The sequence below is a fragment of the Saccopteryx leptura genome, chromosome X, assembly GCF_036850995.1.
Source record: "Saccopteryx leptura isolate mSacLep1 chromosome X, mSacLep1_pri_phased_curated, whole genome shotgun sequence".
In the NCBI taxonomy this organism is placed as follows: domain Eukaryota; kingdom Metazoa; phylum Chordata; class Mammalia; order Chiroptera; family Emballonuridae; genus Saccopteryx; species Saccopteryx leptura.
This window is the reverse complement of record NC_089516.1, coordinates 125,069,963-125,214,141: the sequence shown is the minus strand read 5'-3', so window position 1 is coordinate 125,214,141 and position 144,179 is coordinate 125,069,963. Positions and strand designations below refer to the sequence as shown.

The window sequence follows — 144,179 nt, the reverse complement described above, 5'->3', positions numbered from 1 at the left end:
TAAGACTTTATTTATTCATTTTAGAGAGGAGAGAGAGAGAAGGAGGGAGGAGCAGGAAGCATCAACTCCCATGTGTGCTTTGACCAGGCAAGCCTAGGGTATCAAACCAGCTACCTAAGCATTCCAGGTTGATGCATATCCACTGTGATACCACAGGCCTGGCCAACCAGCATTTTTTATATTCATCTTTGGAGCCAGGGTTATGCTTGAATTAAGTTTCAAAAAAGAAAATAATCTCCTTCCTTTTTGCTATTCCATTTCATCCACCAACAAGCCCATTCTAAAGTTGGTGTAAGATTTTCATCATGGTTCACCCTATTTCTGTAAAGTTCTTCATTTGATCTAATTTTCTTATTGATAAAATACCAAAAAAAAATGATTATGAAATAGAATCACTGTTGACCACAGTAAATTGCCCACCTAAAAAAACCTAATTTTCTTATTGATAAAATACCAAAAAAAAATGATTATGAAATAGAATCACTGTTGACCACAGTAAATTGCATTCCTTAGGAAGGGAGGACAAAGAAATGTTACTTCTGACAAAGATTGGAGAAGAAGTAAGAGGAGAAGCAAGTGTTGAGAAACAACATCAAAAAAATTAATGAAGCAGCTCACCAGAAGATAAAGTGAGCTTTATCAATAAGGGCTATTTAAGGAAAGGCTTTTTTCCCCCAATTTTGATATTTTAATGTGTGACGTGTCAGAACAAATCTAAACTCATGGTAATAGCTATTGATATAGAGGCTCCATCTGGTCTGAACCTAGACTTCAAGGGCTTGTCTGAAATGGGACTAGTCTCAAGAATGTGGGCAATGAATTGGATCTAATTGTTAAAATGTATTCTTCTTGATGCTGGACAAAAGTATACTAACCCTTACTACCTTCTTAGCTTTGTATTCATTGTGACTTTAGAAATCTCAAGAGAGAAATCAGGACTTCCTTGAAATATGCCATCATATTTGAAATATCTGCTTTGCATTTCTTGTGTCAAATTTATATTACAACTTTAAACATATTAAATGTATTTTTTAATATTTTAAAAATATGTACTTCTAGTGAAAAACTAACATCATTTACAAAAACAATGCAACGGACTGACCCTAAGAGAGAACAACCAGAGGTAAGTATATTTGAAAGCAGAGGACAAGATGAACCAGAAGGTAAGAGAGAGAATAAAAGACTTAGTAGCTAAGTAGAAGATGCATATCTACATATTAAATATTGGTGGCTTTGCAAAACCCCTCTGTGAGCTTATACAGAGATGTTACAAGACCCTTACAAAGGAAAATCCTAAAAGCTTGCACTAAATGTGCTAGACATTGTCCAATTAACAGCTTAAGTTATAAAGAATGTACACACATTCACACACTCATACACAATATTATTATATACATTATAAAAAAACTAAACACTCCTTATAAAGCAATTTAGTAGATGAGACTGACTGTACTATAGATTTTAATAGAAGCCAATAAGAGGAGTCAGAACAACAACAACAACAAAAAGATAAGACAAAAAGACAGAAAAAGAAAAAGACATGTATATGGCTTCAAATATGCCATCTCTCTACACATGGAGGGAAGGAAGAAGTGGGGAGAAAGAGAAGAGAGAGAAAGAAAGAAAAGGAGCCAGTAAGAGAAAACATTATCAAAAAGATAGATTGATACATTGAAGAAAAATATATAAAAAAAGAAAAGAAAAAATTTACCTGAAGACCAGTAAGAAAAGATTATACAAAATGGAAAGAGTGAAAGTTAGTAAGAAAGAATAAAAGTATTTTTAGCCTGACCAGGTAGCGGTACAGTGGATAGATTGTCAGATTGGGATGCTGATGACCCAGCTTTGAAACCACAAGGTTGCCAGCTTGAGTGTGGGCTCATCCAGCTTGAGCAAGAACTCACTAGCTTGAGCATGGGGTGGCCAATTTGAGTGTGGAATTATAGACATGACCCCAAGGTCGCTGGCTTGAGCCCAAGGTTACTAGCTTGAGCAAGAGGTCACTGGTTCAGCTGGAGCTGCTGATCAAAGTACATATAAGAAAGAAATCAATAAACAACTAAGGTGCCACAACAAAGAATTGGTACGTGTCATCTCTCCTTTCCCGTCTGTCCCTTTCTGTTCCTCTCTCTTGCTAAAAATAAAAAATAATAAAAATAAATTAAAAAATTTAAAGAGAGTTGATACAGAGAGATGAAGGCTGTGGGCAGTGGTGTCATGAACAAGTGCAGAGAGCGCTCATAAGGGCGCTCAAAACAGAGTGGACAGCTGGACCAGAAGGATCATCCAGATAATCCAGGATGACTCCCCATTTAAAAATCCCTAAGACAAGGAGAAAAGATGGCAACAGAATAGGTGGGCATTCCAACTTTTACCTCCCAGAACCAAAATGGATTACAACTTAATTTTAAGAACAATCATCTTGAAAAACCAACTTTGGACTAAACTAAGAGGACTGTATAACCAAGGACCAAAGAAGAAGCCAAACCAAGACTAGTAGAAAGTGCAGAGATGTAGAAAGGGCTGCCCTGCTCCCAGGAGTGAGCAGCAGCCCAGAGGGACTCTCACAGTGGAATGGGTTGCCCAGAGAGGTTTGGGTCCTCAGCCTCAGGACCAGAGCCCCAGCCTAGAGCCCCAGAGACTAAAAGACAGTACCTAGTGTATGGATAGTATTTAGCTGAGAAAATAGCTGGGATACTGTTGTGAGAAAGGGACTAAACTCTCAGACCCAGGCTCTGACTTAAAGGAACTGCACAGAAAACCTTGTACACAGCCACTTACCTGGGGCTCTGGGAGAAGGGAAAGCTGAGAGGACTAGAGTTGCAACAGGAGAATGTACTCTCAGAGGCACAGGGCGAGACACTGTGAGGGACAAACACCCTAACCCCTGTGCTGAGTCACTCTGCAAAACTAAAGTGACCATTTTTCCTGGAAGCAGCAACACCAGCAAAGGAAAGCAGTTACCACACCCACCAGAGGCTCTCCTGCTAGAGTCAGAGCAAAGAGATGCTTAGAAGCAGGGGGCACATCAGGGACACAGATTTTGAGTGCTGAGGTCTGAGCTACACTGCCCCCCATTTCTACAATGGCAGAGGCAGCCCAAACGCCTATGGGGGCTGAGGCAGCCTGAGTGCCCACAGCGGCGGTGGAGGCTGGGGCGGCTTGAGCACATGAGTGCCTGTAGTGGCAGAGGCTGAGGCAGTGGGCCAGCAGATAGACCACATCTTGGAAACACAGAAGCCACACCCACTGAACTCCTGTGGCCACACCCTTCTGAGGACTAAAACAAAGGGAGAATAAAGTCTGGATAGAATGACACCTGGGGCTAAGGGGAAAGCCATACACAATACTGTTCCTAATCCCTGAATGCTGAGCCCAACAAGCAGCCACCAGTAAGAGGTGGTAGAAAGCAGGTCTCAGGGGAACTTGAACTTTTAAACAAACTTTTCCAAGGCCAAGAGTAAATAAAAGCTAGCATAGAAGTGCAGCTGATATTTACAACGGCATCTGGGCCCAAAAGACATAGTCACAAATTCTGGACTGCCAGTAGCTCCAAGAAGGTGTCTAAGGGTCATTCATAGGCAGTGACCCACACTGATCTGCCCTAGGTTCTGGCCAGGGAGGTCCAGGGCTGGCACATCCAGCAGCCAGACACTGAGAGCATCAGTTCAAGACATAACAACCCTTGTTAGAGTGGTATCTTAAGAAAGGGCTTCTCACACCTGACCCAGCTAAGACATAAAAAACACTGACGCAAATAGAAAAAAAAAAAGTGACAGCAGACAAGTAGCCCAAAGTGAATTACAAACAACAGCTGAGGCCAACCCAAGAATATCTAGAAACAACACAACTGGAAACTAGAAGCAGACGACAACTCTAGACTCAGCTAGTTACACAAACACAACACTCAAAGGAAGAGTCTGTACACAGACAAAATGGGAAGACAGAGAAATGCAACCCAAATGAATCAACAAGAGAAATCTCTGAAAAAGAACAGAAAGACATGGAAGTAACCATATTATTGGATGCAGAGTTTAAAATAATGAATGTTAGGATGCTCGAAGATCTGAGAGCAACAATGGATGGACATAATGAGCACATAAATAAAGAGATAGCAAGCATCAAAAAAGACACTGAGATCATAAAAAAGAACAAGTCAGAAATGACAAATACAATATCAGAAATGAAGACTACACTAGAAGGAATTAAAAGAAGGCTAGATGAAGTATAGGATAGAATTAGTGATTTAGAGGACAAGATAAAGGAAAACACAGAAGCAGACAGAGCAGCAAAAAAGAAAAGAGGCTCAAAAAGAATTTAGAATTTCCTTAGAATTTCTGAGGAAATTTTAAGAAAGCTCTGTTACAACATGAAGAGAAACAACATCTGCATCATAGGGGTTCCTGAAGGAGAAGAGAAAGAACAAGGGATAGAGAACCTGATTGAAGAAATCATAGCTGACAACTTCCCTAAATTGATGAAGGAAAAAGTCACACAAGTTCAAGAAGCACAGAGAATCCCATTAAAGAGAAACCCCAAAAGGCATACAACAAGACACATCATAATTAAAATACCAAAATTAAGAGATAAAAAACAATACTAAAATCTGCAAGAGAAAAGCAGTTAATTACCTACAGAGGAGCCCCCATAAGGATAACATCTGACTTTTTCAACAGAAACACTAGAGGCCAGAAGGGAATGGGAAGAAATATTTAAACTAATGCAAAACAAGAGCCGACAACCCAAACTCATTATGCAACAAGTTTAAAATTGAAGGAGAAATGAAAAGCTTCCCTGATTAAAAAAATTTTCAAGAAATTCACAACAACCAAACCAATGCTGAAAGAAATATTAAGGGAACTGCTGTAAATAGAACAAAGGGGGAAAAATCTAGAAAAAGAGGAATGTAAATATAAAGAATAAAATAGCAATAAATAACTATATATCAATAATAACCTTAAATTTAAATGTATTAAATGCTCCAATCAAAAGACGTAGAGTAGTGCTGTGAATAAGAAAACAGGGCCAGTATATATGCTGTCTACAAGAGACCCACCTCAAAACAAAAGATATACATAGACTGAAAGTGAAGGGATGGGAAAAAATATTTCATGCAAATGGAAATGAAGCAAAACGTGGGGTAGCAATACTTATGTCTGACAAAATAGACTTTAAAACAAACGCTAGAATAAGGGATAAATAAGGTCACTACATAATGATAAAGGGAGCAATCCAACAGGAAGATATAACCATTATAAATATCTATGTGCCTAATATACGAGCACCTAAATATATAAAGCACATTTTGAGGAACATAAAGGGCAAAATCAACAGCAATACTATAATAGTAGGGGATTTTAATACCACACTAACATCAATGGATAGATCCTCAAGAAAGAAAATTAACAAAGAATCAACAGCCTTAAAAGACACACTAGATCAACTGAACCTTTCACCCCCAAGCAGCAGAATATACATTCTTTGCAAGTGCTCATGGTACATTCTCTAGGATAGACCATATGTTAGGAGACATAATGAGTCTCAATAAATTTAAGAAGATTGAAATCATATCCAGCATCTTCTTGGATCACAATGGCATGAAACTAGAAATCAACTACAATAGAAAACCTGAAAAACATTCAAACAGTTGGAGACTAAATAGCATGTTATTAAATAACAAATGGGTTAACAATGAGATCAAAGAAGATACAAAAAAAATTTCTTGAAACACATGAAAGTGAACATAAAACAACTCAAAATTTATGGGACACAGCAAAAGCAGTCCTGAGAAGGAAGTTCATAGCATCACAGTTGTACTTTAAGAACCAAGAAAAGGCTCAAATTAACAACTTAACCTGCATCTAAAAGAACTAGAAAAAGAATAACAAATAAAGCCCAGAGGAAGTAGAAGGAAATAATAAAGAACAGAGTGGAAATAAATGGCATAGAGGCTAAAAACAAACAAACAAATAAATAAATAAATACAGAAGATCAATGAAACCAATAGCTGGTTCTTTGAAAAGATAAACAAGACTGATGAACATTTAACCAGACTCATCAAGAAAAAAAGAGAGAGGACACAAATAAATAAAATTAGAAATGAGAGAGGAGAAGTAACAATTGACATAGCAGAAATACAAAGGATTTTAAAAAATACTATGAAGAACTGTATGTGAAAATATTAGACAGACTAGGTGAAATGCACAAATTTCTTGAAACATAAAATCTTCCAAAAATCAATCTAGAAGAATCAGAAATTCTAAATAGACTGATTACAACAGAAGAGGTTGAAACAGTTATAAAAAAAACAAAAACAAAAAAAACCTCCCAACAAACAAAAGTTCTGGGCCAGATGGCTTCACAGGTGAATTTTATCAAATATTTAAATAAGAACTAACTCCTATCCTTCTCAAGCTATTTCAAAAATTCAAGAGAAGGGAAGACTTCTAAGCTCCTTTTATAAGGTGATTATAACCCTCATTCCAAAACTAGGCAAAGACACCACAAAGAAAGAAAACTATAGACCAATATCACTGATCAACTTAGATGCTAAAATTCTCCACAGAATATTAGCAAACCGGATCCAGTAATACATGAAAAAAAAAATCATACATCATGATCAAGTGGGATTTATTCTGGGGAGGCAAGACTGGTTCAGTATTTGCAAATCAATCAATGTGATTCATCACATGAACAAAAATAAGGAAAAAAATCACATGATAATATCAATAGATGCAGAAAAATCATTTGATAAAATATAACACCCATTTATGATAAAAATTCTCAGCAAAGTGGCACTACAGGGAACATACCTCAACATGATAAAGGCCATCTATGACAAACTCAGAGCCAACATTATACTCAATGGGCAAAAATTAAAAGCAATCCCCTTAAGATCAGGAACAAGGCAGGGGTGCCCACTTCCACTACTCTTATTCAACATAGTTCTGGAAGTCCTAGCCACAACAATCAGACAAAAATAAAAAATAAAAGGCGTCCTAATTAAAAAAGTAAAACTCTCATTATTTGCTGATGACATAATACTGTACATAGAAAACCCTAAAGCAGGGGTTGAAAAACATTTTGTCCGAGAGAGTCATAAACGCCATGTATTTTAAAATGTAATTCCGTGAGAGCCATACAATGACCTGTGTACGTTACGCACTATCCAATAAAAATTTGGTGTTATCCAAGAGGACAGCTGTGATTGGCTCCACCCACCCGCAACCATGAACATGAGCGGAAGGAAATGAATAGATTGTAATACATGAGAATGTTTTATATTTTAATGTTATTATTTTTTTTATTAAAGATTTGTCTGTGAGCTAGATGTAGCCATCAAAAGAGCCACATCTGGCTCGCGAGCCATAGGTTCCTGACCCCTGCCCTAAAGTCTCAAAACAAACAAACAAACAAAAAAAAAAAACTACTGGACCAGATAAATGAATTCAGCAAGTTGGCAGGATTTAAAATTAATATTCAGAAATGAGTGGCATTTTTATACACTAACAGTGAACTATCTGAAAGATAAATTAAGAAAACAATCCCCTTCACTACTGCAACAACAACAAAAAAAGTACCTATGAGTAAATTGAACCAAAGAGGTTAAAGACTTGTACTCAGAAAATTATAAGACATTTAAAAAAGAAATCAAGGAGGATCCAAACTAATGGAAGCATATTACGTGTTCCTGGATAGAAAGAATAAACATCATTAAAATGTATATATTACCCAAAGCAATTTATAAATTCAATGCAATTCCTATTAAAATACTAATCACATACTTCAAAGATATTGAACAAATATTCCAAAAATTTATATGGAATTAAAAAAGAACATGAATAGCCTCAGCAATCTTGAAAAAGAAGACTAATGTGGGTGATATCACACTTCCTGATATCAAGTTATACTACAAGGACATTGTACTCAAAACAGCTTGGTATTGGCATAAGAACAGGCATAAAGATCAATAGAATAGAACAGAGAATCCAGAAATAAACCCACACCTATATGGACAATTGATATTTGACAAAGGAGGTAAGAGCATACAATGGAGTAAAGACAGCCTCTTTAAGAAATGGTGTTGGGCCTGACCAGGTGGTGGTGCAGTGGATAGAGCATCGGAATGGGATGTGGAGGACCCAGGTTTGAGACCCCGAGGTCGCCAGCTTGAGCATGGGCTCATCTGGTTTGAGCAAGGCTCACCAGCTTGAGCCCAAGGTCACTGGCTGGAGTAAGGGGTCACTCAGTCTGCTGTAGCCCCCCAGTCAAGGCCCATATGAGAAATCAATCAATGAACAACTAAGGAGCTGCAACAAAGAATTGATGTTTCTTATCTCTCTCCCTTCCTGTCTGTCCCTATCTGTCCCTCTCTCTGACTCTCTCTGTCTCTGCCACACACACAAAAAAAATGGTGTTGAAAAAACTGGACAGGTACTTGCAAGAAAATAAAACCAGACCACCAACTTACACCATACACAAAAATGAACTCAAAATGGATAAAATATGTAAATGTAAGTCATGAAACCACAATCATTTTGGAAGAAAACATAGGCAGTAAGGTCTCTGGCATCACTCACAGCAATATATTTGCTGATTTATATCCATGGGCAAGTGAAATAAAGGAGAGGATGAACAAATGGAACTTTTTATCTTTTGCACTGCTAAATACAATATGAAAAAAATAAAAAGGCAAACCACACAATGGGAGAATATATTCAACAATATGTCTGATAAGGGGTTAATAACCAAAATTTATAAAGAACTTGAAAAATTTAACACCAGGAAGGTAAACAATCCAATCAAAAAATGGGCAAAAAAAAAAAAAAAGAATAGACATTTCTCCAAAGAGGACATACAGATGGCCAATAGGCATATAAAAAAAAGTTCACCATCGCTAATCCTTAGAGAAATGCAAATTAAAACCACAATGAGATACCACCTCACACCTGTCAGAATGGCACTCATTAACAAAACACACATAATAAGTGCTGGTGAGGTTGTGGAGAAAAGGGAACTCTCCTGCACTGCTGGTGGGAATGCAGACTGGTGCAGCCACTGTGGAAAACAGTATGGAAATTCCTCAAAATATTAAAAATGGAACTGCCTTTTGACCCAGCTATCTCACTTTTAGGAATATATCCTAAGAATACCAAATCACTGATTCAAAAGAAGAAATGCACCTCCATGTTTATTGCAGTATTGCTTACAATAGCCAAGATCTAGAAATAGCCCAAGTGTCCATCAGGTTAAAAATTAATGGTACAGCCCTGGCCGGTTGGCTCAGTGGTAGAGCATCGGCCTGATGTGCAGGAGTCCCAGGTTTGATTCCTAGCCAGGGCACACGGGAGAAGCACTCATCTGCTTCTCCACCCCTCCCCCTCTCCTTCCTCTCTGTCTCTTTCTTCCCCTCCTGCAGCCAAGGCTCCATTGGAGCAAAGTTGGCCTGGGCGCTGAGAATGGCTCTGTGACCTCTGCCTCAGGCACTAGAATGGCTCTGGTTGCAACAGAGCGACACCCCAGATGGGCAGAGCATCACCCACTGGTGGGCATGCCGAGTGGATCCCGGTAGGGCGCATGTGGGAGTCTGTCTGACTGCCTCCCTGTTTCCAACTTCAGAAAAATACAATATATAAAAATTAGTGGTACATATACCCAATGGAATACTAAGCGGCCATGAAAAAGAAGGAAATCTTACCTTTTGTGACAACATGGATGGACCTGTAGACTATTATGTTAAGTGAAATAAGCCAGGCAGAGTAAGAAAAATATCACATAACCTCACTCATTTGAGGAATCTAATGAACAATGTGAACTGAGGAATGGAATAGAAGCAGAGGCGGTATCAAAGGAACCAGACAGAAAGCGATGAGAGGGAATGAGGATGAGAGGATGAGATCATAGAAGGGAAAGAAATTTGTGAAATTATAAATACATAAACAGCATTATAGAGAGCAGGATAGCAAATCCTGAAGAGAAGGGGGGAAGGCGTTGAGGGGAGGGGGCTAAGGGGGTATCAAGGGGAACACAGGAGTGGAGGGGAGATATATTCGGCAGGATACTTGAATCTATGTAAACACAATAAATTAAATCAATAAAAATATAAAAATGGAGTTGATACATATAAAATATACTAAGAAATAAGAATATTAAAAATATATAAGAACAAAGAATTTTCAAAGGAAGAAGCAATAAGAAAAGACAGTAAAAAAGAATAAAATGAGAAAGAAAAAAGGAAAGAATAAATGAATGAGAGAAGGAGAAAAAGAAAGAAAATTGAGCAGAATGAGGTAGTGGGAGGAAGACAAAAGCAAAGAAACAAGATATAAAAGAGGGAAAAAAGAAAGAAAGTAAAACAGATAAGTAAATGAGAGCGAGGCTCTGGCTGGATGGCTCAATGGTGGAGTGTCACCCCAGAGTGTGGATGTCCTGGGTTTGACTCCTGGTCAGGGCACACAGGAGAGGCAACCATCTGCTTCACCATCCTTCTCTATCCTTCCTGTTTCCCCTTCCATAGCCATGACTTGATTAGCTCCAGGGAGTTGGTCCCAGGTACTTAGGATGACTCTGTGGCCTCTGTCTCAGGCACTAAAAATAGTTTGGTTGTTGAGCACTGGAGCAACATCCCAGATGGGCAGTTCATTATCCCATATGTGGCTAGCCAGTTGGATCTTGGTCGGGATACATGTGGGAGTCTGTCTCTCTGTCTCCCCTGCTCTCACTTAATAAATAAATAAATAAATAAATAAATAAATAAATAAATAAGAATGAAAGAAATGGAGCAATAAAAAGATGGAATACAGGAACAAAGACAGAGATAGAAGGAGAAAGAAAGGTAGAGAAGAAAGTTTAAAAAGGATAAACAGGATAAAAGAGAAGAGAGAATGTGAGTTTGAGTGAGAAGAGTTTAAAAGAGTAGCCAGTAACAAAATTAATTACAATTGGAAGGTAAAGTAACAGAAAAAATTAAAAAGAAGTCAGCATAAAAGAACACTTAACAATAAACAAAATAGAGAGTGGACTTTACAAAGGAAAAACTGCTAAGGAAAAGCAACACAAAGAAAATAGGCACATTATTTCTCTTATTTATGCAAACACCCCACTTTCCCATGAACCTGACCCACATGACAGATCTGCTAGCCCTACCTTTTGGGTTCTTAATGACCCCACCATCCTGAATCCTGGCTGCCCCACCTTTCTGAGATCAAACTCATGACAGAATCTGGGGCAGACTGAGTTGTGTGTTATAGAACAGGGGCCATTTTTCCTTTGCATGCCAGCCCTGTGCCAAGCCCTTCCTCAAACAGCCACATCTTGGTCTGTTTAAGCCTGGTAAAATCTGATGGCTTCATGCTGATGACTCCCTGAGACCCTGTCCCACCACAAAGATGTGTGATCACCCAGCAGGTAGCAGCTAAACTTGGTATACCTGGGGACATTTACAGTGGCCTCAATCCCAAAACACGTTTTGGACCTGTATAAATCTGGTGAACACCACTCACCTCTAGCTGGTGACTCACTGAGAACCTATCTTATGCAAATTGAGTGCCACCAGAGGCTCTTTCAGTGTCTGAGCCTAACAGGCAGTTAGCAGGTGGACACAGGCAGATATAGTCCTTGAGGTGCCTGGGAAATTTAGCTGATTTGCCTCCAGGACTGGTATAGTTAAGTGCCAGATTTGGTGCACAACTTGGTCCTTCTCATGCACAACCTGGCCCAGCAGAGTTAGCCGCAAACTATAGATCACTTTTTAGCTCCAAAAATGTTGCCCAGGGCAAGTCATAGGCAACATCTGACATTGGACTACACCAGAGTTCTTCCCAAGAGGTGAGAGAACAAACTCACCCAGTGGCCAGCTTTAGACAATATCAAAGCAGGATCCAATTTGCTTCAAAAGTATCATATCCAAAGGAAGCTTTTAGCAGGCACCAGACCATGCCGAGGTGAATTCTACTTCCTTTGGTCAGCACCTGCACAGCAGCTTGTACACTGTGATCAGAGTTGATCCTCACAGTCAGCCAGCCTGAGGGTCAAACCCATGTACAAATGAGCCAATAGCAATCAATTACAAGACTCAATTACAAAAGAGGGCCCATATAACACACACAAGAGAAAGTCCTGAAACACCCAGCTCAGGTGATCAAGGAAACTGTGCCACTAGGTTCCACAGGACACCTATTACATAAGGTCACCTAACAAAGACTGGGAGTATAGCACATCTACCTAATACACAGAAAGAAACACAAAGAGGAAGCTAAAATAGGAAAACCAAAAAAAAAATCCTCAAATGAAAGAACAGGAGAAATATTCACAAAAAAGAATTAAATTAAATGAAGGCAAGTGTTTTATCACATATAGATTTTTTTTAAAGTGATGATAAGAATGCTTGAAAGAAGGATGTCAAAGTAATGGCAGCATGAAAGCTACTCTTGACCTCTTCCCTTGAAATTTCAATAAATTTAACAACTATAACACAATGCAGGAACCCCAGCTAGGCTCGCAGGCACACTAGAAAGATCATGCACCAAATGGACCAAAGGTAGGAAGGGTTGAGAAAGGGGGAAAAAGATAAAACACATTTATGATGGGCTTTGGAGAGAAGAAGAGACAAACCTAGAGTGACTGGGTTGATATTTTTTCCTCTGCTGGACTACGAGAAGGAGGGAAACTCTGGCTCTCTGGATTTCATCTGAGGGGTACAGATGGGGTAACCCAGAATGACTAGGTCTCTTTCTGCTGGGAGGAGCAGTCAGACAGAGGGGCAGAAGGGGAGTTAAACCAAAGTGCCCAGATCACAGGTCACGTTTAGTGTTCCCACAATCAACCTGCAGCCCTTATTCAACAGAGTCAGGGAAAGCTAAAGTGCAACCCACAGCCACCCAGATCCCACCTCCCTCACCTTGAGGTATGGAGAGTGGCAGAGACAAATCCCACAGCTAGTCTTCCAGAGCCACATTCTCCCCTGAAGAACAGAGGTGCTCCACATCTGGTGCTCAGGTCTGTTGAGACACGGGAAAGAGTGCCAGAGTGCCTGGAAGCCTAAGATCACCTTTGTTAGAGCCATAAAGCAGGAAAGCTGAAGCCATAAGAAGCCACAAAGCCCTCACAACATGCCCCACCCACCAACATGACTGCAGCCTTGCCTACATCATTGTGACAGCAACATCTCAGCTGAAAGCCCAGGAACTTCATAGAGCTAAAAGTTGTAATACAGCAAGACCTACTGGAAGAAACCTCTCAAAACCAAAATTTCTTTCTTTCCTCCTCCTTTTTTTCATTTTTTTTCTTTTTCATTTTTTTAATGTTTGAATTTCATATAAATTTTAATATTTTATTCTTATTTTCAGTGGGTGTTTTGTTTATTATACTTTTTCTTTACTTTTGAAATTTTCTTGTGTTCTTTCTTGTATTTATTTATCACTTTAATTTGTGTTTAGATAGACTCAAGTGTCCCACCAAATGTATAACCCCTCACCCTCTTATTCCCCTCGGCCCTCCCATGACCTCTACCCCCAATGCCTTCCCCCCTTCCCTCCAGGATTTGCTGTCCTGTTCTCTATAATGCTGTGTTATGTATATATAATTTTATTAATCTCTTTCCCTTCTCTGGTCCCATCTTCTCTTGTACTTTCCCTCTGGTCCCATGGATCCCACCAGGTCCATCCATGTTGTCACAAAAAGTAAGATTTCCTTCTTCCTCACAGCTGCATAATATTCCATTGTCTATATATACCACTGCTTTTTTTTTTTTTTAATTTTTTTTTTCTTTTTTTTTTAAAATTTTTATTTTTTATTATTTTTTTTAAGGTTGGGCTTGGGAGGACTTCTTTTTTTAAGATTTTATTTATTCATTATAGAGAGGAGAGAGAGAGAGAGAGAGATAGAGAGAGAGAGAGAGAGAGAAGGGGGGGGAGGAGCAGGAAGCATCAACTCCCATATGTGCCTTGACCAGGTAAGCCCAGGGTTTTGAACCGGCAACCTCAGCGTTTCCAGGCTGATGCTTTATCCACTGCGAAACCACAGGTCAGGCTATACCACTGCTTTTAATCCACTCATCCACTGATGGACACTGGGGCTGTTTCCAGATCTTGGTTATCATAAACAATGCTGCAATAAACATGGGGGTGCATTTCTTCTTTTGAATCAGTGATTTGGTATTCATAGTATATATTCCTAAAAGTGGGATAGCTGGGTCAAAGGGCAGTTCCATTTTTAATTTTTTGAGGAATCTCCATACTGTTTTCCATAGTAGCTGTACCAGTCTGCATTCCCACCAGCAGTGCAGGAGGGTTCCCTTTTCTCCACATCCTCGCCAGCACTTACTATGTGTTGTTTTGTTAATAAGCACCATTCTGACAGATGTGAGGTGGTATCTCATTGTGGTTTTAATTTGCATTTCTCTAATGATTAGTGATGAGCATTTTTTCATATGCCTATTGTCCATCTGTATGTCCTCTTTTTTTTTTTTTTTTTTTTTGTATTTTTCTGAAGCTGGAAACAGGGAGAGACAGTCAGACAGACTCCCGCATGCACCTGACCGGGATCCACCCGGCACGCCCACCAGGGGCAACGCTCTTCCCACCAGGGGGCGATGCTCTGCCCCTCCAGGGCGTCGCTGTGCCGCGACCAGAGCCACTCTAGCGCCTGGGGAAGAGGCCAAGGAGCCATCCCCAGCGCCCGGGCCATCTTTGCTCCAATGGAGCCTTGGCTGTGGGAGGGGAAGAGAGAGACAGAGAGGAAGGAGGGGGGGTGGAGAAGCAAATGGGCGCTTCTCCTATGTGCCCTGGCTGGGAATCGAACCCAGGTCCCCCGCACGCCAGGCCGACGCTCTACCGCTGAGCCAACCGGCCAGGGCTGTATGTCCTCTTTGGAGAAATGTCTATTCATTTATTTTGCCCATTTTGATTGGATTATTATCTTCCCACAGTGGGACTGCTCTCCTGAGTCCAGGCTACAAGCCTTGGCTGGCCTTGGCCTTCACCCTGCCACTGTGGGCAGGACTGCAGGCAGGACCTCTCTCACTCAGCTGGCCCTGAGCTGCACGTCGGACTGCTCTCATGCACCCTTTCCACCACCCTGGCCACCCTCAGCCTCTGCCCCTGCCTGGTAGGACTGAGCTCATGCCAGGCCTCAGTTGCAGCCAACCCTGGCTTCTGCCCCCACCGACAGGACCGTGCTTCTATGTCCCGCCACCACCCATCCTCAGGTGAGAACTCAGCAGTTTGGGGGGGGGGGGGTGATGCAGCTCAGACCTGAGCACTCAATACTGTATCCCTGTGGCTCCCTGCTTCTAAGTGACTCTGCTCTGAGTGCAGAAGGATAGCTTCTGTTTGGCTGGTGATCTGCTTCCCTTTGCTGGTATTGCTAGTTTCAGGGAAAATATTCACTTCAGATTTGGGGAGTGACTCAGCCCAGGAGTTAAGGTGGCTGTCCATCAAAGTGTTTTTTTCTGTGCTTCCTAGATTACACTCTCTTCCTGCTACTCCAGTCCTCTCATCTTTCCCCATCTCCTGGAGCCCTGGGTGAGTGGTTGTGAAAGAAGTTTTCTGCACTGACCCTTTTAGAAGTATCCTGGGTCTGAGAAATCAGTCCTTTTCTCACAAACAGTATCCTGGCTTTTTTTTGCAGCTAAATACTTTCTGTATGCCTCTTCTAGGCTCTGGGGCTGCAGGCTGGGGCTTCATTCTTGGGGCCCAGGACCCTCCCCTCTCTGCTAAACTCACTTTCCACCATGTGAGTCCCTCTGGTCTGCAGTTTGCTCCTGTGAGATGGGCAGCTCTCTCCACGGTTCCGCTTTTCCTACCAGTCTCAGTGTGGTTTCTTCAGTGATCCTTGATTGAAGAGTCTTCTTAGTTTAGTCCAAAGTTGGTTTTTCCAGATGATTGCTCTTAAAATTAAGTTGTAATCTACTTTGGTTCTGGGAGGTGAAAGTTGATATGTCTGCCTACTCCATCGCCATCTTGTCACCTTCCATGGTTTTTCTTATTGTCACAATTTTTAAATTTTTATATATTTTAACAAATTTTTTTTAATTTTTAAATTTTTTTTGTTAGGGTTCTTTACAATACCACTCTCAAATGCCATCAAAGGAGAAGAAACCATGGCTACACAAGACAGAGATGTAGTTCAGAAAGAAAATGAAAAATATCAAGAAAAAAATTTCAATCACATGGAAGCCTTGGAGTTAATTGATGGAGAATTCAAAGTTGAAGTTTTGAAAATACTCACTGAGATGTGACAAGACACCAATAGGCAACTTAAACAAATGAATGAACAAAACAAATACCTCACCAAGGAGACTGAAACTTGAAAAACAGAGATGCAGAATTCAATATGTGAATTGAAGACTGAGCTAGCAAATTTAGCTAATACAAAAAGCCAGCTAGAGGAGAGAATCAGTGAAATCAAAGACAGGCAACTAGAGATGCTACAGAAAGAAGAGGAGAGAGACTCACAAATTAAACTGAGAGAACTCTACAAGAATTGTCTGACTACATAAGAAAGAACAACATAAGAATAATGGGTATATCAGAAAAAGAAGAGAGGGAATAGGGAATAGAGAGCCTATTCAAAAAAATAATTGGTGAGAATTTCCCAAACCTACTGAAAGAGTTAGAGCCTCGAATCCAAGAAACAAACAGAACACTGAGTTCCCACAACCCAAACAGTCCTACTCCAAGGCACATCATAATAAAATTGTCAAAAATCAATGACAAAGAAAGAATTCTAAGGCAGCTAGGGAAAAGAAGGACATAACTTATAAAGGAAAGTGCATTAGGTTATCATAAGACTTCTCAGCAGAAACTCTACAAGCCAGGAGAGAGTGGACCCAAACATTCAAAGCACTGAAACAGAGAAATTACCAACCAAGAACACTATATCCATCAAAGTTATCCTTCAAATATGAAGGAGAAATAAAAATGTTTACAAATATACAGAAGCAAAGGGAGTTTATCACCAGAAAATCCCCACTGCAGGAAATACTCAAGGGGGTTATTCGACCAGACACAAAGAACAAAACAAATCAAAACTGTAATTAAAAACTCCAACAAGGACACAATAAAAACAAGGATATTCTGTGACAACAACAAGATAAAAGAGGAGAGAATAAAGATCTGCAGTAGCAAAGGAGGATGGAATGCTGAAGCACTCAAAAGACAAAGGACTCTTCTACATATGAACATTTTCTTCTTAACCTAATGGTAACTACAGATGAAAAAGCCAGTATTGAAACACACAGCTTAAAAAAAGAAGAAACAGGGAAAGAAGTATGGAATATCACCAAACAAAAACAACTGACAGAAACAAAAAAATAGAAGAACCAAACAAAACACAAAGCTATCAGAAAATGAAATATAAAACTGCTAAAGGAAATCCTGAAGTATCAATAATTACCTTAAATGTAAATGGATTGAACTCACCAATAAAGAGGCACAGAGTAGCAGATTGGATCATAAAGCAAAACCCAACCATATGCTGCCTTCAAGAGACATATCTAAACTGCAAGGAAAAAAGTAGACACAACCTATTAGAAACTATATACCAATACAGTAAAGTTGCAGGATACAAAATCAATATACAAATTCAGACTGCTTTTCTATATGCCAATGATGAAACTTCGGGAAACAAACTAAAAAAAAAAATTATTTTACAATTGCAACAACATAAATAAATAAAATACCTAGGAATAAACTTAACAGAAGATGTAAAGGACCTATATACTGAAAACTACAAAACGTTATTGAAAGAGATGAAAAAATACACAATAAAATGGAAAAATATTTCATGTTCATGATTTGGAGAAATCAACATAATGAAAATAGTCATATTACCCAAAGCAATATACAAATTTAATGCAGTCCCGATCAAAATCCCAATGTCATTCTTTAAAGAAATAAAAAAAATTACCAAGTTTGTATGGAACCATAAAAAAAACCCAAATAGCCAAAGCAATCCTGAGGAAAAAGATTGAAACCAGAGGTATCACACTACCTGACTTCAAACTTCCAATTATACTATAGAGCCACAATAATCAAAACAGCATGGTATTAGCAGAAAAACAGACATACAGACTAATGGATCAGAATCAAGAGCCCAGAAATAACACCACATATATATGGACAAATCATCTTTGACAAAGGAGCCAAAAACACACAATGGAAAAAAGAAAACCTATTCAATAAGTGGTGCTAGGAAAATTGGAAAACCACGTGTAAAAGAATGAAACTTGATTATACTTTGCCCCCTGCACAAAAATTAATTCAAAGTGGGTCAAAGACCTAAATATAAGACCTGAAATTATAAATTACATGGAAGAAAACCTTCATACTAAACTCATGGACCTTGGCTGTAGAGAACAGTTTATAAATTTGACCCAAAGGCAAGGGAAATAAAGGCATCAATAAATGAATGGGACTATAGCAAACTGAAAAGTTTTTTCACTGCAAAAGAAAGTGACAACAGAACAAATAGGCAGCTTACGAAACAGGAGATATTTCCAAACAACAGGTCTGATAAGGGTTATTATCCAAAATATATAAAGAACTCACAAAGCTCAGCAACAAACAAGCAAACAATACAATTTAAAAATGGGAAGAAGACCTGAACAGACACTTCTCCCAAGAGGACATACAAATGGCCAAAAGATATATAAATAAATGCTCATCTTCACTGGCTATTCGAGAAATGCAAATAAAAACTACAATGAGATACCACTTCACACCTGTTAAATTGGCTATTATCAACAAGACAGATAATAACAAGTGTGAGGGAGGCTATGAAAAAAAGGAACCTTCATTCACTGATAGTGAGCATACAAATTAGTACAACCATTATGGAAGAAATTATGGTGGTTCTTCAAAAAACTAAGAATAGAATTACCATATGACCCAGTAATCTCTCTAACTGGGTATCTACCCCCAAAACTCGAAAACATTGGTATGTAAAGACACATGCACCCCCATGTTCATCTCAGCGTTATTCACAGGGGCCAAGACATGGAAATAACCAAAGTGTCCCTCAATAGAGGATTGGATAAAGAAGAGTGATATATATATACAATGGAATACTACTCAGCCATAAGAAAAAATGCCATAATGACATTTATGACAAAATGGATGGACCTTGAGATCATTATACTGAGTGAAATAAGTAAATTAGAAAAAGCTAGAACTGTATGATTTCACACATAGGTGGAATATAAAACTGAAACTTATGGACATAGATAAAAGTGAAGTGGTTACCAGGGGGAAGGGAATATGGGGAAGCAGGAAGGGGATTTGAGTGAATGGGGAGCGAGTTGGGGGAATGGTATAAAGAGAGACAAATATAAGGTGATGGAATGGGATTTGACTTTGGGTGATGGGTATACAACATAATCAACAGTTTAAATGCTATAGAAATGTTCATCTGTAACCTATGTACTCTTATTGATCACCTTGTTAAAGTTAATTGTCTACATCATATTTTTTTAAAAAGAATGCTGAAGAAACTTAGTGAGAACTACAACAGTATGAAAAAGGACATAGAGGCAATGATTTATGATCAAAACTCTCAGCAAAGTGGGAATAGAGGAAACATACCTCAATGTAATAAAGGTCAAGTATGAAAAACCCACAGCCAATATCACCCTGAATGGATAAAATCTACTAGTGTTTCCTTTAAGATTGGGCATAAGACAGGAATGGCTGCTTTCACCACTCTTAGTTAACATAGTACTGGAAGTCCTAGCCACAGCAATCAGATAAGAAGAAGAAATAAAAAGCATCCAAATTGGAAAAGAAGAAACAACACTGTTCTTATTTGCAGATAACATGATACTGTATACAGAGAACCCTAAAGATTCCACCAAAAGAAACACTAGCACTGATAAATGAATTCAGTAAAGTAGCTGGATACAATATAAATATCCAGAAGTCAATTACATTTATCTACACCAATAGTGAACAGAAAGGGAATCAAGAAAACAATCTCATTTACAATTGCATCGCTTGCCTGGTCAAGGCACATATGGGAGTTGATGCTTCCTGCTCCTCCCCTTCTCTCTCTCTCTCTCTCTCTCTCTCTCTCTCTCTCTCTCTCTCCTCTCTGAAAATTGAATAAATAAAGTCTTAAAAAAAAAACTTAAAAAATAATTATTCCAAAAATGTATATGGAACCACAAAAGACCCCAAATAGCCACAGTAATCTTGAGAAAAAAAAGAACAAAATTGTAGGAATCATAGGAATCATGATACTTGGTATTAAACTATATACAAGACCATAATAATTAAAACAGCATGGTACTGACAAAGAAACAGACATATAGATCAGTGAAACAGAATAGAACGCCAAGAAATAAACCCACACCTTTATGGTTAATTAATATTTGAGAAAATAGGCAAAGACACACAATAGGGTAAATATGATCTATTCAATAAATGGGTTGGGAAAATTGGACAGATACAGGCCAAAAAAAAAATGTAACTAGACCATCAACTTACACCATATACAACAGTAAACTCAAAATGAGTTAAAGACTTAAATATTAGACTCAAAACCTTAAAAGTCCTAGAAGAAAACATAGGCAGTAAAATCTTGGACATTTGTTGTAGCAATATTTTTTCCTGACATACCACCTTGGGCAAGGGAAACAAAAGAAAAAATAAACAAATGAGACTATATCAAAATAAAAAGTTTTTGCACAGCAAAGAAAACCATCAACAAAATGAAAAGGCAATCCACTGAACAGGAGAATAATTTCACCAATGATACATCTGATGAGGAATTAACATCCAAAATTTATAAAGAACTTATAAAACAACACATATACATTAAAAAATTCAATTAAAAAAGAGGGCAAAGCCCTGGCCTGTTGGCTCAGTGGTAGAGCGTCGGCCTGGCTTGCGGGAGTCCCGGGTTCGATCCCCGGCCAGGGCACACAGGAGAAGCGCCCATCTGCTTCTCCACCCTTCCCCCTCTCCTTCCTCTCTGTCTCTCTCTTCCCCTCCCGCAGCCAAGGCTCCATTGGAGCAAAGATGGCCCGGGCACTAAGGATGGCTCTGTGGCCTCTGCCTCAGGCGCTAGAATGGCTCTGGTCACAACAGAGCAATGCCCCAGATGGGCAGAGCATCGCCCCCTGGTGGACGTGCCAGGTGGATCCCGGTCGGGCGCATGCGGAGTCTGACTGCCTCACTGTTTCCAACTTCAGAAAAATACAAAAAAAAAAAAAAAAGTACAAAAAAGAGGGCAAAGGACCTGAACAGACTTTTCCGAAGAGGACATACAGATGGACAATAAACATATGAAAAGATTTTCAATGTCTCTAATCATCAGAGATATGCAACTTAAAACCACAATGAGATATCATCTATACCTGTTAGAAAGACTGTAATCAATAAATCAACAAAAAAGTGTTAGTGAATATGTAGAGAAAATGAACCCATGGGGGTTGGGAAGATGGCAGCGGAGTAGGCGGACGCACAGACGCCCAGCTTTCAACACCAAACTGGAATACAAATCAATTTAGGAAAAATCAGCATGAAAAACCAACACTGAACTGCAAGAACAGCTCTCAAAAACCAAGGAGCAAAGAGGAAGCCACAATAATCCTGGTAAGGAGTGCCTGAATCTCCTCTGCTTACAGGAACGGAAGGGGGGGTGAGGCTGAGAGCCCAGAGAGGATTTCACAGAGGAAAAAGAGCAGAAACTACTGCTCACAGCCACTTACCTGGCGACCAGGGAGCAAGGTGGGTTGAAAAGACCAGCTTATCTCCCAAGTGGAAAGGACAGGGAGAGGGACAGACTGTGAGGGGCTAAGGTATGCAAGAAACGAAATAAAAAAGCTGACTCATTCGTGCTGGAGGCGGCCATAGCTGAGGGAGGGACAGAACCTTTCACAAAACAGAGCTGAAGTGCTTCCGGATCAGAGATCTCCGGACATCTATCCAGTTCCAATCAGCGCAACAAGACACAGCTGAAAACAAGAAGTGGGGAGGAGGGGCAGTAACTCAGGTCTCCATGGAGATCTGAGATACACCTCCCCCTACTGAAGCTGAGAAAAAACCCTGCCCCCAGTGAGATTAGTTGGTGGAAGAGACCTTCAGCGTTTCAGGTTACACCCACAGCATTCCTGGTTACAGTTTCAAGGAAGCCCCCTGCTGAGATCAGTTAACAAGACTATCACCTGTTAAGAAAGCAAACAAATCAAGACTTCAAAACTGCCCAAATCCGAAAGTGGATTACAAATAATAGCCGATACCAACCCAAGAAGACCTAGAAATAACACAACTAAAAACTGGAGGCAGACAACACCAAGCCTAGACTCAATCAACTCTACAAATAAAACACCATGATGAGAAGACAAAGGATGCAACCCAAATGAAACCACAAGAGACACCTTTGAGAGATGAGCTGAGTGATATGGAAATAATCAAACTTCCAGATGCGGAGTTCAAAATAATGATTGTGAGGATGCTTAGGGATCTTAGAACAACAATGGAGGGGCAGTTTGAAAACCTAAATAAAGAAATAGCAAGTATAAAAAAGAACCAGTTGGAGATGACAAATACAATATCAGAAATAAAGACCACAATGGAAGGAATTAAAAACAGGATAGATAGAGCAGAGGATCGAATCAGCGAGTTAGAGGACAACTGGAATGAAGGCATGAAAGCAGAGAAGAAAAGAGAAAAGAGACTCAAAAAGTCAGAGGAAACTCTTAGAGAGCTCTGTGATAACATGAAGAGAAATAACATCCGCATCATAGGGGTTCCTGAAGAAGAAGAAAAGGAACAAGGAATAGAGATGTTGTTCATTCATATCATAGCTGAAAATTTCCCTAAATTAATGCAAGAGAAACTCTCACAAGTCCAAGAAGTACAGAGGACTCCATTAAAGAGAAACCCAAAGAAACCTACACCAAGACACATCATAATTAAAATACCAAAGCTAAGCGATAAAGAGAAAATATTAAAAGCTGCAAGAGAAAAAAAAGTTATCACCTACAAAGGAGCCCCCATAAGGATGACATCCGACTTCTCAACAGAAACACTTGAGGCCAGAAGGGAATGGCAAGAAATATTCAAAGTAATGCAGAACAAGAACCTACAACCAAGACTACTTTATCCAGCAAGGCTATCGTTTAAAATCGAAGGAGAAATAAAAAGCTTCCCAGACAAAAAACAACTCAAGGAATTCATTACAACCAAACCAATGCTGCAGGAAATGTTAAGGGGCCTGTTGTAAACAGATCAAAGTGGGAAAAGAATATAGCAAAAAAAGGAATACACCTTTAAAGAAGAAAATGGCAATAAACAACTACATATCAATAATAACCTTAAACATAAATGGATTAAATGATCCAATCAAAAGACATAGGGTAGCTGCGTGGATAAGAAAACAGGACCAATACATATGTTGTCTACAAGAGACACACCTTAGAACAAAAGACACACATAGATTGAAGGTAAAAGGATGGAAAAAAAACATTTCATGCAAATGGAAATGAAAAAAAAAGCTGGGGTAGCAATACTTATATCAGACAAATTGGACTTTAAAACAAAGGATATAGTAAGAGATAAAGAAGGTCACTACATAATGATAAAGGGAGTAATCCAACAGGAAGATATAACTATTATAAATATCTATGCACTTAATATAGGAGCACCCAAATATATAAAACAGACTTTGATGGATTTAAAGGGCGAGATCAACAGCAAAACTATAATAGTAGGGGATTTCAATACCCCACTAACATCACTTGATAGATCCTCAAGAAAGAAAATTAACAAAGAAACAGCAGACTTATTGGAAACACTAGATCAACTCGATTTAATAGATATCTTCAGAACCTTTCACCCTAAAGCAACAGAATATACATTCTTTTCAAGTGCTCATGGTACATTCTCTAGGATAGACCACATGTTAGGGCACAAAAGTGCTCTCAACAAATTTAAGAAGACTGAAATCATATCAAGCACTTTCTCCGATCACAACGGCATGAAACTAGAAATGAATCACAGCAGAAAAGCTCAAAAATTCTCAAACACATGGAAACTAAATAGCAGGGTGTTAAATAATGAATGGATTAAGAATGAGATCAAAGAAGAAATAAAAAATTCCTAGAAACTAATGACAATGAGCATACAACAACTCAAAATTTATGGGACACAGCGAAAGCAGTGCTGAGAGGGAAGTTCATAGCACTACAGGCACACTTTCAGAAGCTAGAAAAAGCTCAAATAAACAACTTAACCCTGCATCTAAAAGAATTAGAAAAAGAACAGCAAGTAAAGCCCAAATGTAGTAGAAGGAAGGAAATAATAAAGATCAGAACAGAAATAAATGACATAGAGGCTAAAGAAACAATACAGAGGATCAATGAAACTAGGAGCTGGTTCTTTGAAAAGGTAAACAAGATTGATGAACCTTTAAGTAGACTCACCAAGAAAAAGAGAGAGAGGACTCAAATAAATAAAATTAGAAATGAGAGAGGAGAAATAACAACTGACACAACAGAAATACAAAATCTTGTAAGAAAATACTATGAAGAACTGTATGCCAAAAAACTAGACAACCTAGATGAAATGGACAAATTCCTTGAAACATACAATCTTCCAAAAATCAATCTGGAACAATCAGAAAACCTAAACAGACCGATTACAATAAATGAGATCGAAACAGTTATCAAAAAACTCCCAACAAAGAAAAGTCCGGGGCCTGATGGCTTCACAACGGAATTCTACCAAATATTCAAAGAAGAACTAACTCCTATCCTTCTCAAACTATTTCAAAAAATTCAAGAGGAAGGAAGACTTCCAAGCTCCTTTTATGAGGCAAGAATAATTCTGATTCCAAAACCAGGCAAAGACAACACAAAGAAAGAAAATTATAGGCCAGTATCTCTGATGAATATAGATGCTAAAATCCTCAACAAAATATTAGCAAACCAGATCCAACAATATATGGAAAAAATCATACACCATGATCAAGTGGGATTTATTCTGGGGAGGCAAGGCTGGTACAATATTCGTAAATCAATCAATGTGATTCATCACATAAACAAAAAGAAGGAGAAAAACCATATGATAATTTCAATAGATGCAGAAAAAGCATTTGATAAAATCCAGCACCCATTTATGATCAAAACTCTCAGCAAAGTGGGAATACAGGGAACATACCTCAACATGATAAAAGCCATCTATGAGAAACCCACAGCCAACATCATACTCAATGGGAAAAAATTAAAAGCAATACCCTTAAGATCAGGAACAAGGCAGAGGTGCCCCCTTTCACCACTCTTATTTAACATAGTCCTGGAAGTCCTAGCCACAGCAATCAGACAAGAAGAAGAAATAAAAGGCATTCAAGTTGGAAAAGAAGAAGTAAAACTATCATTATTTGCAGATGATATGATATTGTATATAAAAAACCCTAAAGTCTCAGTCAAAAAACTACTGGACCTGATAAATAAATTCAGCAAAGTGGCAGGATATAAAATCAATACTCAGAAATCAGAAGCATTTTTATACACCAACAATGAACAGTCAGAAAGAGAAATCAAAGAATCAATCCCCTTTACCATTGCAACCAAAAAAATAAAGTACCTGGGAGTAAACTTAACCAAGGAGACTAAAGACTTGTACTCGGAAAATTACAAAACATTGATAAAAGAAATCAAGGAAGATACAAACAAGTGGAAGCATATACCGTGCTCATGGTTAGGAAGAATAAACATCATTAAAATGTCTATATTACCCAAAGCAATTTACAAATTCAATGCAATACCAATTAAAATACCAATGACATACTTCAAAGATATAGAACACATATTCCAAAAATTTATATGGAACCAAAAGAGGACACGAATAGCCTCAGCAATCTTAAAAAAGAAGAATAAAGTGGGAGGTATCACACTTCCTGATATCAAGTTATACTACAAGGCCGTGGTACTCAAAACAGCCTGGTACTGGCATAAGAACAGGCATATAGATCAATGGAACAGAACAGAGAACCCAGAAATAAACCCACAGTTCAATGGACAACTGATATTTGACAGAGGAGGTAAGGAAATACAATGGAGTAAAGACAGCCTCTTTAACAAATGGTGTTGGGAAAATTGGACAGCTACCTGCAAAAAAATGAAACTAGATCACCAGCTTACACCACTCACAAAAATAAACTCAAAATGGATAAAAGACTTAAATGTAGGCCATGAAACCGTAAGCATCTTAGAAGAAAACATAGGCAGTAAGCTCTCGGACATCTCTCGGAGCAATATATTTGCTGATTTATCTCCACGGGGAAGTGAAATAAAAGACAGGATAAACAAATGGGACTATATCAAACTAAAAAGCTTTTGCACAGGTAAAGACAACAAGAACAGAATAAAAAGACAAACTACACAATGGGTGAACATATTTGACAATACATCTGATAAGGGGTTAATAACCAAAATTTATAAAGAACTTGTAAAACTTAGTACCAGGAAGACAAACAACCCAATCCAAAAATGGGCAAAAGAGATGAATAGACACTTCTCCAAAGAGGACATACAGATGGCCAATAGGCATATGAAAAAATGCTCAACATCACTAATCATTAGAGAAATGCAAATTAAAACCACAATGAGATATCACCTTACACCAGTCAGAATGGCGCTTATCAACAAAACAACACAGAATAAGTGCTGGCGAGGATGTGGAGAAAAGGGAACCCTCCTGCACTGCTGGTGGGAATGCAGACTGGTGCAGCCACTGTGGAAAACAGTATGGAGATTCCTTAGAAAACTGAAAATCAAACTGCCTTTTGACCCAGCTATCCCACTTTTAGGAATATACCCCAAGGACACCAGAGAACGGCTCGAAAAGGAGAAATGCACCCACATGTTTGTGGCAGCATTGTTCACAATAGTGAAGATCTGGAAACAGCCCAAGTGTCCGTCAGAGGAAGAGTGGATTAAAAAGCTTTGGTACATATATACTATGGAATACTACTCAGCCATAAGAAATGATGACATCAGATCATTTACAATAACATGGATGGACCTTGACAACATTATACGGAGTGAAATAAGTAAATCAGAAAAAAAACTAAGATGAATCCATACATAGAAGGGACATAAAAATGAGACTCAGAGACATGAACAAAAATGCGATGGCAACAGGGGCGGGGGGTTGGGGGAGGGGGGATGGGGTGAAGAAGGAGAGAGGGGTTAGGGGAGGGGAGGGGCACAAAGAAAACCAGATAGAAGGTGACAGAAAATAATCTAACTTTGGGGGAGGGGTATACAGCACAATCAAATGTCAAAATAATCTAGAGATATTTTCTCTCAACATATGTACCCTGATTTATCAATGTCACTGCATTAAATTTGATAAAATAAATAAATAAAGAATGCTACAATAAAAAAAAAAGAAAAGAAAATGAACCCATGGTGCACTGTTGGTGGGAATACAAATTGGTACAGCCACTGTAGAGATCAGTGTGCAGTTACCTCAAACAATTAAAAATGGAATTGCCTTATGACCCAGTGATTTTACTTCTGGGAATTTTTCCAAAGAAACCAAAAATACTAATTGAAAAATATATACACCCCTAGCTTCATTGCAGCATTATTTACAACAGCCAAAATTTTGAAGCAGTCCCAGTGCCCATCCATAGATGAGAGGATGAAAAAGCTGTGGTACACTGACACAATGAATAGTACTCAGCTGTAAAAAAGGAAATCTTACACTTTACGGCATCATGAGTGGACCTGAAAAGCATTATCCTAAGTGGAAAGCCAGTCAGAGAAAGACAAGTACCATATGATTTCACTCATATGTGGAATCCAATGAACAAAATGAATAAGCATAATAGAGGCAGACTCATAGAGAACAGGCTGACAACTGTTGGGGGTGGTGGCTGAGTGAAGAGGGTGAAAGGAATTGAACAAAAAAGAGGAGAAAAAGAGAAAAATATCATGGACACAGAGAACTCTGTGGATTGCCAGAGGATGGAAGTGGAGGAGGTTTTGGGGTGGTGATAAACAGTGATGGACGGGGACTTGACTTGTGGAGGTAAACACACAATACAGTGTACAGATGATGTGGTGTGGAATTGTGTGACTGATACCTGTATAATTTTGTGACCCAGTATCACTCCAATAAATTTAATAAAAAGGAAAAACAGTAAAAAAAAAAAAAAAAAAGTAAAGAAAGCAATCCTCTCCACTTGGGAGTGTAAATAATATTCATTAAAAGACGAATCATAGAATATTGGTAAGTTTGCCAGAATTCCATGAACAAACAAGTCATAATCAGAAGATTATATATTATTACAGGTGTGTTTCCTGCAGTATAGACTCCTCATAGATTGATAGGGCCAGAAAGAAGCCATTTAGTATGATCTTATTTTGGAATTGAAGAGACTAAAATTCAGCGTAAGGAAGTTACTTGTCCAAGATTATACAGTGAGTCAGAGTATAGATCCCCAGACTTCAAACCTGAATCCAGTGTCATTGTTTTCTTTAGCTGTACCCTATATGCTGAATAATGCTTAGTTTCTATATTTTTTGGTAATATTGCACCTATCCAGTTCATTCATTCATTCATTCACATTTAACAAAGATTCATTGAGCACTTTCTTAATGCTGGACTCTGCTCTAAATTATGGAGATACAGCTGTGAATAAGAGAGACAAAGTCTTTGCCCTCATTCTAATTTAGAAGTGAGGGGAGACATAAACACAAGGGTTCGAGATAGGAATAAGTACTTCCCATCTCACTTAGGGTAAAAGCCAGAGTCTCTACAATGACATATAAGGCCCTAGAAGGTCTGGATACCACTCCTCCTCCCAATGACCTCTCTGACTGCTACTTTGTATGATCCTTCCTTATGATCACTGTACTTCAGACAGACAGACCCTCAAATATGACACATTCTTCTTTCTCTGGCTCTTTGCCCTTGCTGAGCTCCCTAAGACTTTTTCTACTAAATGTGTACATAACTCACTCCTCACCTTCTTCATATCTTTGTTCAGATACCATCTTTTTTTTTTTTTTTTTTTTTTTTTTTTTGTATTTTTCTGAAGCTGGAAACGGGGAGACAGTCAGACAGACTCCCGCATGCGCCCGACCGGAATCCACCAGGCACGCCCACCAGGGGGCGATGCTCTGCCCATCTGGGGCGTCGCTCTGTCGCGACCAGAGCCACTCCAGCACCTGGGGCAGAGGCCAAGGAGCCATCCCCAGCGCCCAGGCCATCTTTTTGCTCCAATGGAGCCTTGGCCTCCAATGGAGGGGGAGAGAGAGACAGAGAGGAAGGAAAGGGGGATGGGTGGAGAAGCAGATGGGCGCTTCTCCTGTGTGCCCTGGCTGGGAATCGAACCCGGGACTTCCGCACGCCAGGCGCTCTACCACTGAGCCAACCAAATACCACCTTCTAAGTCAAGTCTTCACTAATCATCCCCTTTAAAATTGTAACTTCACTGCCACCCCAACACTCCCTAACCTCTTTCCCTGCTTCAATTTTCTCCCTAGCACTTACACCATCTGATAAGTTGTACATTTTTGTTTATTGGCTATCTACCTCTCCCTAGCATGTTAGTTCCATAAGGGAAGATATTTTTGTTCAGTCACTGTATCCCCTCTTGTCTAGAAAAGAGGCACATAGTAGGTACTGAATAAATATTTGTGGAATTCATGAATAAATCTTAAAAAAATAAGCAGAGCCAGTGCAATAGAGAGTGGCTAGCTGGATTACCTTGGTCCAAGAAATGCAGAAACATCAGACCTTAATTATAAGAAGGAAGCAGCTGCAGGAAGATCTGGAAACAGTGTGTTCCATGCACAGGATACAGTAAGTGCTAAGACCTATGGATGGGGTGAGTGTGGAACATAAGAGGAAAAGAAAAAAGGCCAGTTATTGGTGCCCAATGAGAAGGAAAGTGATATGAATTGAAGTTAGAGAGATAGCTAGGGGCTGGATCATATTAGGGACTGAAGTAGGACATGGACAAGAGTATGGGTTATATTTCTGGTTGAAGTGGGAATCCTTTGGAAGATTTTTGAACAGAGAAGTTATTTTTGATTTTTTAACAACACCTCTGGCTATTGTTTGGAGAATGAGCTAAGAAGGGGAAGGTTAAAGCACGGAAATCAATTAAGAGGCTATTACAGTTATCCAGCCAAGCAATTGTGGCTTGGATGAGAAGGGTAGCATGGAGGTGGTAAGGAATAAACAGATTCAGAATTATTTGGAAGGTAAATTCAGTGGGACCTGCTAATGGACCAGATGTTAGGAAAAAGGAAAATAGAAAAAGCAAGGATGATTCCACAATATTGGCTTGAGAAACCAAGTGGCTTGTGGTACCAATTGGTGAGACAAGGAGAGGAACAAAAGTGGGGAGCGGAGAGGGAACAAGAACTCTGGGCTGTGTGAGACTGAGGGGCCATCAGACATTCAAGTGGAAAAATCACATAAGCAGTTGAATCGTTAAGTCTAGAATTCAGTGGGGAGATCAGGCCTGGTTATACAAATTCTTAGTACAGGATAGACAATAAAATCTCAACTCAATTCTGATTATCTGGAATTCTCAAATACCTGGAATTTTTCTGTGCCCTCTTCATTGAAATAACTTCCTAGATATATCCAGAAGTGTTGCTATGCATTTAGCCTAGACACTTAAAAACTGATATTTGGAATGATGGCCCTGATAAACCCCAATGACCCAATCATAAAAAAGAAAAATCAGTTCAAATATGGGCAGTATGCAAGACTTCTAAAGTAAGAAAGCACACTTAAGACACTTTAGAACAGCTAGCAACCAATAGTGAAATTTAGGGAATAATCTGGTTACCCAATCTCATCAGATCATTCAAGTAATGGAATCTCCCTCATATTCAAAGTAACTGAGGTTTTACTATATTTTTTTCTAGCACCCTTCTCCCAAACGGTAATCCAGAGGCCTATCATCTTGGGCCTTTATGATTACACATATATAAAATACATATGAAAGGCATACAAATAATTTTACTTGCTCCTTTTGTGAGAAAGTATTTATACTCTCATGGTATGTATGAGGAAATAGAATCAGAAAAGTTAGAATTAACTTTCCAGTGTTCATTAAGCTCTAAGTAGTGAAGCTAAGACTCAGATGTAGTTCTTCTGACTCCGCCAAGTCCAGGGCTCTTCCTACCACTTGCTGCCCCAGCATCTGAGGGTCTTTTGAAACTTCTCTTTCAGTATCATTTCTATCTCCTGGAACTCAGCATGTTCCACATTTTCACAGGAAATTACTTTTTTCTAAGATCAACACCTTATTTTTAACATTCCTTTAGTTTACAGTTTTATTCAGTTTGGTTTAGTTGTTGTTGCTCTTTTAGCTATCTACAGCCTAATTTTTCATTTTACTGATGAGCAGAGAGTGGTTGTGCGACGATGTGTAGGTAGTTGCTAAACCTGCCTCTCCCGATATTTTTTCTGGCTGGTGCTCCTTCCGCCACAGCACACCCCATCTTTCTCAGTTTCTGATTCAACAGTCAAGACCTGTACCCAGAGTTCTAGGGATCTTACTTCTTTCAGCTTTTTTTATGTGTCTAATTCCTCTGATTCTTTGATTAAATCATTGAGATTTTTTTCTGTGCCAAAACTTTTACATGTCTCAGAAATAACTGTTCTCTAATGTGTTTTGATCATAGATAGTTTTGAACGGGAGAGTAGAAGCAATGTTCAGATAGATATATTTACGGACCCTCATTGTGAGCCGGTGCAGTCCTGACAGAAATAAGGGACTGCCTTAAATAAGGGTCTACCTGTGTGGTGTGCTTTGAGCTCCAGGAAAACATGACACCCTATAGAGGGTGACAGGGTGGGGCAAAACTAGGCTTACAGTTGTGAGGATGTGAAACAGAGTTTATCCTTGTATTATTATTTATTCATTTATTATTGTATTAATTTGCATACAAACAACTGTAAACCTATAAGGTCTACCGGAAAGTTCTGTCCGTTTTTGGAATAAAACAAAATACAAATTTTTCTTACCATCAATAAACTTTATTAAGTAATATAATTGCCATTATTATTAATGATTTCTTGCCAGCGTGAGGGCAATTTGTATATCCCATTTTTGAAAAATGTTTTATCTTTTGATGCGAAAAATTGAACCAGTGCTTGTTTGATATCTTCTTCATTTTTGAATTTTTTGCCCTTCAAAAAATTTTGTAAGGACAAAAACAAGTGATAGTCGGAGGGTGCTAAGTCTGGGGAATATGGTGGATGCGACAGACATGCTTCTGTAGCATTTCTTCCTTGTTGAAATTCGTAAAAATTACAGTGGCATAAATGAACTTTATCAGTAGCCATGGGTACACTATCACTTCACACATAAGACTAACGTGAATCAACTTTGTTTTAGTTAATTTGCTACATCAGTATGTATACATTAAGTGATAAAAATAGGCCCTGGCTGGTTGGCTCAGTGGTAGAGCGTCGGCCTGGCGTGCAGGGGACCTGGGTTCGATTCCCGGCCAGGGCACATAGGAGAAGCACCCATTTGCTTCTCCACCCCCACCCCCTCCTTCCTGTCTGTCTCTCTCTTCCCCTCCCGCAGCGAAGGCTCCATGGGTAGATAAAACACCAGGAAGACTTTCACCTCGGGCCACACAGCTATATACATTGTATGCCATGCTTGAACAGTCTAATTCAATGCTGTATAATAGCTGTGAGGAAATAGTCTATATATACTCAGTCCAGTACAGTAGCTACTGGCCCTTGTGTGGCTATTGAGTCACTAGTATAATTGAGGCATTGAATTTTTATTTTTGTTTATTTCAATTTATAAAGCAACATGGGGCTAGTGGCTACTCTATTGGACAGTCAAGTTAGTACATGGCTTCACACTAGCCAATTCAGATTAGGCCGATGAGTTCCCTGAAAGTTCATTTCCAAAATGTGTCCTCAAACACCTAGAGCAGTGCAGTGATTTGACTCCTGAAACTTCCAGGCATTCTCTTGGCCCCTTCAAGACACACACATTTGGCCAGGCAGAGCTCATGCTTTCCAGTAATACCTGTGATCCTACACTTGCCAAAACTCAATTGATGGAGGCAAGATCTTGAACTCTGCATCCAGAACACCAAAATCAAAGAATCACAAAGAGCAAATCAAAACTTGTACCTTCCAGTTAGCTTCAAACACAGTGATTAGCTAGAAACTGCTTCCATGGGACAGAAACACCACTCTGGTACTGAAACCACCACTCTGGTCTCCCTCTAGCCACTCATTAAGCAGATGATCACTAAACTAGTTATTCCATACCCCAGCTTTATCCAAGTTAGGTCAGAGGAAGTTCCCAGCCTTATCCAAAACATCCCAGGGAAATATTTCTAGACAAATAAATGTCCTTTATGATGTACCTATATAGACCATGAATGTTATATTAACTGAACTTCAGCAAATAGAAAGGTAAGCAATTCTGCCCAAATATTCCCTATTCCCAAACTTGGCTGCCTTCATCTGCTCACTCATTCTTGTACTTATATACTGAAGTTCATCACATGCAGCAGCATGACTTTTAAAGTTATTTTCTAAAGGTTCACAATAATGACAAACACCAATCTTGTATATATGACTTTAATTTGTTAATAAATAATAAAAATCCAGTTCTGATTTCAAAAGTAAAAGCAGTACAGTAAAAAGTAAGCATCTTCCCTCTCTTTTCTCTCAGCTACTACTTGATTCTCTCCAGAAGCAATCTCTTTTTACAATGGGTCAACTATCCTTTCTGAGATATTCTATGGATAACAAGTATATTAATATATGACTTTAGAAAGAAGTCTAAGCTGAATATTCTACCTCAAAAAGGTAAAAACAGAGAAAGGGGCAGAGAGGGAGGGAAGTGAGAATGGAAGAGATGGGGAATGCAAGCATGCTATTTGACAGCTACTATTTCCTGGCACCATGGCTTTGTTCTGTTTCCATGGTTACATTTGGAGCTTCAATTAAAGTCCTTATTTTTTTTTTCATTTTTCTGAAGCTGGAAACAGGGAGAGACAGTCAGACAGACTCCCGCATGCGCCCGACCGGGATTCACCCGGCACGCCCACCATGGGGCGAAGCTCTGCCCACCAGGGGGCGATGCTCTGCCCATCCTGGGCATCGCCATGTTGCGACCAGAGCCACTCTAGTGCCTGGGGCAGAGGCCACAGAGCCATCCCCAGTGCCTGGGCCATCTTTGCTCCAATGGAGCCTTGGCTGCGGGAGGGGAAGAGAGAGACAGAGAGGAAAGTACGGCGGAGGGGTGGAGAAGCAAATGGGCGCTTCTCCTGTGTGCCCTGGCCGGGAATCGAACCCGGGTCCTCCGCACGCTAGGCCGACGCTCTACCGCTGAGCCAACCGGCCAGGGCCTAAAGTCCTTATTTTTAAAAACACTTTTTGTCTAATGAACTAAATGTCCAAAGGTGAACATCAAAATGGGAAGAAAGGTGTCCAGCATAGCTGTTCAAGGCTTGCTGGCACAAATATAATATATTAAGAATGTATGACCTAGTATCTACAATCCTTAGAGATGGAACCATTTAAATATAAAGAATCCTTAGAGATGGAACCATTTAAATATAAAGAAACAGAAGAAAGCACTAAAAATAAAAATGCATGGCCTCATTTGCAATAAAAGAAAATACAAAATAGAATAATCTGGAGGTATCACAATATACCTTCCAGAGAAGAAAAAAGAGTTAAATGATTAAAAAGCCAGTGCTGTCCAGAATGTAGGAGAAAATTACATTTAAACTCTACAGTGCTGATGCTTTCACAAATTTGCTCTTTTTGAAAAGCAATCTAACAATAATTAACACAATCTATGATTCTATTTGTATCTTTGGATCTGGTAACTCCACATTGGAGAATGTGGTCTAAAGGAATAATACAAAAGAAAAAATGTAAAAAGGACTCTATAAAAATGTTCATAGAAGTACTATTAATTATGATGAAAAATTAAAACAATCCAAGTGGGGGGGCTGGTGCAGTGTATTAATATGTCAGAATGCTATACAGTCACTAAAAATGAAAAGGATTGTGAAAATATAAACATATAGAAGTGCACACATGAAATAAATAAAACCAGTTCACATGAAAAGATATATACTCAAATTTCATGAAGAGGAGAATGACTTCAGAAGAGGCCTGAGAGAAATGAGAGATGAATGATGGCTCTACCATGTGAATACCAACTGGATAAGTGACTACACAAAAGAGTGGAGATAAATGACTGGAGGGATATTACAGAAACTGTACTTCAGGGATCTATCTTTGTCATCCCCTAATCAATATTTTTATCAGTGACTTGGTTGGAAATTTATTACATATAAAGACCATCTGACATATCTGGTATAAAATGGCATCTAACAATCTATAATTCAGCATTTCTCAGCTTCTCACTGAAATATCTGTAAAAACCAGGCAAATCATCAAAATACCAAAAACTAAAAGTGATAATACATGCATTGTGGGAATCCAAAAGGCATTTGTACTATCAACATATTTAAGAAGCTTCTACAGGAGACTCCAAGATGGCAGGGGAGTAGGCAGACACACAGACTGCCACCTCCCATGACCAAACTGGATTACAAATTAATTTAAGAACAATAATCATAAAAAACCAACTTTGGACTAAAAGAACAGGACTCAAAAAACACGTAGCACAGAAGAATACACACAGAGCCTGGTAGGGAATATGGGGACATGGTAGGGGCTTTCTTGCTCCCAGGAGTGAGAGGAGGCTGAGGCTTAGGGTCCAGAAGGACAGAAACCCTGAGAAGCTGGGGTCCTCAGTCTCAGAACTAAAGCCCCAGCCTAGAAACCCAGGGACTGGAGGAGTCAGCCTGAAAGCATTCAGTGGGGAGAAAAGCGAGAGTTCTGTCTGTGGGAAGTGGCTGGTGAAACAAAGTGCAGCCTTAAAGGGCCAGCACAGAAAATATCGCTCATAGCCACTTGCCTGGGGCTCCAGGCATGAGGAGGACTGAGAGGACTGGTCTTGCATGACAAGAGTGGGAGATCGAGACACGAGGATACAAATGGTGATGAGAAGAAGAAAACCTGAGCTGAGTCATTCTCCAGTGCTGAGGCGGCCATAGCTGGGGGAGGGGTCAGTCCTTTCATCCTGCAGAAGCCTAGTTTGGAACCAGTTGACCCACCTCCAAAAAGCTCTCCAACTCCAATCAGCATGAAATGTTGTTAAGAAAGAAGGAAGTAAAGGAGAGGGGCAGTGACTAGGTTTCTGGGGAGACCTGAGCTACACCTACCTCTTCATATGGAGAATGTGCCCCGCCCCCAGAAAGTTACTGGGCACACCACACATTGGTGTCAGAGGTGACACCAACTGAATTCCTGGATAGAGTTTCAACTGGCGCCAAAAAAAAAAAAAACAAGATACACCCACTTCCCCCATCCTAAACACAGAAGCTCCCTGCTGGGATCAGCAAACAAACAACAGGGAAATTAAGACTTTTAAGCAGCTCTACTACTTAAGGAGAATGAAAATCCAAGAAACCAGTAGAGGCTGAGAGATAAGTCCTGGAGGATAAGCTGCATTCCATAAAACAACCTCAGACTCACAACTCTAAAAGGCTTACAAATCACACACAGAAAGAATAGGAAGACAGAGGAATGTAAACCATATGAATCAACAAGAAAAATCCCCAGAAAAAGAACTGAATGAGATAGAAGTAACCAAATTACCAGATGCAGAGTTTAAAATAATGATTGTTAGGATGCTTAAGGATCTCAGATCTACAATGGATGGACTTAATGAGCACCTAAATAAAGAAATTGAAAGCATCAAAAAGGACACTGAAATTATTAAAAAGTACCAATCAGAAATGGCAATTACAATATCAGAAATGAAGACTACACTAGATGGAATCTACAGCAGGCTGGATGAAGCAGAGGATCGAATCAGTGAATTAGAGGACAAGATAAATAAAAACATAGGAACAGAGCAACAAAAAGAAAAGAGGTTCAAAAAGTCTGAGAAAACTATATGAGAACTCTATGACAATATGAAGAGAAATAACATCCGCATCATAGGGGTTCCTGAAGGAAAAGAGAATGAACAGGGGTTAGAGAACATATTTGAAGAAATCATAACTGAAAACTTTCCTAAATTGATGAAGGAAAAAGTCACACAAGTTCAAGAACCACAGAGAGTCCAGATAAAGAAAAACCCAATGAGGCCTACATCAAGACACATCATAGTTAAAATACAAAAGTTAAGAGATAAAGAAAAAATACTAAAAGCAGCAAGAGAAAGAAAGTCAATTACCTAACAAATAAACAAAATGGATAAAAGACTTGATTGTAAGTCATGAAACCATGATCGTCTTGGAAAAAAACATACACCATAAGCTCTCTGACATCTCTTGCAGAAATATATTTGCTGATTTAACTCCATAGGCAAGTGAAGTAAAGGACAGGATGAACAAATGGGACTACATCAAACTAAAAAGCTTTTGCACAGCAAAAGACAATATGAACAAAATAAAAAGACAACCCACACAATGGGAGAACATATTCACCAACACATCCAATAAAGGATTAATAACCAAAATCTACAAAGAACTTGTAAAACTCAATACTAGGAAAGTAAACAATCCAATCAAAAATTGAGCAAAAGAAATGAATAAACACTTCTCCAAAGGGGACATACAGATGACCAATGGGCAGATGAAAAAATGTTGAACATCACTAATCATTACAGAAGTGCAAATTAAAACCACAATGAGATACCACCTCACACTAATCAGAATGACTTTCATTAAAAAACAGCATATAATAAGTACTGGAGAGGGTGTGGAGAAAAGGGAACCCTCCTGCACTTCTAGTGGGAATGCAGACTGGTGCAGCCACTGTGAAAAACAGTATGGAGATTCCTCAAAAAATTAAAAATAGAACTGCCTTTTGACCCAGTTATACCACTTCTAGGAATATATCCTAAGAATAACAAATCACGGATTCAAAAGAAGAAATGCACCCCCATGTTTATGGCAGCATTGTTTACAATAGCCAAGATTTGGAAAGAGTCCAAGTGTCCATCAGTGGACGAGTGGATCAAAAAGCAGTGGTACATATATACTATGGAATACTAAGCGGCCATGAAAAAGAAGGAAATCTTACCTTTTGTGACATCATGGGTAGACCTGGAAACTATTATGCTAAGTGAAATAAGCCAGACAGAGAAAGAAAAATATGACCTCACTCATATAAACCAGGGGCAGTCAACCTTTTTATACACAGTGTATGTCAACAGAATATGTGAGTCCTCAATCAAACCATCAGTACAATAATACAAAGAGCAGAAACACATTTGCTTATCATGAAGCTTGTTCCTAACATCTAGCTCAGGGGTAGTCAACCTTTTTATACCTACCGCCCACTTTTGTATCTCTGTTAGTAGTAAAATTTTCTAACCACCCAACGGTTTCACAGTAATGGTGATTTATAAAATAGGGAAGTAACTTTACTTTATAAAATTTATAAAGCAGAGTTACAGCAAGTTAAAGCATATAATAATAATCACTTACCAAGTACTTTTTGTAGGATTTTCGCTAAGTTTGGCAGAATAAATCTTTATAAAAAAACTTACTGTAGTTAAATCTATCTTTTTATTTATACTTTGGTTGCTCTGCTACTGCCCACCATGAAAGCTGGAATGCCCACGAGTGGGCAGTAGGGACCAGGTTGACTACCACTGCAATAAACAATGTGAACTGAGGAACAGAAGAGAGGCGGACAAGGGGTCAGAGAGTCCAGAGGGAAAGTGATCAGAGAGGAAGGGGAAGAGAGGAGGGGATCAAAGAAAGGAAAGACATTAGTGAAAGTATATAAATATAACACAGAGAGATAAGAGTGCAGGATAGTAAATCATGGAGGGAAGGGGGGAAGGCGATGGGGGAGGGGGCAAAGGGGGTATCAAGGAGAACATGGGGGTAGGGAGGGAGATATATTCAGGGGTACACTTGTAACTATGTAAACACAACAAATTAAAATCAATAAAAAAGATATACACTCTGATATCAATCAGACAGTATATGTATGATTTAGCAATCATATTGTATACTAATAAAGATGCAGAGGACTCCGAGATTTAAATTAATAATCATGATGGTTTTTCAGTGTTGTTAGCTGCTTGCTAACAAATGCCTTTCTCTGAAGAAACATCATCATAGTCATCACTGACATCACTTGGAGAGCCAATTTTAACCCTAACCCAAAATGAATCAAATGATATAAAACATCTCAGCTTCTGATGAGGCAGGCATGAGGGGAAAAAAAGCATTAGTTCAGACTTTTTTCCAGTGGCTTTGGAAGCCATTGAAGAAGCGAGGCAATCTTCAATCCACCCCCAAAGTACTCTTATAAATTCTATGCTGGCAAAAGTTAATCAAATTTTTGACTGACATTTATTATAGAGAGTATGTCAGCCTTAAAATTATATACAATTACAGCACTTATATATCTGTGTAACAAGCATACACCTCAGAGTAACTTAACATGTGTCGTATGATTTTTCCCATTTATAGAAACTGGTAGATAATTTCAGTATTTTTATTGAGTTATCTCAGGACCAAAAAAAATTGTTTTAATTAAGTGAGAGGCAGGGAGGCAGAGAAACAGACTCCCATATACACCTCGACCGGGATCCACCCAGCAACCCCTGTCTGGGGCTGATGCTCTGCCCATCTAAGGCTGCTGCTCCATTGCTCAGCAACCAAGCCATTTTAGCACCTGAGGTGAGGCCATAGAGCCATGCTTAGCACCCGGAGCCAACTCACTCAAGACAATCAAGCCATGGCTGCAGTACGGCGGGGGAAAGAAAGTGAGAAAGAGAGACGAGGGGGAGGTGTGGTGAAGCACATGGTTACTTCTCCTGTGTGCCCTGACCAGAAAACAAACCTGGGACTAATACACATTGGGCCGAAGCTTTACCACTGAGCCAACCGTCCAGGGCCTTGGGAACAAAATATTTCTGATGAGATAATATTGGTCAAACTCAATTTATATTATACCAAATGCTTATCTTATATGTAATTCTTGATTATTTCCTATCAAAAATATGGCGTGCTATTACCACTTGCAGAACTCAGGGTCCATGTATTTAGTAAAGGAAGAATGCTAGGTTAAATCCTTCTAGTGCAAATAATCACACCTAAAACTCTGTATTCTAAGTTTATATTTTCATATAAAATAAAAGGCATCAGGAAGTATTTAACTTTTTTCTTGGTCCTAACATTACATTGCAGAACACTTTATACTTCACTAGAAGTATAGACAGTGCCTAGGTTATTCCTTTCAAAGAGCTTCAAAACCTGTTTACAGAAGGAATATAGTGTACCAGATATAGATATATTTCCAATTTAAGATTCAATGAGTCCAGAAACTGCCAAGACAGACATTTATTAGATACATATTCAGAAGCAAAAAGAGACAGACAGTCTAAGGTGTTAATTAGGCCACATGAAATAAGTACTGATATTCCAAGAACTAAAATGCATTCTTAAGAAGCACTTCATTCAATGTGTCTGTTTGGCTTTGAGGTCACCAGGAATTTGTCCACTAATGAATTTCAATGTATTCTGTGAAGTAAACCCAGGAAAGGAACAAGTAAGCATTCACTGTTCACAAAGATCAACTAAAACCATTGGCTAGCTGGTTCTTTTGGGTGGGGCCTAGTGCAGGGATCTCTAATTGCAGGAAGACTAAGTGACTGATGGGCACACCTGCAGCTGAAACCCACTGTCACTGTATTTTCACCGAGACCAAACTTTCCATGGGCTACTCTCAGCCAATACCTGAATGTGGCATAGATATTAAAATAGGCCGTGCCTACAAGGCGCAGAACTCCTCTAACAGGTGACTTTGGGTCGGAGATGCTGACGGGGGAGAACCCCAAGCTCACAAAGGATAGCATGGAGTAGACCTGACACTACTTCACAGGTATAAGCAGTAAGACTTAATGCGTTACAAAAGACAATTTTTTACAACACAGCAAACAGCATAAGTATCAGTGTCATTCTGCCAGTTCTCCTGCCCCCGAGTCCCACAGGACCATGCCACAGGTTCAAACGGATGCTACTTGTGCAGTGGCATGTATCACACAGATAGGAAATCTGGGATGAAGGGCCTAGAGAACTTTTTGGGCAATGAGCAAATAAACCAGTGCCCCTCCCCTCAGAAGTGAGCAAAGGAAAGCACCTGTAGCCTTACTATACGACTATACACGCGTGGTACTGCCATGTGCTCACGCACTAATCATGCAAAGTGCAAGCGAGCAAGCCTAACACAGCTGTTTTCCTCACATTCCACCCCTTTAGGGTTGCTCGCCTCACAATCTACGTGACAAGTATGTTACCCAATGGTCCCTGTGCTTGGAGTGAGGTACATTACAGAAACAGAAACAGTACAGACCACAGCAACAGAATTACAAAAGCATAAGCTGTTCCAAAAATGACAATAATTACAAAGGCGCCCTTAACAATGTCTTCCTGAGCACTCTGCCCAGGGGTTAACTGGAGGCTCATCTCTAGCCCTCTCCTCTGCAGTGCCAACAAGCCACCCATCATAGGTGGGGGACCTGTACAGTCCAAGGTCATGCGCACTGAAGAAAGTGTCCTTGGTGCATGTCTACACCTGGATGGGAGCAGCTGCACAGTGCACAAGGGCCTCCACAGGGGCCACACACCCCTCAGCAGGGTCTCTCCTTACTGTCCACAAGCAGCATTTCCATCCAGCAAGGGAGCCGGTGCCCACCTCTTGTCAGAGTCCCAGTTTCAAAAGTCCATTGTACCACTCAATGATCAGTCCATGGTAGTGCAGCTGTCTGTACAAATCACCCAAAGTGAAGGTCCATTACAGGCAACTAGCCACACAGCTTTTTGATAATGGACCTCAGCATCTTTCCATAAGTGTTTGTCCGTTGTCAAAAGCCCCTTCCAAATCCCCCAGAGGTCCAAGCTCACAGGGCCTGGCACAATCAAACATATTCAAGGCCTGTGCCGCTTTGACAGTTCTTTTGGCTGCTGCTACTGCCGCTGCTGCTGCAAAAGCACCTTTTATCTTTTTTTTTTTTTTTTTTTTTTTTTTTTTTTTTTTTTTTTTGTAGTGAGAAGCGAGGTGGCAGAGAGACAGACTCCCGCATGCCCCTAACCAGGATCCACCCAGCATGCCCACTAGAGGGCGATGCTCTGCCCATCTGGGGCTGTTGCCCCAATGCTCAGCAACTGACAATTTTTACCTGAAGCCAGGCCATGGAGCCATCCTCAGTGCTTGAGGCCAGTTTGTTTAACCATTTGAGCCATGGCTGCAGGAAGGGAGGAGAGTAAGAGAAGGGGGAGGAGTAGGGAAGCAGATAGTTGCTTCTCCTGTGTACCCTGACCGGGAATCAAACCCGGGACTCCCACACGCCAGGCCAATGCTCAACCACTGAGCCAACCAGCCAGGGTCAAAACTGGAGCTCTTGAACCGAACCCACAGTTATTTCTCTAGCAACTGCTGGTGCTAGCACTCAGCTTCTAGGTCACACTGGAGTTCTCGAACTTGCAGTTCCTTCTCATCAACTGTTTCAGCTCCTGCCACTGTCAGCACTCAGTCTCAAGCTCACACTGGAGTTCTCGAACTTGGGTGGCCTCTTGCACAGAGCTTTTAGTTTCTGCTCACCGGGCTGTAAAAAATACAAGCCCATGGCCCCAACAGGTAGCCACAGGGAACCACATACTCAAGAGCAACCACCCCTCTATTCCACCCTTCAAGGCTGTTGGCGGCTCCATACTGATCTATCTGAATCGTGCTCAGAACGTCGGATGTAATGACAGAGGCTGAGGCCAGGCAGGTTCACATTGGATTCAGGCAGATGGTAGAGGAACGTCAGAGCCAGAAAATGTTGGACCATTCCCGTTTATTAGATTCTCACAACAGATGAGCAAACAGGCAGGGCCTTCTCACAGCAGGAAGTAAACAAACAATAGAATGGCCGCTCACAATGGCAGGCGAGCGATTGCCAAACAGCCCCTCGCAGTGGCAGACAAGCAATCTGCACCAAAGGAAAGCACCCATAGCCTTACAGAGGCTATACACTCCTGCCTCTGCCACGTGCTCATGCACTAATCATGCAGAGTGCAAACGAGCAAGCCTAACACAGTGACTTTCCCAACAGAATTCTGGCACCACTTCAGTCATTGCCTGGTGCGCAAAATGGACACTGTCCTGAGGGTGGTGTGGGTCATGGATAGTTTCAGGCACAGAGTGGCAGTCCAGCTGCTAAAATTTCTCTGGAGATGACATGGGAAAACTGAGAAAGGCCTTGCATTAGTGGTGATTCAGACTTTTGAAAAATACGGGAGGAATGAGGCCTCTAGAGACAGTGGGGATGGCTGGACACTGCCCTGTAGCGAAGTAATGATTAATGCATGACAGTTAATAAGTAGCTAAGGACCGAGTGCACGAGCCCAAGGCCTCCGTGGAATTTAGAGGCCCTTCCTTCCTGCAGCGGAGGAGCAGACACAGCTGAGCAGCAGTGAGAGGACGTAACAGAGCTGCAAGCTTCAGATGTCCTCAGTATTAAAGTTTGCACAGCTGTGCTATGCTGGAGTCAAGACCACATAACTTCACGTGATTAGAAAATCCTGGGACCCTGAAACTTGAGGTGGGACCATCTGGCCAGACTCCCATGATGGTTTTGGGGTCTGCAGACTCATCCACCCAGATCTGTTAGCAAAGGAAGCCATTCTTCTCAAGCAAGAATTAGCAATTGCCCTGTGCTAATGTTAGGCGCCACAGAAGCTGCCCCTCTCCTTGGTACTAAGCTGATAACTGAGGTTAAATCCCCACCTAAGATGGCTGGGGAAGTGCCTGGGCTCTGACAAAGGAGAAGAGTATACACCAAAGAGCTGCAACAATTCGCTGGCCAGTATTTCCCGGAGTCAAAGTAGCACTGGGTTTGGATTGTGAGGGTGCTGTGTCAAGGCCAAGAAAGCAGGAATTCATTCATTTAGGAGCACTTTCTCCAGAGGATTTAATGTCCTAGCAAGAACCAGAGAGGGTGAGAAGTCTCTACTGATGTGGCTTTTACAGGCCCAGAAGAAATGATGGCCACTACTGAACAAACTAAGAACGCCTGAGTTGTCCTTTAAAATGGCAAAAGGGGGGGGGGGGTAAAGGGAAGTGGGCGTCTTAGGGTGGATAGATGATGAGGTGAAAACTCCCCCAGAGGACACTGTTCCAGAGCAGGGCCCAGAGCACACTATTCACCAAGTCCGTCAGGAAGGCACTAGTGAAGGGGACACCAGCATCACTGCCTTCAGAAGTGGCTCCCTCTGTAAGCCCGGGTGGCAGTAAGAGACCAGCAGAGCTGGGACCCCACAGTCAAAGTTTGAAGACCTCTGTATCACATGATAACACCTATCAGAGGGCCTCCAGCACAGAAGAGGCATTAAAGTATCAAGCAGACAGAATGATTAGGCCAAGGTGAAAGGGCTTTTATTAATGGCTACCACACAGCCAGCACAATGGACAAAGCAGTGGTCGCACGGCTAGTGAAGGCCCAGCAGCTACAATGCCCACTTCCCAAGGCTGATCTAGTGGGATTCCTCTGATAGGCAACTTTGGCTCAAGGACTCACCATTGGTCTTGCTGAAACATTCTTCAACTCCACAGCAGTCGCATTTTTCCCACCCAACCTTTTTGCCTTCCCTTTCTTCTCCCGAGTTCAGACCTACATCAGTCTCCTTTCCCAGACTCCTCCAGCTCCCTCCCCATTTTCCCTCTTGGGCATTTTCCCCTCAAAAAATCGCTGGCTCTGGCACATCTAATCTGGTAGCCAAATGAACACACCAGGAAACCTAACTTAGTGCACTATTAAAGCTCTATCCTCTGTTTTCCAGGGTCTGAAATTCTATTTCAATAATTTAGCAGGGGTGTTAAGGTTCTGTGAGCTACTTCCTACCAAACTCATAAATGACTGATTACTCAAATAGAAAGACAACACTCTCAGATGGAAAAAGAACCGCCAAGCACACCAAACAGATATGCAAGGGGTGGACAGTGTTCCCACCTCAGCAAGAACAGCCTCTCGAAAAGCAGACGAAACCCCAAAGGAGCCTGGCACGTCTGGAACGTGAAAAGAGAGCAGGCTAGCCAACCCAAAGGTCCTTCCACCACAGAATGGATAAACAAAATCTGGTCTACCCCCTCACTGGGGTATTCAGCAATCAAAAGGAATGAAACACCGATCCATGCTACAACACGGATAAACTTTGAAAACATATGAAGTGAAAGATACCACACAAAAAGCCACATATTGTACAATTTCATTCATATGAAATGCCTGGAAAAGGAAAACCCATAGACATGGCAAGCACATTGGTGGCTGTCAGGGATAAGGAGGACAGGATGGAGATTAGTGGCTTAATGGGTGCAGGGTTTCATTATGGGGTGATGAAAATGGTTTGGAACTAGATAGGGGTGGTGGCTTTATAACACTGCAAATGCACGGCATGCCACTGAACTGTCCCCTTTAAAATGGTTCCTTTTATGTTGTGTGAATATCATCTCAATAAATAAATAAATAAATTGCAAGGAAAAAATGCAGACATGTGAATTAACCAAAAAAGCAAAAAAGATGTTTAAATTTTCTAAGCCTGGCTGGTACGCTCAGTGGATAGAGCATCAGCTTGGCATGCCTAAGTCCCGGATCCAATCCCTGGTCAGGACGCACACGAAAAGCAACCATCTACTTCTCTTCACCGCCCCCCTTCCCCTTCTCTCTTTCGCTCTCACAGCCAGTGGCTTGGTTGGTTCGAGCGCTGGCACGAGTGCTGAGGATAACTTGGTTGGTTTGAGCATTAGCCCTATCAGGCATCCCCAAACTACGGCCCGCGGGCCGAATCTGGCCCCCTGAGGCCATTTATCTGGCCCCGCCGCACTTCCGGAAGGGGCACCTCTTTCATTGGTGGTCAGTGAGAGGAGCACTGTATGTGGCGGCCCTCCAACGGTCTGAGGGACAATGAACTGGCCACCTGTGTAAAAAGTTTGGGGACTCCTGCTTGAATGGTTGCTGGGTTGATCCCAATCAGGGCACATGCAGGAGTCTATCTGCCCTCCTCTCACTTAAAAATTTTTTTTTTCAAAAATAAGAATGACTTGTGGTGGCGCAGTGGATAAAGCGTTGACCTGGAATGCTGAGGTCACAAGTTTGAAACCTTAGGCTTCCCTGGTCAAGGCACATATGGGAAGCCACTGCTGCGAGCTGATGTTTCCCTCTCCTACCCTGTCTTCTCTCTTAAATTAATAAATAAAATCTTAAAAAATAAACAAACCAGGAAGGGGTGGGGAGAGAGCAAGGTGATGTTATCAATCATCACATTCGCATCAAGCTGTCTAAACCTAGTTAAGTCACACTTCTCCATTCTATGGGTCTACCCATCTACTAGAAAGGTCACACAAGGGTTTTAATCATCTAACACAATGACCAGAATTCCAGAATTACTTGGTATTTCCCCTTTCCTTAACATTTCATCATTAAATGGGGTCATAAAGTCAAGGGCCATGTTTACAAACCTAATTTTAGAAAATATACTCTGATAAATACCCAGCATATTCCCAGGGACAATGGATTTTGCTCAAAACTCCAGGACATCTGGCTGCTGAAACAACTCTCTCAATGACTTTAATACTCAAGCAATTAAAGAATGGGGCCTCCGAGATTTTACATACAGAAACAGTAAAAGTATTACTGAATTTGACTGCATTTAAAAAACACAGTTCATTTCCAAATCTTTGCAGCAGCTGCTCAAGTTGCAGCTTCAGCGATGCCTGTGGTCGCTGGGATTTGAGGGGTCCCGGTCTTGGGAGTGCCGGGCCCTTTTCGATCTGTGGGATTTCTCACGACTCCGACTTCTGTTTCTATGGTTAGGTCCCTCAGAAAGGCCCTCATGCCAGCCAGAATGAGTGTCTGTGCTTTGGCCTCTGTCTCTTTCCCTGTTTTTTTCTTCTCTTTCTTCCCTCCTGCTCGAGGCCTTGTGGTTCTGCTTGGGCTTCTCCTTAGGCTCCCTCTCCCGGCCCTCTGCTTCGCCGAGCCAGGTTGCCCTGACATCAGGGGGGCTGGGCTGCAGCCTCCGCACCTCCCTGGACTCCGGCTTTGGAGCCCTCTCCGGGTTCTTGCTGCCCTGCTCTGTAGAGCCAGTGTCCTCCTTTTCCATTACGGTCTTGCTTCTGGGAGCTGAAAACGAGTCTGACTGTTCTGCCAGTTCTTGCCGATCAGTCTTCTCTTTGCTTTTCTTTCTTTTCTTTTTTTCCTTTTTCTCTGGAGGAGAAAAGGGGTGCAATGAAAAAGTTAAGGAAAGTGGAGAGACAGAGGATATGCGAAAGGAAAGCATCATTGGCAGCACTGTCACGCTGTCACAGTCTATCCCTCCAGAAACGTACCTCTGAGAAGCTGAGTTGGACCCGACACCCTTGACATTTCCAGTAAGGCAGCCCACTCTTAATTACATCTTTATTTTTATTTTTTTGTGGCAGAGACAGAGTCAGAGAGAGGGACAGATAGAGACAGACAGACAGGAAGGGAGAGAGATGAGAAACATCAATTCCTCGTTGCAATACCTTAGTTGTTCATTGATTGCTTTCTCATATGTGCCTTGACCATGGGCCTTCAGCAGACTGAGTAATCCCTTGCTCGAACCAGCGACCTTGGATCCAAGCTGGTGAGCTTTGCTCAAACCAGATGAGCCCTCACTCAAGCTGGAGACCTCGGGGTCTCGAACCTGGGTCCTCCACGTCCCAGTCCAACGCTCTATCCACTGCGCTACAGCCTGGTGAGGCTTAATTACGTCTCTAAAGACCATACTTCCAAATATAGTCATTGTCTGAGACACTAGCAGCTAGGGCTTCAACATATGGCATTTTAAGGGACACAATGCAACCCATAATATTAGCCTTCTGCTGATCGCACCTCTCCTTCCACAATTAAAGTAAGGCTCTTCCCGTCTTCCCTCCACACACACACACTTAAGAATGAATCACAAAGTCTCAGGGAATGCCAGGAAGATCAAACAGTAACACTACCCAGAATACTAACACTTTACCTTTTCTGTATTTTTTGTTGGGTTTATCATCTTCAGAGTCCTCAGAAGAATTCAGTGAGGGAGTCTGAGCCCCACAGCCCTTTTCCTGGAGCTCCTGGGTCAAAATATCCATTTCTTCTGAGTCCTTAGGAGTCCGATAGTTAGACACGTGGTCCACTCGGATAGTTCTTCCTTTGATCTGTGACAGACAGGCAGTGCTTCAGCAAAGACAGCCCTCCTATCAAATGACTTGGACCCAGGTCCAGAGAACCACGGTTTGAACTACACCTGTTACCTTCCTGCTAATTCTATTTCTGGGGAAATATCTAAAACAGACCTGCCTCACTGGTGTGTGACAGCACGTATATCTGGAGATTAGTCCGCTCAGTGGGGCCTGGAGCCACTGGAGCCCACGGGGCAGTTGTACTAGGAGCCTCCTCATTTACCCCGGGTGGGGGGTCAAATGACCAAAACACAGGGGTCGCCTAAAGCCATCGGAAAATACATATTTTATAAAACATGTATTTTCTGATGGCATAAAATATGTATTTTCCGATGGCTTTAGGCGACCCCTGTGTTTTGGTTGTTCGACCCCCGCCGGGGTCGCGACCCACAGGTTGAGAACCGCTGATTTAGATGCACAAACAGTGAACTACCGTCAATCGGTAACATTAATTTATAGCGAAATATATCATGGTGGCTAGAAGAAATTCCTGAAATCAAGCTCAGTGCTACAGCTGCTTCCTCAACGCAGCACTCAGGGTGAGGCCAAGGCAGACCAACAGCTGGGAGAGGAAGAGAAATCTCGAAAGGACACTGTCCTGTTTATTTGGTTCTTTACTTTTTTCCCTAGCCATATTCAATCACTCGGCCATTTCATCCAGTCCTGAAAATACTACTGTCTTTTTCTTAAGCCCTCACACCTTGCTCCAGCCCACCCTACCAGAATAGCTGGCTCACAGATACTTTCACTGCGGAACACACTTTCCAGGGGAGCAACAACAAACTGTCTCCTCATTTAAAACAGAACTATTCAGGCAGATGAAGACTTATTCCATAGACAAAGCCATCTGAAATTTGAGTTTCATTCCTACCTCTGACGTAAGTAGCTTCTGTCACCTATCCCAGTGGTTACCTCAGGGTGGTTAACTCTTTTGTGGACTGGCCTGAAATGTTTAGCGGGCTGGCACCGGTCCAGACTGGCAGTTGAAAACCACTGATACATCCCATTCCCCACTTCAAAACATCTTAGAAACTGTTCTTTCATGGTGACTCCCTCTGATTGCTGGCTTTCTGAAAAATGATGCCTAGAATCTTGTTCCACACTGTCCTACAGTCTCCAACTGTGCCACAGCGGTGCAATCCGTGACAGACTCCCCAAGTCAAGAGTCAACTCTCAACCCGTGGCAATGCTGGCTTAACCGCAGTGCTTCTCCTCAATGGGCACAGCAACCATGCGGAGCAAGATGCCTGCCTCGCTCCAGCCCCTTTATTCAGGCTAATGTCTCATCTACAAGGCCTGGTGTTAAGAGGAAACAGAGGAGAGAAACTCTCAGAATGACAATGAGCCCGTTTTGTACAATTTGTCATCAGATTTTTACTAGAGAATTTCCAGGGTCCAGTACAGATTGCTAAGTCAGTGGAGACATATGAGAGACATACACAATTGTGTCCCAGGTCACGAAGCCGTGACAGAGCCCCAAATCCCTTGACACAGGACAGCATGGAAGAGAGTGTTCGCTAGTCTCTGTGTTCTCTCATCCACCGGAGATAAGAACGGAGTGTGAGGAGAAAAAGGTGAGAAACAGAGGCCTGGGGGTGGGCATGGTGCCTATGAGAGATAGTTGTTAAGAGATGGGAAAAAGGGATAGAAGGGTCATAATCTAATGGAATTACTTTCTGGGATCATTTGCTGGTCAGTACGACCCTACACTTCTACAGTCTTCACTACATACTCAGCTGACCAGTACTGTCCTTGAGCCTGTATGAATCAGGTAGGATATGAAACGAAACCCCTACATGGTAAAAATCTAGCCAAACCCTGCTTAGTAAGTACACTCACCTTGATCCCATTAAAATTGTCAACAGCCAGAATTGTGCTCCTCTGGTCTTCATAGCAGAGGAAACAGAATCCTTTGGATTTCCCAGTCTTCTTGTCCCGCACCAGATTAATGTTAACGATCTCCCCATATCTATTTAATTTATAAGAGTAAAGATACTATTGATTTAAAATGCAAACTTTCAGATTGGATGACAAAATAAAATTTAAATAACATAGTCTGTACAGGAGACACATCTAGAACAAGATGGCACAGAATGACTAAAAATAAAAAGTTGGACACAGATATAGTAAAAACACCCAATTAAAAAGTGGGTGGGGCCCTGGGTGGTTGGCTCAATGGTAGAGTGTCAACCTGGCATGTGGTTGTCCTGGGTTCAATTCCCAGTCAGGGCACACAGGAGAAGTGCCCATCTGCTTCTCTACCTCCCTCCCTTGCTTCTCTCCCTATCTCTCTCTCTTCTCCTCTCCTCCTGCAGCCATGGCTTGATTGGAGCAAGTTGGCCCCAAGCACTGAAGATGGCTCCACAGCCTCTTCCTCAGGTGCTAAAAAAAAAAAATAGCTCCTGTTGCAACAGAGCAAGGGCCCCAGATGGGCAGAACATTGCCCCGTAGTGGACTTGCTGCATGGATCCTGGTAGGGGTGCATGCAGGAGTCTGTCTCTGCCTCCTCTCTTCTCACTAAATTAAAAAAAAAAGTGGGTAGTAATATTAAGACTGAAGATGAATTTAAGGCCCCCCCCAAAAGGTCCTAATACATAACAAAAGTATGTCATGAAATTTTATACATAAATTAACAAATAAAAAAATTCAATTAAAAAACTATTAGATATACAAAGAGAAATTAATAGTGAAAGTTATGAGAGTTTAACACACCACTTTATTTATTTTTTTAGAGAGAGACAGAGACACAGAGATATGAGAAGCATCAACTCAGAGTTGTGTCACTTTAGTTATTCATTGATTGCTTTGCATATGTGCCTTGACCAGGAGGCTCCAATGGAGCCAGTGACCCATTGCTCATGACAGTGACCATGGGCTTCAAGTCAGTGACTTCTGGGCTCAAGGCAGTGACCATGGGATCATGTTGATGATCCCACACTCAAGCTGGCAACCTTGGGGTTTCGAACCTGGGACCTCAGCATCCCAGGTTATGCTTTATCTACTACACCAACACTAGTCAGGTTAACACACCACTTTAAATTTGTAACATGACATTGACAAAAATAAAGTCAGAAGAATTAATGCAATTATTATATAATTATGTAATACAAATACAAGGAAACATATAACAATTAAATTAACAAATACTAATGTCCAACTAGTAGATACAGAAATATATTTGAGTCTTATAAAAAGATGACACTTTCTTCTCAAGAATCCATGCAACACGTATTAAAATTGACTACAGTATAGGTCTCAAAGTAAACAAATGAATGAAAGAGAAAATGAAACAAAATAAAGAAAAAGTCAATGGAAGACTATTTAGAAAATTACAAAAATGAGAATAATATATACCAAAACTTATGGGCTAAAACTATACTCAGGAAAATCTGTAACCTTAAAGGAGTTCACTGTTAAAAAAGGAAGAATGAATATAAGAGAAAACAAATCTAAGGAAAGCAGATGAGAGTTAATAAAATTCTACCTTATTCCTTATCTAAAGATAAATTCCAGATACGTTAAAGCATCACAAATTAAAAACTAAAGTCATAAGAATAAAATAGGAATTGATGGATACATTCTATAACATGATTACATCCATATACCTGGGCCTGAAATCTAACGTCCTACTTAATAGAAATTATTAGAGACGACTCAACTAAGATCAGGAACTATTTAATGCTATTTAAAATTCTAGGTATTGGTCAATAAAATTAGCAGAAAAGAGATATAGGAAATGAGAAAAGAAATAAAACTATCTCTGTTTTAAGATCATATATAGAATATATAGAAAATCCAAGAGAATCAATGATAGAAAATCCATGGAGAGGCTGTGGAGAAAAAGGAACCCTCATTCACTGTTGGTGGGAATGTAAAGTAGTACAACCACTATGGAAGCAAGTATGGTGGTTCCTCAAAAAACTGAAAATAGAACTACCTTATGACCCAGCAATCCCTCTACTGGGTATATACCCCCAAAACTCAGAAACATTGATACGTAAAGATACATGTAGCCCCATGTTTATTGCAGCATTGTTCACAGTGGCCAAGACATGGAAACAACCAAAAAGCCCTTCAATAGAAGACTGGATAAAGAAGATGTGGCACATATACACTATGGAATACTACTCAACCATAAGAAATGATGACATCGAATCATTTACAGCAAAATGGTGGGATCTTGATAACATTATACGGAGTGAAATAAGTAAATCAGAAAAAACCAAGAACTGCATTATTCCATACGTAGGTGGGACATAAAAAGGAGACTAAGAGACATGGACAAGAGTGTGGTGGTTATGGGGGACGGGGCGCGGGAGGGAAGGAGGGAGACGGGAAGGGGGAGGGGAAGGGGCACAAAGAAAACTAGATAGAGGGTGACAGAGGACAATCTGACTTTGGGTGATGGGTATGCAACATAATTGAATGACAAGAAAACCTGGACATGTTTTCTTTGAATATATGTACCCTGATTTATTGATGTCACCCCATTAACATTAATAAAATTTATATTAAAAAAATAATTAAAAAAAAAGAAAATCCAAGAGAATCAATGATAGAAAATCCAAAAGAATCATTGATAAACAATGATAAAAACAAAAGTATAACATTCAGTAAGGTGACAGGACATAAAGTTAACACAAATAAATCACTCTCTTACATACAAGCAATAATCAGGAGATAGAATTAATGTATAAAGCCTAAATAAAGAAAACTTTTTACTACTCCTGAAACACACAAACATAGATTTAAACAAATATAAAGACATCTCTTGTTCTTGGATAGAATGAGTCAACATCATAAAGATATCAAAATCTTCCCCCAAATTAATACTGAATTTAATGTAATTCCAATTTAAAATATAAGGTGTGTGTGTGTGTGTGTGTGTTTTTCCCATGGAGCTTGATAAGTTGATTCTAAAGGTCTTATAGAAACATGAACAAAATAGCTGGGGAAACTTTTAAAAAGAACAATAGGGAGGAGTAACTCTCTCAGATATTAAACACACTGGAAAGCTTCTCTGATTAGTTTGTGTGGTACTGGTGCATGAAGTGACACACGGCAGGAAGAACAGAATAGGAAACTAAGAAAGAGATTCAGGTATATATGGAAAAATCATGTATGATAAGGGTGACATCCCAGTTTGCTGGGGGAAATATCAGCATTTTTATACATGTTGAGACACATGGATAGCCATTTGGAGAAAACATGCAATTGGACCCATATCTCACACTGTACATCAGAATAACTCTAAATGGATCAGAGATTTCAATGCATAACATTGAAACCATACAAGTACTGATGAGAACACAGATGGGTGGGAAGAAACACTTTCTAGTTATGATTCAAAATCCAGAAGCAATAAAAAAGACTGATAAATCTGACCACATAAAATACTAGAGGGGAAGACTATAAAGCAACAGCATGAGGGAGTTTTTGGAACTGTTCATCATCCTAATTGTGGGGGTGATTACACAAATCAATACATGTATTAGAACTCATAGGATGGTACACCCCCTAAAAAGTGAATTTTACAATAAGATAATTTAAGCATAAAAATAATAATTTTGCATGGCATAAAAATTTCAAGCAAAGTCAAAACACAAATGAAAAACCAGGAGAAAAATATTATTTGCAATTTACATCACAAATTGAGAACCAGAAAGCTATTTTTTCCTTTTACTACTGGTGAAGTTGAATAAAGGCTATAGATAATAATATTATATCAGTTGATATTTCCTGAATTTGATCACTATACTGAGACCAAACAAGAGAATGTCTTGTGTTTTTTTGGGGGGGGAATACACATTGAAGAATTTAGGGACACATGGGCATCAGGTCTGCAACTGACTTTCAAATGCTTCAGAAAAAAATCGTATGTGTATGTGGAGAAAAATAACAATACAGCAAATATGGTAAAATGTTAACATCTGGGGCTCTGAGGAAAAGGGATAAAGGTGTTCTTTATACCATTTCATAACTTCTCAGCTTTAATCCTGAAATTACTTCAAAAGAAAAAGTTAAAGAAGAAAAGACTATAGGAGCTGGCTTGAAAGAACTCCTAACAGACCAAACTGGAACAATTTGAACATCAAGAAATAATAATGATGGAAATGTACGGTAACACATCTAACTCTTAAAAAATAAGTCCATAGTAATATAATACTAAGTGTTATAACAAAGAGTTAATATCCTTAATATATGAAGGTCTCACAAGATCAGTAAGAAAATGAGGAACACAACAATAGGAAAAATTAGACAAAGGATATGACTAGACAATTGACAAAAAAAGAACAGTGGCCTGTAAATCATTGAAAAAATATTCTACCTCACTGACAATGAAATAAAGGCAAATAAAAAAATAATGAGAAGTCACATGACAAATATTTAAGATAACTATTGCTGACTAGAAGTCAGAAAAATGGGTCTTCTAGTGAGAGTGAAAATTGATATAAGCTTTTCAGAGAGCAATATGACAATGTTACAAAACATCTTAAAAATGCTAACATATATGCCTGACCAGGCAGTGGCGCAGTGGATAGAGCATCGGACTGGGATGCGGAGGACCCAGGTTCAAAACCCTGAGGTGGCCGGCTTGAGGCGAGCTCATCCGGCTTGAGCGTGGGATTGATGGCTTCAGCGTGGGATCATAGATATGCCCCATGGTTGCTGTCTTCAAGCCCAGGGTCGCTGGCTTGAGCAAGTGGTCACTCACTCTGGTCAAGGTACATATGAGAAAGCAATCAATGAACAAGTAAGGAACCAAAACAAAGAACTGATGCTTCTCATCTCTCTCCCTTCCTGGCTATCTGTTCCTATCTATCCTTCTCTCTGTCACAAAAAAAAAAAAAAAAAAAAAAATGCTAACATACAAATCCAGTAATTTCACCAAGGAAACCATCAGGAATGCATATAAAGATGTAGATACCACAATAAACATGGCAATGTAATTTATAACAGCAAAATATTGAAAATTATACTCAACACATTTTAAATGATAAAAAAGTACATCAAATTGTTTAGTTTTTCTTTAGAGTACATTCTATTTTCTTCTTTATACGTTTTCTTTTCATCAAGCATTCTATGACTATATATTACCTTGATAATCAGAAAACAAAATATTGTTCGAAAGCCACTGGTATAAGTGACAAAGGCAATCTTCATGCAGAGCAATATGTGCAGCCATAGCTAAGAATTAGAATATGTACTCACACTAACTGATAATCACTCAATGCAGATAAGACTAAAACAGCTCCTAGATGGAACACTGGAGCAGACAGGTACCATGAAAAGGTGGAAATTAAAGGCTGCCCCAGCTGTGAACTTCCTGATGCCCGGAAGTTGGAAGCAACTTCTATCGCCGCCACAGCTCACTGCCTACATGCGCCACCCAGGCCCTCCACTGTGGCCCTCGGAGAACTCTGTCTCGTGTGTATTGCCCAGTTTCTTTCCTATGACCTTCTGCCCTGTGTGCTGCCCAAGCAGCCAGCCAGCAGGCTACAGCATGGCCCAACAATCCCCTGGCATGGCAACGTTGCTGCCAGGGTGTGCTGGTTACGTTTATTTGCTTCACCCTGTTTGCCATGGTTCTCTGCCTGTGACCGCTACCCAACTGCTCTGCAACAGTTCTCTGCCCTTGAAGGCTACACAACTCAGGAACAATGGCTCTCTGATCCTGCGAGCTGCCAAGTTCCTCTGGGCCTATGGACGATCTGATCTCTCTGCGTAGCTCTGGCCTTGTGCCCAGCCCCTCTACCGGTTGCCACTACCCATGTGAGCTGTCAACACCCTCTGCCGCCCAGTGTGCTTTCATCTCATCAAATGAAGAACAGAAGGTTCTCCTATTCATTCATGCTCCTCTTCAGCCTATGAGTCCCAGCTTCTGGGTAAAGAGACTGGCTCTGCTCACCAACCTTACACTCACCTAAAAATAAAGAAAGTAAAACTACTGCCTAAACCTTTGGCTTTTCTTCACCAGTTCCTCTGTGCCTTGCCCTAATTCCACCAGGTCACTCCGGTGTGGGCTCAGAAAGGCTCTGTGATCATGAGTTGCCCCTAGCTTGTAGGAGGCTGAGGAGCTGGGCCACCACAGTGGCTTCCTGGGAGATGCACTGTTCCACTGCAGGCCTACGATAAACAAGGCCCAGTGAAAAAGGAGTAGAAGTAGAGCAAAATCCCCAGGACAGCTTCCTGAAACATCCAACTTCTTGGATTTTCCACAGAGGGAGATCTAGAAACATGCCCTGTGACTGACCTAGACTAGAGCAGAAACTCCAGCCTCCCTGCTGCAGGCAGGCAAGGGAAGCAAACTACTGAGAACCCAGGAGGCAGGAAATGAAAGGGGACGTACTGTGAGAAGACACAGATGATGTCCCCTTCGGTCAGTTCATAAGGCAGTCCTCCTAGAAGAGAAAATCATATTTCAGTTCAACAAACATTTATCAAGAGTCTATTATATACCACGCACTAGGCCAGGCGCTGTGGGCGCAAAACAGAGTAAGCCACAGGTCCTGCCCTCAGAGAACTCACTGTCTGCTGCAATGACAGATGCACATGCACACTGCGACAGCAGTACAGAAAAAGGAGAGACTGAGTGCAAAGGTCGAAGTCACCACTCACCAGACTAATCCTCCTTACACCTAAACTCTTATGGACAAATCAGACTGTTTCCAGAACACTACTCCACTTCCACAGACATGTTGTGAACTCATCTGCTCTCTATTCACAAACTCACCACTAAGATCCAAAATCAGTTTCAATATGCAGATATTAACTCCTCACATAGACTAAGGATTATAAAGATAATTGTTAAGCACTTCATAGGAAATAAAGTCCCCTGCAAATATAGAAAGAACCCCATCTGTAGAGTGGAGATATTAAGACTTACCCCACAGAATTGTTTTAAGAATGAAATAAAACAATGAATATGAAGTGCTTAGCACCATGACTGGTGTGATCACCTCTTTGAACAAACTGTCAAATTACTGCATGTGACACAAAGAGAATACAGAGATGCTAACACAACCATGGGCAGAAGGCAGGAGCTAATCAAGATGAGGAAAATGAATTCTAAAGGAAAAGGACAAGGGTTGGGGCAATTAGCAGTTGGGACAGTAGCTAAGACCATGAGTTGTAGAATCCCATTGTTCTGGCTGTTCCACATACTAGCTATGTGACCTTAAAAAGTCCATTAACTTCTTAGGGCCTCAGTTTCCTCAGCTGTATAGTGGGGGTTTGGGGTAAGGGGATGATATAATAGTCTGAAACAAAGAAAAACAAGCATCATGACTTCAATTATATGTGGAATCTAAAAAAATAAATAAAGGGACAAGCAAAACAGAAACTTTTAAACACAGAGAATATTATTTTTTTTTTGTATTTCTCTTAAGCTAGAAACGGGGAGAGACAGACAGACTTCCGCATGCGCCCGACCGGGATCCACCCGGCACGCCCACCAGGGGGCGACGCTCTGCCCACCAGGAGGCGATGCTCTGCAGCGACCAGAGCCACTCTAGCGCCTGGGCAGAGGCCAAGGAGCCATCCCCAGCGCCCGGAGCCTTGGCTGCGGGAGGGGAAGAGAGAGAAAGAGAGGAAGGAGAGGGGGAGGGGTGGAGAAGCAGATGGGCGCTTCTCCTGTGTGCCCTGGCCAGGAATCGAAGCCGGGACTTCTGCACGCCAGGCCAATGCTCTACCACTGAGCCAACCGGCCAGGGCCATCACAGAGAATATTTTTATGGCTGCCACAGAAGAGGAAGACTGGTGGAATGTGTGGAAAGGTGAAGGGAATAAGAAGTACAAATTGGCTGTTACAGAATAGCCATGGAGGAGGATGTGCATACAGCAAAAAGAATAGTAACATTGTAATAACTATGCATGGTGTCTGATGGGTACCAGACTTAACAAACTTAGCACTCTGTAATTTATGGAAGTGTTTAATCACTATTGTACACCTAAAACTAATATAATGCTGTATGGCAATTGTAACTGAAAAGTAAAAAAACAAAACAAAAAAACCATAAAAAACTATAAAAATAACAGTTGCTGAGAAACAGAGTGCAAGTCTTAGTACAATGAATAGCAGATGGTAACTATCCAAGCACCGGTTTGGATCGGGCAGCAAACTAGACAGGGAGAGAAGATACAGAAATCAGACTTATAGGAAGACAGGAGAAACAGAGAAATGGGGATGATGAATGTCGGGAGGAATGCAGGGCGGAAAAGCTGAAGTGTCAGGAATCAGGCAGGAGAGGATGAGGAGCACTACAGGAGAAACATGGGAACCTCACCCAGGAAGATCCAGGCGCTGTCTTTGTATTCCGAGTGCCAGGACACCCCTTCCGCCACCCCAAGCTGGACCTCACGCTCATTCAGCTCATTGATCAGCTTCACTTTTGTTAGGGGGCTGGAGGGGGCGAAAAGCGGACAAGTTAAAGACGGCCTGGCCTGGGATAAGGGAGAAATCAACTTGGGACTGGTTTCCCAGTCTTTGAGCCGCTCCCGCCCCCCGCCCAGGTAGACGCTCCACCACCCCAAGCGGGTGGGTCGCCCCCCACCGCCCCCTACCGCCCCCTCCTCAGAAAGAAGCGAGGCCTTACTTCATCTCCGCGGGTTCGCGCTCAGCACGGAAGCAGCCACTTCCGGGCGGAGGCTACAGAGCGCATGCGCGGACCGGGTGCCTCGCGCCCATTGGATGCCGCGGAGATCACGCCGCGCCAGAACTCCGCGGCCACTCAAACACTGCCACGCGAGCTTGGTCTACTACAAAACCTCCAGTTCTTGGACGACATCTGGCAGTAAATATTTGCTGAATGAAGACTTGAGAAAAGTGTCTGATAGGATGACGTCACAGCCTTCGCTCCCAGTGCAGATACCCACTTCGGCCACTCGCTCATACACACAGACACACACTGCCGCCTGATATTCAAAGCATCCCTGTTCAGCATTTACAGCAGAATAATAAAGGAGATATGTGAGAGGGTGAGTAGTTTTTGTCCCTCAATTTCAATGCATAGCTAATTGACCAGCCATCCTCCGGCAGGGGTCCCCAAACTTTTTACACAGGGGGCCAGTTCATTGTCCCTCAGATAGTTGGAGGGCCGCCACATACAGTGCTCCTCTCCCTGACCACCAATGAAAGAGGTGCCCCTTCCGGAAGTGTGGCGGACCGCAGTTTGGGGACGCCTGCTCCATACGCTTACTTGAATACCCAGTTTTGTGTGAGAGAGCTGCTACACTCACTTTTTCCACAGTCTCTCTCCTGTTTAAGCAGAAGCCAGAAATTAATACTGTTAAATTAATACCTAACACTTGGAGCAGATAAAGCTAGGTTATGGGCTAAGCAATTTGCATGTATTGGCCCCTTTATCCTCACAATAACCCCACAAAGTCTATAGTTAACCATCCCCATTTTATAGAGGAAGAAACAGGTTCAAAGGACTTGAATGGTACTCTGCCTCTATCCCTGGGGTCTGGTCAGTGGTGGGATTAAAATAATTTAACAACCAGTTCTCTGCCCTAATGACCCTTTTAAATATAAAAAAATGATATACCAAAAGGTAGTTTATTATTTCATTCATTTAATACTTAAATAAGAACAGTAAGAGGTACACAATACTAGATTGTATTATAAGAAAGAGTTTTAAAATATTAATGAAAAAATATTAAATCATACCGGACAGAAAACAATAAAACTGTTATTTAAGATATTTCCATATTGCTTCTTGATTGGCGTCCTCACTTGCAATTTTTTTTCACCTATGGATGGAATGAACATTACTACAGGTGTTTACAATATGCTGTTGTACAGATGAACGTTAAAAAGGAGTAAGGAATGTAAATTTGTGATTTCCACATTGGGCAGCTGCCCAGGCGCCCACCTTAGAGAGAACCGTGATTACCAGTGCCATTTTAACAATCGGTTTGCCGAACTCAACAAAAAATTAAGTATCAGTTCTGCCGAACCAGTGCAAACCAGCTGAATCCCAGCACAAGGTCTAGTTGATTTAATCAGCCCTTACTGAGTATCTGTATTTGTCCTGTACAGCAAGTCTGTAGACAAAAGTGTAAGGTTGGGTTCTCTTCCCTCAAGGAGCTAATAATATTCTAGAGGAGACAAGATATATTTTCTTAATAAATTTCATACTAGAAATAGGGATATGTACAAGAGATGGTGGCATATAATGTGAGATTTAAGTCATTTTGAAGATTTGAATCCATCTTGCATGTGTCCACATTAATATCTGGTCTCAAACCATTCATGGTCTACAAGAGAAGGTCCAAAACTGTGTAGTTCTGTGTAGGCCTAGCTTTAAGCCCTTCATGAAAACACTTTGAGGCCCCAGCCAGCTAGCTCAGTAGTAGAGCATGGACCTGGCATGTGGAAGTCCCGGGTTCAATTCCTGGCGGTACAGGGCACAAAGGAAAAGCAACCATCTGCCTCTCCTTCCTTCCCCTCCCCTTCTTGATCACTCTCTCTCTCTTTCCCTCCTGCAGCCATGGCTTAATTCAAGCGTGTTAGCCCCGGATGCTGAGTATGGCTCTATGGAGACACCACCTCGGGTGCTTGTTTGCAAGCATAGTCCTCAGATAGGCAGAGCATCTGCCCCTGACGGGGGTCCCTGGGTGGATCCCAGTAGGGGTGCATGTGGAAGTCTGTCTCTATATCTCCCCTCCTCTCACTTAAAATTTTTTTTAAAAAAACACACTTGAATGATGGTGGTGATGATGACAACTACAACTATACCCTCAATGGCTCACCATGTACCTAGTGTCTTGCCAAGAAGCAGAACAGAGGCTTCATTCATCCTTTGCCCCTCCCCCACTCTAAACCAGCTATTCATTAATTTTGTAGAATTATCTTGGCAATGAAAACTAAACAATGACAGATTGCATATGGGTTTTATCTGCTCCTAGGAATCTTAGGTTGCTTAGTTGTAGGGTTGAAGTAGACCCTGCGACGAGGTAAATCAGCATGCAGCATTATCTGGTTCAATTTTTTAGGCCACTGTAAAATGAGAGAATGAGGCTACACCTGGGCTTTTGTCATCACAGTTCAAAAGGAAGCTGAAGCAAAAGAGGAAGACTAGTTAAAAGGAAGGACGCAGTAGAGAGTTTCTGAAGCCAGGAGAGCTGAAAACTGTCTCTGTTTGCCTGGGCCATCTCAATGGACGCGTTTGCAGTTGCTGGGAATTGACAGGTAAAATGAGGCCTGAAGATTTTCGTACGTGAGTGGGAAAGAGATGGGGGTCCAGAGGACCCTATAAACTTTTTCCTTTTTATTGAAGTTATTGAGGTGACATTGGTTAACAAAACTATACAGGTTCCAGGCGCACAATTTCATAACACATCATCTATACCAGCGGTTCTCAACCTGTGGGTCGCGACCCCGGCGGGGGTCGAACGACCAAAACACAGGGGTCACCTATGTATTTCCGATGGCTTTAGGCGACCCCTGTGTTTTGGTCGTTTGACCCCCACTGGGGTCATGACCCACAGGTTGAGAACCGCTGATCTATACACTGTATTGTGTGTTCAACGCCCCAAGTCAAAATGGAACTGCTTTAGGACCCAGTGATTCCACCTCTGGGAGTTTATCCGAAGAAACTGAAAATACTGATTGAAAGAATATATGCCCCCCTATTTTATTGCAGCCTTATTTATAATAGCCAAGATTTGGAAGCAGCCCAGGTGTCTGGCAGTAGATGACTGGAGGACCCTCTAAACTTAATGTCTGAGAGGAGGACCAGGGTTTGCCATCCCAGGTGGCTATTAGTGATCTCCACCAATAACACTCATTTAGCACCCACTGTATGCAGAGCTCATTCTAGATTCTGCAGGTAACACTAAGGAAGCCAAAGGCAGTACTCACATTCAAGGAAAGGCTGAACAACATGTCTAGCCAAATTAATCTCTCTAAGTCACTGTTCTTCTGTTCCAAGTCATTATCTCATGCCTCCTAAGTCTTTAAGTATCAATACTTTTATAACTGTCCCATCATTTATTCTCAGAGGGGGATTTAATGGCGGGCACACTGCATGCACGCCCTGGGCCCCGACTTCTGAAGGGCTCCGCAAAACCCCAACTTTAGGCCCTGGCTGGATGGCTCAGTGGTAGAGCATCGGCCTGGTGTGCAGGAGTCCCAGGTTCGATTCCCAACCAGGGCACGCAGGAGAAGTGCCCATCTGCTTCTCCACCCCTCCCCCTCTCCTTCCTCTCTGTCTCTCTCTTCCCCTCCCGCAGCCAAGGCTACATTGGAGCAAAGTTGGCCCGGGCGCTGAGGATGGCTCTGTGGCCTCTGCCTCAGGCACTAGAATGGCTCTGGTTGCAACAGAGCAGCGCCCCAGATGGGCAGAGCATCACCCCCTGGTGGGCATGCCGGGTGGATCCCGGTCAGGCGCATGCGGGAGTCTGTCTGGCTGCCTCCCCGTTTCCAACTTCAGGAAAAAAAACACATACACACACACAAAAAAAAACACAAAACCCCAACTTTACCCTTTTTTCTAATGACACCAAATTTGGTTTCATATGTGCAATTTTAACATGAATAGTACATAATATTTTTTATTTATTTAAAAATATGATTAACATGTATTTTTATTTTCCATGTCTCTCTCTCTTTTTTAAAAGGGCCCAATATTTTCTTTTTTTTAATAAATTTTTATTAATGTTAATGGGGTAACATCAATAAATCAGGGTACATATATTCAAGGAAAACATGTCCAGGTTATCTTGTCTTTCAATTATGTTGCATACCCATCGCCCAAAGTCAGAATGTCCTCTGTCACCTTCTATCTAGTTTTCTTTGTGCCCCTCCCCCTCCCCTTCCCCTCTCCCTCCTTCCCTCCCCGCCCTCCCTCCCCCCGCCCCCGGTAACCACCACACTCTTGTCCGTGTCTCTTAGTCTCGTTTTTATGTCCCACCAATGTATGGAATCATGTAGTTCTTGTTTTTTTCTGATTTACTTATTTCACTCTGTATAATGTTATCATATTTTCTGTACCCGGGGTCTCAACCGACCTTAATCTGCCTCAGTCTATTCTCCAGCCTCCCACTGGTCCCCAACATGAAGCCTCAATTTCATCCAGACTCCACTTCTTTTCATTCGCTCAAGGGCCCCTTTTGTTACTCAACCCAGACACTTCTGCTGAGAGCACCTCATACCCCAGGGCCACTCTCCTCTTACCGAATAAAACCTGCCCAAGTTCCAAACTCTCAACAAGGCATCTCTCAGGCAGGAAACCTTTCCTGGCCTTGCCAGCCTGCAATAATGGTTCTCACTTCTGACCTATGCAGCGCGTCACAATTCTTTTATGTTGTCCCAACCGAAAGACTGTATGATTCTAGAGGGTAAGAGCTCTGCATTTTTAAGCCCTTAGCATCTCAGACCTCAAACATTTTTCTGCCCACATAGCAAACAACCAATATACTTATTGGCTAATGAAATTGATGATACACACAACTATGGTTACTTTTAGGGAAACAAATGAGTATGGGGGAGAAAGGCTTTTATTTTCCTGTTTCCTTTCTATAGTGTTAGAATTTTCCTATCTTTATACAAATATTGCTTACATTTTTACTGTCATGTTATATCGGCAGAGAGATCATGACCTTTATATTCTTACTTTTGTCTTTCATTCATTCAAATATCTTTGAACAACTAATATACACTATACACTGTTTGAGGTGCTGAGGTTATAACAGTAAACAAAGCAAGCCAAGTTCTTCTCTTATCAGAGTGTATACTCTTGTTAGGAAAAAGGAAAATAAACATATAAATATATAGTCAATGTTGATAAGTGCTATGAAGGAAAAATAAAGCAGGGTAAGGGGACAGAGTGTGGCTGTTTTTATAAGGGTGATTTATCAAAGACGGCCTCCCTGATAAAGTGACATGGAGGCAGAGACCTGCAAGAAGATGAGAAGCAAGCCATGGAGTACCTGGGAGGTAAGTGTTCCAGGCAGAGGGAACAGTAAGTGCAAAGGTCCTGAGCCAGCAGTGCGTTTGAGAAACAACAAAGAAGCTAGAGTGCCTGGAGAGGAGCAGCCAAGGGGAAGAATGGCAGGAGATTTTTGTTTATTTAAGAAAATCTGATTTAGTAGCAACTATGTACCAGACACTGATCTAGGTACTTTACACACATTAATGCATTTACTTCTCACGACAACTCTATGAGGAAGATACCATTGTCCCAAGTTTGCAGATGAAACTGAGGCACAGAGAAGTTAATTTCCCTGCCTTAGACCACATAGCTGGTAAATGTTAGAGCCAGGGTTTGAACCCAGGTAGTGTGGCTGCTAAGTCTGCATCTTTAGCCACTATGCACAGGATAAAGCAGGCCCGTGTTGAGGTAGAAACTTTGGCTTTTGCTCAATATGAGGTGAAAAAACACCAAATGATTTTGTTCTGACTTACATTTTAGCAGGATGGCATTGGCCACAGACTGGAGAGGTGAGAACAGATGGGGGGCACCTAGGGTAGGAACAGGAGGACTAGTTAAGAAGCTCTGCAGTAATTCATGCAAAAGATGATGTCTGATGCCTGACCAGGTTGTGGTGCAGTGGATAGAGCCTCGGACTGGGATGCAGAGGACCCAGGTTCGAGACCCCGAGGTCACCAGCTTGAGCATGGGCTCATCTGGTTTGAGCAAAGCTCACTAGCTTGGACCCAAGGTTTCTGGCTTGAGCAAGGGGTTACTCGGTCTGCTGTAGTCCCCCGGTCAGGGCACATATGAGAAAGCAATCAATGAGCAACTAAGGTGTCACAACAAAAAACTGATGATTGATGCTTCTCATCTCTCTTCATTCCTGTCTGTCTGTTCCTATCTATCCCTCTCTCTGACTCTCTCTCTGTAAAAAAAAAAAAAAAAAGGCCCTGGCCGGTTGGCTCAGCGGTAGAATGTCGGCCTGGCGTGCGGGGGACCCGGGTTCGATTCCCGGCCAGGGCACATAGGAGAAGTGCCCACTTGCTTCTCCACCCCCCCTCCTTCCTCTCTGTCTCTCTCTTCCCCTCCCGCAGCCAAGGCTCCATTGGACCAAAGATGGCCCGGGCGCTGGGGATGGCTCCTTGGCCGCTGCCCCAGGCACTAGAGTGGCTCTGGTCGCAGCAGAGCGACGCCCTGGAGGGGCAGAGCATCGCCCCCTGGTGGGCAGAGCGTCGCCCCTGGTGCGTGTACCGGGTGGATCCCGGTCGGGCGCATGCGGGAGTCTGTCTGACTGTCTCTCCCCGTTTCCAGCTTCAGAAAAATACAAAAAACAAAACAAAAAACAAACAAACAAACAAAAAAACCCAAAAGATGATGTCTGCCTCAGTATGATGGCAAAAGATGTGGTGTTCCATGCTGGTATTTTTTTAAGCTAAACATGTTTTTAAATAAATAAGAACACATCTGACACAAACATAAAGGTATATACTCTATTTGTAAGTGCTCAGGTGCTGAGCTAGAGACTGGGAATACTATAATGAACAAGATCAGAAGACCCTGTCCCTGCCCTTGACCAGCTCACAATGTTGCCGACAGTTACATATATGAATAAATATAATACAAAGAAATGAGTGTCATAATGAAGGAATGAGTGAAATACTATTGGAACCAGATAAGAAATTGTTTAATTCTGAGTATTGAGGGTCACAGGAAGCTGGGGGTAGAAAGCATACTGTCAAGGGAAAGCTATAGAAGCAGGTGACAGTTGTATTTGGTCTTGAAAGCAGTCACCATGAGATGGGACAGGGGATGGGTACCATGAAGAGAGAGCATTTCAAGCAGAAGAACCAACAGAAGAACCTCCAGAAGCAAGAGCATCAAAGTGTGAAAATGTATGGTGTGGCCAGGGGATAGAATGGGGTAGAGCATCCCAGAAAGATCAAAGAGTTGAGGTCATTTTGTGAAGGGCCTAATGGATGAAGCCAAGAAGTTCAGATTCCAGCCTGTAGGCAGTGAGAAGTGATCATATGTCTCAATCATTCAGCCAACCAACAAGGTAGCCAGCCACTTTTGCTGAGGAACTGCTATATGCAGACCCTGCATTAGGTGCAGAGAATACAACGGTGAGCATGCTCAGTCTCAAGGGGAAACATATATGTGAAAAAGGCAATCAAAGTAGGCTCTCTTGACCCTGGGAACACAGTGGTCGTCTTCTTTTAGATCACCTCAGAACCAATGGAAAGGATGGATTGAAAGCACACAAATCTTGATGTTGGAAGACCAGTTGATTGTGATGAGTAGGAACAAAGTCACTAGATTTCAAAGGCACAACATATTGACTGAAGCAGAGGTGGGTAGTGAGGCAACATCTGAGTATGATGCTTAGCTTTCTGGTTTGAGAGACTAGTTTGGTAGTGACACTCTTTGTCAAAGTAAGATGGCAGGGAGGAACAGCATTGTGGGAGAAAACTGATGAATTCAGTTGGCAAATTATTGAGTCAAAAGGACCTGAGGAGCCAACAAAGGATGCCGAGGAGAAGGATGCAAGATGAGGAGGAAGCAGCAGGAGAAAATAGAATGCAAGAAAAGAGCAAGAGGTAACCGAATTGTCAAACAGTGTAGAAGTGTTCTTGATGGAAGCACCTTTCATTTTTCAGCAGCTTTCTCCAGTTATTTCAATCGATCCACAAACAATGTCACCATCAGAATAGTGGACTTGAGAGGACGCATAAATCTAACCAGTGTGCCATACTGAAGACTTCGGGGTGACGCTAGCTGATGGAAGCAAAATAGAAGCCTAAAAGTGTGGGTGTGGGCCACACTGCTCTTCAGTTGAAGAAAACTGTTTAAATATATTTGCTTATGACACTAGCGATGATGAGTTCCTGGGGTTCCCGGACAAGTAGAAGAGTATTTGAACACTAAAATCTCTTCTCATTTGTTAATAACAGTGCTAATAATTGTTAATACTGCTGTTGAGTTTACATTGTTGAAATATTATTGTGGTACATTTTATTATATATTTTAACTATATATATGTTTAAAGATCTGTTCCTTAATTGTAGGTTGGCTGGAGAAGTAAAGGGAATAGGAAGTGATGTATTATGTTCACAGATGATCACTTTCAGGGATATTACCCTAAATTCATGTATATGCACATGAACATGTGCATTTTTTAGAAGGTCCATGGCTGACATCAGATTCAGAAAAGATTTCACGGTTCATAAACAACAGCTAAGGACAACTGCCTTAGAGCACCTAAAGATTATCTGCGAATTCCAATCGTCCACAAATAATTCAAAGCAGTTTGCAAAATGGAGCAGGCAGCTGTTGCAGGAAAACCTGCCTGAGTTACATGGGTCAGACACTGCTGAACTGGAAACACAACCACAGCCCGGGGTCCCCCCAGGGCCTGGCACAGCTGCTTGCTCCCAGCAATCCGACATTTTGGTAGAATCTTGAGGAACTGGATAAAGAATCCCAAGCTCTTGAGGAGAAGGAGGCCAAGTTGCTTCCAGGGGGTAATACGCCTTCTAGAAGATACAGAACAGATGTCCTCATACTACCCTGCTGTCATTCTCCACACTTCCTCCACTGCCCAGGCCGAAGCAGCAGTTGGCCATAGTGCAAATAGTACAAGTTTCAGAAGCTGCCAAAATTATTGATGAGTTGACTTAAAAAGCAGAATCTAGCCTGACCTGTGGTGGTGCAGTGGGTGAGGCGCTGACCTGGAGTACTGAGGTCCCTGCTTCAAAATCCTGAGCTTGCCCGGTCAAGGCACATGTGAGAAGCAACCATGAGTTGGTACTTCCTGCTCCACCCCCACACACACCTTTCTCTCTCTCTCTCCTCTCTCCTAAATCAATAAATAACATCATAAAAAAAATCAAGCAGACTCTAGTTCCGAGAAAGAAAGGGACAGAGTAGAGAAGAAATTGTTCAGGGAGTATATAGCTCTGGTCCAAGTGAAGCCTACCTGTAATCACAAGCCACATTTACCTTAAATTCATCATGTGAAGTCCCCATGGGCATGCAGGCCTGAGGAGCACGTATGCTGAACTGAACTGAATGGAACAAACAGATCAGGTGTGATGAAGAGTAGACGCAGGGCTGATCTAACTGGAGCTAAATGGAACAGGGTTTTTGAGGGATGACAGGAGTCTGCCTAGAACAAACTGTAGTTCTAAAATGGTCATCACAATTGCATCTAACAGGTAAATACAGAGTAAGCACTGTATAGACCAATGACTAGTGCCCTTCCCCCCATTCTCAAAAAGACTCCTTACATAATCAGCTTTTACATCCTCTCACTTGTTTTCACTGTTCTGAATCAGACTGTTTTCTAGGGTGTTCCTTTGCTGAGACAGCTCATAGGATGCCGTATTGAGACCAAGATAAAGAAGCCAGTTATCAGGAGAGCAGGAAAAACACGGATCCAGGGAATGGGAGACAGTATGCAGATTAAGGAAAGGAGTGGATGGGCCGTGGGGCAGAGAAGCCAGATAACTGAGACATATTACTGTGAAGACAAGGGCAGATGGGTGGTCAGGGAGAGAGGCTGAGGGACAGGCATAGCTCTGAGAGATGAAGAACAGAGCTGCCTTGTCTTGGCTCAAGTCACAGTGATATCACATACAGGCTGACAGCAGTTTTCTTGTGCATGGTGAGGGCTGCCATCCCACAAGGGGCTGAACACAGGTATTCAAAGCTGTAGGATGATGCCACACATTTTCATTCTATCTCTGTTCAACAATTTAACCTTCTGGAGAAACCAGATAGCAGTTCAGAAGAATATAGACACTGAGGCTTGACGGACTTGGGTTCAAATCCAGTACTACAATTTGCTAGCTCTAAAACCTTGGACAATTTAGTTGGCTTCAATTAATTTCTTTGTGCATTGCTGATAGTATAACCTCACGTGAATATTATGAGAATTAAACGATATCATGCAGGTCAAGTTTCTCCAATAAGAGGTAGGTATTACTAATGTTGGTAATATTCTTCTCAGGTTCCAAATATCCCCAGCCATTATTACAAGTACAAAATTGTTGCAACCCCCAAATCTTACCCCAAGGTCTCCTCATGGAAATGTTGGAAATGGCTTTCTAAGAGACAGAAGGCTTCAATATGCAATTTAGGCTGGAATGACTCCTTCAGTGCAGTCTTTCTTGAAGAACAGTCTTCAAGAAACATTTTCAATAAAAAAGCAAGTATTAATTCAATATATATTTTCTTCTCTTACCCCCTCCATTCCATAAGCCATAGGAATGAACCAAAAATGTGTATGCGTCATTACCCAACTCCTACTCTGCATGGGAGGACAGGATTTTAATGTACTAGCCCAACAATATACATAAATAAAAGGAGCAAAAAGTGGCTGAGCCCTGAGTGGCAAATGACAAGGATTTCATACTCAACCATGCGCCTCTGGCCTGCATGAAGGCATGGCTCAGATGCGATACAATCACAGCAACCCAGAAGCACCTAGAAAGATTTTCCTTTCAGAAGCCCTTCCTGTTTATATAGCTAGATGGGAGCAAAGTTTTTCCAAGGACTGCTTTCTCCTGCAGTGCCTGCCCTCTGCTGGACTTCCTGGTCATTAGCATTTGGGTATCTCGGGCTTTCAAGCTTTTTCCTGGCCAAGTAGGAACCACTATTGTATTGCAACCAATGTCTCTTAGGCAGTAGGCACTGCTGAGCAGCAATATAACCAGGACCCAGTGTTTGAACTGTCTCCTCATATTAAGCCTTTAGCTCAGTCTATTAGTTTCCTATTACTGCTGTAAAAAATTACCACAAACTTAGCGCTTAAAACACACAAATTTATTAGTTTACAGTTCTCAAGATCAGTAATCTGAACTCGGTTTCACTTGGCTAACATTAAAGTATCTGCAAACCTGATTTCTTCTGGAGGCTCGAGGGGAGAATCAGTTCCTTGCCTTTTCCAGTTTTTAGAGGCCGCCTTCAATCTTTGGCTTGTGACCCCATCTCTCCCCCTTCCTTTTTTTTTTTTTTTTTTTTTTTTTTTTTTTACCGTAAACATGTATTTATTGACACGGAAAGATACTTTTAAAATATTGTTAGGCAAGAGCTACATGATTCCATACATTGGTGGGACATAAAAACGAGACTAAGAGACATGGACAGAGTGTGGTGGTTACCGGGGGTGGGGGGGAGGGGGGGCGCGGGAGGGAAGGAGGAGAGGGGGAGGGGGAGGGGGAGGGGCACAGAGAAAACAAGATAGAATGTGACAGAGGACAATCTGACTTTGGGTGATGGGTATGCAACATAAGTGAATGACAAGATAATCTGGACATTTTCTTTGAATATATGTACCCTGATTTATTGATGTCACTCCATTAACATTAATAAAAATTTATTAAATAAATAAATAAAATATTGTTAGGTAAAAAACATAGTTTATAAGATAATAATATAATGTCTCCATGATTTTGCTTATATACATGTACACATATCTTTACACACATATCTCAAAGGATATACACCAAAATATTATCTCTGAGATTATGGATGACTTTCATTTCTGTTTTTAGCTAATTTATATTTTCTCATTTGGCCATGTAGAATACATATTTAATTACATGATATAAAATTATATTGGAGGAATTTTCAAATGACAGAATCAATTAATTCAAATACTTAAACTGTACATGATATTTACTGTCCATCATAATTAGAAACTAAGGCTAACCTTAAAAGATCTTCAGAGTAAGGTTAATTTACTATTTCAGTGATGTTATAAAAGACCTTGATCTCTCTGAACTCTTGCTTCTGTTGTCATACCCACTAATACTGCTCACTCCCATCTCCCTCCTTCCTCTTATAAGGACCCTTGTGATCACTGGGCTCACCCAGACAATGCAGGATAATCTCCCTATTTCAAGATCCTTAATCGCAACTGCAAAGGCCCTATAAGGTATCATATTCAAAGGCTCCAGGGATTAGAACATGGGCATATTTGGGGGTCAATATTCACCCTACCATGCCCAGGCTTCTGCAAAATGAGTAAGCCAAAAGACCATCGGGCCAGGAGTAAGAATAACTGGATTCCAAGCCCAGCTGTGCCACTCCTTCCTCACTAAGTAATCTCAGGCAGGTCCCTTTGCTTCTCCAAGCCTCATCTTCTTCATTTGCAAACTGTGAGTAACAACATTCAACTCACAAGGTGTTACTGGGGTGTATGGAAATCTCTTTCCAAGCACAGTAACTAGCATGAAGTAAACACTCAATAACACACTGGAAGAGGGATGTCAGCATGGGGGAAAATGGGAGGAGCAGTTAGAAGACCATAACAATAGTGCAGATGGAAGATCATGAAGTAGTAAGAGAGGCAATAGCAAGAATGGAGAGCAGGAGCAGAAAGATAAATGGCGAGGCACATTTATGAGTCCAGATTTGTGTATTTCCTTGGACTTAGGGTAAAAATGATCCTCATTTTCCACAATCACTGGGATTTAACAACAACAAAAATAAAAATAAATTAAAACGGAGGGGCTTTACTTAGTCTCAGCTCAAGTACTTAAAAAAACAACCCCAAAGCATTAAAATGTCAACTTGAAGATCACAAATAACAGGATGTGCAAAGGCACAGAAGCTCATAACTGGCAAGAAAAAGGGACAACGTGTGGTCTCTATGGTTGATGTGAGATAGGACAACCTCTTCCTGGTTGTCCTACGCACGCTGCTGGCCTGTGTGCCAATTTTCAACACCAACAGCTTACAAGCTGTGTGTCCTTGGGCAAATAAGTCACTGAGTGCCGTGGTTTCCTCAACTGTAAAGCTGAGGTATTAATAGTGCCTACCTTATAGAAATGTTAGGATAAAATGAGAATGCATATTATAAGGTCTACCGGAAAGTCTGTCCATTTTTGGAATAAAACAAAATACAAATTTTTCTTACTGTCAATAAACTTTATTAAACAATATTTATATATATGCATATTTATACACATATGCATATGTGTCTATGTAAATATTGGTGTGTAGTTATCTATATTTATACATGTATATGTATACGTATATATGTATACATATAGTTATATATTTGCTTTTGCTTATATTGTTTTTTCCTGTACGTGTGGACTGGTAGAAAGGGTAGGGCAGTATACAGTGGGAGAATCATTATTGGAGGCGTTAGTCTCTCATTGAAGTGGGGAGGCACTTCTAGGAAACAGACCTAGCCTTCTAGGGCATCTGAGTCTTCTTGTAGCAATAATAAAAAACCAACATTTATGCGGCTCTTAAGGTCAGAGTACTGTGCTAAATATACTGCTCACAAACATTAGGGGATATTTCAAAATGAATATGAAGCTATAAAATATCCCCTAATGTTTGTGAGCAATACACACACACACACACACACACACACACACACACACACATATATATATAAACATAAATATACACTACATTTTTGTGTGGCCTGAAAAAGACCTTTCCAAAATGGTATCTAAGCTGGAATAAGGAGGGGGAGTTTGGCTGAGGTTTTTTAAAATTATTATTATTACTATTAAGTTACATGAATACATTCTCACTGTGAAAATATATAACAAGTAAGAGGTAGTCAAAGTAAATTGGGACAGTGACTCTTCACCCCTGGGCCATACCAATCCCACTCTCCTCCTCAAAGTTAGTCACTATCTCAACAATCTCCTTTCTATGCATATATATATATATATATATATATATATATATATATATATATATATATATATATATGGTTTGGGGATTTATTTTCATAAGTGAGCCCAGACTCTACATATTGATGTATGACCTGATTTATTAACAAACAATATAGTTTGGGGGTCTCTCTGCTCTGTGTCAGGACGTATAAACTTTATCTCAGTTTTTTCTCACACAGATTCATTATATTTCATAGTAACGGATTTAACAGTCTAGTCGTTTAGGAAAATATATTAAATGTCACAGCTGCCTTTGCCTTTGGGCTAGAAGCAGCTTAACCATCATAGACAGCTTGCTGGTCTAGACATCACAAGAAATCAGTGTGACTTTCCTTGGATACATTCCTAGAGCTCCTTTTCCAGAGGCCTGGCTCTGCAGGTGGGCTGTGTTGAACCCTGGTGTCTCCTCTATTCCCATTCCAGATGAAACTTTGGTCTCAGCCCCATGCTCTCGGAGTGGATGAAGCACCCTTTTGCATCCTGGTGACAGCCCAGTATGACCAGCCTTTAATGCATTCATTATGGGAGAGTTGGACCAGAGAATAAATCCTCTCATCCTTTTCCTTCCCTTTCTCAACCCTAACTTGATTGCCTTGCAGACTACTCCATTTCAGAGACTCTGAGAATATTCAACCCACTCCAGTGGGGAAAACTGTAAGTACCAGCCACCAACCTCCCAGGAAAGAACCACATTCTCTGTGGCCTTGACCTCACCCCAGGATGCAGAGCTGAGACCATGTGCTGGTGTCAAAAGGGGGTAGAAAAAATCAAGGTGGACACAGAAGCGGAGGTTGCTAAGAAAGGAGGAGGTAGCTGAGGGAGGGAAAAGACTCCAGGGCCCATCAAAAACAGAGCGTGAAGGGACTGAAAGACACCTTGATGGGAATAATGGCATTTTGTACCACTGCAGGAATGCCATCTAAGGCCCTCCAGACAGGTGTGTGCATTCAGCCTCGGCTTGCATATTTCAGGAAGCTCACAATTTTTCAAGGCTACCTAGGTTAGTTTGAATCAGCTTGTGGAGTCCTGAGGGAACAAGACAGAAACAGAAAAAAAGTCTAGAGCATGAGCAAAAGAAGAGCGGATTGAAAAAGGCCTCTGTTGGTGAGTGGAGGGGGAAGAGATCTGGGCAGCAGAAAATACCATGTGGTAGGCAGAAGAATGCCCCCCACCAAAGATGTGCATGTCCTAAAACCCAAAACCTGTGACTATTTCACTTTATATGGCAAAAGGTACTTTGCAGATGTAATTAAGTTAAGTGTATTGAGATGGGGAAGGTAGGGATTATCGAGGAAGACTAGGTGTAATCACAAAGGTCCTTAAAGAAGGAAGCAGGAGGGTCAGAGTCAGAAAAGAAGATGTAACTAAATAAGCAAAGAAGATGTAACTAAATAATCAGTGATGTGCCATGAGCCAAGGAATGGAGGAAGCCTCTAAAAGCTGAAAAAGAAAAGTAAGTTAGCCTCCCCTATATCATTTCAAAGGAATGCAGACCTGCCAACACTTTGATCTGAGAACTTTAAGACCTGTTTTGGTCTTCTGACCTCAAGAACTTAAGTAAGTAAATTTGTGTTGGTTAAGCTACTAAGTTTGTGATAGTTTGTCACAGCAGGAAAGAAACCTAATACAGTCAGGGATCTGAGAGTGAAAATGAGGAAAGGGAAACTAATGTGCACACAGAGCACGTGGAAATCATGTTTAAATGGAAGCTCTGCTTCAATGGGTCTTGGGCATGGCCTGAGATTCTGTATTTCTACCAAACTCTCATGTCATACTAATACGTGATCTGATATACACTTTGATTAACAAGTGACTAGAAGAGAGGCAATAAAAATCTGTGTAACACTTTACAGTTTATAAAGCCATTTCACATTCATCATACCTCATTTTATCATCCTCACAAATCTGTGATGTAGGTATTATTGCCCCATGATCCATATGAGGAAGTAAAAGCTAAGTCAGAGAGGTGACATCATTTGTCCAAACAAAATCACAGGGATCATGTCAGGCCAGTCGCCACGTGTCCTGACTCCAGAGCCTGTACTTTTGCACTGGACAGTGGTTCTGACCACTGCTCAAATAGTTGAGTCACCTGAGGAAATTTTAAAATTTCAGATGCATAGGTCACAGCCGAGACGAATGACAGTAGAATCTCTTGGTGTGTGACCCCAAGTCAGGTTTTTGTTTTGTTTTGTTTTTTTTAATCACCAAGTGATTCCACTGCACAGCTAAGGTTAATAATCATTTCACGCCTTGAGCAGATAGCTCGGTTGGTTAGAGCATTGTCCTGAAGCGTAGAGTTTGCTAGTTTGATCCCCGGTCAGGACACATACAGGAGTGGATAGATGTTCCTCTCTCTCTCTCTCTCTCTCTCTCTCTTCTCTCTTCTCTCTTCTCTCTTCTCTCTTCTCTCTTCTCTCTCAAATCAATAAAATAAACATTAAAAAAGAGAACCATTTCACTAGAGCAGTGGTTCTCAAAGTGCCCCAAACCAGCAGCATCAGCATCACTTTGGAACGTGTTAGAAATGCAGACTCTCAACCCTGGCCAGGTGGCTCAGTGGATAAAGCATCATCCCAGCTCACTGAGGTTGTGTGCTTGATCTCAAGTCAGGGCATATATGAGATGCAATCAATGAGTCCACAAATAAATGGAACAGCTAAGTGGAGCGAGTTGATGCCTCTTTCTCTCTCTCCCTCTCCCTCTCTTCCTTCCTCTCTCTCTCTCTCTCTCTCTCTCTCTCTCTCTCTCTCTCAGATGAATATAAAATTAAAATAAAAAAAGAAATGCAGATTCTCAAGCCCACTGCAGACCTAATGAACCCAAAACTCTGAGGATGAGGCCCAAGGCTATAGGGGACTCTAACGCACTATTAGGTGTGAGCATGGTCTTGAAAAGGACCATCTTGAGTCCATGCATGCATTCTAGGGCTGGGGGAAGGAAGCACATCTTATGTCCATGAATAAAATTAGGCCAGGTGACACGCAACTGAAATCAGCCTTCTAATGGATCTAACAAAGAATAAGAACAGTTCTCAGGCTAGCAACTAGAATACCAAGTCCCCACACCACAGCCTTTCTGATCTTTTGTAGTAGAGACATCTGCCAAAGACCCCCACAATCTGTCAAAACAATTGAATATATTTGCCTCCAACTCTTCACCTTGCTCCACTGCCTCACTTAAAATAACCTTTCCCATTTGTGCTCTCACCCGAACTGAGTAAACAAGCTTCTAACTGCTCTTCTCCCCACTCCTCTCTTCTTGGTATCCAAGAAAAGAGTAGCAGGCGAAAGGTTAGTTCTAATGTACCCAAGCAAATGGATATACAACCTAAAATAGGAATGACCTACATAGCCGCCCTTCCTGATCCCATCTCACCTACCTCAACAACACCACTACACTTTGGCCTAACTCTGTCCCTAGGAAATAAAAAATCTCACAGCCAAACATTAGAGTAGACACTTTATAGAATGCAGTCCACCTCCTCTTCTGTCCCAGAGATACCTCAGGTTTACAGGATCAAGAAAGACAAAGATCAAGAAAGGCAAGCCTGGCCTGACCTGTGGTGGCACAGTGGATATAGTGTCAACCTGGAACGCTGAGGTTGCCGGTTCAAAACCCTGGGCTTGCCTGGTCAAGGCACATATGGGAGTTGATGCTTCATGCTCCTCCCCCTGTTCTCTCTTGTTCTCTCTATCTCTTCCCCCCCCTCTCTCCAATAAAAATGGATAAATAAAATCTTTTTTTAAAAAAGAAAGGCAAGCCTATAGGATAAAGAAAGGCAAAGCTGGCAGCCACTACTCATGACCGGAAACATGGCCTGACATGGTACAGAAAAATTATCAGTGAGTATATCCAACAGACGGCCTTTGACAGAGATGGGCTCTATTCTAAATGGAATGAAGGCACCTGACCAGGCAGTGGCAAAGCAGATAGAGCATCGGCCTGGGACACAGAGGACCCAGGTTCGAAACCCTGAGGTCATCAGCTTGAGCGTGGGCTCATCTGGTTTGAGCAAGGCTCACCAACTTGAGCCCAAGGTCGTTGGCTTGAGCAAGGAGTCACTGGATGTGCTGTAGCCCCCCAGTCAAGGCACATATGAGAAAGCAATCAATGAACAACTAAGGAGCCGCAACAAAGAATTGATGCTTCTCATCTCTCCCTTCCTGTCTGTCCCTATCTGTCCCTCTCTCTGTCTCTGTCACACACAAAAATATACTAATAGTAAAGAAATAAATAAAAATGAATGGAATGAAGGCTATTAACAATTCTCAACTTTCCCCCTCCCCCAACCTTCTAAATCCTCAGCGAGTTGGGTTCTCAAGGATGAGAAAGAGTGAACAACACACCCTATTTGAAAGAATTAGAATCTGAGGTGTTAAGAAGCAAAAGATAAGAAACAACTTAAATATGTGGTAAATACCCAAAAAGTATGTTGGGCCCTGAAATAGCTTGTCTGTCCTCACTTCCCACTTTAACTGATTATGATCATCTTGTTTGATTAAAAACAATCATAAGAGTAACTGAGAATTAGTTATTAAGCAAATGCTTAATTAAGCTGAGATTAGTTGTTAAGCTCATATTTGAGAGTAAGGAAGAAAAGTGGAAGCTTATATTAAGCTATGGAGGAAGAAAAAGTGATTAGAGTCAATTATATCTTCTGCCATAGAGGAGACCTGCTGAATGCTGCAGTACCTCCAAAGTCTGTGAAGCATCAGTGAAAGGGGAGAGCCTGGTGAGACAGTGTGTACCAGGTACTTGCGAGTTGTCTAGTAACTTTGTTGTTGGAGGGGGAGGGACTAGCTCAGGTCCCAGGGGAGGTCTGCACAGGGATTGCTGCCTTCAGAGAGCTGGAGAGGCAAGAGGCTGAGGACTGAAAAAGAGAGGATAAGTGATTCTTAGCAACCCGCAGGATTTCACAGATGGCAAGCTTCCCAGCTGGACTACCAGTGATGGCCAGAATTGTGCGGCTGCTCTAAATCCATGTCCTTTTCCTGCAGACCATGGAAATTTGAGCTGGACAGCCGGCATGCCCTGGTAAGTGGAAATCCTGCCGCTTCCAGACATGGAGTCATCTTTCCCATTTGGAGTGATCCTTGCTATCCTGGCCTCCCTCATTATTGCTGCTAATGCACTAGTGGCCATGGCTGTGCTGTTCTTGATCCACAAAAATGACGGTGTCAGTCTCTGCTTCACCTTGAATTTGGCTGTTGCTGACACCTTGCTTGGCGTGGCCATTTCTGGCCTAGTCACAGACCAGCTCTCCAGCCCACCTCGGCCCACACAGAAGACCCTGTGCAGTCTTCGGATGGCATTTGTCACTTCTTCTGCAGCTGCCTCTGTCCTCACAGTCATGCTGATTGCCTTTGACAGGTACCTTGCGATCAAGCAGCCCCTCCGCTACTTCCAGATCATGAACGGGCTTGTGGCTGGAGTCTGCATTGCTGGGCTGTGGTTGGTGTCTTACATCATTGGATTCCTCCCACTTGGAGTCCCCATATTCCAGCAGACCACCTACCAGGGGCCCTGCAGCTTCTTTGCTGTGTTTCACCCACGCTTTGTGCTGACACTCTCCTGTGTTGGCTTCTTCCCAGCCATGCTCCTTTTTCTCTTCTTCTACTGCGATATGCTCAAGATTGCCTCTACACACAGTCAACAAATCCGAAAAATGGAACATGCAGGAGCCACGGCTGGATCTTACCGGCCCCCACGGACTCCCAGCGACTTCAAGGCTGTCCTCACTGTGGCTGTTCTCTCTGGAAGCTTCGCTCTCTCCTGGACCCCATTCCTTATCACTGGCATTGTGCAGGTGGCCTGCCAGGAGTGCCACCTCTACCTAGTGTTGGAACGGTACTTGTGGCTACTTGGTGTGGGCAACTCCCTACTCAACCCACTCATCTATGCCTATAGGCAGAAGGAGGTGCGGCAGCAGCTCTACCAGACAGCCCTGGGAGTAAAAAAGGGGCTCACCTCACTCTTCCTCCTTCTCTTGGCCAGGAATGGTGACGGAGAGGAGCTAAGGGAAAGGTCCTGTCACATTGCCACTATCTCCTACCCACAGCTTGATGGCTAAGATGGTAAGGACAAAGAAGTTTCAAAATACCTTTTGCCTCCTCTCTCTGGGTCCCAACCAGGAGGTCAGATGAAGCTAGGGGAATGAGAACACTTACTGCAGGCAATTGACCCCCCATCCCCTCCCTAGACTGAGAGCTAACTGAGGCAGGATGCTGACTTTCTTCTATAATCAGTTTCCCCATTTTCAAACCTCCACTCCTCTGTTCTTCTCTTGCAATGAGTCTTCTTCTCCTATACAGGTATACTTACTAAAAGCAAGAAATGTACTAGTGTCAGGATGCTTAAAACTCAGACCCTATTTCTGAATACACTAAAGCAGCACTGTCCAATAAAAATATAATGCAAGCCACATACAGTTTTGAATGTTCTAGTAGCCACATTAAAAAGGTTAAAAAAATAACATGTGAAATTAATGTTAATATTTCATTTAACCCAACATATCCAAAACATTATTTCAATATTATCAATATAAAAAACCACATTATTTTTATGCTAAACATTTGAAGTTTGTTGCATATTTTACACTTACAGAATATCAATTCAAACCAGCCATATTTAAAATGCTCAATAGCCATTTGTAGCTAGTAGCTACCTATTGGACAGCACAGCACTAGAGAAATGAGGTTCTGTTCTTATAAACTGTTATCTATCATGATTGCTTTAATAAAGTGGAGTCCCGCCCCTCTGATGTAAATCAGACATTTTAAGTAGTGATTGTCAAAAATGTAGGGACCTGTATTAGATTCTGAAGTGTATCTTTTCCCATGCTTCATGGTGTTCAAGACAGTTTCTTTGGGAAATAGCTTATCTTGCGATTATTTCCATTAACCCTCCCAATCCACTGTGTTTCTAACTCTATGGTGCCCTTCCCCTCAGTCAACCTCTTTCTTCACTTGTAGCTACTTGCCGATGACAATGCTAAACCACGAATTCGGAGGCACTGGAAGGGAAGGAAGAGGGGAAAGGGGGAGGTACCAAGAAAGGAACTACCAACCTCTCCACACTGGACCCACTTTGCTCCTCGGAGCTTGACCTTTACCCATTTACTCCCAAACTTGCATTTCCCTGGGAACCTCAGTCACATAAGAGGATGTCTCCAAAATGGTTCGGGAGACCCGCTGAGGAGCAGGGGCCTCTGTGTGCTTTCTGTGGGCACAGAAAATGACTGCTTGCCTCTGGGAATTGTGCGCAGGCTCCCTCTGGGCAACCCTAGCAGCAAAAAATCAAGAACAGAGTGGAAAAAAACCCCAGAGGCTACGTTCAGCCTTCCTGAGCTTCCAGGTAAACCCTTTCCCCAACCTCCTGGTCTCCACAGTGGATTCCTAGAAAGTTTGTCTCTTAAGGCCCCAAACTAGGTTATCTCCCCAGAAAGCTGAGTAGACAAAAGGGGGCAAGAAGAAACCTCAACAGTAGGGATTAATTTTTCTGGGATTTGGTGCCAAAACAACCTTGGAAGGTTAACCTCTCTGTTTCTATAAAATGATGGCCTGAGAATGCATTTGAGGTCAATGTGTAATTGAGGCCCATGAAAATTTGCATTCAAATCTCAAACTATGATGTTCAGAACTTGGATGGAATCTGGCCATCCTCCTCTCAAAAGGATGGCACAACACCTGATACTTTGCACTTGGGTTTTAATTCTCCTTCAGTCTTAGATGAACTCCTACCTTGTTTTCCCTAAGTTGTTCAGAGATTAATGAGCATCCCTTTCAACTCCATATTCTTGAAAATTCCCTTCTTCCTAGCTCCAAATTCTTATCTTCAGCATAAATGCTGTTTCTCACTAGTTTATTCTAATAACATAAATCCTCCTTCGGTAGATGTTTTTGCAGTTGCTTTGCTTACCACTGTGGCCCAGAAGAGGACTATGCTTGCCTTCACCATAGCAGGCTTCATGTTTCTACAATTGAAAATTTTTTGGCCCTCAAGGGAATGATGGAAGCCAATATGCTTTGAAATGTTGAGCACCCAGCAAGGACAAGTTATGCCAGCAACTAAGTGCATTCTTGGATTCGGTTTTGAATTACTGGGAACAAGGCAAAACACAAACAGTACCTGGTTTTTGGACAAAATTGAAAGCCGGCTCAGATGAATACCCTCTTTATTGGTGGTTAAAAGCTTAATTTCCTGGCCTCAATACAAATGACTGTTCTTGCCAAGGTAACAAGCACAGTATAATGGAAATTAGTTACAGGAGAAAGGCAGGAGCTGAGGAGAAGCTAGGTGATTGTTGTTTTCTTAGGTTCAGTCTAAGAAACCCTGCTATCCTTAGAGTCAGTATGTGCAGTGGAAAAATCACAGGCTTTGAAGTCCAACAGACTAGCATTCAAATTATGAGTCATTAAATTCGCAAAGCTGCAATTTCCTCATTTGTAAAATCGGGATAATAATGCCTACCTTATATGGTTATAGTGAGGACTAACGCCAATAACGGATGTAAAAAATGCACATTGTTATTGCTCAGAAAATGTTCTCTCCCTCTTCCTTAAAAATCCTGAAGGGTCAATATCCAGCGGGTCAATTTAAGAGAGCCCATCATATCTGTAGATATTATAACCTCTAGGACAAGAATAATTAGGTTCTGGATTGTGAATTCCTCAACCCCTGAATAGGAGTATTAAAAATGAGTTGTGAAAGGTGACTCAGTTTGAAAAACATAAACAGTAAATCTATTATCTTAGCAGGATCAAGACAGAGCAGATACAAGCAAGGCACTATTATCATACAGTTGGGCTTAAAAATAACTGCAACTAAAAACACAGCATTTCAAATGCCATAGAGATGTTTACCTGAAACCTATGTATTCTTACTTACCAATGTCAACCCATTAAATTTAATTTCTAAATAAACAAATAAAAACACTGTGTTTAAAAAGCCACCAAGAGCAGAGATACAGAATGCTATACAAAAGTCTAATGGCTTTCTCTGACACAGCCTCCTTCACAGATAAGGGAATACACTGGAGAAGAAGACATTTAGATTTTATTCATGTATCCAAAGTCTTCTCTGAATGGACTTGCAAAAACAAAACAGGTCCTGTTCAGCAATTTGATCAAAATAGGCAAAAGATATTAAGACCTTGTAGGACAGAATGTAAGTCAATCGGTCTCATGTATAATTACCATGAACAGCTTATTGTAAATTTGTTAGAAAAGGTTGTGACATGAATAAGTTTTATACTGATACCTCGGGAAGCTAACATACATGGCACACCTCAATTGAGGACTACTGTCCAGAACATAAGAACACACAGCTCTCTGTACAGGGGCATTTTCAGTGGTTTCACACATGTTAGAAGCAGGTTTCCCTAATCCACCAACACTCATCTGCTTGATCAGTAAGCCCAACTCTGAGAGTTGGCCAGCCAGAGTTAGCCTTGGGATATCTTCCCTATATGGAGAAATATTCATGATTCAAAGGGAAATTAATTTGTGACTTTAATTTCATTCTCAGTCACTGGCCAAACTAAATAAAGACCAGTAAAATCAACAAGCATGAGAGATACATCAAGGACATAAATATGAGGAAAAACGGTGGTGATAGGTGGGCAACAGGAGCTGCAACAGCCCTAAGGCCAGACCACAACTCCTTGCGGCTGTCAGCCACTCAGCTACTCCGTGACTCTTTCAGCATCTTCCATGTCATCCATTCAATCTGATGACTGATTTGGAATCTTCTCCTTTTAATTAAAAAAAATTTAATTTGTTATTTTCAGTCATATAAACTCAATGATGGTACTTACAAGTGTCAACTGTCATCCATTCATTAATCTGTCCATCTGTACACCTACTGCACAAACATTCATTCAGAACCAGGTACTAAAATTGGCCCAGCTTCGCTGGGATTTCTGTTAGAGATATATATTAATGTATATATGATTTTCATGATTCTTTTCTATTATAAAAGCAATTTTCATTCATTTTAGAATTTTTTTTTATAATAATTTTATTTTTTTAATGGGATGACATCAATAAATCAGGATACATATATTCAAAGATAACAAGTCCAGGTTATCTTGTTGTTCAATTATGTTGCATACCCACCACCCAAAGTCAGATTGTCCTCCGTCACCTTCTATCTTGTTTTCTTTGTGCCCCTCCCCACCCCCTTTCCCTCTCCCATTCCCCCCTCCCCCCCGTAACCACCACACTCTTATCAATGTCTCTTAGTTTCACTATTATGTCCCACCTATGTATGGAATAATACAGTTCCTGGTTTTTTCTGATTTACTTATTTCGCTTCGTATCATGTTATCAAGGTCCCACCATTTTGCTGTAAATGTTCCGATGTCATCATTTCTTATGGCTGAGTAGTATTCCATAGTGTATATGTGCCACATCTTCTTTATCCAGTCATCTATTGATGGGCTTTTTGGGTGTTTCCATGTCCTGGCCACTGTGAACAATGCTGCAATAAACATGGGGCTGCATGTGTCTTTATGTATCAATGTTTCTGAGTTTTTGGGATATATACCCAGTAGAGGGATTGCTGGGTCATAAGGTAGTTCTATTTTCAGTTTTTTGAGGAACCACCATACTTTCTTCCATAATGGTTATACTACTTTACATCATTTTAGAAATTTTTAAAACTACATAAAGCTATTCATAATTGTATCATCCAGAGATGATCACTGTTACTCTCCATCTATTTTCTTCACTTAACATTATATTGTTCATTTTTCTGTCATTGGGTTTTCTTCAAAAATATGGCTTGTAAAGGTTACATGTTTATTTAACATGAGTATAAATTAACCATTTACCTATAGTTGTACATTTGTTTTTCCAATTTCTCCCCATTATAATGCCACTATAAATACCCTTGTGTATCAATATTTGATGTGTCTGTTTAATTCCTTAGGATAAATTCTCTAAAGCAGTTCTGATTCATATTTTTTAATGTTTTTATTTTTTGTATTTTTCTGAAGTTAGAAACAGGGAGGCAGTCAGACAGACTCCCACATGCGCCCGACCGGGATCCACCTGGAACGCCCACCAGGGGGAGATGCTCTGCCCATCTAGGGCGTCGCTCTGTTGCAACCAGAGCCATTCTAGTGCCTGAGGCAGAGGCTATAGAGCCATCCTCAGCGCCCAGGCCAACTTTGCTCCAGTGGAACCTTGGTTGTGGGAGGGGAAGAGAGAGACAGAGAAGAAGGAGAGGGGGAGGGGTGGAGAAGCAGATGGGTGCCTCTCCTGTGTGCCCTGGCCAGGAATCAAACCCGGGACTCCTGCACGCCAGGCCGATGCTCTACCACTGAGCCAACTGGCCAGGGCCTGATTAATATTTTTGCTGGCATTTATTTACTATTTTGCTAGCATTTCTTGAAGTGTAATGTTTCCCTAGGATACCCGCTAAGAAAAGTCAAAAGTTGGCCATAAATGAACAGACCATATTGATATAAATATTTCAAAGAAATAAAAGTGCATGGCTTCCTGAAAGTATAAACCATACTAAGGGGGGTTCCCCAGTTGTTTTCAACAAAAAGAAACCTATAGCTGTGTCCTACTGCTAGAAGTAATCTGCAAATTTAGAAATCTGAAATAGGAAAATAGCATTTTAAGAACAGCCCTTACAGGTTAGCTAGATCATCAACATGATATCCAGGTATTGATTTCAATGTTTTTCACTCTTAAATTTTTCTGAGGTAGTTGCTTTCTGCAATACCTTAAAATCCTAAGACATGGGAATATGAAAACATGATCACATGAGCATGGAAGTAGGTGTTTCTTTTTAATTGATCTTTAGATAGAGCAAGAGAGAAAGAAGGAGAGAGAGAGAGGAGAGAGACAGAAACATCAATTTGTTGTTCCAATAATTGATGCATTCATTGGTTGATTCTTGTATTTGGCCTGATACTGGGGATTTAACTCACAGCCTTGGTGTATCAGGACCATGCTCTAACCCATTGAGCCACCCAGTCAGGGCTCTCAGGGAGAGGTCTTGATTCAGTTGAGCCATGAAGCTGTAGTCTCACAGCCCTCCTGAAAAGGAAAGGTGTGCTCCACCCAATGGGTCAACTGTGGCAGGGTAAAGTGCATAAAAGCTTAATATGCTACTACCCGGCCATATGTTCACTGGGTTTACAAGCTGTTGGGACTATAATCAACCACTGGGCTCAAAGAGCCCTCTCATGAGGAGTCCTAGAAACAACCAGTGAAGCTGCTACAGGTCTCAGAGTCTGTTTCAATGCACAAGGCAGTTCCATTTTTTGTTTATGTTTTTCCAAAACACCTTCTATACAATGACACAGGCAGGATCCATTAGCTCCAGAGCACTAGGAGATCCAAAATCATGTAAGACCCACAGCCTGAGGGAGGTGTCTCTTTTATTTGTTTAGGTTTGTTTTTATTTAGTGTATGTCACTCAACAACCCTGTGATTGAATCATATTTCCCATTTACCATAATAAATCCCCATCAGTTCCAGTTCTGTCTCAATTGTGTTGACATTAGACACTAAAAAGATGATAAACACACTGAGATAATAGTCACCGGCCCAGTAAAATGCCATGCTGTCTTACAAAATTAACTATTCATTGTGCTTTTATCACTCAGAACTTCTACAGAAAAGCAAACTGGTGTCATGTCATCTCAGAGGTGATTTAAAAAGTGAGAAAACTAAATCAAGAAATTATAGCTGGCCTGACCAGGCGGTGGCGCAGTGGATAGAGCATCGGATTGGGATGTGGAAGGACCCAGGTTCGAGACTCCAAGGTCGCCAGCTTGAGCACGGGCTCATCTTGAGCTTGAGCAAAAAGCTCACCAGCTTGGACCCAAGGTCACTGGCTCAAGCAAGGGGTTACTCAGTCTGCTGAAGGCCCACGATCAAGGCACATATGAGAAAGCAATCAATGAACAACTAAGGTGTAGCAACAAAAAACTGATGATTGATGCTTCTCATCTCTCTGCGTTCCTGTCTGTCTGTCCCTGTCTATCCCTCTCTCTCCGACTCTCTCTCTGTCCCTGAAAAAAAAAAAGAAATTATAGCTGAATGGCTAATTATTTTAAATGTGAAAAACAGATTCATAATCCAAAATTCCAACTACTACTTTAAGATTACCAGGCCCCTTAGTATTCTTACACAATGATGTGTTAAATTGTTTTGCTTTTCTTTTTTTAAATGTTTATTGTATTGATGTTAGAGAGAGGAAGGGAGAGAGGGAGAGACAGGAACATAGAGCTCCTCCTGTATGTACCCTAACCAGGGACCAAACTGGTCATCTCTGCACTTCAGGACGATGCTCTCAACTGAGCTATTCATCCAGGGCAAATTGTTTTTCTTATTTATTAACTAAATGGGACAAGGATGCATGAAGAGTGTTTATAGTGAGTTAGGCACAGCCCAAAATATATCTGAATTTTGATGCTGTGGCACTGAATAAAGAGGAGCAATATCCTTTAGTGAAACCTTGGGAATTAAGATTAATGTGAAGTGGCCATTCTGAGAAGATATGAAGATATTTGTTCCTAAAAACATGTATTATTACTTTAACTTTCATGTAAAATCCTGACTTGGCCAGGCTAACAAAAATATTATCCCTTATGGGATATATTGTATTTAGTAAATAGGAAAAAAAGTATTTATAATCCGGTTCATAGTAGCTCAATCATTCCTCCCATAAACTTGTTTATAAGCTTCACAACATACTTCATGGCACTGGATGACAGAGGGCAGGAAGGCTCAGCCCCATGTCAAGATTACTAACTTTTAAACTACTGGCATCTGTACCAATAATTCCAAGTTCTTCAATAAATAGAATAACACACAAGAATAAGCTCCTCTATGTGTCATGAAGGAGGTCGTGAAGAAGAAAGACCAACAAAGAGTGGAAAAGCAGTAAAAAGTGGAGAATAAGAGAAAATTTATATATTTGCTGTCACGTCTCCAGGAAAATGATTTAACTCCAGTATTACAGTTAAGTGTCTAAGAGTGACCAACCACAACTATTGACCTTCTTTCTCCCAGGGTGCTATAAAGATAGGGAAATTAATGAAATCAATATTCTTTACTGCTCACCTGCCATAAACTTTAAGTGACCCTAAACAAGGCAGAGTCTGTACACCTCCAGCATAGTGATCATAGGCATGGGCTCATGAGCCTGACTTCCTGGGTTAGAATCCTAGTTCTGCCATTTCCTAGGAAAAAAAAATATATATTTTACTTTCCTGTACTTCAGTTTCTCATCTGAAAAATATGAATAGTATCTACCTTATAAGGTGATTGGAAGAATATAAACAGAGTTTTACAGACACCATATACTTATAATAGTATCTCACACATAATAAAGCCCTATGTATTTGCTATTAGTAGTAATATTAGTAGCAGCAGTAGTAGTATTATTACTGTTAGTTCTTTCATGTTCTAGCCTCTCAAATTAAAAAATTGAAAACTTTTTCATCAGACAGACTACAGACTTTGATCATTATTTTATCCCTTTAAACCTGGGGTTTACTGATCAGAAATGTGAGGCCCTGGCCAGTTTGCTAAGTAGATAGAGCATTGGCCCAGTGTGCAGACATCCCAGGTTCGATCCCCAGTCAGGGCACATAGGAGAAGCAAACATCTTCTTCTCTCTTCTCATCCCTCTCCCACTACTCTTCTTCTTCTCCTCCTGCAGCCAGTGACTCAATTGGTTTGAGTGTTGGCCTCAGGCACTGAGGATAGCTTGGTTGTTTCAAGCATCGGCCCCAGGTGGGGGTTGCTGGGTAGATCCTGGTCTGGGTGCATGCAGGAATCTAAGTCTGTTTCTCTATCTACCCTCCTCTAACATAAAAAAAAAGTCAGTTATTTGATTTTGAGGTTGCTGGCACATGAGGTATTTGCTTATCCCAAAGGAAAATACCCATGTTATCATCTGGAGTTAATATGAATCAATCTGCATTTTGTTACCAAGCAGCTCCATTGAAAATCCTTCATACCAATCAAGCTAAACTACATGCTGAAGTCTTAAAAAAGAATTGATTGAGATATAATTTACATACCATAAAGATCACCTATTTAAAGCACATAATTTAATGTTTCCTGGTATATTTAGAGTTGTATAATCATCACTATAATCTAATTTAGAACATTTCTACCCCAAATAAAGCTTGATACCCATTAGCAGTCCCGCTCCACCCTCCCCCCACCCTCATCAGCCACAGGCAACCACTAATTTACTTTCTATCTTTACGGATTTTCCTATTCTGGATATCTAATTTAACTGGAATCATATCATATATGGCCTTTTGTAACTGACTTCTTGCATTTATTATGTTTTCAAAGTCAATCCTTGTTGTAGCCTTTATCAGCACTTCATACCTCTTTATGGCTGAATAATACTCCATTGTATTGATATACCACCATTTTTTTAAACTTCATCAGTTCATGGACATCTGGGTTGTTTCTGCCTTTTATTTATTGAGAATAATACTGCAAGGGTGATATTGTGATTCTATATTTTGCTTTTGAGGAACTGCCCAAATGTCTTCCAAAGGAGCTGCTCCATTTTACAATCCCTTTAGCAATGTACAAGAGTTCCATTTCTTCACATCTTCACCAACTCTTGCTACTGTCTTTTATATTCTGGGCTTTTTACCTGGGAAAATAATTATCTTCTAAATCAGTAGTACCTGCTCATCTTCGTGTTACCCTATCATTCTGACCACTTACAAAAATTAATAAACTTTATTTTTTAGAAGTTTTCGGTTTACAGATAAAATGAACAATAGAGTTGTCTTGTTTTGTTTTTTGACAAACATGATTTCAATCAAGGTCCTTAGTCCCTTTAAACATTATTTCCCTGTACTCATTGACTCTAAGATTTCCCTTTTCAGTCTACCTTCAAAAGACACTGATGGATCTATTTCATATCTGATATTCCCCGAAAAAGTTATTTTTCAATCAAACATTACAACAACAATGGAGAGCTGTTACTTAAGGGAACTCTATGGCAAATACTCTGTAAAACACTGAATTCTTCATACATGAAAATAGCCCCCTTCAAATGTTAGGGGGGAAGAGCAGGTCCTTATTTACTCCCTGAGTCATCCTTACTGTAGTTTATTCCACTAGAGAAATGAATTAACCCTTTGTGCTCAAACTATTCTATCCATCAATCAGTTACTGAGGAGGATACTGTATTAATCCATGACTAAGAATAGGATAGGATACTACAACAAAATAGCAAGTCAAAATCTCTAATTTGAAATATATGCCCATGTTTTTGGCTGCTATAAAGACAGAAGTCCTTAAAGCTTTAGTAATTTGGCTGAAGATGTCACCAGCTTCAAATAATTTTTTCTTCAAATTTTATATTGAAAATAATTGAACCTCCCAGTCTCCTTCACTTTTTTTTCATTCATCAGCATATTATTCTTTTAAAGACAACTTCAGGCTGGGTATTTAGTCATCACTAGTGTCCTCTGTGTTTTTCTCCCTCACCTCTTTGATGTTGGACTGCCCCACTCAGTACTTGGACTTCTTCTCTTGTCTGATGTTTATTCCCTCGGTGATCTCATTTGTATTATGACTTCAAGCATCATGTATATGCTGATGATTTCCAAATGTAACATCCCCAGCTACCTCTCCCCTGAGTTCCACATTTATATGTCTCACTGCCTACTACACATCTTTATTGAAGTCTAATAGGCATTGCTTATACCATCACATTAGACTCCAGGTTCTTGCTCACCTCAGGGCCTTTATATTTGCTTTAAACCTGGATTGGCTTTTTATATCACTTTCTATAGACTTCAATAAAATTTGGCTTTCTCTGTATAGGGCCTTGACACAATATTCCCCATCTCCCTTCCCTGCTTTATTTTTCTAAAAAGCATCTATCACCCTCCAATAGTATGTATTTACTCATTGATTTTTTATTATGTATCCCTTTTAAATACGGTAAGCTCAATGAGACAGAGATAATTGATGAATAAATAGTTTAAGAGATTAGGTGCATCTCTCCAAGCACCTTCAGTGACTAGGACATGGAAACAACCAAAAAGCCCGTCAGTAGATGACTGGATAAAGAAGATGTGGCACATATACACTATGGAATACTACTCAGCCACAAGAAATGATGACATTGGATCATTTACAGCAAAATGGTGGGATCTTGATAACATTATACGAAGTGAAATAAGTAAATCAGAAAAAACCAGGAACTGCATTATTCCATACATAGGTGGGACATAAAAGTGAAACTAAGAGATATTGATAAGAGTGTGGTGGTTATGGGGGGAGGGGGGAGAGGGAGAGGGAAAGGGAAAGGGGGAGGGGCACAAAGAGAACTATTAATAGATAGAAGGTGACAGAGGACAATCTGACTTTGGGTGATGGGTATGCAACATAAGTGAACGACAAGATAACCTGGAGTTGTTATCTTTGAATATATGTATCCTGATTTATTGATGTCGCTCTATTAAAAATAAAATTATTTTAAAAAAATCTATTCTTTATCTACTATTTCATCATTATCAGTAATTTAAAATATAATTTAATTCCATTTAAAACCCACAGTATTTGCTGAACTTTTGCTATATTTTAGGCATTTTATCAGATCCTTGGATATAAATCAATTAATGTATTCATTTCACAAATATTTACTAAGTAAGGTAACTGTGGTAGGTACTGAGAACACAGAAGTAAACAAAATCGACACAGTCCATTATGGAGCTTACAGACTGATGGTAGAAAGATATTAATCAATAATCAAATATGTAGTTATAAATACATAGTATAAAAAATCATGAGAAAAAATATCTAGATAGGTAAAGAGAAAATTAATGGAAAATTTCTCTGAAAAAATAGCATTTAACCTTAGGTGAATGAAAGCCAATTTTCAATACACAGAAGCCTTTTAAGGAGCTATCTCTCAGCCTATACCATTGCAAAAACAGGCTTTCTAACCCTGGCCAGATAGTTGGATTGACTAGACCATCATTCTGATGTTCAAAGGTTCTGGGTTCTATCCTTGGTCAGGGAACATACAGGAACAGATCAATGTTTCTCTCTCTCTCTCCCTTCCTCTCTCTAAAACTCAATAATTTTTTTTAAAAAAAATTAAAAACATGACTTTCTTTTTGCTCATCTATTTGGGAATGAGTCAGGTATCTGACTGGTGTAGTGATGGTTTGTTTGTTCTTTTTATTATAGCTTACATTCAATATTATTTTACTGACATAGTAATCTTCAAATACATATAAATAATAAGATAACACTACATATCTATGATAATGGACAAAATCCAAAACACTGACAATACAAAAAACTACCATTGATGTGCAGAAACAGAAACTCCCACTGCTGGTGGGAATGCAAAATGGTACAGCCACTTTGGAAGATATTTTGGAAGTTTCTTATAAAAACTAAATGACCTACTCTTACCATACTATCCAGCAACTGCACTCCTTGGTATTTACTCAAATGAGCTAAAAACGTTTTCATACACACACACACACACACACACACACACACACACACACACACCCCTGCACATAAATGTTTACAGCATCTTTATTCATAACTGCCAAAACTTGGAAGCAACCAAGACATGCTTCAGCAGGTGAATTACTATCCTGTGATATATCCAAAGGAAAAAAAGAAGAAAATCAGCTATAAAGCCATGAGAACCAATGAAGAAATCTTAAATGCATATTACTAAGTGAAAGAAAGCAATATGAAAAGACTTCATACTGTGTGATTCCAGCTATATGACACTCTGGAAAAGGCAAAACCATAAAGACAGTAAAAGGATCAATAGATTCCAGTGATTAGAGGACAGGGAAGAATAGACAAAGCACAGTGGACTTTTCTGGACAATGAAACTACTTACTCTGTATGATACTTTAATGGCAGATACATGTCATTATACACTTATCAAAACCCATAGAATGTATAACACCAAGAGGGAACCCTAAGGTAAATGATGAATTTGGGGTAAAAATGATCTGAAAATGTACTGTATTTCCCCATGTATAAGAAACTTCCATGTATAAGACGCACCTTAATTTTGGGGCTCAAATTTGAAAAAAGAAATGTGTTACATAAAGTTATTAAACTCATTTTATTCATCATAAAATTGATACAACTCCTTGGAGACCAGAAGATGGTGATGGAGTAGGCAGACGTTCCAACTGCAATGTACCAGGACCAAATTGGATTACAACCTAATTTAAGAACAATCATCTTGAAAAACCAATTTAGGTCTAAACGAAGAGAAGTTTATAACCAAGAATCACAGAAGAAGCCACAACAAAACTGGTAAGAAGGGCGAGGATGTGAAAAGGGCTGCCATGATCCCAGAAGCAAGCAGTGGTGGAGAGTCCACAAGGACCTTCATTGTGGGGATAATGGCACTGAGAGGTGTGCATCCTCAACCCCAGGCCCGAAGCCCCAGCTTAGAGCCCCAGAGCCTAAAAGAGGTGCCCAGACAGCATTTAGCTGTGAAAAGAGCTGGGTTACTGTTTGTGAGAAAGAGACAGAACTCAAACCCAGGCTCCATCTTAAAGGGCCCATGCAGAACACCTCCTTCACAACCACTTACCTGGGGCTCCAGTGGTGGGGAGAGCTAGAGGACTGGAGATTCGAGAGGAGAATGCAAACTCAGAGGCCCAGGGAGAGACACAGTGGAGGAAGGCAACTCCCATGTTAAGTCATTCCTCAATACTAAAGTGGCCATTTTTCCTGGGAGAAGCAACACCTTTTGGTGACATCAGCAAAGGGGGGCAATTATCCCGCCCACCAGAGTCTCCCCTACTGCAGTCAGGGCAAAGGGCTGCTCAGAACCAGGGGGTGCATCAGGAACACAGGTTTTGGGTGCTGAGGTCTGAGCTACACTGCCTCCCCACACTGCTGAGTACTTGCCCGATGGCGGGTGGGCTGGAGGCGGTGGTGGCCCGTGGAGGCAGGTCAGGGGTGGCAGAGTGCCTGGCAGTGGTGGGGTGGTGGCATGCCCAGCGGCAGTAGGCAGTAGGCAGGCAGATGACCCCTCTGGATCTCAGAAGCCACACCCACTGGACTCTTGTGGCTACACTCTACTGAGGTCTGAAAAAAAACTGTCTATAAAGTGACACCTGAGGCTAAGGGGAAAGCCACACTCACTACCCTTCCTAATCCCTGAATTACCATGCTGAGTCCAACAAGCAGCTAACAGTAAGAGGCAGCAAAAAGCAAAACTCAGAGGAACTAGAACTTTTAAGCAAACTTTCCAGGGGCCAATAGTAGATAAAAGCCAGTCTAGGAGTGCAGCTGATATTTACAATGGCACCTAGGCCCAGAAGTGGAAGCGACAAACTCTGGATCACTTGTGGCTCCAAGAAGGTTGCTAAGGGCCCGTCATACGTAGTGACCCCAACAGGTCTGCACCAGGTTCCTGCCAGGGAGGTCCAGGACTGGGAAATCCAGAGGCTAGATGAGGAGAGCATCACTTCAGTATTTAACAACCCTTGTTAGAGTGGTATCTTAAGAAAGGGCTCCACATACCTGACCCACTTAAGGCACAGAAGACATGGACACAAACAAAAAAAAGAACAGTACCTACAGACAACTAGCCCACAGTGAATTACAAACAATAGCTGATGCCAACCCAAGAAGATCTAGAAACAACACAAGTGGAAGCTGGAGGCAGACAACACCAACCCTACACTCAGCTAGCTACACAAACAAAATGCCCAAAGGAAGAGTCTATACACAGACAAAATGTGTAGACAAAAAATGTGACCAAGATGAATGAACAAGAGAAATCCCAAGAAAAAGAACTGAATGACATGGAAGTAAAAAACTACCAGATGTAGAGTTTAAAACAATGATTTTTTAGGGTGCTCAAGGATCTTAAACCAACAAGGGATAGACATAACGAAGACCTAAATAAAGAGATAGCAAGCATCAAAAAGAACATTGAAATAAAAAAACAACCAATAAGAAATGACAAACACAGTATCAGAAATGAAGACTGAACTAGAAGGAATTAACAGCAGAATGGATTAAGCAGAGGACAGAATCAGTGATTTCGAGGATAAGATAAACAAAAGCACAGAAGCAGAGCAGCAAAAACAAAAGATGCTCAAAAAGTGTGAGGAAACTCTAATAGAGCTCTGTGACAACATGAGAAACAACATCCACATCATAGGGGTTCATGAAAGAGAAGAAAAAAACAAAAGATAGAGAACCTGTTTGAAGAAATCTAGCTGAAAACTTCCCTAAACTAAAGAAGTAAAAAGTCACACAAATTCAAGAAGCACAGAGACTACCATTAAAAAGGAACCCAAAGAGGCCTACACAAAGACACATCATAATTAAAATACCAAACTTGCCTGACCAGGTGGTGGCGCAGTGGATGCAGCGTCAGACTGGGATGAGGAGGACCCAGGTTCGAGACCCCGAGGTCGCCAGCTTGAGCACGGGCTCATCTGGCTTGAGCAAAAAGCTCACCAGCTTGAGCCCAAGGTCGCTCGCTCAAGCAGGGGGTTACTCGGTCTGCTGAAGGCCCATGGTTGGGGCACATATGAGAAAGCAATCAATGAGCAACTAAGGTGTCACAACAAAAAACTGACTCTCTCTGACTCTCTGTCTCTGTAAAATAAATAAATAAATAAATAAAATAAAAATTTGAAAAAAAATTTAAAATACCAAACTTAAGATAAAAAGAAAGAATACTAAAAACTGCAAGAGAAAAGCAGTTAATTACCTACAGAGAAGCCCCTATAAGAATGGCACCCAACTTCTCAACAGAAACACTTGAGGCCAGAAGAGATTGGCAAGAAATATTCAGAGAAATGCGAAACAAAAACCTACAACCAAGACTTCTTTATCCAGCAAGACTATTGTTTAAAATTGAAGGAGAAATAAAAAGCTACCCAGACAAAAACAAAAACAAAAAACTCAAGGAATTCATTACAATCAAACCAATACAGCAAGAAATATTAAGGGGCCTGTTGTAAATAGAGCAAAAAATAATAATAATCTAGAAAACAGTAATATAGATTTAAAGAATAAAATAGCAATAAACAACTACATATCAATAATAACTTTAAATGTAAATGGATTAAATGCTCCAATCAAAAGACATGTGGTAGCTGCATGGATAAGAAAACAAGACCCGTACAAATGCTGTATATGAGAGACCCACCTCAAAACAAAAGATACACATAGACTGAAAGTGAAGGGATGGAAAAAAATATTTCACGCAAATGGAAATGAAAAAACAAGCCGGGGTAGCAATACTTATATCTGAAAAAATAGATTTTAAAACAAAGGCAATAGTAAGGGATAAAGAAGGTCACTACATAATGATAAAGGGAGCAATCCAACAGGAAGATATAACCATTGTAAATATCTATCCACTATTATAAGAGCACCTAAATATATAAAGTAGATTGTGATGGACATAAAGGGCGAGATCAACAGCAATACTATAATATTAGGGGATTTCAATAACCACTAACATCACTAGAAAGATCCTCAAGAAAGAAAATTAACAAAGAAACAGCAGACTTAAAGAATAGACTAGATCAACTGGATTTAATAGACATCTTAAGAACATTTCACGCCTGACCAGGCAGTGGCGCAGTGGATAGAGCGTCGGACTGGGATGCGGAGGACCCGGGTTCGTGACCCGAGGTTACCAACTTGAGTGCAGGCTCATCTGGTTAGAGCAAAAACTCACCACCTTGGACCCAAGGTCGCTGGCTCGAGCAAGGGTTACTCAGTCTGCTGTAGCCCCACGGTCAAGGCACATATGAGAAAGCATTCAACGAACAACTAAAGTGTCGCAATGCGCAACAAAAAACTAATGATTGATGCTTCTCATCTCTCCGTTCCTGTCTGTCTGTCCCTGTCTATCCCTCTCACTGACTCTCTCTGTCTCTGTAAATAAATAAATAAATAATAATCTTTAAAAAAAATAAAAACTAAAAAAAAAAAAGAACATTTCACCCCAAAGCAGCAGAATATACATTCTTTGCAAGTGCTCATGGTACTTTCTCTAGGATAGACCACATGTTAGGGCACAAAATAAGTATGAATAAATTTAAGAAGATTGAAGTCATATCAAGCATCTTCTCTGATCACAATGGCATGAAACTAGAAATCAACTACAATAAACTGAAAAACATTCAAAAACTTGGAAACTAAATGGTATGTTATTAAATAACAAATGGGTTAACAATGAGATTAAGGAAGAAATCAAAAATTTTCTTGAAACAAATAAAAATAAACATAAAACTCAAAATTTATGGGACACAGCAAAAGCAGTTCTGAGAGGGAAATTAAGAGCATTACAGGCATACCACAAAAAGCAAGAAAAAGCTCAAATAAACAACTTAACACTGCATTTAAATGAACTAGAAAAAGAACAACAAATAACGCCCAGAGGAAGTAGAAGGAAAAAAATAATAAAGATCAGAGGGAAAATAGATGACATAGAGGCTAAAGAAACAATACAGAAGATCAATGAAACCAAGAGCTGGTTCTTTGAATAGGTAAACAAGATTGATGAACCTTTAACCAGATGCACCAAGAAAAAGAGAGAGAGGACTCAAATAAATATAATTAAAAATAAAAGTGGAGAAGTAACAACTGACACAGCATAAAAACACAGGATAGTAAGAAAATACTAGGAAGACCTGTATGCCAAAAAACTGGACAACCTACCAAGTGAAATGGATCAATTCCTTGAAACATATAATCTTTCAAAAATCAATCTGGAAGAATCAGAAAACTTAAACAGGCTGATAACAAATGTAATTGAAACAGTTATCAAAAAACTCCAAACAGGCTGACCTGTGGTGGCACAATGGATAAAGCGTCGACCTGGAATGCTGAGGTCGCTGGTTCAAAACCCTGAGCCTGCCTGGTCAAGGCACATATGGGAGTTGATGCTTCCTGCTCCTCCCCCCTTTCTCTCTCTCTCTCTCTCTCTCTCTCTCTCTCTCTCTCTCTTCTAAAATGAATAAATAAAAATTAAAAAAATTAAAAAAAAAACTCCAAACAAACAAAAGCCCTAGGCCAAATGGCTTCACAGGCGAATTCTATCAAATATTAAAAGAACTAACTCCTATATTTCTCAAGCTATTACAAAAAATTCAAGAAGAGGGAAGACCTCCAAGCTCCTTTTATGGAGGCAATGAGGCAATCATAACCCTTATTCCAAAACCAGGTAAAGACACTACAAAGAAAGAAAACTATAAGCCAATATCCCGGATGAATTTAGATGCTAAAATCCTCAACAAAATATTAAAAAAACAGATCGAGCAATACATGAAAAAAATGATACATCATAATCAAGTGGGCTTTATTCTGGGGAAGCAAGACTGGTACAATATTCACAAATCAATCAATGTAACTCATCACATAACCAAAAGGAAGAGAAAAACCACATAAAAATACCAATAGATGCAGAAAAAGCATTTGATAAAATCCAGCACCCATTTATAATCAAAACTCTCAGCAAAGTGGGAATGCAAGGAATATACCTCAACATAATAAAGGCCATCCATGACAGACCCACAGCCAACATCATACTCAATGAGTGAAAATTAAAAGCAATCCCATTAAGATCAGGGACAAGGCAGGGGGATCCCCTTTTCACCACTCTTATTCAACATAGTTCTGGAAGTCCTAGCCACAGCAATCAGACAAGAAGAAGAAATAAAAAGCATCCAAATTGAAAAAGAAGAAGTAACACTATCATTATTTGCAGATGATATGATACTGTACATAGAAAACCCTAAAGTCTCAAAAAACTACTGGACCTGATAAATAAATTCAGCAAGGTGGCAGGATATAAAATTAATACTCAGAAATCAGAGGCATTTTTATACACCAACAGTAAACTGTCTGAAAAAGAAATTAAGGAAACAATCCCCTTTACTATTGCAACAACAGCACAAAATAAAGTACCTAGCAGTAAATATAACCAAGGAGGTTAAAGACTTGTACTCAGAAAATTATAAAACATTGATAAAAGAAATCACTCCCCCCTTCTCTCTGTCTCTCCTCTCTCTCTCTCTCTCTCTCTCTCTCTCTCTCTCTGTCTCTCTCTCTCTGTCTCTCCCTCTCCTCTCTAAAATGAATAAATAAAATGTGTGGTACATATATACAATGGAATACTACATGGCCATGAAAAGGAAGGAAATATTATCTTTTGCGACAACATTGGATGGATCTGGAAACTATTATGCTAAATGAAATAAGCCAGGCATAGAGAGAAAAATATCATATGACCTCACTCATTGGAGAAATCCAATGAACAATGTGAGCTGAGGAACAGAATTGTGACACAGGAAGTATCAAAGGGACCAGAGGAAAAGAGGACAGAAGGAATGGGGATGATAGGATGGGATAATTCTGAAGAGAAGGGGGGAGGGTGCAATTGGGAAGGGGCAAGGGAGATGTTGAGGGAAATACAGGGGATGGGGGGTGCATTCAGGATGAAACTAGAATCTATTGAAACACAATAAATTAAAATAAATAAGTAAATAAATCCCACAATGAGTTATTACCTCACATCTATCAGAATAGTTATCATCAATGAATTCACAAACAAGTGTTGGTAAGAATAGGGAGAAAAGGGAACCCTTGTGCACTGTTGGTTGGAATGAAGATTGATACAGCCACTGTGGAAAGCAGCATGAAGTGACCTCAAAAAATTAAAAATGGAATTGGATAAAACTGAGGTCACTAGTTTGAAACCCTGGGCTTGCCTGGTCAAGGCATATATAGGAGTTAATGTTTCCTGCTCCTTCCCCTTCTCTCTCCTTTCTCTCTCTCTCTCTTTCCTCTCTAAATTGAATAAATAAAATCTTAAAAAAAGGAAAAAAAATCAGTGGCATTTTTATACACTGACAATAAACTGTCTGAAAAAGAAATTAAGGAAACTATCCACTTCATAATTGCAACAAAGAAAATAAAGAACCTGGGAGCAAATTTAACCAAGGAGGTAAAGACTTCTACTCGGATAATTATAAAACATTGATAAAAGAAATCAAGGAAGATACAAACAAGTGGAAGCATATACCGTGTTCATGGATAGGAAGAATAAACATCATTAAAATGTCTATATTACCCAAAGCAATCTATAAATTCAATGCAATTCCTATTAAAATACCAATGACATACTTCAAACATATAGAACAAATATTCCAAAATTTTATATGGAACCAAAAAAACCCCAAAAAACCATGAATAGCCTCAGCAATCCTGAAAAAGAAGAATAATGGGAGGTATCACACTTCCGTATATCAAGTTATACTACAAGGCCACCATACTCAAAACAGCTTGGTACTGGCATAAGAACAGGCATACAGATCAATGGAACAGAACAGAAAACACATAAATCAAACCACACCTTTATAGCCTATTGATATTTGACAAAGGAGGTAAGAGCATACAATGGAGTAAAGTCTGTTTAACAAATGGTGTTGGAAAAATTGGACAAGTACATGCAAAAAAAATAAAACTAGACCACCAACTTACACTGTACACAAAAATAAACTCAAAATGGATAAAAGAAAACATAAGTCATGAAACCATAAACACCTTGGAAGGAAACATATGAAGTAAACTTCCCAACTTCTCTCCTAGCAATATCTTTGCTGATTTATCTCCACAGGCAAGTGAAATAAAGGACAGGATGAACAAATAGGACTATATCATGCTAAAAAGCTTTTGCACAGCAAAGGACAATATGAACAAAATAAAAAGACAGCCCACACAATGGGAGAACATATTTGCCAATAGGTCTGATAAGGGTTAATAACAAAAATTTATAAAGAACTTGAGAAACTCAACATCAGGAAGGTAAACAACCCAATTTAAAAATGCAAATAAACACTTCTCCAAAGAGGCAGCATACAGATGGACAATAGGCATGTGAAAAAATGTTCAACATCATTAATTAGAGAAATACAAATTAAAACCACAATGAGATACCACCTCGCACCTGTCAGAATGGCGCTCATTAACAAATCAACACACAATAAGTGCTGGCGAAAGTGTGGAGAAAAGGGAACCCTCTTGCACTGCTAGTGGGAATGCAGTCTGGTGCAGCCACTGTAGAGAAGTGTATGGGGTTTCCCCCCAAAATTAAAAATGGAACTGCCTTTTGACACAGCTATTCCACTTTTAGAAATATATCCTAACACCACCTAAATATTTAACACCTAAATTTATATTAACACCTAAATCACTGGTTGAAAAGAAGATACACATCCCCATGTTTATTGCAGCATTGTTTACAATAGCCAAGATCTGCAAATAGCCTAAGTGTCCATCAGTGGATAAGAAGATTAAAATTATGTGGTACATATACACAATGAAATACTATGTGGCCGTGAAAAAGAAGAAAATTTTACCTTCTGCAACAGCATGGATGGATGGACCTGGAGACTATTATGCTAAGTGAAATAAGTGAGGCAGAGAAAGACAAATATCATATGATTTCATTTATATGTGGAATCTAATGAACAAAGTGAACTGAGAAACGGAATAGAAGCAGAGGCAGGGTCACAGGGAGCAGAGGGACAGATGTCAGAGGGAAAAGGGATGAGGGGATGGGATCAGAGAAGGTAAAGTGATTTGTGAAATTATATATACATAACACAGAGATATAGATAGCAGGACAACAAATCCTAGAGAGAATGGGGGAAGGCTGTTGAGAGGATGGGGAAAATGGGGGTGTAAATGGAGACACAGGAGTTGGGGTATAGGAAGTTATATTCACTGGGACACTTGAATCCATGTAAACAGAATAAATAAAAAAATTTAAAAAAATTATATAACTCCTCATCACTGTCAAAACTCTCATCCATTAGTTTGTCCTCATCTATGTCTGAGAATTAATCACTGTCTTCATATATAGCCTCATTTTCAGTTCCATGTATGGCATTTGCTTTTTTTTTTCTTTCTTTCTTTCTTTCTTTCTTTTTTTTTTGGACATAGAGGGAGAGAGGGATAGATAGGGACAGACAGACAGGAAGGGAGAGAGATGAGAAGCATCAATTCTTCATTGTGGCACTTGGTTGCTCATTGATTACTTTCTTATATGTGCCTTGACTGGAGGGCTACAGCAGACCAAGTTACCCCTTGCTCAAGCCAATGACTTTGGGCTCAAGCTGGTGAGCTTTGCTCAAACCAGATGAACCCGCAATCAAGCTTGTGACCTTGGGGTTTTGAACCTGGGTCCTCTGCTTCCTAGTCCGATGCTCTATTCACTGCACCACCACCTGGTCAGGCCATCTATGGCATTTGAAATGCCACACTTCTTAAATGACTTGAGAACAATCTCAATCTTGATATTATCCAGGATCTTTTCACCCAGGTACAAAGTTCTCCTACAGTTAGTTTCTTCACTTTTCCTACTGGTGTCAAACTGTCCCCAGAAGACTTCATCCATTGGTACCATTCGTCTCTCATGGCAGCTTTGAAGGGTTTGTTACTACTGACATCAAGTGGTTGCAGCTGGGATGTCAAGTCTCCAGGTATGACAACAAATTTTTGTTTTTTGCTCTGCGGCAATCTTCTTTGTGTTTTTTGTTATGTGTGCCCTGAACTGATCAAGCACCAATAGGGCAGGTTTGTGTAAAGGCCCATGTAGTCTCTTTCTCCAAAGTTTCTCAAACCAGATCTTCATCTCATCCTAATCCATCTAACCTTTGTCATGACCGTGGACAATCACTCCTCAAGAAATGTCTTCTTTTGGCATTGTTTCACATTTGAAAATCAGCATAGGAGGCAGCTTGGTTTCATCAGCACAACAAGCTAGAACAACTGTATAATGGCTCTTTTCATGTCCACTTGTCTTCACAGTTACAGTTTTCACCCCCTTCTTATCAACAGTTCTGTTACTTGGGACACCAAATTGAAGGGGGACTTCATTCATACTAGTAATCTGTTCCAACTCAAACTGATGTGTCTTTCGATATTGAATGACAGAACGATGAAATTCAAGGACCTTCTGCTCATAGCTTTCAGGCATCTTTTGGGAAAGTCCGGTGCATATATGCATGCTTAATCCATTCTGTTTCATGAACCTGAAGCACCAATTGTGTCCTCCTTTGAAATCAGTAACTTCTTTTTCATCAGCAATTCTTCTTGCCCTATGCTGAACCATCTTTGTGGACACAGGAATTCCAATTGCCCTTTGCTCTTCAGTCCATATCTTTAGTTCCCTCTCTAAGTCAGGCTGTTTTGCTGACTTGTCTCTCATGGCCTTCTTCTGCAGTGGTGTTTTCATTAGGGTTTCTTCCTCCCATAACCAGTCTTGAATTGATTTCTCAGTTAGAGGAGGACCAAACTTATGTCCAGGAGCACGATTTCCATTCACTTTTGCAAACTGGATCACTTTTAACTTGAATTCAGCACTGTACAAAAATCTTTTCTGAGCCATTTCTGGGCAGAACATGGCAAAAGGTAACCTACTGTAATATACCGGTAACAAGTGCAAAACAATGAGCGCAAAGTCAAGTGTGAAAAAGCAGGAAATGCAAGTAAAAAAATCTACAACAATGAGCACACAAACAAGCACTAAAAAAGTGGGAAATACAAGTGAAGAACATGAAACGGCTGTATAAGACACACCCAGTTTTTATACCCCAAATTTTTCAGAAAGGGGTGCATTTTATACATGGGGAAATACAGTAGATTTATTGATTATAACAAGCTAATCACTCTGGTGAAGAATTCTGGTGTGTGTGTGGAACGGGGGGCTGTGTACATGTGGGCATAGAGAGTATATGAGAAATCTCTTTACCTTCCAAAAATTTTGTTGTGAACCTAAAACATCTCTAAAAAAATAAAGTCAACTAAAATTAATTTTCAAAAGGTACTACTTTAGACAGTTCTGAAGGCACTGTGGGGTGGTAGAATGAAAGAAATCCAGTAACTATGTGCTGGTCTCACACTTGCCACAACATGGCTATGTGACTTAGGATACATTTTCTTAGTTTATTGGGACCCTCTTTTGTCTACCTGTACATAAAGGGAAGTAGATTTCAATGTGTCTTAAACTGTTTAGGGTTGTTCCCCTCCAGGCTACCCTCCACACTAGTGTTATCTTCCTTTAAAAAAAAGGCTGGTTATATTATTTCCCTATTTTTAAATTTTTTAATTGATTTGAGAGAAAGAGAAAATGATAGAGAGATAGAGACAGAAACATTGATCTGTTCTTGTATGTGCCCTGACCAGGGATTGTACCACAACCTTTGCATATCAGAACAATGCTCTAACCAACTGAGCTACCTGGTCAGGGCTTACTATTTCCCTATTTTAAACATCCTATGTCGCCTGAGCAGGTATGGCCAACATACAGCCCGTGGGCCAGATCCAGCCCGTGTAATGAGTTTATGTGGCCCGCGATTAAATTTTTAATATTCTCCCCTACTTTAAAATCTCAGCTACTCAGAAGCGGAAGCATCTTTGATTATTAGAAATTGAGATATTTAAGAAGTAGTGATATGCAGAAAAGAATTCCACCTGTGACTAATGTAGGGTTAACTTCCAATAATTGGTTGAATGGATTTGTGCGATACTTCTTTATTTTTTAAAAAAAATTCCATTATAAAGATTTACAACTTTTGTACTTGTCTGTACTCGATATGAACTGTTTGACACAGTGGTAGTCAACCTGGTCCCTACCACCCGCTAGTGGGCGTTCCAGCTTTCATGGGGGGCAGTAGTGGAGCAACCAAAGTATAAATAAAAAGAGATTTAACTATAGTAAGTTGTTTTATAAAGATTGATTCTGTCAAAATTAGCGAAAAGCCAACATAAAGTACTTGGTAAGTAATTATTATTATATGCTTTAACTAGCTGTAACTCTGCTTTATAAATTTTATAAAGTAAAGTCACTTCCCTACTTTATAAATCACCATTACTGTGGAATCATTGGGTGGTTAGAAAATTTTACTACTGACAGAGATACAAAAGTGGGCGGTAAGTATAAAAAGGTTGACTTTGACGTTTAGTGGCGATGTGAAACCCACATTCTTTTAGGTGGAGTTTGACCCAAGGTCAAACAATTTGTTATTTTTGTGGTCAAATCTGCTGAATCAAGTGGCACTATAGTATAGACAATAGCTGCAATTGATAATTAAAAACGTGTCCAGGCTGTTTGTAAAATGAAATAATTTTTTTATTTGTGATATAACCTCTTCAAGCTCATTCTATTAATTATTGTTTTGATTGATTGCAATACAGTTTGGATATTTATACGGTATGTAATTATATTTTTCTTAAAAATATTTTTATTAAAATAATATTGTATATTAATTTTTTTTCACTCACATTTATTCATAAACAAATTACATAATAAAATTTTGTTTACTTAAAACAAATCATTTTTGTATTTAACAGTTTTTAATTTTAATATTTCATCCGGCCTGTGAAAATACTTTTCTTTCTAATCTTGCCCGGGGACAAAAACTGTTGGCCACACCTGGGATAGAGTGTTGGACTGAGACCCGGAGGACCCAGGTTCGAAACCCCGAGGTCACTGGCTTGAGCGCGGGCTCATCTGGTTTGAGCAAAGCTTACCAGCTTGAGCCCAAGGTCGCTGACTTGAGCAAGGGGTCACTTGCTCTGCTATAGCCCCGGTCAAGGCGCATATGAGAAAGTAATCAATGAACAACTAAGGTGTTACAACAAAGAGTTGATGCTTCTCATCTCTCTCCCTTCCTGTCTGTCTATCCCTATCTGTCCTTCTCTCTGTCTCTGTCACATACACAAAAAAAAACTTCCTGTATCTACCCCATCACTCCAGGACAAAAGTCAAACTCTTTCTTCGGGCATATAGAGACCCTCCATAATTTGACCCTTTGGCCACACTGTTATTTTCTTTTTTCTAGCCCATATTTTTTATAAGTGATCCTCAGAGTATAATCTAAGGACCATCTGCATTGAGTGACTGTGACAAAAGCAAAATGACTTTTCCCCAGTAGTGGCAGGCTCCCAGATGATGGAATGCAGGACCAAACATTTCCACAAGATCGCCTGGTGACTCTGCTTCATGTAGTATTTGAAAACTTCTGCCCTACATCTCAGCCACACTGCATTTTCCCCGTTACCCTGTCAGCTATGTCCTTTGCTGCCTCATCCACATGGTAGCATCTGCTTTTTTAGCACAAATGTCAACTTCACTATGAAGTCTTTGGCTATCCCCTAAATAATTGGTTGTCCCCTCCTCTGTGTTTCTGTGGCACCTTGCTCACCTTTCTCAGAGTCCTTAGCAAATAAAAGGAAAACTCTCCCAGTTTCATACCTATCCTGTATAGCCTCTACAGACTCATCACTGACTGATGGCCTACCAGAACGGGGTTTCTCCACCAAACTGCCGGTTTCCTTCAACTGCTTATCCCACCAAGCAATGTTATTCCTATGTGGTGGCGCTTCGTTATAAACGCGCTGATAGTCACATTGTACTTTGGTCACGGATTTGAATTTAGCAAGCCACAGAACACACTGAACTTTCCTCTGTACTGTCCACATCTGAACTGGCATGGCCGTGGGCTGCTCCGCTGTATACAGGGTGTTACGTCATCATCTGTGCATGTGCACATGCTGCCACATCATCCTACAGAAACTGGGACGGTTTTCCTTTTATTTGGTGCAGATTTCACATTTCTATCCTCTTTTGTTGCTTTCCTGTGACTGGTCAAAAGTGCACCATGACTTTATGGACACACTGTATAATTACCTGCTTTCATTGTTTCTGCTACTCTAATGTGGGCTTATAAACAAGATCATCTTAACTTATTTTTATATTCTCAGCATCTAGGACATAATAGACACATAATGTTTTTTTGAACAAATAATGAATAGATAATGGTTAAGAACTAAGGTACTCATTCCCACAAGTATTTGAGTGACTGCAATGTGCTAGGCACTGTTCTAGTATAAGAAAGTGGGCAGAACTTGTTCCGTGTAAGACAACTGGGTTCTATCTTTAGCCTCATAGCATGTTAGCTGCAGAAATTTCCAAATGAGCTACTTTTCTTGGTTGTTTTTTCTTTCAAGCTTCGAAAAGGACCACTTGTCTGATGTTTACAAGTAAGTGGCATTATGACAATGAATGACAGTGGGAAAGCACAATGCACCTAATCTGTTCCCATAAATGTACTGAAAGAGTCCAGACTCAATTTCATAGTCTCCTTCTTTATATCACTTTCTGGAGAATGTAACTTATAAAGAGTTGACAAAGGAGAAAACAGTAAATGAACACAAAGCCAAAGTGACTCTTGCAATAAATACTTTAATGAGAACCGAGGTCTGTAACATACATAGCAGTAACTGCCCTGGCCTATGCCTTCTGCTCTAGACCAAGTCTGGGGCAAACCAACTAAATTTAACCCACATTTGAAAAGAAGGCCATTTTGAATGTCACCCATCAGTATCCATCTTCATAGAAGATACCAATCTGGGGCCAGGATCTCAATGTTAACACTTCCTCTCAGGGACGTTAACATAGTAACACAAATAAATGAACAATTTTGAACCATACTATTGTTCTTCCATCAGGAGGCTCTTGGGAGACCAATGGTTCAGTAAACACTTACAAGTTTTTCAAAGTACATTTACACAAGGAAAAGAAGAAAGGAGTAGAAAGGTTGGCAGGACTTGGCTCACATATAGTTGAGTCCTTAGATCTGAAGCCGCTTAAGCTGCTCGTATGTGATAAAAAACTGAAGAGTAAGTCATGGAAGATCACTTAGTTAACAATGAAAGCCACATCAAATTCTAAAATCATGCACTGCATTCTTAAATTAAGGTACTTAGCTTATGCTATTCTAAGTTGCACTTGCTTAAAAGTATTTTTAAAAACAATGCCTGGTAAATCAAGCTTTCACTGAGTGCCCAACATGTGCCCATTACCAACACTGGCATTTAGCAATATAAACAGATTAAAACTCAACATACTTACAAACTTCAGGGGCAAACAACTCTCTGTCTCTCTCTCTCTCTTGTCTCACACACACACACACATACACATACACCCACACAAATATAACCCAAGAACATCAATGACAACATATAATTCAGTGCTACAATAATTGTTACAAATATTAGGTGACCAGAGCAATCCCAAAGAGGGAGAAAGATACTACCTCCCTCAACCTATAGATTCCACAAGAGCAGGAAATTACTTTTCAACCCCACAAGGCTCATCACTATATACACATACCCCCATACAGTACCCAACTCATGGCTCTGCATGTAACAGACATTCAGACACAGCTAAAGGAAGGAAACTCACTGCTGAGGAAATAGCCCTACTTGGCTCTTGATTTCTTCACGCCTTCAGTGTTTTCTGTCTTATTATTTCCCCTGCTCTTTTGGTCCTACAGTTAGGTGACAGGAAACATAGACCAACTCCACATGGACTTTTCTGTGGGCATCTCCCAGCAGGGTTTTCAGAAACTTCATAACCCCCTTCCAGATTTGGCTGTTATTGTTAGTGCTTTATGTTGTGTGTTTTGTTTGTTTGTTTTTAAAAGGAAACCTTGAATTTCTTTTCTAGTCCTTTCAGTTTGTATTAGACTTCAACTGAAAGTTATTTCTTAATTCCATCCTCAATGGTCATCATTAGAATGCCTGAGTTTCTCACTTGCCTAAAGGCTTCAAGAATCAAATTTTCCTTCCCATAGTCTAGAATTACCTGCACACTTGAAGCATTAGCATTCTCATGTTCTAAAAGGATACAATGATGTTCCAGGGTCCAAGTCGAAGCCAGTTGGGCCAAAATCCTTTATAGAGTGCAAAAAAGCCCTCATGTTTCCACATCTGAAAGATAATAAAAATATATACTGTATTTTTCGCTCCATAAGACGCTCCTGACCATAAGACACACCTAAGATTTTAAGGAGGAAAATAAGAAAAAAAATAATCTGAACCAAATGGTGTGTTAAAATATTTAATAAAATACCATATTTTTCACCACATAAGATGCATGGGCATTTTCCTCTCCACTTTTGGGGGGAAAAGTACATTTTATGGAGCAAAAAATATGGTATATAGTGAATTCCCCTTACTCTTTACAACTGACAATTACTTGTATTTTAGCACTCACTTTCCAACCCCTTTTTCAATAACTCATGGCTCCATAATGGAACTTTTTTCCTAAAGAAATACATTTGAATTCATATGTAGTCTAAATTCATTCATTCAACAAATATTTACTAAGTACCTACCATATGCAAGGTATTCTTTTTTTTATTTGAGGGTACATAGACAGACTCCTGCATGCACCCCGACCAGGATCCACCTAGAAACCCCTATCTGGGGCCAAGGCTCAGACCAACTGAGCTATCCTCAGTGCCCAGGGCTGATGCTCAAATCAATTGTGCCAATGGCTGAGAGAAAAAAAGTGAGAGGGAGGGGAAAAGAAGCAGATGGTCACTTCTCATGTGTGTCCTGACTAAAAATCAAAGCCAGTACATCTTCACACCAAGCTGACACTCTAGCCACTGAGCCAACCATTCAGGGCAATATTCTTGATGCTGAGATAACAGCAATACTAGTAGAGAATAATGTAAGAGTAATGACAGCATGAGAGTTACTCCTGATATATCCCCTTGAAATTTTAACAAATTGAACACCTATAACGCAGAGAAGGAACCCCAACTGGGCTAACAGGCATGCCTGAAAGATCTGCACACTGAATGGACTAAAGGTGGGGAGGATTGAAAAGGGGGGTGGAAGATACAATGCACTCGTAGGCTGCAGAGAGGAGGGAAGCTCAGGCTATCTGGGTTTGGTCTGCTGGGATACAGAGAGGGAAGCCCAGAGTGCCTTGGCCTACTTTTGCAGGGAGGAGCAAAGAAATTAAGGGGCAGAGGGAGAGATACTAAACCAAAGCAGTGGCAGAATGAGGTTTCACAGCCAGTGTTCCCGTGGTCTGCCTGCACACCACACTAGGTGCAAAGATAGAGAAAACCAAAGGGCGAACCCCAGCCTCCCAGATCCCATCTCCCTCACCACGTGGGTATGGAGAGTGGCAGAGACAGACCCCACAGCTAACTTTCCAGAGCCACACTCTCCTTTGAAGAACAGAGGTGCTCCACATCTGGCCCCCTGGTTTGTTAAGACATGGAGGGGAGCAAACGGAGGCCTGAGATCACCACTGCTAAAGCCGTAAACCCCTCACATCATGCCCCTCCCACGAACACAACTGTAGTCCCTCCTACATCATTGCCACAGCAATATCTAAGTGGAGTACAGCCCAGGAATTTCACAGAGCTAAAACTTGTAATACAGCAACACCTACTGGAAGAAAATAGTAACCGCTGAAAATTGAAATTTATTTTTCCTTTTTTCTTTTTTTTCCTTTTCTTCTCTTTTTCTCTTATGAACTGCATTTTCTATCATTTTTATATTTTTTATTCTTTTTTGTGGGAGTTTTGTTATTGATTTTTGGGGATTTTCAATCTTTATTTTCTGTGGTTTTTCTTTTGTACTTGCCATTATTTTTTAAATTTTATATTTTTATTGTATTTTTCAACATTTATTTTTCATTTTCTTAGTTATTTTTTGTTAGAGTTCTTAACAATACCACTCTCATATGCCACCAAGGAAGAAGAAATCAAATACCATGGCTATAAAAGACAGAGATGTAGTCAGAAAGAAAATGAAAAATTTCCAAAAAAAAAATTCTCTATCACATGAAAATCCTGGAGTTAAAATGAATACTTCACCAAGGAGACTGAAATTTTAAAAACAAAGATAAAGAATTCAATACACAATTGAAAACTGAAAGAGCAAGTTTAACTAATAGAACAAGCCAGATAGAGGAAAGAATCAGTGACATCAAAGACAGGCAACTAGAAATGCTACAAATAAAGACTCATAAATGAAAAAATACTGACAGAGCTCTACAAGAATTGTCTTACTCCATCGAAAGAGCAATATAAGAAAAATGGGTATATCAGAAGAAGAGAGGAAAGAGGGAATGGAGAACCTGTTCAAACAAATAATTGATGAGAACTTCCCAAGCATATGGAAAGAAACCCTCAAATCCAAGAAGCAATCAGAACACCAAGTTACATCAACCCAAAGAGACCTACTCCAAGGCACATCAAAATAAAATTGTCAAAAATGACAAAAACAAAACAAAACAATCTTCATGAGATTCCAAGTTGGCGACTGAGTAGGCGGTCGTTCCAACTGCCACCTCCCAGGACCAGATTGGATTACAACTTAAGAACAATCATCTTTAAAAAGAAACTTTGGACTAAAGGAAGAGAAGTCTATAACCAAGGATCACAGAAGAAGCCACACCAAGACTGGTAGGAAGGGTGGAGATGTGGAAAGGGCTGCCCCACTCCTAGGAGTGAGGGGCAAGTGAGGGTCTGAAGTGACTCTCACTGTGGGGAAGGTCATGCTGACAGGTGTGGATGCTCAGTCCCAGGCCCAGAGTCCCAGACTAGAGCCCCAAAGCCTAGAAGAGGCATCCAGACAGCATTTGGTGGTAGAAACAGCAGGATTTCTGTCTCGAAAAAGAGACTGAGCTTTCAGAGAGGCAGACCGTGTCTTAAAAGTGTCCATGCAAAAATTCTCGTTCACAGTCACTTACCCAGGGCTCTGGTGGAGGGACAGCTGATAGGACTGAAGTTGTGTGAGGAAAGTGTAAATTTAGAGGCCTAGGGAAAGACACTGAGGCGGACAGCCACCAGAAACCCTGTGCTGAGTCATTTTCCAATACAGCAGTAGCCATCTATCTTGGGCACAGCATCCTCTTTGTGTGGCATCAGCCTGGGAAAAAGCAAAGGCTCTGCACTCGGGAGTCTCTCCTACCCCAGTCATGGCAATGGGTCATTCTGAGAGGCCAGAAAGCAGGGGGCATGTTAGTGACTCAGTTTTCTGGTGTTGAGACCAGAGCGTTCCCCCACAACTACCGACTAGAAGACTGGTGCTTCCACCTCACGGGAGACTCAGTAGAAACTGTCCAGAGAGCGGACAGATCACATCTCTGGGTCTCAGAGGCCACACCCACCAGGCTTCTGGGGCCATGCCCTACTGAGGTCTATGAAAAAGCTTTGCACTGACACCAGAGGCCAACGGGCAGAGCCACACCCACCACCCTTCCTAATCCCTGAATTGCTGCAGGTTCTAGACTCTAACAGAGGTTTTTTCAGCAGCTGAGTCCAAAAAGCAGCCAGCAGACAGAGGCTGCAGGAGGTAGGACTCAAGGAAACTTAGCCTATTCAAGCAGATCTTCCCCCAAGCTTGGTATTTAAATGCACACCTGAGCCAAACAGAGGCAGGTAGAAACTCTGGATTGCTTGTAGCTCCAAAAAGGTTGCTGAGGGCCAGTCACAGACAGTGTTTCCCACTAATCTGCACCGGGTTCCTGCCAGGGAGGCCCAGGGCTGGCACATCCAGGGGCCAGCTGCGGAAAGCATTGGTTCAGGACCTAACAACCCTTGCTAGTGTGGTATCCTAAGGAACAGCTCCTCACACCTGGCCCAGAGAGGCGAGTTCCATTCTCTGTGATCAGAACCAGCACAAAGGCTCATGTGCATTGGATAGGGTGGAGTTTCAAAGTCAGCTGGCCTGCGTGCTGGATATCCTGCCCTGTGGGGCTAGATTCCACAGGGGGAAGGGAGAAAGCTTTGAAGCATGGACATTTAACATGTGGTTTCCTGTGAGTCTATTGATGCATCTGGTCAAAGGACTTAGCCACCTTTGGGAAGGGCACAGTCAGCCCCAGGGACTCTCTCAGTCTTCCTCCCTGAGACCACCATCTCACCAGCTGAAAGAACTTCTGCAGAGGGGACTGTTGGCCTCACTCAGTTTGAATCTGTTGCCCGCCTGGTTGGGGAGAAATAAAATTTGAGTATCTAGCAGTGGCTGAGAGATTAAGGTCTGGAGTAGGGGCCACATATTCCCCGTACTAAGCTCCTGACCAAGAGAACCCTGACTTAGGTGAATAAAACATTTCACTAACGTTTTATTCACAACCTCAGCTGCCCGAAACCACCAAGCATGCAACCTGTCGAGGGATTGGTTGGGTGAGGCTAATCTGAACCCACACTACAGTCTTACTACAGAAAACTGTGGGAAGACCAGGTAGCCGCAAGAGGAGGAGGACCAGTTGAAAAGTGGAGACAAATCATATAGAGTTCGGGGCATTTACGGAGTTGCTGTCATCTCTAAGCAGGAGGAAGGAAATCCTTATACACAGCTTGGCCCCTCCCACACTATCCAGGCACAGGAAATACAAACAAAAACAGCAAAAATTGCAGTAGCTGCAGACTGATAGCCAACAGTAGGCTACACACAACAGGTGATGCCAACCCAAGAAGATCTAGAGCCAACACAACTGGTAGTGGGTGGCAGACAGCATCAACCTTAGATGCAGCTACCTACACAGGCAGCACACCTAAAGGTGGAGTCAAGCAGACATCAGACACTGTGGAGAATAAATATGCCCAACAGGACACACATTACACAGTGTGTATTACACATGATCGAGGTTGACCCGTAGACCCAGCCAGCCTGAAGGAAAAACTGTACCCATTAAAAGACAAACTGCATTTAATACTCACATACAAGAGAGAAAACAGTACATTCAAGAAGCACTCCTAGAACAAGGAAAACAGGTCGCCTGGAGGTCAGTTACACCGAGACCATCTTCTTCAAAAAGACAGCACAAAAATTTCAGTTAGACAGCACTACTTAATTCACAAAGTGGGCAGACAGAGAAATGTGACCCAGATGAATCAACAAGAGAAATCCTCAGAAAAAGAACTGAATGAGATGGAAGTAATCAAACTACCAGATGCAAAACTGAAATTAATGGTTTTTAGCATGCTCAAGGATCTTAGAGCAACAATGCATCAACATAATGAACACCTAAATATAGAGATAGCAAAAATCAAAAAGGACATTGAAATCATAAAAAAGAACCAATCAGAAATGACAAATACAATATCAGAAATGAAGAGTGCACTAGAAAAAATCAATAGCAGGCTGGATGAAGCAGAAATGAATAAGAAATTTAGAGGACAAGATAGACAAAAGTACGGAAGGAAAACAGCAAAACAAGGTGCAAAAAGATGGAGGAAATTCTAAGACAGCTCTGTGACAACATGAAGAGAAACAACATCAGCATCATAGGGGTTCCTGAAGGAGAAGAGAATGAACAAGAGATAGAGAACCTGTTTGAAAAAACTCATAGCTGAGAACTTCCCTAAATTGATAAAGGAAAAAGTCACACAAGCTCAAGAAGCACAGAGAGTCTCATTAAAGAGGAACCCAAGGAGGCATAAACCAAGACACATTATAATTAAAATGCCAAAGTTAAGAGACAAAGAAAGAATACTAAAAGTTGCAAGAGAAAAGCAGTTAATAACCTACAGAAGAGCCCTCATAAAAATGACATCCCACTTCTCAACAGAAACACTTGAGGCCTGAAGGGACTGGCAAGAAATATTCAAAGTGATGTAAAACAAGAACCTACAACCAAGACTTCTTTATCCAGCAAGGTTAACAATTAAAATGAAGAAGAAATAAAAAGCTTCCTAGACAAAAACAAAAACAAAAAAAAACCCAAGTAACTCAAGGATTTCATTTCAACCAAACCAGTACTATTAATATGAGAAATGTTAAGGGGCCTGTTGTAAAAAGAGCAAAGGCAACTAAAATCTAAAAAAAGAGAATTATAGATTTAAAGAAAAAAAAATGGCAATAAATAAGTACATTTCAATAACCTTAAATGTAAATGGATTAAATGCTCAAATCAAAAGACATAGACTAGATGCATGGATAAGAAAATAGGACCTATACATACACTGTTTACAAGAGACTCACCTCAGAACAAAAGATACACACAGACTGACAGTGAAGGGATACAAAAAAGTATTTCACACTAATAGAAATGAAAAAGAAGCTGGGCTAGCAATATTTATTTCTGACAAAACAGACTCTATACCAAAGGCTACATACAGTAAGTGTAAAGAAGTTCACTACATAATGATAAAGGGAACAATACAACAGGAGGATATAACCACTGTAAATATTTATGCACCTAATATTGGAGCACCTAAATATATAAAGTAGATTTTGATGCACATAAAACAGCAAGATCGACAAAAATACTATAATAGTAGGGGATTTTAATACCACACTAACATCAATGGATAGATCCTCCAGAGAGAAAATTAACAAAGAAACAGCGGCCTTTAATGACACATTAGATTTCACTGATATCTTCAGAATCTTTCACAACAAAGTAGCAGAATACAGATTTTTTTCAAGTGCTCATGGTCCATTTTCTAGGATAAATCACATGTTACGACACAAAACAAGTTTCAATAAATTTAAGAGGATTGAAATCATATCAAGCATCTTCTCTGATCACAATAGCATGAAACTAGACATCAACTACAAGAGAAAAACTGAAAAACATTCAAACACTTGGAGGCTAAATAGCATGTTGTTCAATAACGAATGGGTTAACAACGAAACCAATGAAGAAACTAAAAATTTCCTTGAACCAAATGTAAATAAACATACAACAACTCAAAATCTATGGAACACAGCAAACACAGTCCAGAGAGGGAAGTTTATAGCATTACAGGCATACCTTATGAAGCAATAAAAAGCTCAAATAAACAACTTAACCCTGCATCTAAAAGAAATAGAAAACGAACAAGTACAGGCTAGAGGAAGTAGAGGGGAAGAAATAATAATGATCAGAGTGAAAATCAATGACATAGAGGCTAAAAAAAATACAAATGATCAATGAAACCAAGAGCTGCTTCACTAAAAAAGTAAACAAGACTGACAAATCTTTAACCAGACTGATCAAGAAAAAAAAAGAGAGGACACAAATAAATAAAATTTGAAATAAAAAAAGAGAAGAAACAACCAACACCACAGAAATACAAAGGACGGTAATTAAATACTATGAAGATCTATATGCCAAAAAATTGAACCTAGAAGAAATGGATAAATTCCTAGAAACATAACAATGTTCCAAGACTTAATCTGGAAGAATCAGAAAACTTAAACAGACCAATTACAACAAATGAAACAGAAAGAGTTATTCAAAACTCCCAACAAAAAAAAGTCCTGAACCAGATGGCTTCATAGCAAATTATACAAATTATACCAAATATTCAAAGAAGAACTAACACCTACCTTCTCAAGCTATTTTAAAAAATTCAAGAGAGAAGACTTAAAAGCTCCTTTTATGAGGCAAGCATAATACTGATTCCAAAACCAGATAAAGACACTACAAAGATAGAAAACTATAGGCCAATATCCCTGATGAACTTAGATGCTAAAATTCTCAACAAATATTAGAAAACTGGATCAAGCAAGACATGAAAAAATTTATACATCAGGATCAAGTGGGATTTATTCAGGGGATGCCAAGCTGGCATAATATTTGCAAATCGATCAATGTGATGCATCATATAAACAAAAGAAAAAATAAAAATCACATGATAATATCAATAGATGCAGAAAAAGCATTTGATAAAATTCAGCATCCATTTATGATCAAAACTCTCAGCAAAGTAGGGATACATGGAACATACCTCAACATGATAAAGGCTGTCTATGATAAACCCATGTCCAACATCATACTCAATGGGCAAAAATTAAAAGCAATCCCCTTAAGATCAGGAACAAGGCAGGGGTGCCCCCTTTCACCACTCTTATTCAATATAGTTCTGGAAGTCCTAACCATAGCAATCAGACAAGAAGAAATAAAAGGCATCCAAATTGGAAAAGAAGAAGTAAAACTATCATTATTTGCTGATGACATGATACTGTACATAGAAAACCCTAAAGTCTTAGTCAAGAAACTATTAGACCTGATAAATGAATTTGGCAAGGTGGCAGGATGTAAAATTAATATTCAGAAATCAGTGGTATTTTTATACACTGACAATAAACTGTCTGAAAAAGAAATTAAGGAAACAATCCCCTTCACTACTGCAACAAAAAAAATAAAGTACCTAGGAGTAAATTTAACCAAAGAGGTAAAAAAAACCTTTACTTCGAGAATTATAAAACATTGATAAAAGAAATCAAGGAGGATACAAACAAGTGGAAGCATATACCATATTCATGGATAGAAAGAATAAACATCATTAAAATGTCTATATTACCCAAAGCAATCTATAAATTCAATGCAATTCCTATTAAAATACCAATGACATACTTCAAACATATAGAACAAATATTCCAAAAATTTATATGGAACCAAAAAAGAACACAAATAACTTCAGTAATCTTGAAAAAGAAGAATAAAGTGGGAGGTATCACACTTCCTGATATCAAGTTATACTACAAGGTCACTGTACTCAAAACAGCTTGGTACTGGCTTAAGAACAGGCATGCAGATCAATGGAACAGAACAAAGACCCCAGAAATAAATCCATGCCTTCGTGATCAACTGGTATTTGACAAAGGAGGAGAGAGCATACAGTGGAGTAAAGACGGTCTCTTTAACAAATGGTGTTGGGCCTGACCAGGCAGTGGCACAGTGGACAGATTGTCAGATTGGGATGTGGAGGACCCAGGTTCAAGACCCCAAGGTCACCAGCTTGAGTGCAGGCTCATCTGGTTTAAGCAAAGCTCATCAGCTTGCATCCAAGGTCGCTAGCTCGAGCAAGAGGTCACTCAGTCAGCTGTAGCCCCCCACCCCCACTCCGGTCAAGGCACATATGAGAAAGCAATCAATGAACAACTAAGGTGTCGCAATGAAAAAAAACTAATGATTGATGCTTCTCATCTCTCTCTGTTCCTGTCTGTCAGAGAGTTTCTCTGACTCTCTCTCTGTCTCTGTAAAAAAAGAAAAAAAAAGAACAACAAAAACAAATGGTGTTGGGAAAATTGGACAAGTACATGCAAAAAGATGAAACTAGACCACCAACTTACACCATTCACAAAGATAAACTCAAAATGGATAAAAGATTTAAATGTAAGTCAAAAAACTATAAACATCTTGGAAGAAAACATAGGCAGTAAACTCTCTGACATCTCTCGTAGCAATATTTTTGCTGATTTATCTCCATGGGCAAGTGAAATAAAGGACAGGATGAACAAATGGGACTACATCAAACTAAAAAGCTTTTGCACAGCAAAAGACACCATTAACAAAACAAAAAGACAACCCACACAATGGAAGAATATATTTGCCAATACGTCTGTTAAGGCGTTAATAACCAAAATTTATAAAGAACTTTTAAGACTCAACAGCAGAAAGGTAAACAATCCAATTAAAAAATGGGCAAAAGAACTGAACAGACACTTCTCCAAAGAGGACATACAGATGGCCAAGAGGCATATGAGAAAATGTTCAACATCACTAATCATTAGAGAAATGCAAATTAAAACCACAATGAGATACCACCTCACACCTGTCAGAATGGTGCTCATTAACAAATCAGTGTGAGAGGATGTGGAGAAAAGGGAACCCTACTGCACTGCTAGTGGGAATGCAGACTGGTGCAGCCACTGTGGAGAACTGTATGGAGATTCCTCAAAAAATTAAAAATGGAACTGCCTTTTCCCCAGCTATCCCACTTTTAGGAATATATCCTAAGAATACCAAATCACTGATTCAAAAGAAGAAATGCACCCTCATGTTTATTGCAGCATTGTTTACAATAGCCAAGACCTGGAAATGGCCCAAGTGTCCGTCAGTTAATGAGTGGATTAAAAAGCTGTGGTACATATACACAATGGAATACTACGCAGCTGTGAAAAAATGGAAATCTTACCTTTTGTGATGGCCATCGATGGACCTGGAGACTATTATGCTAAGTGAAATAAGCCAAGCAAATAAAGACAAATATCATATGACCTCACTTATATGTGGAATCTAATGAACACAGTGAACTGAGAAACAGAATAGAGGGAGAGGCAGAGTCACAGGGAGCAGAGGGACAGCAGTCAGAGGGAAAGGGGATGAGGGGATGGGATCAGAGAAGGTGAAGGAATTAGTGAAATTATAACATAACACAGAGATACAGATAGCAGGACAGCAGGTCCCAGAGGGCAGGGGGGCAAAGGAGGTATAGATTTTGGACACTCAAACTGAGTGTCCAAAATTGTAATGTCTCTCACAAAATCTGTTCCTATTCCCATGATGCCTCTGTCACTGAATGTCACCACATGGTCACCTCTAAAATAATATGTAAGATCTCATTATGCTAGTTCCTGATACATAGTAAAGCACTCAACATATATGAGTTATTATTCACGATGCCACCATCTATAGGGAGCCTTTCCCAAACTTCCAAATGGACTGAAATTTCCTCCCATAGATTCCTGAGTGTATCATTTACCAAGCTGTGTTGATTATCTGTTTGTATACCTGCAGTACGCTATAATTTCTCTGTGCCTACTAAAATGTGCCTGATATATTAATAGTTGTTCAACTAAACTGATGTACAGAGAAACCATATGGCAATACCGTATTTTAACCTCAAACCTGTTTTTTGTAGAAGCACTATCACCAGTAATTATGTAATATTTAATTCATTTATGATACTTGGCTTTTCTACAAGCATAAAAAAGCAAAAACTTTCAAAGCAAAAGTGTCAGCAACAGCACAATGCTGAATTAAAGAGTATCCCACATTTTCTATCACATGGTCACTGTCTTGTTCAAAGTAGACAAATGAGGGATATGAAAGTTCTTTATCTCAATTCTATACGGTGCCACTGATAAAAATCTCCTGCGGTCACAGCATTTAAATCAGAATAATAATATTAAGGCCCACTGTACGTTAGCAGATTGCCAAGGACACGGCTGTTCTACGTGGAAATTACTCTGGGAGCTATAAAAATATACATAATGATTCTTCCATCTTCATAATTATATGTAACAACTAAGAATAAGTCTTGAAAGAAGGTCTGAGATATCAAAAACAATTACAAATGGAATCCAAGCCCACAGTGTGCGTACCTTTAAGATGCCATCCAAAGTACCCTTGTAGAGGTCCACGTGGCCCACGATTGCCCTCTGGTTCATCATGCGAGTTCGAACCACATCAACTGGATTAGAAGCCAGAGCCCCAGCCAAGCCACACGTAAAGCTAGAACTAAAAATGAAAGAAGATAGACTGCCCCACTTCCGTCTCCGCCCACCAAACAGAACTTAGGCCAAACTTAAATAAATATACAATGAGTCAGACTCATCAGATAAAAACTGGCATTTGCCCTTTCATTATTCAAAGAGAAAGAAAATATTTTCTAAAGAGACATCATTTAAAAGTCCCCTTCACTTTTCAATGTGAAACTTAGACAACTTTTTTATTCTTAAAGGGGAACGATTTATAAGTCTAGCAAGATCCCTAAGCAGAAATTGTCACACATCATGTATTATTATGTAAAATTTTTGAAACACAGGATCATATGCCAAATGCATTGGAGTAGTAAAATATGAAAGTTTCAAGATGAAGAAAATGTTGGATGAGACTAGTCACAGTTTTCAGCCTAAAACTATGGCTTCAGTTGATAGGCCCTATAAAATTTTACTGTTTTATGATTCTCATTGAGAAAAGTTTGCTTTCTGATCCAAAATAAACTAAAGTAAATAACAGATGAGCTTATTAGATATCGAGGCTGTGTACGAACAAATGCAAGCCCTAAAGATATCTGAGAGGCTGCTATATCAGATACTTCCCCCAAGTACCAAAGGGCTCACCACATCAGGGATGTAGAATAAAACTATCAATTCTACATGAGGATTTCAATGAAAGATGCTTTTGCATGTTCAAAATACTGGAAATACGGCACGAACACAATCTATCATACTTACACAAAGTGAGTTAAAATTGTGTCTCCCATCACCCCTGACAATATTAAGTGTTTCTTCGTAATATCATAGACAGGTAGCTCTACTCCCACAACAATAGCAGCTCTCTGAGCAGTTGGAACAACACCCTACAAAACATAAGTGATGTTAGAAATCAAGAAAATATACAGGGAGTGTGACATATATCTAAAAGTGAACAAAATCAGTTGTAAGTTAAAAAGTGACAGAAAATTCCAAGTCTGAAGTCCAAAGGTCACTCTGTCAAATCACTGCCTAATACTGGAACAACTCTGTGAATTACTAAAATCCATTATACTGTACACTTTAAAATGGTGAATTTAATAGTATGTGTATGGTCTCAAAGATGTTATAAAAAAATAAACTATGACACAAGAGTCAGTGGGGAGAGAAGGGCTTCAAAGTTTATTTCAAAGAATTTTAGGGTACTCAGAGAGAATATACTAGGGCAACAGCTATGATGCTGCTAGGGAGAAGGCTCAGGCAAAAGGGGTACTTTCTTACAAGTCTTCCTGGGGTAACTCTACCAGCATTTTACTCACTAGCATAATACTCCTATCACAGCTCACATTTTAATGCAGGATTGCTAGAGCATTAAAAAGTCATTTCTTAAAGAATATTGATAAAAGAAGACACCTATGATATAGCCTTAAAGAAGGCAAGACAGCCTGACCACGTGGTACGGTGGCTAGTGCATCAGACTGGGACACTCACAACCCAGGTTTCAAACACTGAGGTCACCAGCTTGAGCATGGGCTCCCCAGCTTGACTGTGGGGTCGTTGGCTTGAACGTGATATCACAGACATGACCCCATGGTCGCTGGCTTGAGCCCAAAGGTCGCTGGCCTGAAGCCCAAGGTTGCTGGTTTGAGCAAGGGGTCACTCACTCTGCTGTAGCCCCCAGTCAAGGCTCATATGAGAAAGCAATCAATGAACAACTAAGGTGCTGCAACGAAGAACTGATGCTTCTCATCTCTCTCCCTTCCTAGTTATCTGTCCCTATCTGTCCCTCTCTCTGTCATACGCACACAATAAAAAAGAAGGCAAGACAAAAAATTACATATTATTATTCTAACTTAGGGAAAAGGTACATACATATGCAAAATTTTCGTCAAGGATTAGAGGGAGATACACCAGAATATTTTTCTTCATCTGGGATTAGGATAACAGACCAGTTAATTTTTATCTGTATGTCATTTAATATTTTTTTTAAAATCACAATAAATGTTTTAGTTTTACAAATAAATTGTGTTTAAATGTTGTTTAAAATCATAACATGCTGTAGAGACAACTGCTTTCTGTGAGACCTGTTATATTAAAGTATTCAATCTATCTAAAATCTCGAACTCAAATATACAGTAGAGGCAGTGCAGCTGTGCTGTCACCAGATGTTTTATTCTGCTGATCAGGCTGGCTGGCCCAATAGTGCCTTCCTCTCTGACCCTTCCATCTGTTCAACTCTTAGACGATGACCTTTACAGAAGACTACTTTGGTGAACAGAACGGCCCAAACTGGATCCCACAGGCTGAATTCAGATTGCAGACATATTTTGTTTGACCAAACAGTGATTCCAGAAGGCTGAATAAGCTGTCAACATATAAAAAACCAGAACACTTCACATAGAAATGCAGATTCCAGGTTCTCTTGACAGCCCAGAATATTTGGCCATACTGAACTTGTATCACACATGGCAACAATGAGCAGGACAGGTGCTCTCCAGTTGCCAAAGTCCCCACCACTCTCTTATCTCTCCAAGTCTGACCTTAGTGCCAATTACACTTCATCATTGTTCTCATGCTGTTATTTCTCCCAATGGAGTTAGAAAGAAAGCAAAATATTTCCAATTCCCATTTAACAATCAAAGCAGAAAAATAAAACATAAACAAAGAGGACTATATGTTTGAAGAAAAATTCAAACATACTTCCTTGTTGAAATGAAAAAATAATTCTGTATTTTAATATACAAATAACACTTCTGTGTCAAAAGAATACATAACACAATATACTTCACTTTTTTACCTTACATGCCTGGATGATGTAAGTAGCGTAGATCATAAAAGTAGCTATGTTCAGTTTCTCAAAAAATTAAACATGGAATTACTATACAATCCAGCAATCCCACTTTTGGGTATATACATAAAAGAACTGGCCTGACCAGGTGGTGGAGCAGTGGATAATGCATAGGACTGGGATGCAGAGGACCCAGGTTCGAAACCCCGAGGTCGCCAGCTTGAGCACGGGCTCATCTGGTTTGAGCAAGGCTCACCAGCTTGAGCACAAAGTTGCTGGCTTGAGCAAGGGGTCACTCAGTCTGCTGTAGCCCCACGGTCATGGCACATATGAGAAAGCAATCAATGAACAACTAAGGTACTGCAACAAAAAATTGATGCTTCTCATCTCTCTCCCTTTCTGTCTGTCTGTCCCTATCTGTCCCTCTCTCTGTCTCTCTCTCTGTCTCTGCCAAAAAAAATAATAATTGAAATCAGAGTTTTCACACACCCATGTTCATAGGAGCATTAGTCACAAGAGCCAAGATATAGAAACAACTTAAATGTCTGTTAACAGATGAACCGATAAATAAAATGTGGTATATACATACAACAGAATATTATTCAACCTTAAAAAGTAAAGAAATTCTGATATATGTGACAACATGAATGAACCTGAAGGGAATCATGCTAAGTAAAATAATCCAGTCACAAAATGACAAAAGTATGATTCCACTCATATGAGACACCCAGTACAGTCAAATTCATAGACAGAAAGTATAAGGCCGGGGGGAATGGGGAGTTGCTGAATAGGCACAGAGTGCCAGTTTTGTAGATGAAAAGAATTCTGGAGGCTGGTTATACAACATTGTAAATGTGCTTAACACAACTGAACTTGAAATGGTTAAGATGTTAAATTTTATGTCACGTGTATTTTACCACAACTAAAATTTTTAACTAAAAATAAAGTCGCCGTGGTTCCCTGACAAAATCTCCAATTCTATTTATTGCTGTCTTTCCTTTAGCCTTAGCTTGTGAAAAAAATCTAGCGCCATTTTCTGGCCTTAGAGTAAACTAATCAAGAAACTGCACCCTGCTATTATTTATTAAAAAAAAACTTAAGGATGATTAATGGATGCCAAGATCATTAGATGAAAAGTTACTGATAACACAATACATGTATGATGCTAAAATATAACCCTACAATGAAATACTATGGGGCCATGAAAAAGAAGGAAATCTTACCTTTTGCAACAACATGGATGGACCTGGAGACTATTATGTTAAGTGAAATAAGCCAGGCAGAGCAAGAAAAAATATCATATGACCTCACTCATTTGAGGAATGCAATGAACAATGTGAACTGAGGAATGGAATTGAGACAGAGGAGAGATCAAAGGGACAGAGAGAAAGGGGATGATAGGATGAAATAAACCTGAAGGGAAGGGGGGAGGGTGCTATTGGAAGGGGGGTAAGGGGGATGTTGAGGGGAATACGGGGGAGGGGGGATGCATTCAGGGCAACACAAGACTCTATGTAAACACAATTAAAATCAATAAAAATAAATAAATAAATAAATAAATAAATGAATGAATGAATAAAATATACCCCTACAGATGACCTGCTAATTGCAAAGGGGGAAACAACTTATCTTTTATGATGGTGATATCTAGTAAACATCATCTAACCAACTAATCACACTCGGCATCACTAACTGTGGGATAACCTAATAATTAGCTGCCTGTTGGTGTGATGCAATATGAAATACACAGTGTAATCTATGAAATGCTCTTACCAAAAGCGTTTAATATGAATCTAATCAATCCAATGGGCCTAATTTCCCGTTTACAGGAAAATACAAGGCAAATATAAGGACACATTCTAGAAGAAAGCTGGTCTGGTCTCAGCAATAAAGGAAATTTGAAGTAAGCTCGATGTGAGGTGTTGGGGACCTCCTGTGAATTTCCGTAGGTGTGAGAAAGGGTACCGGAGTTATGTAGGAGAATGTCCTTATTCTCAGGAGGTACATAAGGAGGCATTTCTAGGAATACCATGATGTCTCCTACTTCCTTTCAAATAGTTTTTTTTTAAGATTTTTATAAAAGATTTTATTTACTGATTTTAGAGAAAGGAGGTGGCACAGAGGAGTGGGAAGCATCAACTCGTAGTAGTTGCTTCTCATATGTGCCTTGACTGGGCAAGCCTGCGGTTTCGAACCGGCGACCTCAGCCATTCCAGGTCTAGACTTGATCCACTGCATCACCACAGGTCAGGCTCCTTTCAAATAGTTTAGCAAAAACAAACAAAGAATGTGTGTGTGTATTCACACATAAATAAAGCAAATATGGCCAAACTTTAATAGTCATTTAATTCAGGTATGTAGGTGTCCATTATTCTATTCTTTCAACTTTTATATATATTTTATATTTTTATAAGAATATTGGTGAGCCTGACCAGTGGTGGTGCAGTGGATAGAGCATCGACCTGGGACACTAAGGTCCCAGGTTCGAAACCCCGAGGTTGCTGGCTTGAGCTTGGGCTCATCTGGCTTGAGCAGAGTCTCACCAACTTGAGTGTGGGGTCATCAGCTTGAGTGCAGGGTTTTCAGCTTGAGCATGGAATCATAGACATGATCCCATGGTCACTGGCTTGAAGCCCAAGGTCACTGGCTTGAGCAAGGAGTCACTGGTTCAGCTGAAAGCTCCTGGTCAAGGCACATATGAGAAGCAATCAATGAACAACTAAAGTGCTACAACTATGAGTTGATGCTTCTCATCTCTCTCTCTGTCTCAAAAAAAATAGTGAAAATTATAAAGGAAGAAAAAAGCAAAGCTCTCTTTTTTTAGAGTCCATTAATAGATTTCCCATTGTACTCTCTCTGCATATTCTATTACTGGTCTTAACTAACATTATAATTTTAAGTTATTAAAATTGAATAAAGCATTATAGGAACAACAACAAAGTGTAGCTTGAAAACTGAAAGATAATATTATAAAATGTTAACAGTGATTATCTCTAGCTAGAGGGACTTAATGAATTTTTTCTCATGTACATATTTCTCAGTATTTTATAATGCATCTTTAATCTTTAAAAAGGTTTTAAAAACTTATTTTAGGCAACAACTTTATGCACTACAGAGACTACCATAAACAGATATTGCTGTGTATATACAAAATTGGCAAAAATGTATACTGAAGAACTAAATTCACTGAAAATTTAAACACACTAAAATGGCTATCTCAAATAATGTAACATCGACACCCCCCAAACTTTAAGCAGAAATAAAGATGACTAATAGGTTCTGGTCATTTTAGAGGTGATGAGGACCTTCTTACCTTACTTTTGGGGGTTACTAAGAATCTTACACAGTATAAGATGACAACTCACAATTTTATGACTTGATAGAGAAAACATTCTTTGCAAATTCTAGGGATTGAGCATAGCACAGTATTAGGAAGAGTACTCACCCTCCACAGACCTTTGGTACCTTCTTGTTGGTATATGTCGATGAAGCTGCCAATCATGCTGCCCTGGAACAAGCTTCCCTGAGCCTGCATTCGAATCTAAAATAAGATGAGGTGAACATTTTGTTCTGACAGAGAGAACCAAAATCAGTTGTTTCACTTATTTAAAATTAAGAAGACAACATTTGGAAATTAAAGAAAAACCAGCCTGGCATTATTATGAAGTTAATGACAAACTATATATAGTAGAATATCATTTGTGCCAAAGTATGTCTTATAAAGATGTTTTTTATCAGCCTCACATTCTTCTTACCTAAGCCCATCATTTCGGGAGTTGAAAAAAACTTGGGCAAAGAAAGAACAAGTACTCAGTGGAGGTAGAAAACAATTCATCCAAAACATGATTAGTTTAGTGAAAAATTAAAACAGCCTACCTGTCCAAAAACCACAAAGGATTGGCTGCATAAATTTATGATGCATCCTTGTAATGGAATACTAAGCAACCATAAAATTTCGTTTGTAGAATAATATTTGATATTGAAGAATGTGAAAAATTTGGTACAACCTCCCACCGACATACAGAATCACAGCAAGCAGTCAATCACTAAACGCTGGTGGCCCAAGTATAGCCCTGATTTTCATGAAGCAAAATTCTAGACTGTAATAAACGTCACATAATAGCAACATGCTTTTACACAGAAAGCCAACTGCTACTACTAAGAGTTGAAATAAAAGCCTAAGCCAAATTAAATAATAGAAATTATTATCACAAAGACAAACTTTAAGGTGGTTCCTGAGCACAGCCAGTACTAAGTGTCACTGAGCAGCAAGTGTGACACTTCTCTCAGACACAAAAAGGAGGAGAGCAACACACACACACACACACACACACACACACACACACACACCTCAGTGATCCAAATAGATATCTTAATGAAATAGTTCTAAAAATCAAAATTAATGCATAAAAATACGAGATGAACCAAATAACCAAATATCAAAACTGTAACTGAAGACAGGATTTAGCACAGTAGATTAGAATGAGGCAAGTAAGCTGAATTATACAAAATACTGATACTTTTTGTTCATCATTAATTTTTGGCATTCATCTTATTTTTTTTCAAATCTTGCATAGAAATTTTATTTCTCTTAATTACTGGGTTTTTAAAAAGATTTTATTTGTTGATTTTATACAGGGGGAGAGCAAAAAGTATACAGGGGGAGAGCTCCTAGTTGTTTTAAGTTGCTCATCACTCATGTGTTGCTTGCCGCGCCCTGACCAGGCAAGCTCAGGGTTTCAAACCAGCAACCTCAGCATCCTAGGGCAACATTCTATCCACTGTGCTGCCAGAAGGTCAGGCGTTTTACCGACTTTTTGATACTTCCTCACATTTTGCACCAAAGCCCAATACCTCACTTCCCTCATCCTAGTCCTGACCCTGTTCCTGAGCAGTTTTGAAGGATAAATTTATGGAAAGGGAAGAAAGGAAAGGCATTGGGACAGAAAGAGAAATACAGGTACAAAAGTGAGGAAGCAATATATATATAGTAAATCAGAAAAAGAGTCGTCCAAGGGTAAGTAAAAGGATGGAACAGCCCAACTGTGATTATAAATCATATATTGGTATTGTCACAGTCCAAGATTGTGGTTTGGGATCCTCTCACACATTTTATCATATATTTAGTGCTTTTAATTAATCATAATATAATTAATCATGTTTAAATAAGTTCATAGGAAACATTTGCCATTTAATGAGGTAAAAGACGATGAAGATTGATATTAAAATAAATGTTTCATTCTGTGTTTTGATAAAATCTGAAAGAAATCCAATTATATTTTAAAAACTCAGCACCACTAACCTATATTCTGTTTTTGTTTTTGTTTTTTTTTTTAGTGAGAGATAGAGAGGATAGATAGGGACAGACAGGTGAAAGGGAGAGAGATGAGAAACATCAATTCTTCATTGTGGAATCTTAGTTGTTCATTGATTCCTTTCTCATATGTGTCTTGACCAGGGGCTCCCAAAGAGTAAGTGACACCTTGCTCAAGCCGGCAACCCTGTGCTCAAGCTGGTGAGCCCATGCTCAAACCAGATGAGCCTGCCCTCAAGCCAGTGACCTCTGGGCTTTGAACCTGGGTCCTCAGCATCCCATTCTGATGCTCTATCCACTGCACCACCACCTGGTCAGGCCTGGTTCTGAACTCAGAAGATCCCAACGCAAGGTAAAATATACATGCTATTTTAAAGCCAAATCTCATTCTTATTAGAAATATGGGCATGACAGTACAAGACAGAACATTATAAACTTAAGGTACCTTGATTAATTACTATTACAAGAGCCTCTGAAAACTCTGCACTTCGGTCTCCCCCCTATTTGGCATCCCAGCTACATCACAGGTCACTGCACCATGCTGAGCTCTGGGGGGGGGGGCTTTCTTTCGTAAAGTGGGGAAAAAACTATGAAATATAAAAGTTCACTCTCGGATCACTTTTGGATAAGAGTACAAATGAAAGTAGGAGATCTTAAAATTGATTTCCTTAAAAAGAGATTTGCATATTCGAGTTGAAGACTAATAGTATAATGCATATCTTATCAACTGACTACTACTTATTGAGTATCTGCTACCTACCAAGTACCATGATTGGTAATTTACATATATTATCTATAATCCTTAACAACCTATTGTGATTAAGTACTGAATTATCTTCATTTTACAAATGAGGAAACTGATATTCAAAGCAATTAAGTGATCTGCCCAAAATTTTACACCTGTCAAGTGACAGAGTGAGAAATCGAAACCCAAATCTGACTCACAACTCACGCTCTTTTCACATCACACTGCACACACCCAGTGCCACCAGACCTCTTACCTTCAGCACATCGGTGGGGTTGGCTATAGTGGAAGATATCACTCCTGACACTACCCCACAGATCATGTTAATCAGAAGAGTTTCATCTGTAAAAAGAAGAAAAAAACAAAAAGAAAGGAAGAAACGAAGGGAGGGAGGGAGGAAGAAAGAGTCTGCTTGTATTAGGTACCAGTGTCTGAGAACAGCGTACTGAGCCATCAGAGGAAGGGAAGGCTAGTCAGAGAACTGACTGTAAAAGTAAACCACAAAACTTATGAAAATAAATACTTCTAGATCCCAAATCAGTACTGAAACATATAAAAATTATAATACATAAAACATTATTTTAAAAAAACTATTTCTAAATGACACTGGAATATCTCCCATTCTTACATGTAAGTGATAGTACCATACACAAATTCAAATGTGGTTATTTTACCCATCAATCATTTTATACATCTAAAGAGAATTATTTTTTAAGACTTTTTCTGGAGAATCATCAACTCTTAAAGGCTCAGGAGTGAATGTTAAAAGATAAAATCTTTGTCTAATAGAAAAAAATTATCTGAATATTAATTTTGACTGTCCTTAATATCTACTAGCCTCTATTTACAGAAGGTCTCTGTAGTCAAATGTGAAAAACTAATCATTTGCAACTAAATCCTTCAGCTACTGAAAACGAACCAAAACAACCAACCCCCAGAGCATACTGTTCAAAAGTTAAAATTCAGTCTTCACCATGCCTCTTCACAACGAGAAGCCCACAAAGAGAAACTAGGTGAACCGTAGTGAAGAATCAGTGTAAGGAAATTACTTTAGGAAGAGAACCCTTCAAAGAAGCTCCAGAAATAGTTGATGTAGTAAAATGATTCAAAAGACACTGTTAACCAGAAAGTTCTCCAGCTATCCCCAAGCATGCACCAGCCCCAGGTCTGTGATAAAACTACCCTTCCGCACAGCATCAGCCTGCAATGTTGCAGCAGCAAATAAAAGACATGACAGTACTAAAGGGGCCCTAGGTACATCAGAATCTAGAATATAATAGCCTAAAATTAGTCCACCTAACAAAAGCTTGTCAACATCTGCAGCTAGAGAAGTCCTTGTTGTTAAGTCGTCTTGTTGATGAGGACAATGCTCTTTCTGGACAAGCTTATTTTATGTTCCCTCTGTGATGACCAGAAGCCCCCCCCCTTTTTTTTTGGATAGGAAAGGGACAAAGTTGAAGAGTAGATCCCCCTAACACATTATCACCTCTGCAAGAATTAATCCCCAGTCAGTACAAGCTCACTTTGTCCGTGCAATGACTGTCACCCATTCTCACACATGCCATAGAGAACACTTCTCACTAAGCACGCTCTCAAAAATCCCTCTGAGTATTACCCCAAAAGAGAATGAGGAGTCTATACTGACCTTCTAAACGTTCTACAAATAATCTCTTCAGGCTTTGGTAAATACCGATTTTAATGGTGCCATATGATGCCTGTCTTAGTAAAGCAGGAGCAATTCTGCCAAAAAAAAAAAAAAAAAAAAAAAAAAGAATAAAGTCAATTATACATATGTGCTCTTGCACATTATATATATCTAGATAGCCTACTCATTTCCATTACCTAACTCAATCCAACCAACAACAGCAAAATACACATTTTTTTTCAAGTCCCAGGGAACATTCACCAAGAGAGCATATTTGGGTCATAAAATAAACCTCAGCAAATTTTTCACAATTGAAATCATATAGAGTATGTTCTCTGACCATAATGAAATTAAACTAGAAATCAAGAAGGAAAATCCTTAAACATATAGAAATTAACACACTTTTAAAAATCCATGTATCATAGAAATCCCAAAGGAAAATTTTAAAATACATAGAACTGAATGGAAATGAAAAATTTAACCTATTAAAATGTGTGGAGTGCAGTGCCAAGAGAGAAATTTAAAAGACAAAATGCTTCGAAAAGAGGGAGTGTCTGGTTCCTACCTAAAGAAACCAGAAAAATAGAAAAATATACCCAAGCAAAAAGAAGGAAGAAAAAAAATAAAGAGCTCAAATTAATAAAATTGAAACAGGAAAATAGAGAAAAAAATCAATGAAACAGAAAGTCAGCTCATTTTGGAAATCACTGAACTTGATTAACCTCTAGCAAAAGAGAAAATGTAAGTCACCACTATCAGGAATGAGAAAGGGAATATATCACTACAAATTCTGCAGCCATTAGAAGGATAACAGAAAAATATTATGGGTTTTCAACCTTTTTACACGTGGGACCAGTGAAAATAGTAGAATTATTTTGGGGACCACTAAGGCAGAAATGACCCTGAGCATAAGAGAATTCAACTAAGTTCACTGAGTCTATAATCTTCATACACCAGAGTGGTTGACTCTTTCACAGACCGGCAGAAATTTCTGGTGGACTGGTCTACAGACTGATGGTTGAAAAACACTGCAAGTACTTAATGCTCTTAAATTCAACAACTTAGAAGAAACGAACTGCTTCCTTAAAACACACAAACTACCAAAACTCAATTGAGAAGAAATAGAAAATATGAATAGTCTCATAACCATTAAACATTTTAATTCATAATTTAAAAGTTTCCAAAAAGAAAATCTTCAGATCCAAATAATTTCACTGGGGAATTCTACAAAATTTGTAAAGAAAGAACTACCACCAACCTCACACAATCGCTTCCAGAAAATAGAAGAGGAAATGCTTCCCAACTCATTTTATGAGGTTAGTATGACCCTGATCCCAAAACCAGATCAAAACAGTACAAGAAAAAAAAAGTAGAGGCCAATCTCTCTCATGAACTTACCTGGAAAAATCCTTAACAAAATATTAGGAAATTGAATCCAGCAATGTAGAAAAAGTACACACCCATTAATGACCCACCTCACAGATTTATTTTGTAAAAATCAACCTTACTTCCTAGCAGTTGCAGATACATCTTCTATCCTTTTAAAACAAGGTATCACAGCCAAAATTTCATTCTATTTAAGTTTTGCTTATAAACTGTAGACATTCTCACTCAAACATCCTTTGGGATTCTTCCAAATTCCAGAACTATAGTTTAATAGTTATAAAGAGAAAGACAGCAGAAGCTCAGCCAGTTAGGATAAAAGAATGATGACTATGCATATTTCTGACTTTATTGCTTGCTACCAGAGAAAAATAATCCTGTGATTAGCCATGATGATGAAAGAACACAGATGTATTACTTGATTTTTCCCCAAGAAAATTGTCTTTGAAATTCAGCCTAACATAGATTAATAATAAAATTGGTGTCCATTGTCTGAGCTATAAACTGGTATCCTAGAAGCAGGAGTGGCCTAGGAAACTAACAAATATATAACAAAATAGCCAATAAACCACAAATTTATGGCTAAACAGAAGAGGACCAAAAAGATGTGTCTCCATCCTTCTTCCATGCTGCATTTTCTGGTTAAACTGCAAGAATAGTGTTTAAGGAGGAAAAATGTTAAAAGAAGTCAGCATTTGGCAACTCAGGAAGAATATCACAGAAAAATCAATATACAGTTAACTGGTGCTGCTGCTCACAGTGTCTATCCATGATTCTTGTAAAAACAGGAAAAAGCCAGTGCCGCAATGGAACATCTATTTTACCGTCACTAACACCTGCCCACAAACCCAAAACTCAAGGCTTTAAGCAAGTGAAATACCGGCAGTCCCCAGGTTATGAACAAGATAGGTTCTGTAGGTTTGAAAATGTTTAAGCATTTATATGCACAGAAAGGTAAAAATAAATAGTACGTTAAGAAAAACATCTAAGTTGCATTTAATAGGTAAATGGACCTGTCCCAACGTACATATAAATTCAACTGAAAAACAAACCTACAGAACCTCTCTCATTCCTAACCCAGGGAGCGCCTGTATAAACTGGCACATCAATATTCAATTACAAGTTGAAACAGTAAATATGAATGGCATAAACTATGAGACAGCTGAAACACAGGAGTGGTTTCCTTAAAAAGGATTTCTACTCACGATATGAAGAAAGAATGAAGTATTACCCTGAATACAGAGCCAGTACACCTTCTTCTCTATAGATTCGGAACAGAGCATGGAACATCCCTCGGTATTTTATCTCTTTGAAGCGGGCATCAATGCTCTGGCCTTGCACTTGCAGTCGTGTTTTGGTTAGATCCACAGGAAAAGTTCCTATGAAGGAACACACTCATTTATAAGTTTTTTCAATGAGTCCCAGTTAAATGTTGACTGAAGTATGCCAATGACAATTTTTAAAACATTAAACAACGTCCTTTTTATAACATATGGAAGAACACTAGAATACCAGTCAGAAGACAAGATTTTATGTGTTAAAGCCAAATTGCTGTATCCTAGCTGGACAGCAGGATTGGACCCACAGTATTATTGAAACTGTGATATCATAAAGTACTTTAAGATGGTCTTTATATACTGTAAATGTTTTTTTTAGGTGAGAGGAGAGGTGATAGTGAGGCAGAATCCCACACACACCCTAACTGGGAGCCACCCAACAACCCCATTTAGGGCCGATGCTCCATTACTAAGCTATTTTTAGTGCCTGAGGTTGATGCACTCAAAACAACCTACCTATCCTCAGCACCCAGGGCCACACTCAAACCAATCAAGCCACTGGCTGCAGGAGGAGAATAGGGAAAGAAGGGGGAGAGAAGCAGATGGTTGCTTCTCCTGTGTGTCCTGACCGGGAATAGAACCTGGGAAGTCCATACACTGGGCTGATGTTCTATCCACTGAGCAACTGGCCCAGGCCTTAAATGTTGTTTTAATTTCATCTGTAACATACACCCGGCATTTATCTCAGTCTCTTCTTTCTGCCCAGCTCAAGTCTCCCCACTTCTCTCTCTTAAAATCTCCCTGGATTTTCACAAAGAAGAAAGGAAAACATGAGATTGCTGATCCAGACACTCTCATATACTATGACAAGGCTGTGCATTTTCTTCCTTTATCTGTTTACAAGAAATGGACAGTTTCCTAGTATTATGAATGGTAATGGCAGTCTTATTTAGTCTACTCATCCTAGTTCCTTAGGTTAATTCAGGACTAATACCAGCACAGTGTTTGGGGGGAATTTTTCTTCAACAAAATTTCTTTCTCTTATTAACACACAGAAGTGGTCACTACATTAACAAAATATGTTTCAAGGAATATTTCCAGATCTGAAACTAACAAGGTGGTTATATATCTCTGGTCACCGATGACTTTCATATCATAACACCAGAGCATATGCCAAGAAAGTCAACAACAATTACTGGATTGGAGTGACCTACTTAGTTAGGAAGAGAACTTTGGAAGATGAAAAAACACAATCTTAAAATTGTTACAATTAAAATCAAATAGAGAAGACTCTGTTTTGATCTTATTAATTAATTTTCTTCTAAAATGGGATAGAGGTTTGAAAACAATTTTGGATACTTATACTAAGAAAGTTACAAAACAACTTATCATAAAGGAAAGACCATTAGTACAGGAAAAAGCGGAAAACCCCATCCTATCTAACTACCTCTGTATTTTTACGCATATTATTTAAACCTAGCAAATTAACAAATCATTAAATTACTAAAAAAGTTTCCTAAGTTTGACTTTTCTTAACTTCTTCTATACCATTAGTAGTACTTTCTCAGAAAAGGTTACTTGATAGCTTTGAGAGAATAGTTTTTAAAACAAATAGGGCCTTTCTTTTTACTTTTTCTCTAGCATCCATCACAAGCTGCCATCTGTACCATACGAAGCGGATTTGGCAGTGTTCCCATTCTTACCAAACTCAGCAACAATAGAGGCGAGGCCGCCATATACAAAGGGTTTCCAATTCAGACCAGACATCTCATGGCTTACAGTGGCACTTTTCTGGTGCTAAAAATAAACACAAAGCAGAACAAGGCACAAGAGTGAGAAGCATTTGTTAGTGTCTGGTCACATAACTTGAATCAATAAAATTGGCAAATAAAACACACATAGAAGAAAAACCCTACCAAGTGGAATGACAGAAAATGGGGGATCCTGCTTTATGCTATAGATGATCATGAATGGGTTCTTTAATGCCATGCTGTAGGGGCAGGTGTGCAACTCACTCAAGTATCAATCACTTTAGTTCTTTGTTAGCCCCATCCCCACCCAACAAAGACATTTCAGGCCATCCAACACACCCAAGTTGGACATCAACTAGACAATGAGTGGTGAAGGAACCTGGAGCTCAAATAACAGGCTGAGGCATCTCCTAAAAGCAGTTCAAGGTACTCAGTCACACTGACTCAGGTGCAGAACACAGGCTGATACCACTGCCCTCTCATTTTGACACTAAACTTCAGGGTTTCAGTTCATCTAGATAGTTCTAGCAATCCACAACTTCCCCCCACTAGGCCAGAGTTAAGCACCTTTTCACCTTCCTTGTTCCCAAGGGAGTGACATCAACATGCTATCCCTCTTCTTGTGCCATTTAACATCCACACATCCAGAGAATCTCCTTTTCCCTGGCCTTTTAAAGCACATGTATACAAATATCGTCTTTCTTTGAAGTTCAGGGTTTTTGTTTTGTTTTTTGATGTTTTTTTTATGACAAAGAGCGACAGAGAGAGGGACCGACAGACAGGAAGGGAGACAGATGAGAAGCATCAATTCTCTGTTGCAGCACCTTAGTTGTTCATTGATTGCTTTGACCAGGGGCTCCAGCAGACCAAGAGACCCCTTGCTCAAGCCAGCGACCTTGGACTCAAACTGGTGAGCCTTGCTCAAACCAGATGAGCCCATGCTCAAGCCAGCAACCTCAGGGTTTCAAAATGGGTCCTGTGCGTCCCAGTCCAATGCTCTATCCACTGCGCCACTGCCTGGTCAGGCTGAAGTTAAGGTTCTTTAACAATGCATTCTACTCTTCATCTCCATTTTCTCCTTTCTCATCTCGCCCCCAACAGAGCTGACATCTTCAATATTTTCATCTTTTATCCCTGCCACTCTCAGCTCTCTCTCTTGATTCCCCCCCCCATATTTCTGCCGTCTAGATCAGTGGTTTTGAAATGTTAATGTACACCTGAATCATCTAAAAATGGATTAAAAGACAAATTGTTGGGCCTTTTCTCCCAGGGTTTCTGATTGGTGGTCTGAGTCTGGGCTGAGAATTTACAAGTTTCTAAATAATGCAGATGGAATCTCAGATACCTTTTAAATATTCCTTTTTTTCAGAGCTTCACAGAATGTATATTATTAAATTTCAAAAGCAACATCCAGGACTCTGTGGTGAGGAATGAACACTCTGAAGTCAGACTTCCTAGGTTTGGAACTTGGCACTATCACTTAATAGTTCTGTGATCTTGGGCAAATTACTTAACTGCTCTATGCCTGGATTTTCTGGATTATAAAACGGGCATAATAATAAATACTAAATTATAGGATTATTGTGAAAATTAAATAAAATGTAAAACACCTAGAAAAGTACTTGGCAGCTAGTTCAACAACTAGTAGCTATTATCATTATTACGCTTTGAAGAGTTAAATACTCCAATATATATTTTCACAGATATTACTTGCCGTCCACTTCCGCCACTGCTCAATTTGGGGTTAGCACCACTGAGTCACAGTCTCTTTTTAGGGGAGCCAAGGTTTTGTTTTGTTACAAGATAAGGAATTCTCTGTAACTAAGCAGAGAAGAACAGTTTTCCATAAAGGATAGTAAACTGTAGACTGTAGTCAGAGGTCACAAAAATAATTATGGAAATTTCCTTTCAAAACAGTATGATCAGCCAGTTTATCTGAAATACAGTCTCAAGTAGATAACTCTTTGGGAGGAAAGTTGTTGAAAAGAATTCTAAAAAGCAAAGTAGGAATTAGGTACTGCACACAGCTGCGGCTTAAAATGAGTCTTGAGTACTAAACGTTATCTTATCAACATTTTCAGCTATACTCACACTTTAATAGTACAACTGATAGCAAAACGTGACACAGTGAGAGGGCAGGCACAGAAGAGCAAGGGCCATGACAGATACCCTCTCTGAGATTGGAGGCGGAATGCCCTCTCCATTGACCAATTTATAGATACCCTAAAACAGTCAGAGATTTCAAATGACTGCTACGGTTCTCCCCAAAGCTTTCTCTTTACCTCTTTAAATCTTTTCATTACAAGAGAAAGCCTCTATCAGCATTTGACTACCTTCTATCCAGCCTTTTAATAAGGAAGGTAAGATTAGGGTTCAGGGAACAATAAGGAATCAGTTAGAGGCAGGGGCAGAGCCATAGCAGGGAAAAGAAAGACCAGTCACTGAATCCTAGGTCAGTTGTCCAGGGGTGCCTTAACGAAGCTTTTACAATTCTGAGGTGAAATGAACAAAATAAGAATATCTAATGCCTTTTTTTCAGCCAAATATATTTAATTCAAAGGATTATTAGAAAATCATAGTCTTCCAACCACTGGAACATTCTTTAAAACCACCTTTCTTGTATGAAATGATAACAGTTGGTAGTTGATTTTGCTTAGTGTCTTAAGAAAGTAAGACTGGCAACCCTAATTGGTGCCTCCCCTCATACATTTTTATTTATTTATTTATTGGTCCATGAAATCCAAAAGTCTGGGAACCACTGGCTAGGTTAACATTGCTACCACTGCTACCTTCCCATTCCCATTTGATAGTAAAATCCTTTTCCCTCCAAGGTTAGAAAAGTATCTCACTATGAATAGTCCTGTATTATCTTTAATTAGGTCTTATTTTAAACATTCCTTCCTCCTCCTGAGCCAAAAGTCTGCCTTCCTATAGTTTTCACCCGTTTTTTAGAGGTAATATTGAACAAATTTACTTTTTCCCTGGGAAATTTCTTTGAATATTTAAAGATAGATATCATGTTCTCCTACACCTTATCTCTCTCAAGCTACATAACTACACAAATTTTCATCAGTATTATACTTCAACTATTACAGCTGAAAATTGCACTCACTTTTATGGGGGCCACATCACACTACTGAATCATTAAAATGCCAGCTAAAACCTCCAAATCTTTTACTTAAAGCTATTCACAAGCATGCATGCTATGTTACACCTATTCTGCAGTTCTGTAATATTTTCTGAAACTTCACTTATCTCTTCTATATTTTAACCTCAGGCAGACAAATCCGCAGGCGTCCCAAACTACGGCCCACGGGCCGCAATGCGGCCCCCTGAGGCCATTTATCCAGCCCCCACTGCACTTCTGGAAGGGGCACCTCTTCCATTGGTGGTCAGTGAGAGGACCACTGTATTTGGCAACCCTCCAATGGTCTGAGGGACAGTGAACTGGCCCCCTGTGTAAAAAGTTTGGAGACCCCTGGATTAGGGTGAGGTTTATCTTCTCGTTGCCTATGTTATTCTCTCTCTTAACTAGTTACGATCCCTAAAGGCTGAAACCATGTCTCACAGCACTTTTGTATAACTCCTACAATAGCTTGCACAGGGTTAGGTACATGTCCATTAAGGACATGGTTGGTTCTAGTGATGGCCTTTGTCTGTGTATGCAGCCTATATGTATAAGATTATAGGAGAAATCATGAAAGTTGATGGACCTAACCAATACTACACACTCAGTACATTACACTTTGCTCATTCCCAGAGATTCTTTGCCTATTAATTCTCTTCTCTTGCTTTTGTTGCAGACAATTACTTGTGTAAAATACTCCAAGCACCTAACAATGACTTTGATTGTGGTGGCTATCCCCAGATATGCATAAAAGGAGAGAAGTCATATCTTAGTTAAAACAGAAATAAAATACCTTAAATATTTTTATTATATAAAGAAACCAATGAAAAATGTCTTCAAAATGCAGGCATGCATTCTGAAGTCTGACTGAGAAAATTTTGATAGCCTAAGGAGTGAGAGAAATATCCTAAAGTGCAAGTTACATAACCCTGCAATACTCCAAAGATCTGATCAGAAAAAATCTGGGTGCCTTTCTTGCTTTCTCCTTTAAGAAAGAGTAGGCACTAGTATTCGGTGGGACACTTGGATCTATGTAAACACAATAAATAAAAATAAAAATAAAAAAGAGTAGGCACTAGAGATTTTCAGATTCGGGAAGTAATAATGGAGAGCCAAGCAAATCTTTATTGAGAGGATATTAAATGCCCAAACTTGCAATGTGCTATGATCTAAATGTCATGTTAAAATAAAAGAAAATCAAATAAAAACTGAATAAATGTTCTAACAGCATGACAATATTTCACATTCAACCTATATTTTCTGTAATCAAGGACACTGAGGTGGGGATAAAAGTTCTATAAAATACGGGGCCTGCCTTTCAAGAACTAATAATCCGATAGAAATCAGAGTAGTTCATTAAAGAAAAAATACCATAAGTGCTAAACTATATAATACAAACAATAAGAGAAAGATAAGTGTGACAAAGGAGACAATCAGCAAGGGTCTGAATGATTGGAAAGGCAAGGCTTATGGATGTGAGAATCTAAAACGGGCCTCGACACAAGGCCGGTACAAATCTGGATATGTGTGGGTAAGGGGGCAGGCGGGGGGGGGGGGGGCAGGGTGAACAGTGGCCCAAATGTGGGGAAAAGCAGAGCATCTGGAGGCAGGCGTCAGTACGGGACTAAAAATTCCCTTATCTCATTGAAGCAATATAGTATAAGGAACATATCGTGTGTGTGTGTGTGTGTGTGTGTGTGCAATATAGTATAAGGAACATATCATGTGTGTATGTGTGTGTGTGTGTGTGTGTGTGTGTGTGTGTGTGTGTGTGTGGTGTGTGGGGTGTGGTGGGGTGGGTTGGGGTGTAAGGGATACTGTAAGATTTTGAGCCGGGAAGTGATTTGAGGAAATCCACATTTTATTTAGGCTACCAGAGCTGCAGGAAGCAGTGATTACAAACGGGAGGCAGGAAAACTAGCTTAAGATGGTGTACAGTAAAGCAGACAAGCTGTTTGTTAGCAGTGAGGTTTGAGGCAAACACCTAAAATGGAGACACAAAGGAACTTGATGATGTAGGGAACGAAGGAGAGGGAGGAGTTTATGGTGACTCGAAGCATCCCTAGCCTGAAAAACAACAAGGAGACGCTGACGGAGAACTACACACGTCCCTGCTGTTACCTGCCTGAGAAACGAATTCGTGTTGATAAAGGCTGTCATCACAATTAGTTATCTGAACTGCATTTTAATAGATGCCTTCAATGCCTTGACCTCAAGGAGGGGAGGGGGTAGAAACTGAAGGGAGCGTATTTCAACAGCACCTCTCACACTAACACAATGGAGGTGTTTGCTTACTCCGCTTACAATCACGGCCGCCGTTGCAAACTTCACCCTTAGAAAAATTAGGATTATTCCGGGAAAGATACCCATTCACCCTCTGGGTAGCAGGATCTTGCCAGTTCCTCAGCTGTCAGAGCGAGTTCTTGGAGAGAAGGGAGGCGCCTGAAGGAGGCGGCCTCCCAGGGGGGTCGAGGAAGCAGGGTTCAATCGAAGAAGTAAAACCAACGATGCCAGAAGAGTGAAATAGAAGGAAAGGACTCGGCTGAGGGGAGAGAGAGACCAAAGGACCGTTAAGCCCCTCCCAGTCCGGGAACCAGGCCAGCCCGGTCCCGCGCGGCCTGGCGCGGCCCAGCCCCGCTCCCCAGCCTGGAAATCCAGGAGCTCCCCCTCACCTGCTCGGGCTCATCAGAAGACTGGGAAGCTGGGGCTCCCACAGTCGGAAACGCCACCGCAACGCCAACCCGGAAGCACTGGAACCAACGGAAGTAACCAAGCTGTCGCCCTGGCAACCGTGGCTCAGGCATTCCAACTGCCCCTCCTACAAACCTTAAGAAGGCGCGAAATAAGACGCGAAACAGGAGTCCTAACGGGGTAGGGGGGCAGGATGCAGGCCTAAAAGCTCCATGGGGCAACCTGACTTTCGGGCGGTGTCCCCGGAGAGGAAGCCAGGGCAGGAAAATTCGGCAGCTTCCGCAGTTAACACGGCTCTGAGTGAGAGCAGAACTCTCGTTCAGAGCCACAGCCGCGCCCACCTCGCGCCAACTAGGCCCTGGCAGGGGAGGGCGGGGAAGAGATGTGAAAGGACGGGGCGCCTGCGCAGAAAAAGAAATAGGAGGGAACGTGAGGGGGCGGGGCAGAGGGCTTAAAACAAAAGTGGCGAAAGCAGAGAAAAGGGATGAGCGGTGTTTCGTAGCTCAGAAACAAAGATCAAGGAACAGAGGCGGATTAAGGTTGATTGAAGCCCCGGCGCAGAAGAAAATCTTGGGCTCCTCATAAAAAAGAGAGGGAAAATAAAAATACATGTTAACCATATTTTTAAATAAATAAAAAATATCATGTACTATTCAGGTTAAAATTGCACATATGAAGCCAAACTTGGTGTTATTAGAAAAAAAGTGTAAAGTTGGGGTTTTGCGGGGCCCTTCAGAAGTCCCAGGCAAGGGCGCGCCTGGTGGCCCGCCGTTAGATCCGCCTCTGTCAAGGAAACAAACCTCAGTACGGCCCAGGCGTTAGGGACCTAAGAATTTGACTCAGGCCTTGTACTAAAAGCACGCGGTTGAGAGAGAGCAAGTTGGAAACAGAAGAGGGGACCAAAAAAAGTTTAAAAATCTAAACAGTAGAAATACAAATGGGGGAGTGTGAATTCACAACTCACAATCAGCCAGAAAACGATGAGAGAGCCTGGTGACAGGCTTCTGGCGCCAGCCCCTATGGGGTGGAGCAGAAGAAAAGCACCCTGAATGATAATGATTCGGTTTACCCCATAGGCTTAACTGAATGTTAAACCTATCTCACAAAGATTCTGTAATCACGTGGGATTATGCAATAATAGGGTTTATGTGTTCAGTACAGCGGTTTAGTCAGAGCAAGGCACCTGGCCCTCAATGGTTATTTGTTGAATGAATACGTGTTCAGAATACCTTTGTTCCCCCATTAAATTTTTTCTTAACACACATGGTAGTTGACATTAGGGAACACTTGCTGAGGATGATACCAAGAGATTCATGTGGGGACTGCTACACTATGAGACAGGAACTATTTTTTGTAGTAATATAATGTTATAGTAATTAAATATATAGAAATGTAGAAAACAAAAATATGGAAGATATATAAAAGTAATTAAAATAATTATTAAAATTAAATAAAGTTATGCCATTTGGATAGCAATTAATATAGTGAGTGTAAATGTGATATAGACTCTGACTTTCGAGCAGGGCCCAGTTAGTGTCTGTGTGTGAAGTTATACCTAGATAAGAAGTGGCTTGGTATTATTTACATTAACTTTGTAAGTTAATGTAAATGAGAACATCTTAAAAAGTGGTTTGATGTAAACATTTCAGTAGGTTGACATAGAGGGGATTCCATGTGAGGCACTCCCAAAAAGGTGGTTTGAGGTGATAATCCTGTAGCTTGACACCTGTTAGAAGGCGTTGGCCAGAAAAGGTACTAAAGCTGAGGGGCCCCCTGCTGCAGTAGTCGCCCAGACTTTTTTGATGTGGACTGTCTCCATGCGGCTCTGAGCTCTGACTAAAGACAGCGGAGAGGAGCACAACGACGGGGCCCCCTTAAGCTGTACCCAGGCACACCAAAAGAATTTGTGAGTAATAAACTGCCTGTGTGATTCTTGCAACTAATTTGTGTGTCGGTCGTGTCTTTCCTCCGGTGGCATTTAGTGTTGGCACTTATCAGTAGCATCCTCTTATCCACCTCAAGAGTAGTCTCGCCCTGGCCGGTTGGCTCAGCGGTAGAGCGTCGGCCTAGCGTGCGGAGGACCCGGGTTCGATTCCCGGCCAGGGCACACAGGAGAAGCGCCCATTTGCTTCTCCACCCCTCCGCCGCGCTTTCCTCTCTGTTTCTCTCTTCCCCTCTCGCAGCCAAGGCTCCATTGGAGCAAAGATGGCCCGGGCGCTGGGCATGGCTCTGTGGCCTCTGCCTCAGGCGCTAGAGTGGCTCTGGTCGCAACATGGTGACGCCCAGGATGGGCAGAGCATCGCCCCTGGTGGGCGTGCCGGGTGGATCCCGGTCGGGCGCATGCGGGAGTCTGTCTGACTGTCTCTCCCTGTTTCCAGCTTCAGAAAAAAAAAAAAAGAAAAAAAAAAAAAGAGTAGTCTCGAAGAGGCTGCCAGGCCTGCTGATAAGCAGAAGTGTCCCACTGCACGGGGAAGTTGAATCAGGGACACCTGATCTACATGGAGCTTGGGCTCTACTGGGACACTATTATTTTCCTTTTTTGAAAGATAAGAAAACTGATGTTTTTAAGAAATTAAGAAACTAACTTTGGTAAATGGCAGAGGTGGGATTCAAATTCCAATCCTAATTCAGAGCCTAAGGTCTTAACCACTATGCTATACTGCTTTAAGTTTTTATTCCTTTGTTACCGTCAGAAACTTACTTATTAAAAAGAGATAATAGCCCTGGCTGGATTGCTCGTTTGGCAGTGATCGGCAAACTCCTTAGCCAACAGAGCCAAATATCACCAGTACAACAATTGAAATTTCCTTTGGGAGCCAAAATTTTAAACTTAAACTATATAGGTAGGTGCATTCTTTATAGAGGTAGCGCCCGCGTGTGGTATTTTGTGGAAGAGACACATTCAAAGGGCCAAAGAGCCGCAGGTGGCTCGCGAGCTGCAGTTTGCCAACCAGGGGTAGAGCATCATCCTCATACACCAAGGTTACAGAGTCTGTTCCTGGTTAGAGAATGTACAGAAAAAGATTGATGTTTCTCTCTCTCTCTCTCTCAATCTCTTTCTCTTCCTCTCTCTCTAAAATCAATAAATAAATTTTAAAAAGAGAAAATATAAGAAACATGTGCATGTATTCTAAAATATGAATTCCCTCCTATTTACATCTCAGCAAAGCACTCCCAACGGCCAAAGAAGCTTGTAGCTAGAGTCTTTATTTAGAAGGACTATACTCTTTCCAGTCACACGAATTATATGTCCGTATGTGGCTTGAGCTGTCCATCACATACAGGTCTCTGAACTCTTTAGAATTATAGCCCTCTCTGTGAGCAAATCAGTACCAACTTTTCTACAAAATTGTACTTTTGCCTCTTCAGCCACTGCCACCACAAACTAATCCCACTGATCACCGAAATAAATTTTTTAAAAGAAACTTTGTTTTCAAATTACTTATTTTAAAGATCTAGAATAGATGAATTTTAAAACAGTATTTGTAGAGGCATTATAAACACATACATACTTTTAATTAACACATTTGCAGATTGCTTACCTTTTGTCTCAACATTTTCCTATAACTACAACATTAAAAACTCTAGTCCTCGGCCCTGGCTGGTTGGCTTAGTGGTAGAGCGTCGGCCTGGCATGCAGGGGACCCGGGTTCGATTCCCGGCCAGGGCACATAGCAGAAGCGCCCCTTTGCTTCTCAACACCCCCCCCCCTCCTTCCTTTCTGTCTCTCTCTTCCTCTCCTGCAGCCGAGGCTCCATTGGAGCGAGGATGGCCCCAGCGCTGGGGATGGCTCCTTGGCCTCTGCCCCGGGCGCTGGAGTGGCTCTGGTCGCGGCAGGGTGACGCCCCGGAGGGGCAGAGCATCACCCCCTGCTGGGCAGAGCGTCGCCCCCTGGTGGGCGTGCCAGGTGGATCCCGGTCGGGTGCATGCGGGAGTCTGTCTGACTGTCTCTCCCCGTTTCCAGCTTCAGAAAAATACAAAAAACAAAACAAAAAAACAAAACAAAAAAAAAACAACAAAAAAAACCTCTAGTCCTCATTATCACAGTTGGCCATTCATTTTTTTAATATTTAAGTCTGAACAATGTTTTATTTTTAAATAATGACCAGATTCCCTCTGTTACATCCGTCTAAGACTCACTCTTTTTTAATATAAATAAATTTTTATTAATGTTAATGGGGTGGCATCAATAAATCAGGGTACATATATTCAAAGAAAACATGTCCAGGTTATCTTGTCATTCAATTATGTTGCATACCCATCACCCAAAGTCAGATTGTCCTCCGTCACCTTCTATCTAGTTTTCTTCGTGCCCCTTCCCCTTTTCCTCTCCCTCCCCCCCCCATAACCACCACACTCTTATCAATGTCTCTTAGTCTCGTTTTTATGTCCCACCTACATATGGAATAATGCAGTTCTTGGTTTTTTCTGATTTACTTATTTCACTTCGTATAATGTTATCAAGATCCCACCGTTTTGTTGTAA

General features: G+C 40.4%; 3 protein-coding genes and 1 long non-coding RNA gene across 8 annotated transcripts; 2 read left to right on the top strand and 2 right to left on the bottom strand.

Annotated features, from left to right (window-relative positions):
* Positions 1–42,095: 42,095 nt before the first annotated feature.
* On the top strand, positions 42,096–44,988 carry LOC136385598 (uncharacterized). Its single transcript, XR_010747849.1, has 2 exons — positions 42,096–42,527; positions 42,608–44,988. It is a non-coding gene; the product is annotated as an uncharacterized lncRNA (long non-coding RNA).
* Positions 44,989–46,636: 1,648 nt separating this feature from the next.
* On the bottom strand, positions 46,637–58,927 carry RBMX2 (RNA binding motif protein X-linked 2). Its single transcript, XM_066356688.1, has 6 exons — positions 58,889–58,927; positions 58,580–58,695; positions 56,644–56,695; positions 50,133–50,262; positions 48,092–48,269; positions 46,637–47,310 (listed from the first exon to the last, which is right to left on the bottom strand). The coding sequence occupies exons 1-6, from the start codon at positions 58,891–58,893 to the stop codon at positions 46,811–46,813; spliced, it is 981 nt and encodes a 326-aa protein (XP_066212785.1). The 5' UTR covers positions 58,894–58,927; the 3' UTR covers positions 46,637–46,810.
* A 19,053-nt stretch (positions 58,928–77,980) lies between these two features.
* GPR119 (G protein-coupled receptor 119) lies at positions 77,981–78,988 on the top strand. The gene has a single exon (XM_066357520.1). It carries the CDS (start codon positions 77,981–77,983, stop codon positions 78,986–78,988), a length of 1,008 nt encoding a protein of 335 aa, XP_066213617.1.
* Positions 78,989–82,446: 3,458 nt separating this feature from the next.
* SLC25A14 (solute carrier family 25 member 14) lies at positions 82,447–140,046 on the bottom strand. 5 transcript variants are annotated; one of them, XM_066357141.1, is made up of 11 exons: positions 139,917–140,046; positions 139,676–139,821; positions 133,829–133,922; positions 132,080–132,227; positions 129,466–129,560; positions 128,077–128,162; positions 125,207–125,302; positions 119,736–119,860; positions 118,881–119,016; positions 107,658–107,738; positions 106,190–106,639 (listed from the first exon to the last, which is right to left on the bottom strand). In XM_066357141.1, exons 2-11 carry the CDS (start codon positions 139,805–139,807, stop codon positions 106,598–106,600), a joined length of 1,035 nt encoding a protein of 344 aa, XP_066213238.1. In that variant the 5' UTR covers positions 139,808–139,821; positions 139,917–140,046; the 3' UTR covers positions 106,190–106,597. The 5 variants fall into 5 exon arrangements, with proteins under 5 accessions (XP_066213239.1, XP_066213238.1, XP_066213237.1 ...); XM_066357140.1 differs by having other exon boundaries at positions 139,676–139,829; positions 139,917–140,034; XM_066357143.1 differs by lacking the exon at positions 139,917–140,046 and adding an exon at positions 139,299–139,545 and having other exon boundaries at positions 139,676–139,764.
* Between the last annotated feature and the right edge of the window lie 4,133 nt (positions 140,047–144,179).

What these genes read in the sequence shown, in the direction of transcription:
- GPR119 (XM_066357520.1), top strand. Translation starts at nt 77,981, where the DNA reads ATGGAGTCATCTTTCCCATTTGGAGTGATCCTTGCTATCCTGGCCTCC.
- RBMX2 (XM_066356688.1), bottom strand. An exon ending in CAGCGCCTGGATCTTCCTGG is followed by an intron (nt 56,696 to 58,579) that starts GTGAGGTTCCCA and finishes TTTCTCTTCTAG; the next exon opens with GAGGACTGCCTTATGAACTG. An exon ending in ATCATCTGTGTCTTCTCACA is followed by an intron (nt 50,263 to 56,643) that starts GTACGTCCCCTT and finishes TAAATTAAATAG; the next exon opens with ATATGGGGAGATCGTTAACA.
- SLC25A14 (XM_066357141.1), bottom strand. Translation starts at nt 139,807, where the DNA reads ATGCCTGAGCCACGGTTGCCAGGGCGACAGCTTGGTTACTTCCGTTGG. An exon ending in GTACTGGCTCTGTATTCAGG is followed by an intron (nt 129,561 to 132,079) that starts GTAATACTTCAT and finishes TTTTTTTGGCAG; the next exon opens with AATTGCTCCTGCTTTACTAA. An exon ending in CTTTGGATGGCATCTTAAAG is followed by an intron (nt 107,739 to 118,880) that starts GTACGCACACTG and finishes ATTATCTTTCAG; the next exon opens with ATGTGGAAACATGAGGGCTT.